The sequence below is a fragment of the Taudactylus pleione genome, unplaced genomic scaffold, assembly GCF_031769625.1.
Source record: "Taudactylus pleione unplaced genomic scaffold, aTauple2 ptg000179l, whole genome shotgun sequence".
Taxonomy (NCBI): Eukaryota; Metazoa; Chordata; class Amphibia; order Anura; family Myobatrachidae; genus Taudactylus; species Taudactylus pleione.
The window spans coordinates 6,473,602-6,610,560 of NW_028284581.1; the positions used below are offsets into that span (position 1 = coordinate 6,473,602).

Sequence of the window (136,959 nt, forward strand, 5' to 3'; positions counted from 1 at the left end):
AGGTATTTCCGGAGCTCCCGTTTTGGCTCCCGGTATGTTTTTTTTTTTTTTTTTTTAAAGCACAAACTGTTTGTATGTAATCATGTGTCGTGCCTTTCTTCGTGTTTTTGTGGCTTGACTTTTGGTGATTTTGAAGGTTTGCCTTTACTTCTTCCTGGTGATTTCAACATACACATATCATACCTGTGGGAATTTTTACCTAGGCCTTGTATTTTTGCCAGCACCCCCTTTTTTTTTTTTTTTTTTCGGTTTAGGAGTGATTTGGTTGTGTTTTTTTTTTTTTAATGTGGATTCCCTATTGTTGTATTAACCCACACACTTTTCTCACCCACAGAGGAACAGAGGCGTCGGCAAGAGGTGGCGGATTGTGTGGGGCAGATGCGGCAACATGTAATCGGCATTCTGGTGGCCCTCGACCGGCAGTCTGGCCTCCTTCGGCAGTAGTTTTTTTATTTTTGTTATCTTTTCAAAATAAATTTATTCAGACAAATATACGTTGTGGCTCATTTTTTAAATCCAAAACCAAGATAGTTTAGCATGACATAAGTAGACTGTTCCTGCAAGGATTTCCCTTTTTTAAAAGTTAGATTGTGTTTTGTCTTTGTATGTCAAACAGACACAAGAAACACATAACAGTAACAATGTCATTTCCCTTTTTGGGTGTAGTGTCAATTACATATTTCTACATTTTACAGGTTCCTAGTTGGTGCGCAAGCTGCTTAGGCCAATCTTACAAATCCCAAGGTTGGGCCAGGCTTCCTTTTGGTGTGGGTTGGGAAGCTGAAAACATATTTCAGTTTAGCTCAACTGGCGTCAGTACTGGTTTACCCCTTAGTCAAATGTAACTTGTGTTAACCTGGTTACACTTGCTGTTAACGTCCCAAAAAAGGAAGACCATTTCACTCTCCAAACATTTATTCACAACATAACAGAGAAAACAAAGTGGTCACTCCCAAAAAAAGAACACAGTGATAAATTCAAATACAACACATACCAAGAAATAATTAAATAAAAACAAAAAATCAAGAACTGGTTGACGAAGGACCATGCCAACATGATTCCACAAACATGGCGTTGCGATATGGGTTCCAGAATATATGCCCAAAAGGACCAGATCCAGGTTTGGTAAGGGTAGCAGGAAGTAGTGAGCGTTGGAGTGCCAAAGATTATGTGAACAAACAGAAGATGGTGAGAAAAAAAAAAAAAATTAGATGTTCGCAAACAAACACAAACACATTAGGTATAAACACTGTAGTTTTGTTCAAACTTACCTAAAAAATCTGGCCACCACATCATCGCGTATGGCCCCCCCACATACTGACCTTCGACCAACCTCGGGGGGGCCATCCTCAGGTAAGGCATCCTCTGGCTGCATTGGGACACCACTCCTTATGGCAATGTTGTGAAATATCCCACACAGGACCACAATTTTAGACACCATATCCGGCACATACATGAGCTCGCCACCAGAGCGGTAGAGGCATCTGAATCGGCCTTTTAAAAGGCCGATACAGTGCTCCACCACTTGCCTGGTGGCTGTAAGTGCGGAATTATACGCACTTTGTGGCCCTGGTGTGGGAGCCAAATAAGGAGTGAGCAGCCAGGACATGCAAGGGTATCCACTGTCTCCTGTGAAAAAAAATAGACCACATCAGGAACACTGTGTATCAAGCTTAACATTGTTATGTACTAAAGGTCTCCACTTACCCAGAAGCCACGCATCACCAGCTTGTAGGTTGGTTAATTTCTGCCATATCCCTGATTGCCGGATGACGAAGGAGTCATGAGCACTTCCTGGTAATTTAGCATTCAGGGACAGGATCTGGAGGGAGGCATCACATACCACCATTACATTCAGGGAGTGATAGTGTTTACGGTTTCTAAATATTGCCTCCAGCCGTGCTGGAGGCTGAAGTGGTATGTGAGTACCATCCACAACCCCTATGATGTGTGGGAAGCCAGCTATTTGGTAAAAATTGGCCTTGGCCACACTAAGGGCACCCATATCCAAAGGCATTTTAATAAAATGATGGAGGTGCTTGAAAAGTGCCTCCATCACTGCCCTCAGGATCCGGGAAAAGGAGGATTGGGAGATGCCCGCCACTATTCCCACCGTTGTTTGAAACGATCCTGAGGCACAGAAATGTAACACCGCCATAAATTGCGTCAGTGGTGGTATTGCTGTTGGACTGTCAATTTGCCGCTCAAGATCACTTTCTATTAATGAGAGAGTGTCTATGATGATTTTGGGAGGTAGACGGTAGCGTCTTAAAACCTCATCATCGGGCATTCCAAAAAGGGTGACACGTGTTCGAAATATCTGGGGCCTTGCATGCCTACGATGCCTACGCCTGGGACGAGTTTGAGGTTGGTCGTCTTCCGGGAGCAGGGCCAGAACAATTCGCCCCAGATCTACCTGAAATTCAAAGTTTACAATGTAAGGCTTTTGAGCCACCCCAAAAGTAACATAAAACAACTTAGCTTTCTGATACCATCCATAGCTGCTTACATGCCGGGGTATTGTCATGATACGTATAAACTGTAAAAAAGGCAAAAATGAGACTTCAAAAATTTAGAGGGTGATTTTTTGTTTGTCAAATTGTTGCAAGCCAACACATAAAATAGGCGAAACACACATTTGGCCATCGATGAAAATGACATTGCACACCGTACGTCAAATAGGGTTCAAATGGACCCCAAAAATGGAAAAGGTAAAAGCAAAACTGGTTTACATGATGAATAAGCCTCGAAAAATGCGTTAATTAGTTCGCAAATGCAAGTCACTACACCAACAGTCAAAAATGCGTTAATTAGTTCGCAAATGCAAGTCACTACACCAACAGTCAAAAATGCGTTAATTAGTTCGCAAATGCAAGTCACTACACCAACAGTCAAAAATGCGTTAATTAGTTCGCAAATGCAAGTCACTACACCAACAGTCAAAAATGCGTTAATTAGTTCGCAAATGCAAGAAAAAAAATGGACTTACCCAACTCGAATATATAAGATTTCCAACAAAAAGGTCTTTGGGTCCGAAAGCCAAAACAAACTAAAAAAGATGAAATTAGTGTAAAAAAAAAAATAGCTAACCAAAAACCAGAAGTAGACACCAATTGGCCACAAATTAGACTGCACAAAACTTACCAAATCAGGAAAGGATGGGGAAAAAAAGCAAAAAAATGCGAACGGAAAACCAAAACAACTGTAGCAAAACCAAAAAAAAACCAACTCTGCCAAATCCTCCAACCGCAAACAACCAAATCCAACCAACTTAACCGCCAACAATCCAACAACCCAACCTCGACTCCACACACACCAAGCCATAAATAGTGTTTATTTTCCTGCACAAATTAAGGATGAATCATAGGGACGCACAATCAATGATGCGGCCGCAAACTAAGGACGCATGTATAAATACGTCACGAAATCACATTGAATTTCTGGTTGATTTCATTCTGGAAGCAGAGACATGGCTTCAGACCAGGGAAACAATGGCCAAAAATCCGGCGGTAAGGCCTTCATGCATTTTGTCTCAATGATTCTTTTTAAACATAATATTGTGCAAGTTGTGAAGTGGCTAAATCTGCATATTTACCCAAATAGGTGAGGAGGATGACATGGAAGAGACTGCTGGCCCCAGTCAACCCGCCAAAGCTGCCAAAAAAAAAAGGCAGCCACATTTCACAAGCAAGGAGATGGAGGTTTTGATCCAGAAGTGCGTTGACATCCTGCCCCAGGCAGCCAGGAATATGAGCCAAAGCCAGAAGTGGAGAATGTGGGAGGAGGTCGCCGTTGCTGTCAATAGGGTGGGTGATTATGTCCGTCTAGCCCGGGATGTCAAACGGCGGTAAGTAAACACTTTCCCATCCTATAAACAAACCCCATTGTAAAAAAAAGGATAATGGTTCCAATTTCATTCCACAGATGGGCAGACTTCAAATATCGTCTCAAGCAAAAACTTGCCGACAGGGCTAGGCATGCAAGGGGGACAGGTGGGGGTCCCACCCCTGTGTCATTGGAGTTGACAGACTTAGAAGAGCTGGCACAGGGGTGTGTGCAGGCTGTGGAGGTGTTTGGCGTGTCCAACATGGATACGGACATGCCAGACTTTGCGGCTCCTCATGTTGGCCAAGGTAAGTCTTGTGATGTCACCAACTCTGAAATGCTATTGTGCCAATATGTAGATTCTAATGTGAGTCTTTTCGCATTTTTCGTAACAGAGACAGAGGCGGATGAGTCTGCTCCAGAGGGGAGCCTTGGCCGCAGAATTTCTGCTGGCTCTGCAGGGGAGGAACCAGTACATCCGGCTGAGGACCCTGCAGAAGCCAGTCCAGGGCGTGCCCCCTCGCAGGCAGTGTCCCTCCTCACAGAACTCAATTTTAAATCGGATTTCCATACGGAGATTCTGCAGAGGATGGACGCCAGTCTGATACGGGTGGCTGAGGCCCTGGAGCAAAATGCTGCGGCCAACGTGACCATTGCTCAGGCCCTGGCGGAAAATACCAGGGCCAACATCCGCATCGCCGATGCCCTGGAGCAGCTCGTTCGCCAGCACATGGTGGAGCCGACCTCCCTTCCTGCCGGAACATCCGGATCCTCCACCTCTGGCACAACATCAGCCAATCCTCCAAATGTGCCTAGCCCTGTGCCTAGTCCAGAGGCCACAACATCTGCCTCTGGACAGGCCAGCCCGATGGCATCCCGGACCCGGTCTGGCGCCCACCCTCACCCAGCCAAACAGGCGAGAAAACGGTGACAGCAATGGCGACTTTTCCCACACTCCTTCTGTGCTTGGCTCATATTCCTTTCTGGTCAAAACTTCCTTCTCCTTTCTTGTGAAATTTTTTTACATTTGGTATTTACGTTTATGTTACCAGTTATGGCTTTTTTTTTTTTTTTAACAAATATCTTTGCCACAAAAAAAAGGCAACAAAATATTAGGCCAATTTGTTTGTGTTGAAACAATAAATTTAAAACAAAAAACTGACATTGTATTGTGACATTATTGTACAAATGGGTTACATTTAATCCTGACCCTAAAGGCAAAAACTGACCCTCTTAAAAAAAAAAAAAGGCCTCTTTAAGGAACGTTTAAAAAATCACATAGCGATGCAAATTCCACAGTAAACCAAAAAAAAGGGGAGCTAATTAAAACATGATGACATTATTGTTACAATAGGCCATAACCAACAAATTGTGACCAAAATAAAACACCAAAAATGTACGCTAATTGATTGTGTAATCATGACATTAGCAGCTCTGATTTCCACCTGCGTACGCTTTTGTGCTATCCCAATAAACTGCTTTCCAAACACATACCAAGCCGGTTTTCAATCCAACACTAATTACTTTACTGACCAGCCGCGATTAATCGCAGCACCATCGTTGAGTCCCGGGACGGAGGAGAAGGCCATCGCCAATGTGGTCGAGTAATCCTGACCCTAAGCTGTGCGAGCATTTTGAAGGGAAAGCGGATGTTCCAGTGACGTATGAGACGGTCCGAACACATTTGACGTTTGCATCTGCTAATGTATGTACGCCCCAAAAACGCCTCGCCACGCCTGCGTTTTTTCATCTCCACCCCCGTCAACACCCAAAAACGCCCTGTTCTGTCAATCACATTTGACATGTCACTTCCTGTACGCTATTTTAGGAACGAGAGAAAAAAAACTCGCAATCTGCCGTACGCACATGCGCAGTGTAACACCGACGCATGCGCGGTTAGTCAACATCGGAACGCAACGAGCGTACTGTTGTTAACGTGCGGCTCTGAATGAGGGCCAGTGTTCTTAAAAGCGCACAATAAGTACAAAGATGCACAACGTTCGGGAGCAGGTGCTGATGAAGTCCAGAAGCCCAAGCTATGGTATTATGACCTGCTCCTATTTGTTCTTGAACAAGATCCAAATACATGGTCGCGGTGCTCGCTGGAGCCAAGGCTCGAGGAGGAGGACCTAGAAGAAGAGTTGGAGGGTCAGAAGGTAAGCTATTAAAACTTTTATACTATTTGGATTAGGTAAAGTCTATTGCTTACCTTTAAAAAAAATTTTTTTTACTGATTGTGCATCATAATTTTTACCTTTCCTAGGGCTTCCTTAATTTCCAGATCACTTAATGGTAAACATTATTGTTTTAGTAAATGTATATTAATTTTTTTTTTTCTTTTTTAAGGTTGAAGATATCGACATTCATCCTGAACCTCCCTCCAGCGAGCCCACAGAGGTTTTGGAGTCAGATGTGGAGAGGCCGGCCGAGTCTGCATCTTCCTCTGCAAATTCTCCCTGGACGAAGAGACGAAGGCCGGCTATAAAGACTCCAGCCTCTGGACCGTCAAGGAGTGGCCAATTTCTAAAACATGCGGAGCTTTTGATGAATCCCCTGAGTGCAAATCAATCTTTTGGTAACAATGTCAGCCACGAAATGGATAAGATGACTCCGAGTCAGCAAATCCATTTCAATAGGATGATGTATCACACTATTATCCTTGCTCACCAAGAAAAATTAGATGAGCATACGGATGTATAGTCATACATTAGACCTCCGCCCACCCCATCGGCCTCTGGCAATCTCCCCATCCCACCTTATATACCGGCATATCCAATTCCTCCTCCATTACATCCCCTCCCATATGCTGCGTTGCGTAGCCCAGTGCCACCAACTCCCTATCCCAGTACATCGAGGACTAGTATGCACTCATCATGGATGAGTGCACAAGCTACCCTCCAGGCTGCCAAATTTTTTAATTAGTATTCTTTTTTATAATCGGTTTTTAAAGTGTTTTTTTAATTGGTCAGTCCTTTTGTCTTTGGGGTTTTTTTCAAGAACGACTGTGAGTTTGGTCATGTTGCCATGACTTGGGCAAATGGACTTCATCAAACTTGCTGCCCGAATGTTGTGTCATCTAGTTACTTCTTGTGCTCAAAGAACACTGTATTGGAGTTTTGTTTATTCCCCTTTACCCTGTTGACATCAGTATTTTTTTCAAAGGCCTCGACTGTATTTCACAACAATTGGCTGGCTTAAGTAGCGCTTGGAGATGACATAATCTCCAAGCGTCCACTTTCATGACGGAAGAGCCGGGTCTGTAGAGACCCGGCTCTGGTATAAACGGTGCCGACTCAGGAATATGCTGGATCGGCGCCGGGTCTGATCCGGCCGGTACACTGTTCGACCTCCCGGATCAGACCCGGCATTTAGGTCTAAAAGGGGTATTGGTTTTTAGCCGTTAATGGATGGGGTTCAGTTAAATTTTAGCAATTGTCTTGGGCTTTTGGTTATAGTATACGGGTGGTGTATTTGGTTACGGGTACACACCACACTTTGGGAGGGTAGGTTTGGGATTGGGTAATTATAGAACACTTTTTTTCTTTTTTGTCCCCTATGGGAGGGGGTTGGGGTGAACCTTGGGTTTATAATACACACGTTGGTCAGGATATAAATATATGATTACATTATTTACCACAATAAATATGTTTTGGTTTGTCATAATTCTTGGCAGTAATAAAACATTATTTTAAATATACACAAAAAATAGACAAAATAGCAGTGTAAAAAACAAATCTTTTTATTAAAGAAATTATTATTTTTTTCCCTTTATTTTCAAACCTTACATTTTTAGTTTTGAGATCAAGTGTCAGTTTGCACATTACATGCACCCATACCATTAAAGTAGGCCATATAATCATTTCGGGCTTGTTTTGCCCATTGAGAATATGGTGTTGGTACAGCAGAGGACAGACTGGTCCACATGGGATTTTCCTCTAATTGTTCTGCCTCCTGTGATGACCATGCTGGCCTGTGCTGTGTAGATTTCATGCTTAGCATATTATGAAGTACACAGCAGCCCAGCACAATCCAGTCTATTTTGTACACACACAAATTGATTGGAGTGTAGAATATTCTGAACCGACTGCTCATGATGCCAAAGGGGTTCTCCACCGTACGCCTGGCCCTGGACAGTCGGTAGTTGAATATTCTTTTCAGATTGTCCAAACCGCGCTGTGGAAAGGGTTTCATGATGTTTTCACTTAAGGCAAAAGCCTCATCGGCCACAAAGACAAAATTTAAATGATGTTTGCATTCCGATGCTGGAGACAAATGTAGCTGGCCAGAACACAGTCTGTGGTAGAAGACGGTGGCCCTCATTCAGAGCCGCACGTTAACAACAGTACGCTCGTTGCGTTCCGATGTTGACTAACCGCGCATGCGTCGGTGTTACACTGCGCATGTGCGTACGGCAGATTGCGAGTTTTTTTTCTCTCGTTCCTAAAATAGCGTACAGGAAGTGACATGTCAAATGTGATTGACAGAACAGGGCGTTTTTGGGTGTTGACGGGGGTGGAGATGAAAAAACGCAGGCGTGGCGAGGCGTTTTTGGGGCGTACATACATTAGCAGATGCGAACGTCAAATGTGTTCGGACCGTCTCATACGTCACTGGAACATCCGCTTTCCCTTCAAAATGCTCGCACAGCTTAGGGTCAGGATTACTCGACCACATTGGCGATGGCCTTCTCCTCCGTCCCTGGACTCAAGGATGGTGCTGCGATTAATCGCGGCTGGTCAGTAAAGTAATTAGTGTTGGATTGAAAACCGGCTTGGTATGTGTTTGGAAAGCAGTTTATTGGGATAGCACAAAAGCGTACGCAGGTGGAAATCAGAGCTGCTAATGTCATGATTACACAATCAATTAGCGTACATTTTTGGTGTTTTATTTTGGCCACAATTTGTTGGTTATGGCCTATTGTAACAATAATGTCATCATGTTTTAATTAGCTCCCCTTTTTTTTGGTTTACTGTGGAATTTGCATCGCTATGTGATTTTTTAAACGTTCCTTAAAGAGGCCTTTTTTTTTTTTTAAGAGGGTCAGTTTTTGCCTTTAGGGCCAGGATTAAATGTAACCCATTTGTACAATAATGTCACAATACAATGTCAGTTTTTTGTTTTAAATTTATTGTTTAAACACAAACAAATTGGCCTAATAATTTGTTGCCTTTTTTTTGTGGCAAAGATATTTGTTGAAAAAAAAAAAAAGCCATAACTGGTAACATAAACGTAAATACCAAATGTAAAAAAATTTCACAAGAAAGGAGAGGGAAGTTTTGACCAGAAAGGAATATGAGCCAAGCACAGAAGGAGTGTGGGAAAAGTCGCCATTGCTGTCACCGTTTTCTCGCCCGTTTGGCTGGGTGAGGGTGGGCGCCAGACCGGGTCCGGGATGCCATCGGGCTGGCCTGTCCAGAGGCAGATGTTGTGGCCTCTGGACTAGGCACAGGGCTAGGCACATTTGGAGGATTGGCTGATGTTGTGCCAGAGGTGGAGGATCCGGATGTTCCGGCAGGAAGGGAGGTCGGCTCCACCATGTGCTGGCGAACGAGCTGCTCCAGGGCATCGGCGATGCGGATGTTGGCCCTGGTATTTTCCGCCAGGGCCTGAGCAATGGTCACGTTGGCCGCAGCATTTTGCTCCAGGGCCTCAGCCACCCGTATCAGACTGGCGTCCATCCTCTGCAGAATCTCCGTATGGAAATCCGATTTAAAATTGAGTTCTGTGAGGAGGCCCACTGCCTGCGAGGGGGCACGCCCTGGACTGGCTTCTGCAGGGTCCTCAGCCGGATGTACTGGTTCCTCCCCTGCAGAGCCAGCAGAAATTCTGCGGCCAAGGCTCCCCTCTGGAGCAGACTCATCCGCCTCTGTCTCTGTTACGAAAAATGCGAAAAGACTCATATTAGAATCTACATATTGGCACAATAGCATTTCAGAGTTGGTGACATCACAAGACTTACCTTGGCCAACATGAGGAGCCGCAAAGTCTGGCATGTCCGTATCCATGTTGGACACGCCAAACACCTCCACAGCCTGCACACACCCCTGTGCCAGCTCTTCTAAGTCTGTCAACTCCAATGACACAGGGGTGGGACCCCCACCTGTCCCCCTTGCATGCCTAGCCCTGTCGGCAAGTTTTTGCTTGAGACGATATTTGAAGTCTGCCCATCTGTGGAATGAAATTGGAACCATTATCCTTTGTTTTACAATGGGGTTTGTTTATAGGATGGGAAAGTGTTTACTTACCGCCGTTTGACATCCCTGGCTAGACGGACATAATCACCCACCCTATTGACAGCAACGGCGACCTCCTCCCACATTCTCCACTTCTGGCTTTGGCTCATATTCCTGGCTGCCTGGGGCAGGATGTCAACGCACTTCTGGATCAAAACCTCCATCTCCTTGCTTGTGAAATGTGGCTGCCTTTTTTTTTTGGCAGCTTTGGCGGGTTGACTGGGGCCAGCAGTCTCTTCCATGTCATCCTCCTCACCTATTTGGGTAAATATGCAGATTTAGCCACTTCACAACTTGCACAATATTATGTTTAAAAAGAATCATTGAGACAAAATGCATGAAGGCCTTACCGCCGGATTTTTGGCCATTGTTTCCCTGGTCTGAAGCCATGTCTCTGCTTCCAGAATGAAATCAACCAGAAATTCAATGTGATTTCGTGACGTATTTATACATGCGTCCTTAGTTTGCGGCCGCATCATTGATTGTGCGTCCCTATGATTCATCCTTAATTTGTGCGGGAAAATAAACACTATTTATGGCTTGGTGTGTGTGGAGTCGAGGTTGGGTTGTTGGATTGTTGGCGGTTAAGTTGGTTGGATTTGGTTGTTTGCGGTTGGAGGATTTGGCAGAGTTGGTTTTTTTTTGGTTTTGCTACAGTTGTTTTGGTTTTCCGTTCGCATTTTTTTGCTTTTTTTCCCCATCCTTTCCTGATTTGGTAAGTTTTGTGCAGTCTAATTTGTGGCCAATTGGTGTCTACTTCTGGTTTTTGGTTAGCTATTTTTTTTTTTACACTAATTTCATCTTTTTTAGTTTGTTTTGGCTTTCGGACCCAAAGACCTTTTTGTTGGAAATCTTATATATTCGAGTTGGGTAAGTCCATTTTTTTTCTTGCATTTGCGAACTAATTAACGCATTTTTGACTGTTGGTGTAGTGACTTGCATTTGCGAACTAATTAACGCATTTTTGACTGTTGGTGTAGTGACTTGCATTTGCGAACTAATTAACGCATTTTTGACTGTTGGTGTAGTGACTTGCATTTGCGAACTAATTAACGCATTTTTGACTGTTGGTGTAGTGACTTGCATTTGCGAACTAATTAACGCATTTTTGACTGTTGGTGTAGTGACTTGCATTTGCGAACTAATTAACGCATTTTTGACTGTTGGTGTAGTGACTTGCATTTGCGAACTAATTAACGCATTTTTGACTGTTGGTGTAGTGACTTGCATTTGCGAACTAATTAACGCATTTTTGACTGTTGGTGTAGTGACTTGCATTTGCGAACTAATTAACGCATTTTTCGAGGCTTATTCATCATGTAAACCAGTTTTGCTTTTACCTTTTCCATTTTTGGGGTCCATTTGAACCCTATTTGACGTACGGTGTGCAATGTCATTTTCATCGATGGCCAAATGTGTGTTTCGCCTATTTTATGTGTTGGCTTGCAACAATTTGACAAACAAAAAATCACCCTCTAAATTTTTGAAGTCTCATTTTTGCCTTTTTTACAGTTTATACGTATCATGACAATACCCCGGCATGTAAGCAGCTATGGATGGTATCAGAAAGCTAAGTTGTTTTATGTTACTTTTGGGGTGGCTCAAAAGCCTTACATTGTAAACTTTGAATTTCAGGTAGATCTGGGGCGAATTGTTCTGGCCCTGGTCCCGGAAGACGACCAACCTCAAACTCGTCCCAGGCGTAGGCATCGTAGGCATGCAAGGCCCCAGATATTTCGAACACGTGTCACCCTTTTTGGAATGCCCGATGATGAGGTTTTAAGACACTACCGTCTACCTCCCAAAATCATCATAGACACTCTCTCATTAATAGAAAGTGATCTTGAGCGGCAAATTGACAGTCCAACAGCAATACCACCACTGACGCAATTTATGGCGGTGTTACATTTCTGTGCCTCAGGATCGTTTCAAACAACGGTGGGAATAGTGGCGGGCATCTCCCAATCCTCCTTTTCCCGGATCCTGAGGGCAGTGATGGAGGCACTTTTCAAGCACCTCCATCATTTTATTAAAATGCCTTTGGATATGGGTGCCCTTAGTGTGGCCAAGGCCAATTTTTACCAAATAGCTGGCTTCCCACACATCATAGGGGTTGTGGATGGTACTCACATACCACTTCAGCCTCCAGCACGGCTGGAGGCAATATTTAGAAACCGTAAACACTATCACTCCCTGAATGTAATGGTGGTATGTGATGCCTCCCTCCAGATCCTGTCCCTGAATGCTAAATTACCAGGAAGTGCTCATGACTCCTTCGTCATCCGGCAATCAGGGATATGGCAGAAATTAACCAACCTACAAGCTGGTGATGCGTGGCTTCTGGGTAAGTGGAGACCTTTAGTACATAACAATGTTAAGCTTGATACACAGTGTTCCTGATGTGGTCTATTTTTTTTCACAGGAGACAGTGGATACCCTTGCATGTCCTGGCTGCTCACTCCTTATTTGGCTCCCACACCAGGGCCACAAAGTGCGTATAATTCCGCACTTACAGCCACCAGGCAAGTGGTGGAGCACTGTATCGGCCTTTTAAAAGGCCGATTCAGATGCCTCCACCGCTCTGGTGGCGAGCTCATGTATGTGCCGGATATGGTGTCTAAAATTGTGGTCCTGTGTGGGATATTTCACAACATTGCCATAAGGAGTGGTGTCCCAATGCAGCCAGAGGATGCCTTACCTGAGGATGGCCCCCCCGAGGTTGGTCGAAGGTCAGTATGTGGGGGGGCCATACGCGATGATGTGGTGGCCAGATTTTTTAGGTAAGTTTGAACAAAACTACAGTGTTTATACCTAATGTGTTTGTGTTTGTTTGCGAACATCTAATTTTTTTTTTTTTTCTCACCATCTTCTGTTTGTTCACATAATCTTTGGCACTCCAACGCTCACTACTTCCTGCTACCCTTACCAAACCTGGATCTGGTCCTTTTGGGCATATATTCTGGAACCCATATCGCAACGCCATGTTTGTGGAATCATGTTGGCATGGTCCTTCGTCAACCAGTTCTTGATTTTTTGTTTTTATTTAATTATTTCTTGGTATGTGTTGTATTTGAATTTATCACTGTGTTCTTTTTTTGGGAGTGACCACTTTGTTTTCTCTGTTATGTTGTGAATAAATGTTTGGAGAGTGAAATGGTCTTCCTTTTTTGGGACGTTAACAGCAAGTGTAACCAGGTTAACACAAGTTACATTTGACTAAGGGGTAAACCAGTACTGACGCCAGTTGAGCTAAACTGAAATATGTTTTCAGCTTCCCAACCCACACCAAAAGGAAGCCTGGCCCAACCTTGGGATTTGTAAGATTGGCCTAAGCAGCTTGCGCACCAACTAGGAACCTGTAAAATGTAGAAATATGTAATTGACACTACACCCAAAAAGGGAAATGACATTGTTACTGTTATGTGTTTCTTGTGTCTGTTTGACATACAAAGACAAAACACAATCTAACTTTTAAAAAAGGGAAATCCTTGCAGGAACAGTCTACTTATGTCATGCTAAACTATCTTGGTTTTGGAATAAATTTATTTTGAAAAGATAACAAAAATAAAAAAACTACTGCCGAAGGAGGCCAGACAGCCGGTCGAGGGCCACCAGAATGCCGATTACATGTTGCCGCATCTGCCCCACACAATCCGCCACCTCTTGCCGACGCCTCTGTTCCTCTGTGGGTGAGAAAAGTGTGTGGGTTAATACAACAATAGGGAATCCACATTAAAAAAAAAAAAACACAACCAAATCACTCCTAAACCGAAAAAAAAAAAAAAAAAGGGGGGGATGGCAAAAATACAAGGCCTAGGTAAAAATTCCCACAGGTATGATATGTGTATGTTGAAATCACCAGGAAGAGGTAAAGGCAAACCTTCAAAATCATCAAAAGTCAAGCCACAAAAACACGAAGAAAGGCACGACACATGATTACATACAAACAGTTTGTGCTTTAAAAAAAAAAAACATACCGGGAGCCAAAACGGGAGCTCCGGAAATACCTCCATGATCCTCCTCGGAGGATCCGTCATTCCCCAAAGAATGGGGAGGAGTTATGATGGACTCCGGGGAGGGGGTAATTGGAAGAGGGGTGGGTGGAGGAGAGGGGGAAGTGGGACGGAGGGGAAGGAGGCCCGACATTTCCGGGAGAGGGTCTGGGAAGGATGGGGAGGAGTGGGGAATAAGGGAAAGATTTGGGGTGGAGTGTTGGCTGGGGGTTGGGGATAGTGGCCGGGAACGCCGTCTGGACGGACGGTGACGGCGGAGTCTTGGCTGTCCCCATAAAATATGACAAAGAAATTGCGGTTAGTTTATGGACAAATCCGGGCAACAAAACTAAAAAAAATAAAAAAAACAACAAATAAGCCAAATAGCAGTAGAATGAATAAATCAGAAATAGAGGGAAAACATGCACACGCAGATATGAGTACAAATAATAAATAGGACAGACTGGAAAACATGCACACGCAGATATGAGTACAAATAAATAGGACTGACAGGAAAACATGCACACGCAGATATGAGTACAAATAATAAATAGGACAGACTGGAAAACATGCACACGCAGATATGAGTACAAATAATAAATAGGACAGACAGGAAAACATGCACACGCAGATATGAGTACAAATAATAAATAGGACAGACTGGAAAACATGCACACGCAGATATGAGTACAAATAATAAATAGGACAGACTGGAAAACATGCACACGCAGATATGAGTACAAATAATAAATAGGACAGACAGGAAAACATGCACACGCAGATATGAGTACAAATAATAAATAGGACAGACTGGAAAACATGCACACGCAGATATGAGTACAAATAATAAATAGGACAGACTGGAAAACATGCACACGCAGTTTGCCCCACAAACACAAACATTAAAACCACAATACATAACACTTACTTTCCAGGATCTGCATGCGAAAGCATGCCAGCAAGCGGGGCGTTCGCCGTTGCAGGTCGTACCACCTGCGCTCCAGCTGCCCGATGTTGCGGCGTGAGCCGAAGGACCGCAGGCGGGACCGTGCCTCCGCATACGCGGAGCGCTTCTGGCGGTTGGTCATGGGTTGAGGTTGGCTGGTGATCCGGCGATCCATGACCTCCGTAAGCACCAGCAGCTCACGCCTGGTGAATGCGGAGGCTCTCATGATGGCAATGGTGTTTTTCTTAAAAATCATTTTTGATAAAGTGTGTAAAAATTTTCTGATTGGCTAATGTATTTTGGAAATTAACAGGAGCAATTTTATTGGTTAGTGTATGAGTCATGTGTTCGACAGGGCCAGAAATCTCTGGAGAGTTATGATAGGCTTGATGCAGTGACATGCGTAAGCAAATTTAAATAAAGAAATGAACCCAGGGAAATATGCGGGGATCCACAGCAATAGTACAATTGTTTAATTGTGGTTCACATGTTTTTTGAACAATAAAAGCGAATGTTTCATCCGTACGTATTCTGCGGGTAAACACAAACACGGACAAGAGTAAAGTTTCTTGCATTGTGTTGAAAAAAACAAACAATTAAGCTAATTGATACATTGATTGGCATGATACGATTGATGGAGGTAGGCAGAATAAAGGAGCAGGTAATCGACATCTGACAAGGCCACTTCCTGTTTATACTTGTGCGTGCGTTCCTTTCAAGCCATTTCGGGGATGTACGCTCGCTATTTCGTACGCTCGTTAGTTAGAGGAGGGGTCGCCTGAGTTTAGGGAGGAATTTTAGATGCGAACGAAAATACGAGCGAGCCATTGAATTTAAATATTTTTGTACGTACGCCTAACGTACGTGCGCCCGCTTGCGAGTGGGTCTGAATGAGGGCCGGTGTCTTTAAAAGAACCACCATCAGAGAAACGTCCATTTTTGCCCACGTCAACATATAAAATTTCATAATTGGCATATACAATTGCCATCATGACCACGCTGAAATATCCCTTATAATTGAAATATAGGGAACCAGTGTGCGCCGGTTGAATAATGCGCACGTGTTTCCCATCTATTGCACCTCCACAATTTGGGAAATTCCAGCGTAAGTCAAAATCTTCAGCCACCCTTCTCCATTCGGCCCTGGAAGATGGAAACTGAAAAAAAAACAAAAAAAACCTTTTAATAAAGAAATAATGTTTTCTTTTTTTAAATAGTGACACTATTATCTAAAATTATAGCAGTGCTAATGCAGGGATGGTGATTATTTCCACATCTGTCTGAGGTACATGATGTAAACGGGTGTGGCTGAATATACAAACATGCAATGAAAGGTCCAAGTGTTTTGGGGTACCCCTGCATCCAAGGTTTACAAAAAGTGTGCACTAAAAAAGACAGAATCCAAGGGAAAAGGTTTTTTTGTTTTCTCATAGGGTATCAGCAAATTTAGCTGTGCTTAATGCAGGGAGGGTGATTAGTTCCACATCTCTCTGAGGTAAATCTAAACTGGCGTGGCTGAAAGGTCCAAGTGTTTTGGGGTACCCCTACATCCAAGGTTCACAAAAAGCGTGCAATAGAAAAGACAGAATCCAAGTGAAAAGTTTTTTTGTTTTCTCATAGGGACAGTGTTATCACCATATTTAGCTGTGCTAATGCAGAGAGGGTAATTATTTCCACATCTCTCTGAGGTACATGATGTAAATGGGTGCGGCTGAATATACAAACATGCAATGAAAGGTCCAAGTGTTTAGGGGTACCCCTGCATCCAAGGTTCACAAAAAGCGTGCACTAGAAAAGACAGAATCGAAGGGAAAATATTTTTTGGTTTTCTCATAGGGACAGTGGGCCTGATTCAGACCCGCTCACAAGCGCATAGCGCTTGCGAGCGGGTGCGCATGCGCGAGACCCGGCTAGTGATGGGTGCTCCGTTGCTCCGGGTCTCGCACCAAAAGGGGACGGCTGTCGATTTTGATCGACAGTTCGCACCGTTTTGGAGGCGTGGCATGGGGGTGGCTTCGCAAATGGAGGCGTTCCCATGCGAACACCTGCCGTTTGTGGGCGGCCCCATTGACATCACCAGTGATGTCAGGGAGAGAGCTTCCGGCTCTATTAGAGCCAGAAGCTCTCTGGGGCTTGCGGCCACGAGACCCTACCACAAGGGTCTCAACGCAAACCCGATGGTCGCGATGGTTTTGACCATCATCCTGGCCACTCGCAATAGCTGTGGGTGGTTACCCACAGCTATGCTAGCGGCCAGAAGGCCGCTCCAAAAAAAAACAAAAAACGCCCTGATTCAGAACGAGCGCTCTTTCAGAGGCATCTGGCTCTGAATCAGGGCCAGTGTTATCAGCATATTTAGCTGTGCTAATGCAGGGAGGGTGATTATTTCCACATCTCTCTGAGGTACATTATGTAAACGGGCACGGCTGACTATACAAACATGACTATACATACATGAGGGCTACGCAGGGAGGGGTTACTGCGGCAAATATAGGGACAGCTACAAAATTGCACTTAAAGGGACTACCTACAGTGCAGCATGGCTAATAAAATTTTTTAAAGTAATTATTTTAAATACCTTAAAATACAGCGGCTTCAAAACTGTAACAATAGCTTGGCACGTCTCCGGGATAATTCTCCCCGATGCCTCGATGGAGATGAAACCAGCAATTTATCTTTGAAAAGACGCTCAGAAAGGTATACACCCAACCGAACTAGCAACAAAGAATAAATGCTTAGTTTTAAATAGGTAATCAGGAATTTAGAGGGCTGCAGAGAGCACCACCCATCCCTTAAAAAAAAAATCATATCAACTCCTTCTTTAATGAATATTCAAACAATCATTAAAAATCCACTCCCTGAAAGATGTCATGCGATATCGTTCATCATTCGTCGTTTGCCAAAATCTGTCATGTACCGACTACAGAGTAGAGTTTTGGTAAGCCTACTGGGTAGAGTTTTGGTAAAACCTACCAGGTACACAATAGGGTTTGGTAGGCCCACAGAATAGGGTTTGGTAGGCCCGGTTGGTAGACCCACAGACAGGGTTTTGTAAAATAACCCACAGAAATGGGTCTTGCAAACAGTAAACATTTGTCCAACTGCCAGACCCCCATGGATATTATACATCAGTGTTAGGTCCAGGGGCGACAGAAGGAATGGAAATGGCACACTTGATCCGATTAAAATTTTAACAGATATGTAAGTTAGTGGGGAGAGAGGGGTAGGGATAGGCTACTTACCTGCCCTGTCGAGATCTCATTTTGGACTGCCGGCTATTCAGCCGGCGGGACTTCATATCCACTCCATCTGCACTGCCCCCTGACCCCTTTTTACCAAACACTATCGCTCTTCACTACCTCCCTGACCCCTGCATACTCACCACTACCTATCTTCACTATTCCCTTGACCCTTCCATAACAAACACTATCCCTTTGTACTATCCACCTGGCCCCTCCATACCAAACACTGCACTGCCTACATGACCCCCGATACCCACCACAATCTTCCTTACCCACATAACTGAGTGCCATGCACAGGAGTAGATCACTGACCTTTCATTAAGAGAAAGAGTGTTTTATAGTATTCTATTTTTAGTATATAAAAATAGAAGACTATAAAATATTCCCATTATAACTGGCCACACACCCTCCAGTGACTGGCCACACCCCTTTGTGGGAATCTATTATTGCGTTCCCCTGTGGGCCCTTCATGCTCGAGTCCGACACTGTCCGTAGGTGAATTTATCAGCTCCTTTGGCCTCCAATATCATCTCTATACTGATGATACTCAGATCTACCTCTCCTACCCTGAACTTTTCCCCTCTCTCCTCACTCATATCTCCAGCTATTTCTCTGCTATTTTCTCCTGGATGTCCCAGTAGTTTCTTAAATTAGACTGAGCTGATAATCTTCTCACCCTCCCGAATAATCTTACCTGCATCAATTTAATTATCTATTGACAACACCACCATCTCCTCTAGCCAGCAAGTATGCTGTCTTGGAGCTATCCTTGACAACTCCCTCTTAGTTCCTTTTGCAGTCCTATTATTTCCAACTCAGAAATATCAGGAGCAGACACTCTCTCATCCACTCGCTGGTCATCTGTAAACTGGACTACTATAACCTCCTCTTATCTGGCCTCCCTGTCTCCCACCTCTCTCCACTCCAATCTGTCCTCTATGCTGCTACCTGGCTCATCTTCTTCTCCAAACAAAATATGTCTGCCTACCCTCTCCTCCCCTTTCCCTTCAGAACCCAATTCAAACTCCTTGTGCTGCTCCCTACCACTGGAACTCTCTCCCTCTCCATTTCTATTAAAAATTCAAACGGGCTCTCAAGACCCACTTCAAACCTTTCCAGTTCTAATCCTAACCCACCGCTCCATGGGCCTGATTCAGAGCCGGACGCTCTGATAAGACTCCCCTTTAGATTGTAAGCTGTCATGATCAGGGCCCTCTTCCCTCACTTTTCCTTTTCCTCACTTAAACCATCATCACCTTACCACTACCAGCAGCAGGACGAATCTTTTGGGTTTGGCCACCATGTGACTTTTTTTGGGTAATATGACTGCTGCTACAGAAATGTTTATTAACCTTGTTCGTGTTCTGCAATGTTTTGTAATGTACTCTAAGTCACTTTTTTCTTGTTCTATTTATACTGTTTTTGTTTGTGCTGCGGACCCCTGTGGCATGATGATGAATAAAAATAATAAATGTGAATTCTATTGAACTAATGTTGCAGCTGGTTAGGGGACTGGTTGTTTGTTAGTTCAACCTTCCAGGAGGTGAATAGTTTCTATCCAGGGGCAGGATTAGGGGAGGGGGGCAATGTGTAGCATCCATTCGGGCCCCCTTTTCTCTCACTGGTGCAGTTCCGAGTAGAGTCTGGCACTGTGAAACTCCTTGTGTGCTTGTCTAGCAGCACCCAGCCTGCCTCTGTTGATTGACTCCACCATATGAGGACAGTTTCAGAAAATTTTACAAAGCCACTTTAAAATCCCAACCCGCCCCTGGGTACCACTTTGTATTAGCAAATATGGTGCAGCATGCTGCAATTCACACAAGTGCACCTAGCGTACAGATAACTTATGGTAGTTTAGCATAGCATACACTAAAACAAGTTGGCTGTGTTCGCAGAGGAGCACAGGCAGAAGGGAGGAGTTGGGCAGAATTAAGTTGTTGCTAGTGAAGTATGGAGAGAGACCTTGGTCTACGGAGCAGTGTAGAAAACTGATTACAGTTTGTGCTGAGGATGCATTTACAGGGTTTGTTTCTTTCCATACAGATGGATTATTCCACTCTGTATTGGGACCTGCATTTTGCTTGGAGGTAGCAGATAGAACAGGGGTCAGGGAACTTTTTTACCTTTTACCCCAAAATATATTTAGATAGGCCGACGTTACTCCCTTGATTTGAAAGGAAGGAAATCATATATTAGTGCCCCCATATAATGCCCCTGTAGTGCCGCTTGTACAAAAAAAAACACTTACCTTAATCCCCGCTCCTGCATCCGCCGCTGTCCTGTCCGCCCTGCTGCTCCTCGGAACTATGGGAGAGACGTCATGACGTCTCTCCCATAGTGCGCATGGAGAGAGCCGGAAGCTGGAGTTCAGAAGAGAACTCCAGCCTCCGGCTAACGCAGCGCTGCAGGAAATGAGCCGGGTGCCTGCTGGTAATAACATCTCAGCGGGCGTGAGGCTTAAGAGCCTCCCTGCGGCACAGCCGGGCATGCATATGAATTATTCTATATTATAGAATGATTCATATGCATGCCCGGCTGTCCGTCCATTGCCCCCAGGAATTTAATTTTTACCCCATGTGGGGTAATTTACCCCTGTTCCCTGACCACTGAGATAGAAGATATTATATTAAAAGAACAGTACCTTATATGTACCTTCATATAAGCTCCCCATTCCCCTGTATTTGTGTATATAAAGTACATTTGAAGTTTGAGACTACTTCTGCTTAGTACTAGTACCCCACCCATCTGCCTTTTATTCAACATTGCTATCTACAGATTTGGGTGCTCTATTCTGGTAAATTCTTGATAAATTGATATTATGGGGCTAATTCTGATTTGGGAGCAAAAAAAGAGCAAGTAACTATTTTAAATCTTCCCCACTGCAGGTGGGGCAGATTTAAAATGTACAGATAGATTTTGTTTTGAGAAGTGTGTCCAAACTGAAATCTAAATTACAGTGTAAAAATAAAGCTGTCCAGCATTTGTGGTCTGCATGGAACAACAGTCAGTATTTACCCTACATGCAAAAAAAAAAAAAGTATATGAACCCCTAGCATTGCAACAGGGTTTGCTCCTTGTACTAATTTACTAGCCTTTTTATTTGCTTTCAACTGAGAATCAGCCCCAATGTGTTAATAGTATTAGCAATGTTGTGCACCTGCATTTTCTTTTTCCCACTTAAGGGTAATTTTATTTACAAATGCATTCCAAGCAATTTAATAAAACGCTTAACACATAAAATTGGCTGCAATAAAGACAGTCACTCTGTCCCCATATGTTTATGATTATAGAAGTAATAAGCTAAACTACAACATGCATTAGTATATGTAATAGAAAACATGAAACATTTGATTGAAATGGGCGGCAGTAAAGGGTTAGGGGGTTGTGCTTTGATGGGAAATTTTAACTGTTGACCACTGCAATATTAAATATGTTTCTGTCTCTCGGATCATCAAAGCAGACTTATATTTGTCAAAGTGGTGAGTAGGCTAGAACCTTGTAGTGCACTAGGCAAACCATCCAGGTGCACCAGCATAAATCAATACATTTTGTGGTGAACATCAGGGGATTGGTTACTATGGGCAACAGCTCCACTTCTATAAGCCTGCATTTTAGTAAATATACCCCCAGGTATGGTTTGTAATTGACTTCCTATTTCTTACGAATCCAATGTATATTTACTTCGGCCAGTAACGGTAGCTGTGTGCTCCCTCATGCACTGCCATTGTTGGACATGGGTTTAGAACCCAAAGTTCAATTCGGTTTCTGTCTTTAGATTTCAAACATTTCAAAATTGAATACAGTCTACTGAAAATTGCATTTAGTGGCGGGGTATGCCTGGTAATCTAGCGACATCATGACGATATCACCTGGATTTCATTGTGTGGTATGGGTCTCAATAACAGTGTAGGACGTGCCTCTCCTGCTACTAAAGCGATTAGATTTAAGCTGCTAAAAGATTGTTCTTGACCTTTGCCTATCTGAGAATGCTCTTTGTGTATCACTAATATGGCTCCCATTTATATATAGTACTAAGTCAATGCGAATATATTTGATTCTCTCCACAAACAGGAGTATTTTCAACTCTGCATCTGCCCTAGGGCTAAATTTGCTAAGTATCATTCCCTTGGTTCAGGTCCTTCTTTTTCATGTAAGCACCCATGGACTTGGAAAAATAAAAAAAAACGGAAACTCAGAGCCTGCCGGAAAGCCTCTAAGGACAGTACTTATTGACTGCCGGTTCAGCTGCCGCATTTCCCATAGACTTTAATGGTGGCAACTGCAGGGTTATTAAAGTGCATTCCTATCATCGAAGTTTATGGTGGAACTGCTCATTGGCTGAGAGGCGGAGGCTCATCTCTCTAAGCCAATTAGCATTCAGTCCATGCATTTCTAGCTAGCATTTGCAGCTATTAAATGAAGAAAAATTGTTCCAAAGCTTGCCATATGCAATATATGCTCTTTTGCACAAGGCTTGTAAAGAGAAAATAATACGACAGATAAAACATGGATAATTGCCATTGAGGCACATAAATGCCAAACTACCCAGTCTCTTGAGTCAATGGACTCCTGATTTTTTTTACTTTATTCAATCTATATCTGCAGGGATCACAGGTGTCTCAGTTTTGAAAATATTTATTGGGAATTTTCTCTTTAATTTTATTATGTTATTTTATATATTATATTATATGTAACTGCTGCGTTCCATAATGTGCATATTCAGTAGCTGTATTATTATCAGTTGTAGTATTACAGTATTACATAGGGAGCTGACACAGAATATAAGCCAACTGGTAACTAAACACAACTCAAAACATTTTCTTTCTGCTACTTTCCCTACTATTGTATATTTGGATTGTGGCTTCCATACTACAGATTAAACTGAACACTAGACTAGCATTAGACAGCTTTGCAAGCTAAAATCAACAATAGTAATATTTTGTCGCTGCATACCTTTTCCATTAAATGACTTTACCACTAGATCTCCTATTTTTATTTATTAATTTATTCAGTCATTCATTTTTTCATCCATGCATGCATGAACTCTTTTTATCAGTTTTTTAAGTTGTTGATCATTGCACATTTGAATGCCTTTATGACTAAAGAATCATGAAGTGATTAGAGTCATATGGGGAGGATGGCAACACCCTGTCATAAAACTGAATTTCTGTAGCAACAAGAAACCACAATACTTTATAATAGATCAAAACATCTCAACTATGATTATCTAAAAAAATAAATAATATATATAGGTGGGACTGAGGACAATGCTTCCTCACATATGTATTGATTGGGATTTGTCAAGTCTGCATTTTGCAGTTTTACAAATTTTTCATATATAGAGCCGTATTCAATTAGTTTTGCATACGCGGAAAAGTTTCGCCTGCATCACGTGTTTTGGAGGCGGAAACTTATTGTGTGCATCCCCGCTATTTGCCATATTCAATTCCAAACCACGCAAAAAACCGGCAGGCGGCGAAATCAGGACAGGCGGAAAGTGCTGTCAGAATAGGAGAAATCAGCCTGAACCCCCCAAAAAGATGCACTAACATTGGGGATCAATGAAGATGTGTCTGAATAACCCTAATAAAATTTTTTGGGGTACTTAAGTTATTTCAATAGCTTCTTATTAGCGTCCAACCAAAAAATATATATAACAGGCGCTAGTCAATATAAAAATTTAGTAAAATACATCAAAATAAACAGGAAAAAAGAAAGGAAAAAAAATATAAAAAATAAATATTTTATATATTAATATGTATAGAAATAAACAGGAAAAACAATATAAACAGTAAAAAATCACCATACGTAAGGCTAACACAATTAATACATGGTATCCAATAGAATATATATATATACATACATCTGCCTAAGACTAAACAGTCATCCTACTTATACTGTACACTTGATTCTTAATGGCGTTTATTAACAATACAGATGGCAGCCTAGATTTTGAGTGTGTTGTCATATATGTACTGTCCAGAAAAAATAAAAAATGTATATATGTGGAAAAACACAGAAAAATAAATAACTGAAGATGTTCTTTATTAGGACATCTAACTTGCATATGCCATAATTAGGAATCCAGATCATACAAATAAATTCAACCCCATTAGTGTTGGGGATAACAGTTCATGGAGTCTCATTTCAGCAGGTGTGCCAAAAAGATTTATTTATTGTTACTTTCCGGGAATAAGTAAATAAAAAAGCATGCATGCAGAAATAGATGTATAGCAAATGGCGTCCAAAGGTATAAGTCTTACGTGATCCCAAAAACATTCGCTATATCAGCGTGCAAAGAATATGCTGATCATCTAACCAGCCTGCTGTCCATGTCTAGCAGATTCTGAATCACGATGATGCGGTGTGCAATATATATGTAAAGAGCTGCCACTCAGTCTGCAGACAGTAGATGAACTGGCTATATATCAGCCAACTCAGTGTATCAGTCACATCCAGAGCCTAAGTAATGGATAGTTGGATGTACAATAGTCCTGGACACACAGGGGATCACCAAAAACAACACACCTTCTCCTGCTTAGATTTCTCTCCGCATCAGCATAGTGATTAACTAGTTTCTCCGCCTCTTTTGGTTACTCGGCGGCTTCCTCAGAATCTATATCTTATTAGCGTTTTTGCACAAGTGGTGAAGAATGGCATTAAGCAGTATTTTTTGGTGAAAATAAGTAGTCCTGTCAAATTTGGGGTACTTGAAAATAGGTGCAAGCATGGTTTTATGTCTCTAAAGTGAACTTTTAAAAAAAATTATGCAAAACCACCCTCATACATGCACCTCAAATCCCAAAAACACTTCGGCCCTCATAGCACCCCCAGAAGTGCATTTAACTAGTTTTTATGCTTGTTCCCCCCACTTTTTACTGTTTCGCCCCCTAAATGAAAGTACTTTTTTTGGGTGTTCTTACGTTTTTCCCCAGGATTTTTTGACACAGTTGTCATTTGAGGGGCTATCCCAAGGGTACTGAGTGGTTTCCCCATGTTTGCACCCCAAAATAAAAATGTTGCACTTCTTTTCACCTGCTATTCAGAGGCGAATCATTTTCGCCTATTGCATTGTATTGACTTCCCGCGTAGGAGAAAACCGGCTGGAATTGAATACGGAGATAAGTTCTGACCACGCAAAAAGCCCAGATCTACGATACTTTGCCGCGGAAAATTTATTTTCGCTTCTAATTGAATACGGCCCATAGTGTGTATTTATTGAACCTTAACCAAAGAGTGCCTGAAGTTGAGGAAAGTATTATAACAAAATATAAATGTAGATCTGAACAGCACTCCACAATATAATTGCCAGAAAGTTTATCAGATGGTCATTTTAAGATTCAGATATAGGTAGTACTAGTATTTAGTAAGGATCTAAAATCTTAACAAAATGCGGCCTTAGCCGTGTAGCAGCCTTGAGGGCTGCTAAGCCTTGGCAAGAAGCAGCCTCTGGGCTGATTAACAGGATGTGCAGAAGTGCGGCTTGTGCCACCGGGTTGACACGCAGCCGTACACTAGTTTGCGTACTTGGAGAGCAGTAGTGCGGCTTGTGCCGCCAGGTTGACACAAGTGGGAGTACACTGATTTGCGTAAATGAGGTGCAGAAGTGTGGCTTGTGCCGCCAGGTTGACACAAGTGGCAGTACACAGGTTGCATACACTTGGTGCAGTGGTGCGGCTCGTGCTGCCGGGATGACACAAGCGGCAGGAGACTGGAGTGCAGACCATGCCACCTGGATGACACAAACGGCCGTTGACTGGAATGCGGACGGTGCCGCTTGGATGACACAAATGTCAGGAATCAAAACTAAGCAGATGTGGACACTGGATGCTCGACTGGATACAGGAGGCTCACAGATAAACCGGAAACACGTACAACGCTATCACCTGCACCTGAGCAGCGCACCAATCCTGTTTCAGCAGAGAAGATGTAAGCCAGATGGGAGGCCTTCAAGCTGACAGCATGGCGTCTTAGTCTCCCAGGAACCGGCCTGAGGACGTCTCCATCAACCATGACGTGACTGCGGCTTGTGACATTCTATAAAATGATAGATAGAAACTGATTGGTTGCTATGGTGCACTTCTCCACTCTTTGCACTGGAAACTGTTGGTACATTACACAGTGACACTGAGTGTTATCACACAAAAAACAAGGTGGCTTCAAGGATTAACTGAACTACCATCTATGTTTAGCAGCTGGACATAATGGTGTTAACTGTAATTGCTGATGCCATCTCTGTTCAGTTGCTGGACCAACAGAACTCAACTGTGTTTGCTGTTATATCTTTTTGTCTGCTAGTTCACACTGAGTTCACTGTCATTACAATTCCATCTGTCTCTGTCACGATCCATAGCTAGGAATTCCTCTGGGGGGGGAGGGGGTTAGGATGGCTAGAAGGCAGCAAGAGGAGTGACAGTGCCAGTATCCTCAAAATGGTCAGTCCCAGGTGTTGGCTAGACCTAGCCAGAGGCCAGAGGCGCGGAGTCTAACCCACTCAGTGGTCTTCACCAGTGACCCCTCCTGTAGGGATATGGGTTTCGCTGCACCTAGTGAGCTGGTTGCGGCCCCTTGGTTATGTATCTGGGAGTGACGAGGAGATATGGAAATGTCACTGCAGTAATTAGTGGAAAAGATGCACTGGTATGTACTTATGAGACATTGCTGGATACACCAAGAAGTGACGCAGGAGGACAGGCACAAACTAGTTGGGAGTGACAATGAATAATGAAGGGTCGGGTACTGAATGCTTAAGGTAACGTGGAAAATCTGGAAGCAGAGTAGTGTAAAGGAAACTTGGGGATCCAGACACTGGGTGTCCAGACGCAATGTACTTGGGGCCTGATTCAGACTTGGGAAAAAAGAAAGATCTCTCTCTCAACTGAATATCTTAGTGAAACCATGCTGCACTGCAGGTGGGACAGATTAAAATGTGCAGAGAGATTTAGATTTGGGAGGAGTGTTTCCAATCTGACATCTAAATTGTAGAGTATAAAGCTGTGCAGTATTTGTGGGCTACAAGCAAAAGCAGCCAGTATTTACCCTACATGTAAAAAAAATGTATGTATTTACATCCCTTGCATTACAATATGGTTTGTTCAGGTTGTCACTCTATTCTCAGCTCTGAATCAGGCCCATGGCGCACTGTAGATCCAGGCGCTTAACAGTAACTGCAAGGAATTCAGATGCTGATCCAGACACTGAAAGACACTGGGTGTATAGGGAACCCAGACGCAATGTAATGTACTTGGTGCACTGTAGATCCAGACACGGAACAGTAACTGCAAGGAATTCAGACACTGGTGAGTGAACAGATACACTGTAGATAGTCTCGGAGTATAAGTAATCATGCAGGGAACCCAGACGCATTGTAATGAACTTGTTACATTGTCACGGACGATAATAACTGCAGGGACTTCAGACACTGGAGAGTGAACTTGTTACACAGGAGATTCAGTCGCAGCAAACAAGTAACTTTCAGAGATGAGACTTGGAACATTGGTAATCAGCCTAATAGCTGAGGCATGCAACACAGGGACTCAGCTGGGAGCTGAAGAGCAATCCAGGAAACAGCAAGAAACTTGTCAAAGTGGTATTCAGCTAGCAGCTGAAACATGTAACAAAGGGAATCAGTACTGAGAGCTGCTACACATAACGCAGATTAGAATACGTGATATATTGTAGATCCAGTCACAGAAAATAATAACTGCAGACTAGCTGTGGGACACGCTGAAAAGCAGAGCTTGGCACAAACACTGGCATCACAGCCACTGGAAAAGCAAAATTGAACAGCAACTTCCTGCTCCTGGAGTGAGACTAAATACCCCTAGGTAGCTGGTCATTGGATCAGAGGATAAGCTGAGTGACTGCAGGACTACCATTGGGAGAGACTAGTCAGGTGATATAGACCAACATGGGAACCAGGACGCACGCACAGAAGCCCTAGCAGACCCTGGGGAGAATACTCAGCCACCACTCACCTCCACTCCCAGCGACTGAACACTTAAGCCCAAAGACGCCGGCATGGGAGGAGAGTAGCGGCCGGTCCCAGGTCGCATCCTGACACTAGCTCTGCTTGGCTCCTGGTTCAAAAACCCGCTGAGCTCAAAAGTGATTACGGTGTCATCTCCTTTTGGCCACAGGACCCATTGAGCCCAACCAGGGATGTAGCTAGAACACTACGGGTCCCATAGCAACATTGTGATGGGGCCCCAGCCCAATGCTTCTAGGATACACCTCTCTCTGCAGTGATTATTCATGTTATGCCAGATAGTAGTGCCTTAGTTAATGTTATGCACCTTTGTATTGCACTGGTTAATGTTATGCCACACAGTAGTGCCTAGTTAATGTTATGCTCCACAATAGTGTCCTAGTTAATGTTATGCCCCACAGTAGTACCCTAGTTAATGTTATGCTTCATAGTAGTGTCCTAGTTAATGTTAATCCCCATTGTAGTGCCCTAGTTTATATTATTCCCCATAGTAATAACCTGTTATTGTTATGCCCCATAGTAGTGTCCTAGTTAAAAGTTTTGCCCCAGAGTAGTGCCCCAGTTATTGTTTTGCCCCATAGTAGTGTCCTAGTTAATGTTATGCCCCATAGTAGTGTCCTAGTTAATGTTATGCCCACAGTAGTACCGTAGTTATTGTTAATCCCTATAGTACTGCCCTAGTTAATGTTATGCCCCATAGTAGTGCCCTAGTTAATGTTATGCTCCACAAAAGTACCCTAGTTAATGTTATGCTCCATAGTAGTGTCTTAGTTAATGGTAATCCCCATAGCAGTGCCCTAGTTAGTTATGCTCCATAGAAGTGTCCTAGTTAATGTTATGCCCCATAGTAGTGCTCTAGTTATTGTTAATCCCTATAGTAGTGCCCTAGTTAATGTTATGCCTCATAGTAGTGTCCTAGTTATGTTATGCTCCACAGTAGAGCCCTAGTTAGTGTTATGCTCCATAGTAGTGTTTCGTGCCTTTCATTTTTCACCTTATTTGTGATGGTGACATCAGCAGCTTTTGAATCTTACATGACAGCCCCATGTCTGCAGTGCCTGTTAAGGGAATTGGTATGTAAAGCCATCTGTCGGGATGCCTCCTGTCAAAATACCGACAGCGGCATCCCGATGGTTGGTATCCCAACAGGGGTTGAATAAGTATACTTACCCTACCCCTTCTCCCCCTAACCCTCCCTTTGTGTAGCCTAACCCTCCCCACCCCACACCCTCCCAGTTAGTGCCTAAACCTAAGTCTCCCCCTTCATGTCTAAACCTAACCCTTCCCCCTTAATGTCGAAGCCTGGACCCCCCAGTGGTGCCTAACCCTAACTCTGCCCCCTAGGGGTGCCTAACCCTAACCTCCCCCCAAAAAAACCTAACCCTACTATGGTATCTAAACCTAACCCCTCCACCACCCGTGGCTGGCGTCTTTCTGTGTTCCGGCGACGGGATTAAGATAGGTGTCGGTAGTACGACGCCTAGATTAAGTCCCAAGTTGGACTTTCAGTATTGGTATTGAGACTGGTGCCAACAGTAAAGCTTCCTGAGACCATTCATGTGTGGGGTTGCTTTTCAGCCAAGGGAGTGGGATCACTCACAATTTTGCCTAAGAATGCAGCCGTGAATAAAGAATGGTACCAAAACAACTTCCAAGAGCAACTTCTCCCAACCATCTAAGAACAGTTTGGTGATGAACAATGCCTTTTCCAGCATGATGGAGCACCTTGCCATAAGGCAAAAGTGATAACTAAGTGGCTCGGGGAACAAAACACCTAAATTTTGAGTCCATGGCCAGGAAACTCCCCAGACCTTAATCCCATTGAGAACTTGTAGTCAATCCTCAAGAGGCGGGTGGACAAACATATACCCACAAATTCTGACAAACTCCAAGCATTGATTAGGCAAAAATGTGCGGCCATCAGTCAGTATGTGGCCCAGAATTTGATTAACAGCATGCCAGGGCAAATTACAGAGGTCTTGAAAAAGAAGGGTCAACACTGCAAATATTGACTCTTTGCATAAACTTAATGTAATTGTCAATAAAAGCCTTTGACACTTATTAAATGCTTGTAATTTTACTTCAGTATATCATAGTAACATCTGACAAAAAGGTCTGAAAACACTGAAGCAGCAAACTTTGTGAAAACCAATATTTGTGTAATTCTCAAAACTCTTGGCCATGGCTGTATACAGATAGTCTTAAATGTACTTGATATTAATGCTAAGATTATTATTTAAAAAAAAAAAATCACAAAGGAACACTCCAACCCCTAGACCAGTCATTTTCAACCTTTTTCAACTCAAGGCATGCTACGCAAGATTTAAAAATTGTCAAGGCACACGATGCGGTGTGTGCGACCTATGAAACAAATATACATATTGGCTCCAACATAAAAAACACACTACATTGGCCTCCACAGGAACAAAACACACTACATTGGCCTCCACAAAAATAAAAACACACTACATTAACCCCAGAGAAATAAAACACTTTGGCCCCCACAGGAATAAAACGCATAGACATTGGCCCCCACAGGAATAAAATGCAGATATATTGGCCCCAGAGCATAAAACACATACATTGGACTCCACAGAAACAAAAAAAATAACACATTGCTGACCACACAGAAAAAATATAAACCACATTGCTCCCCACAAAAATTAAAATCATTGGCTGGCCCCTAAAGAAAAAAAAAACAAAACACACTGCTCCCTCCAAAAATAAAATCACACTGGCTCCCACATAAAAAATAATTAACATTTTTATGGCCCTACTTGTGCCTCATCGGCTGGGGCTGCACAGAGTGCAGAGCTGTCAGCAGCATCCAGGTGGGCAGGAGGGAGGGCTGGCTGATGGGCGGGCTGGCTGGCAACGCGGCATGCATGACATGTGATGTCACTCTGCCGCATCTAGACAGGTCACGGCCTGTGCACACGTGACAACCGCTTACGGCATACTAGAGTGCCGCAGCACAGCAGTTGAAAAACGCTGTCCTAGACAGTCAATAGTCACCCCAGAAAGAGTGTGAGCATGGATCGCTGCACGGCTGTGAGACCTCGGTGGGAGATCTGCTGTTGGGAGAGATACCACTGAGTGATTTTACTTCTGCTGAAGTGGCTTCTCTAATTCCTAACCGCTGGGGCCTGCAACTTGCTGATCCTGGCCACGTGGCCGGAATGGGTCTTCTACTCAGAAAGAGCAGGGTGCACTGACCAGTCAAACGGCTCCAGCCAGCTCCACACACCTGGGACAGCTCCTTAGGGAGCAGACTCTTTGGCTGCGTATCTTTCACTGGACCTTCTCTGTAGATCTAGTGCTGCAGAAGGCAGGCTGGAAGCAGGATCTCCTGACTCCTGTGCCCAGAAATAAATACATGCTACCACTCAGGCTAGGAACTCCACTTGAAAAGACCTTGATTTGCCATTTTAAAACCTCTGATTTTCCCATAATGAGGTGACACCCCTGAGTCCTGGTATTGAGTGATTTGAAGGGACTGGCTATATACAGTTAATGGGTATGTCTTCCCCCCACTCCAAATGTGAAGATTTTGGTGACCAGCAGACTGGCAAAAATCCCTCTGGAACAAAGACCACTCCATCACATTGACAAGAGGTATTATTAGGTTATCGCAATAAAACCAGTCACTTTTAACCCCTTGTAGTCATTTGTGATTTCACATGCCATTCAGCTGATCACAGTTTCCTGTGATGGCTGGAGATAGAGGGGGGGTTGTTAGCAGAGTCGCAACTAGACTTTTTGGTGCCCTGTGCCAGAGAGAGCATTGGCACCCCCCCCCTCATTTTTTAAATAGGGGCATAAGATGGTGCACCTGAAAAAGGGCCATGGCCTCTTGGGGAAGGGCCAGTGAAGAGATAGGGGAGGCCAGAAGATGCTGGGGATAAAAGAAGAGGAAGTCACAACTAAGAATGATAATAAACAGGAAAACTGACAGGCCCAAACTGCGCCCCCTGCCCTGCGGTGCCCTTTGTCGTGGCACTGGTCGCACTACCCTAGTTACGGCCCTGGTTGTAATTATGAGATTTTCTAAGGTGGGTCTTGGCAGACACATACAGTGACCTGGCTACATGTAAATTCCAGTGGTAGGGGGGATGTCTCTCTCCCCCTGCATCTTTAAAACACATATTTACAATAAGAGGAAGCAAAGGCACTGCTCCCTCAGGCAATATTTAAACACAAATAGTACAACATCATTCCATATGTCATATTCCACCTGTAAGTAACATATAAGGTGTTAGAGATATTATACACTGATAGACACAAACACAGATGCTGGATACACACTGGCAGATATATTGGCCAATATATCATGTGCCAGTCAGCCAGTGTGTACCAGCTATATGTCTGTGAATGACTTTGTTCACAGACACATCGCGTCGGCTCTGCTGCACAGCCGATGACAGATATATCTGCGGATATATTGGAGCATCATGCTGTGTGTACGAGTGGTCAGCCGTCCACCTGTACACTTGCAGCAGAGGCCCAGGGGAGGGGGGCGTGACGCGACCCCCGGCCAGTGGGACAAGTGACCAAATGACAGATGATGGTTGTACAGTGTGCATCAGTCGATCTGCGTCTTTTAGGTGTGATCCCAGCTTTATATATGTAAGAGGGACTATTTCCCACAGTAGGATTTACCTATTACACACAGTAAGACAACAAAGTTCAGAATCATCAATATAAGGTCCTCTTAATGACCAATACACAGTTCTGTCCATAGAAGTATGTGATGCAGAAACACTCCATCTGTATTATAATGTGCCAAGTTCCACTCACACAAAGAGCATGCTGCATCAGCTGGGCACTTTCCTGCTTATCTGTTCTTCCTGCCCTTATATACTGGAAAGCAGAAACGGGCTGTAAAAAGGACACAATTTTGGGACGAGCCAAGCTGTAGGGTTAGTAACAAGCTGGTGGTGGTGTGGGGCAGGGGGTACTTGAGTCATCAAACCACATCTGACTCAAAATTCTCTGCATCTTACAGTGGACTCTCCCTCAGCCACAATCCTAGACATTGAAATAAAGTGGGAATCCTCCTTTCTCTATACTGCACCTGCCCATACTTGTTGGGAGCCTCCAGAAAATCAGGTGCCACTCCAGGCACCTCGCAAGAGTAGGCCCTTAATCCACCCCCACCCTCCCTGCTGCACCGACCTGGCAGCCCCCTTTAAGTCTACACCAGGGATTCACAACCTTATTATTCGTGTGTAGCAAATGACCGCTTTGTGATTGGGTCAAGTACCACTTTGCAGAAGGTATAAATTTATGAATATGAAAACATTTGTGACATTCATATATGAATAAAGTGGTATTTACTTTGACAAAACGAATGCAATTGTAACTAAACTACGGGGCAAATCAATTAGTCGCAGGGTTTTAGCTCCCAGGTTAGATCCCTGCAGCTAATCAATTACTGCCCATGATAAGCTTGCAACTAGCCCAGAGGGTGCACTTAACGCAGATTCTGCTTGCACCATCCAGAGGTGCGAACAGAAATCTGCGTTAGCTAGTGCTTCTGGGGCTAGTTGTGATGTTACAGCAGGCGTAATGGAAGTAAGGTTCATGGCGCTTATGAGAACATAACAAAGCATGTGCTTCGCACATGGGGAAAACAATTTGGACACTCCCAGATGTAAGAAAAAACAGCAACAGATGCACTTGGCGCTTCAGTGATGGGTCTAGGGATATGGGATATTGAGAGCAGCTCACCAGATAGGGGTGGTAAAACACTTATTGAGAAGGATGACAAAAAAAGAAAACCGGGAGCGCAAGAAGTATCTTAAAACCAAATATCTTAGAGAAAATATATATGTAAAATAATAAAAGTCATAAGTGTTTGCAGCCCCGTGAGGATAGATAGATATGATGCTGTAGTCTATCATATGATAAATATTACAAACAATGAAAGCATATTGGTGTACCGGAACTAACAGCTGACAATGCTTATAACACAAAGGTACATTTAATAAATATCCTGTTGCCACAGGTGGTGAATACACCTATATATGTAATCTAACTGAGATGCAGCCGTTAAGTATGTATATTAGCAAGCAGCAGCCGGTGGATGGCAATATAGTTTGGATCTGTTCTACAGTTAAGATCCTTAGAAGGAACAAAATCTGTGTGATCCAAAAAATTTACTGAACAATGGAAGAGGATCCGTATATGTGCAGCAGCAGTAAAATAATGGAAGTGTAGTCTCAATCCATGTGTATAGTCAATTGGTTCTTAAAGATACAATGTAGATAGAATCAGAAACAGACTGAGGCAGTATAAAAAAAAAAATAGGTACAAGTGCAATGAAAGAATGAATGAGGCTGGTGGTGCAGCTGAAAACGCACCAAAGTAAGTATACACGCTGCATAATACCGGTTATCGTTACTGAAACCGTAGCGGTTGATCACACTAATGCCCGGTAATCACTGTCGGGGACTATGTCTGGTAGCACGCCGCTGCGAAGGGAAAGGCCTCTCCTGCATACGAACAGTATAGTCTGTCGCAGCTCACGTATCCTCATAATGCCATGCACTCTGCAATATTATTCCGCTAATTAGCGGTAAAATGAAAGATCGGCTGCTTGTAAAACGACTTAAGGTGCATATCCACTAGACAATTGCCTCCCTGAACAATATCTTTCAGCGATTTTCCCTTGAAATTATGATCGTTCATCCTGTACAATATGCAAATGATCAAATGATATCGTTGCATTCAAATTTGAGTTTCTTGAGGGGTGGATACTGGGCTGGGCTTTCCTGAGAAAATAAATAGGTGGCGGCCATTTTAATCATTGCATTTTTACTCTGTGGCTAGTTTGGTTTATACCTGCTGTTGCATTGCTAATTTTCTGTGATTTGTTTTTGGCTTGTCTTTAAACAAACTGCTTATTTTTTCTCCTCATGGATTCTTCTTATCGCTATCGTGTGATGACAGCATATGCTGGAGTCGTGCTTTTGGCTGATAGGGAGAGGTCCGAGAAGAGGGGAAGAGTGCACTCGTGCTGGAGAGAATTTTCTACGGATAGATGATGTCACCTTTCGGAAGTTGCGGAGTCTGGTCACTCCCTATAACCAGAGGAAGGATACCAAGATGCAGAGGGCCATACCCCCTGAGGAGAGGCTCATCGCAACCCTGAGGTACTTTGCGAGTGGAAGATCCCTGACTGATCTAAAGTTCGGTAGCCTCATTTCTGCTCAAACTTTGGGACGGATCATTCCAGAGACATGCCGAACCATATTTACTTTCCTGAAGCCTCAGTATTTTAAGGTAATTACAAATTTTGCCGACATTGTCATTGATATACTCAGCTGCACCCCACTGTATATCCCTTAACAATATTTGCTTACCTGTCCTTATAATAGACGCTGCTGCACCCCACTGAATGCCCCTTAACAATATTTGCTTATCTGTCCTTATAATAGACGCTGTTGCACCCCACCGAATGCCCCTTAAGAAGTTCATTAGCTGTCCTTATGACAGACGCTGCTGCACCCCACTGTACGCCCCTTAACAATATTTGCTTACCTGTCTATATAATAGAAGCTGCAGCACCCCACTGTACGCCCCTTAAGAATTGTTTATTAGCTGTCCTGATAGACGCTGCTGCACCCCACTGTACGTCCCTTAAGAATATTTCCTTAGCTGACCTTATGATAGACGCTGCTGCACCCCACTGTACGCCCCTTAACAATATTTGCTTACCTGTCTATATAATAGACGCTGCTGCACCCAACTGTACACCCCTTAAGAATAGTTCCTTAGCTGTCTTTATAATAGACACTGCTGCACCCCACTGTACGCCCCTTAAGTATATTTGCTTACCTGTCATTATGATGGTGCTGCACACCACTGTCGCCCATTAACAATATTTGCTTACGTGTCCTTACAGTAGACGCTGCTGCACCCCAATATATGCCTCTTAACAATATTTGCTTTGTGTATTTAATATTTTCTTTATTTTTTTTTAGTTTCCATCTTCCTTTGAAGAATGACAAACTGTTGCAGAAGATTTTGAGGCGAAATGGAATTTCCAGAATTGTGGAGGGGCAGTCAATGGGAAACATGTTCACATTATACCACCACCCCACAATGGTTCCTTGTATTTCAACTACAAGGGCTATTTCAGTGTAGTCATGATGGCTATAGTAAATGCCAACTACGAATTTATTTATTTAGATGTTGGCAAAAATGGACGGGCCTCTGACGGTGGATCTTTCAAGGACACCATGTTTTATGAAAAATTGATATCCAGAAACCTGCACTTACCACCAGCCTCCCAATACAAACACAATCTCTATTTTGTTTTTGTGGGGGTTGAAGCATTCGCTTTACACGAACATGTCATGAAGCCCTTTCCACAAAGGGGTTTAACTGATGAGAAAATAATTTACAATTATCGACTGTCCAGGGCTAGGCGTACCTTTGAAAACACCTTTGGAAACATGAGTAGCAGGTTCCGGATATTCTACACTCCGATTAATTTAAGAGTGGACAAAATAGACTGGATTGTGATGGCCTGCTGTGCTCTGCATAACTTGCTTCAAAGGAAATAATCACAGCAAAGGGCACTTACTTCATTCCATGACAACATAGAGGACAGTCAAATGTGGACATCTGTGTCTTCTACACCGTTTCCCACAGCATACTGTACACGTGCTAAACAAGTACGAAATGAGTACATGTCCTTTTTTAATGGCATAGGTGCTGTTCCTTGGCAGAGAAATTGCATTTGCTAATTTAGGACAACTTTCCTTGTAGCTTTAATAACATTTCTTGCATTTATCCTTTATAAAAAATTGTGTTTTAATGTTTAAACATAGTGTATATGTATGTAACAAGTTATTTTTGTTTAACCTTAAAAATGTAACACTTCTCAAAAAATACTGCACCTGCCGGCAGTTTGCAGGGAGCAATGAGGCCAGAGTCTGCGTGGGTGCATGCTGACTTCCTGGCCTTGCAAGCTGCCATGAGCCGACTGGCTTCAGTGTGATTGGAGGTGGCTTCCCATTGTAAGTGCCACCAGTCACTCATGCTGAAAACAGCCAGCCCCAGGGAGAGGTGTTTCCTCACCATGGGACTGCTAGTCCAAGCAGGGATAGCAGAGAGCAGCTTACGCTGCTCTGCCTTTCGAGCAGCCTTACAGGGCTTCTTGGGGTTGGAACCAATGCAGCCCCGAGAAGCTTGTGTTATGCATGGGCAACACCACCAACACTCATGTGCTGGTCCCAATGCCAGCCACATTCAGTGAGTAGGCACCGGGCTCCACTCCACCACCAGCGTCAGCCCTCCCCTTAGGTAAAGTGAGGGCAGGAGGCGCTGCTGACACATACCTTGGATCATGTAAAACAGTCCCACAATTACGATTATTCAAGACAAGAGTTGTAAATTTTGTAAAAAATTTGAAATTATAAAACTTAAAGAAAACTTGACAGGATTCATTGATTATTACCAGACCAATGAGTGCCTCCTGAGTAGGGCTACCAAAACCAAAGAATCAGGCACTGAAGTAAATAGTAATATACAGTTGAGAGCATAACAGTGCTGCTAACATAACCAGGGTAAAGCCAAAGAAACAGATTTGAGAAACAGTGTTCATGGGAGCACAAGAAGTATGCATAATTCCAAATGTACAGTAAACAGGTGCAACTGAAGTACAATTGCCAAAGTCATGGCACTATGGACCTCACTCAGAGCTGGTCGCAAGCGCTGAGCGCTCGCAACCGGGTTGATGTAAAGGCCCTGCGCACGTGCAGCGGCCGCACTGCGCGTGCGCAAGCCCCGGAGTGAGAGAATTTCTCTCGCTTCGGAGCTCACTACAAAAGGGGCGGCTGTGGATGTTGATCGACAGCTCGCCCCGTATTGTAGGTGGGGGGGAGGGGTGGCTACACAAATGGGCTGCCCGATGTTTGATAGGTGAGGGGAATTGGCATAAGGGGATACGCCGGTCTATGAGGTGGGTTCGGGAGATTGCCAGATGACAATGGGGTGGGCTGTGCCATAATATATGCCCCTACATCCAATTTTCCTTCTTGTGCAAGCATTATAGCGTTGTATATTATACGCTTGAAATGAGGCAGCTGGTTTGGAGCCATGCTGTCCATTTCATGACCGATGTGCATGCCAAAAACTTTATTTTGACCCGGGGGTGTCTGTAAAACCTCCTCCGCGTGCCTTAAAAATCTGTCACTCCGTGACGGTCCAGAGGCTGGAGTCTTGGAAGCCGCCCTCCGCTTCTTGGTGGGTGCTGGAGCTGACGGCCTCTCCATTGACGACTCCATGACCTCTGTGGGCTCGCTGGATGAAGGGACAGGATCCACGTCCAGGACTTCCTCCTTGGAAAGATGAAACAAAAATATTAGAATAGTATTTGGTCCAAAAAAAAAATATATCATACAGTGGATTTGAAGCCCAAAAAAAAAAGAAAATTGATAAAAGCGGGAGTCCATTCAGAAGTCAAATAATCAACTAGGAAGAAAAAAAAAAAAAAGGACAATTGTTTAATTGCATACCTGTTCCAGACCCTCCAAATCCTCCATGAGGTCCTCTCCCACCTCTGGCTCCAGCGAGCACCGTGACCGTCTCTTTGGTTCTTGCTCAAGAACGAATTTGAGCAGGTCATAGTACCATAACCTTGGTTTTTGTACTTCATCCACACCTGCTCCGGAATGCTTGAAATTCTCATACTTCTTGTGCTCCTTCAGGAACACTGTTCTCAAACCCTGGATCTTTGACTTCACCCAGTCAATGTCAACATCACTGTCTTGCTCCCCACTGTAAATCACCAATTTCTTCAGTGCCTGACTCTTGAGATCTCTGTTTGAGTAGTCCCTACTCGAGAGCTTCCAGAGGCACTCATTGGCCTGGTAAATCTCAATGAATCCTGTCAAGAACACTCTGGACTGTATACCAGTCAGGTCTGCAAGTGAAACAAAATAATAAAAAGATTGTAAACAGACATAAACAAAAAAAACATATGCAATGGCCCCGAGTATCCCTTATACAGCACCCCCAGAAGTCCCATTAATGCAGTGCCTGTGCCCCTTATGCGTGCCCCCAGTAGTCCCATTTATGCTGTGCCTGTGTCCCTTATGCGTGCCCCCAGTAGTCCCATTTATGCAGTGCCTATGCCCCTTATGCATGCCCCCAGTAGTCCCATTTATGCAGTGCCTGTTCCCCTTATGCGTGCCCCCAGTAATGCCATTTAAGCAGTGCTTGTGCCCTTATGCATAAAGGGCATGAGTCAAAACAGAAGTATATAAATATATAAAAAAACTGTAATGATATAGATATATCTAGTAATATAAATAGAGACTGAATCAGATTAATTAGACCAGCCAAAATAAACCAAAATAAATAAATAAATAAAAAAATCCAGAAGGATAAACATTTAAGCCGTGGCAAAAACAGCAAAACAACAAATAAAACATATATCACAGCACAATCGAGTCCAAAAATAAAAACAAATAATAAAAATAATAGAAATAAATAATAGCATTGGACACAAATAGATGACCAAATTATTAATACGAATAAAAACTTAAAGAACAACAATCGTAATACACTCTGCTATGAGGGAAATGAAAGCAGGGAGAGACAGGAGGAAGAGAAAGGAAGGGGGGGGATGACCACAGAGAAAAATGGAATAAGAAGTTACAGACCAATCAGTAGGGAAATTGGCAGTTTAAGGAGGAGTAGTTAGGGATGAGGAAGACAGCACATACTACCCATGGGTCTCCGCAGGTGTTCAGCACTCACAAGTAGAGGGAGATGGAAGTCTATGTTCAGCAAAGAGCCAGGGAGTCCATACTTGAGTAAAAGTATGGCCCCTATTGTGAATATGTTATTTTCTCCATAACAGCCACATGCCAAATCTGGCATTTAAGTGCAGAAAAAGATGGTGGAGGAATAGTTTTCCAGTTGAGGGCTATCAGGGAGGAATGGGTATGGGTTCGATTCCCGTCAGCGGCAGCCCGACAGGAGCAGAGTTCGAAGCAGCGGAAGCCTGACAGTGCTGGAAATCCCGATCGTGGATAGGCAAGTATAGACTAACCTAACCTCCCTAACCCTCCTTAGGGGTGCCTAACCCTAATCCCCCCTCTAAGTGCCTAACCCTAACCACCCCCTTCCCCGCTGCCTAAACCTAAGTCCCCCGGGGGGGTGCCTAAACCTAAGTCCCCCGGGGGGGTGCCTAACCCTAACCCTCCCCCTAGCCTAACCCTAAGTCCCCCCCGGGAGCCCTAAACCTAACTCTCCCCCCCCCCCCCGCGGCGCACGGCATCACTACGATCGTGATGCCGGGCGCCGGTCTCCCGGCGTCAGGGCAATGCGGGCGTCTACATCTAGACGCCCGGCATTTCACCCATGCCGGGATAAGACAGTCGGGAAGCCGGCTGCCGGTATTTAGGCAGTCGGCTTCCCGATTGCTTCCCATCAGGGATTTGGCCGCCGACAGGATATGCAGAAGTCATTTTTTGGAAAACTTATCAAGGTTTGGGGGTGGGAAGCATAACAAAAATACGCAGGAGTCCTTTGTTACCGGAGATTCCAAAAGGGAGTTCAAAAGACCATGAACCGAATCCCAGAAGGGGATAATATTTGGACATGTCCACCAGATGTATAGCATAGTGCCCTTGTGGTGCAGCCACGCCAACAGTCAGGTGAGGAGGAGGGGAACATTTTGGGAAGTCTCACAGGGGTATAGTGCCAACTATAGTAAATTTTATGAGGTTTCTTTAAGTTTGGTAAAGATGGAGCATTTAGCAATCCCGTGTCTCACTTCTTCCCACGTCTCCTCATCCGAAGGGAACCCAAGATCTATCTCCCATTCAGCCTCATGAAGTCTCGATGAGGGGAAAGTTGCATCAAGGAAAATAGAATAAACTTGGGAGATCAGGCCTTAGTTAGGAGACGAGATTTGCAGAAGTGTTCAAAAGGCGTACGGTCCCTAAGAATCGATGTAGGGGTTAAGGAGCATAAGAAAATATGAGATATGGTAAGAACTTACCTTTGTTATCTCTATTTCTACGAAGTCCATAGGGTTCCACAGGGTACCTTGGGGTATAGATGATGACGTGAGGCATCGGGCACCATAGAGTTAAGTTTTCAGCCACCCAGGATGCACTAGGGTCCCCCTCCTATACCCCGCCCCCGAGCCAAGGCATCTCAGTTACGTACCAAGCCAGAGACCGGAGGAGGAGAAGGAAGAGAGAGAAAAAAGATCTGGACACACACAAGAACCACATTCTCACCAGAGGGAGACGGAAAAACCGGTGACCAGAGCAAAGCCTATCTGCAGCACAGGTGCGACAGGGCGGGAGTCCTGTGGAACCCTATGGACTTCGTAGAAATAGAGATAACAAAGGTAAGTTCTTAACATATTTCATATTTTCTACTTCAGGGTCCATAGGGTATCCACAGGATACCTTGGGGATGTCCCAAACCAGTATCCTTTAAGGGTGGGGACGCTCCTGTGCTGAAAGGAGAATCCGCCGCCCGAAGGAAGCATCCTGAGAGGCAAAGGTGTCAAAGGCGTAATACCTCACAAAAGGTATGGACAGAGGACCACGTGGCCGCCTTGCAGATCTGGACTGCAGAGACATCACGTCGAGCTGCCCACGAAGGACCCACAGACCTAGTGGAATGAGCCTTTACAGAAGGAGGAACCGGCAGGCCTTCATGAAGATAAGCTTCTGAAATCGCCATACGGATCCAGGCTGCCAAAGTTTGCTTTGAAGCAGGCCAACCCTTTTTACGGAAGCCATAGAGGACAAACAAGGCGTCCGACTTCCTAAACGAAGAAGTGCGGTCAACATAAGTCCTTAAGGCCCGCACAACATCCAAAGTGGCCTCACCCACTGAAAGGCCAGGTGAGTTAAACGCCGGTACAACTATTTCCTTCTTTAACATGAAAGTGGGAAACAACTTTGGGAAGAAATTCAGGACGAGTGCGTAGCACTGCCCTGTTCCCATGAAAAATCAAGAAAGGGGGTCTACAAGAGAGCCCCTAAATCAGAAACACGTCTGGCCGAAACTATGGCCAGAAGGAAAACAGTCTTAGCTGTTAGCCATTTAAGATCCACTGAGCCCAGTGGTTCAAACGGCGGTCCCTGGAGAGCCCTCAGGACCACAGCCAAGTCCCAAGGCGCCACAGGTGGAACAAATGGCGGCTGAATTCGCAGAACACCTTGCATAAAGGTGGGCACATCAGGGATTGTAGCAATCCTACGATGAAACCAGACAGACAGGGCAGAAACCTGCACCTTCAAAGAAGCAAGGCGAAGCCCATGGTCTAGTCCCGCTTGTAGGAAGGCTAGCACTCTAGACAGACGAAACTCCCGAGGTGCATAACCTCTCGGTCGACACCACTGGAAGAACGTATGCCACACGCAATGGTATATTCTCGCGGAAGACGGTTTCCGAGCTCTTAGCATGGTTCGCACTACAGAGCTGGAAAACCCCCTGGACCTTAACATGGCCGTCTCAACAGCCACGCCGTCAAAGACAGCCGAGTCAGGTCCGGGTGAAGACAAGGACCCTGTGACAGAAGGTCCGGTCGTAGCGGCAACCGCAGAGGACTGTCCACGGACAGACCCTGAAGGTCTGAGAACCAGTGCCGTCTGGGCCACACGGGAGCTATCAACAGGAGCGTCCCTCCTTCCTGTTTGAATTTCCGGATTACCCGCGGAAGGGAAAACGGAGGAAACAGATAAGCGAACCGGAACGTCCACCGGACGGACAGAGCATCCACCAGAGACGCCTCTTCGTCTCTTGTGCGAGACCCGTACACCGGCAACTTGTTGTTGTGCCGGGACGCCATGAGGTCGATCTCTGGAAGACCCCACCTGTCCACCAGCAGTTGAAAAACGTCCGGGTGCAGGGACCATTCCCCCAGATGAATGTCCGCCTCCCAGTTTAGCACTCCCGGGATGAAGACTGCTGATATGGCCGGGAGATTGCGCTCCGCCCATACCAGGATTCGGGACACTTCTACGAGAGCCGCCTGACTTCGGGTTCCTCCTTGCAGATTTATGTAGGCCACGGTGGTAGCATTGTCCGACTGGACCTGCACTGGATGATCTTGGAGAACCCAATGTGCCTGCCGGAGGGCATTGAAAACCGCGCGGAGCTCCAGAATTTTTATTGGAGGATCTGTTTCTGCCTGAGTCCAGCTGCCCTGGAACAAGTGTGGACCAGAGACTGCTCCCCAGCCCCGAAGACTGGCGTCCGTTGTTAACAGGACCCAATTCGCCACCCAGAACGGACGACCCTTGTTGAGACGGGTCGTCTGCAACCACCAGGCAAGGGACAGGTGAACCTCCGGAGTGAGCACCATCGTCTGGGACTTTAGACTCTGAGGCAGTCCATTCCATTTGGACAGGATCAGGTGCTGCAGAGGTCTGGAGTGAAACTGGGCATATTCCACCATGTCGAATACGGACACCATGGAGCCCAGTAACCTCATCGCCGAGTGCAGAGACACCCGGCGGCTCTGTAGACAACTGCGCACCCTCAACTGCAAGGCAGAGATCTTATCCCCCGTCACAAAGATCCTTTGCTGTTCGGAGTCCAATAATGCTCCGAAGTGCAGAATCCGCTGAGACGGGATCAGAGTGGACTTCTGCCAGTTTATTAACCAGCCGTGCCGTTGCAGTACCACAATGGTCAGGTCCAAGTGGCGTAGAAGGAGCTCCGGAGATCCTGCCACTAAGAGAAGGTTGTCCAAGTACGGCAACATACAGACTCCCTGCAGCCGCAGGGAAGCCGCCATGACCGCCATCACCTTGGTGAAAACACGTGGTGCTGTCGCCAGGCCAAAAGGTAACGCCCGGAACTGAAAGTGGTCACTGCGGATTGCAAACCTGAGGAACTGCTGATGGCGCGAAAGAATAGGGACATGCAGGTAAGCGTCCTGTATGTCCAATGACACCATGTAGTCCCCAGGTTCCAGCGCCAGAATGATGGACCGTAGGGTCTCCATCCGAAAATTCGGTACCCGCAAAGACTTGTTGAGAGCTTTGAGGTTGAGTATCGGACGAAACGACCAATTGGGTTTCTGCATCAAAAAGAGATTGGAATAGAAACCCTGGCCCTTCTGGGAGAATGGAACAGGCACTATAACTCCAGCCTGGAGCATAGTGTGCAAGACCTTCCGCAGTTCCGTGGCTTTGTTCCGGTCTGATGGCAGACCCGTGATGAAGAATCGAGATGGGGGTCTGTGCCGGAAGGAGAGGGCTATACCGTGGGAGACCACCTCGAGAACCCAAGTGTCTGTCGTGGTGACCGACCAACACCGTGCGAACTGCAGCAGGCGGCCTCCCACTTTGGGATCCCCCAAAGGGAGGCCCGGACCGTCAGGTTTGTCATCTGGCCTAGGGGCCGGACGTCTGGTACTCCAGGCCTGCTTCCGGGGCTTGGCCGATTTCTTGGGGCCAGCCTGTCGGGGAAAAGACTGTGGTTTGGGCCTGCCCTGGGCCCTATAAGACCGAAAGGACGATGGCCCTGAACCAGAAGGGACAGCAGCAGACGGGAGACATGCCGATTTAGCTGCCGCCAGTGTGGCTACAATCTTGTCCAGATCTGGACCGAAGAGAACTTCTCCGTTAAAGGGCAACGCCTCCAAACCCTTTTTGGAATCAGAGTCCGCCTTCCAGGATCGCAACCACAAGGTGCAACGAGCAGCCACCGCTGCCGAAGAAATTCGAGACGCCAGGGTACTAATGTCTAAGGCCGCCTCGTTGATATAAGTGGCCGAATCACGGAGATTACCAATCAACTCCGCCTGCTCAGCCGGAATCGAAGGACACCTCCAACGTATCCGCCCAGCGCTCCATAGCTCTGGCAACCCAGCAAATGGCCATAGCCGGCCGCGCTGCCACCTCCGCAAGGGAATAAGCGGACTTCAGGCAGATCTCCACCTTGCGGTCCGTAGCATCCTTAAGGGAGGACATGGATGGCATTGGTAATGTGGCACTACGGACAAGACGTATCACATGAGAATCCACCTGTGGAGGGGATTCCCACTTAGCAAAATAATTATCTGCGAACGAATAAGCCACCGCCAGACACCTCTGCGGCTGGTATCGCTTGCCAGGCTGTTTCCACGCCTCCTCTAAATGGTCCACCAACTGACCCGAAAGAGGAAAGACTGTGGCGTCACCCTTCACATCCTTAAAAAAGGCATACTTGGATTTAGCCGCTGGGGGAACTTCGTCCTCAATCACCAAGGCTGTGCGGACTGCCCGAATAAGTCCAGGAATATACACCTTGGACCTAGCGTCCGCTTCCTTAGTACGGAGAGGTTCCTGATCGGAAAGATCCAGAATCTCCCCGTCATCAGGCGTCCCTTCGTCAACCTCATAAGGAGCCGACAGAGACGCCACCGGCAGTTTATGTGGCCGCATCACAGACTCCCCTTGCAACACATCCGACAATCTGACAGTCAGAAAGGAAAGTACAGGCAGCAGCGCTAGCACAGTCACATACAATGCAGAGAAATAACAATTCCTGCACTAACAGCGCTGACAAATCAACTATACAGACACAGAGTCTGGAAGGACACCGCTGCATACACAGACCTGACCACAGCGGAGGAGAGGTATGCAGGGGGACCCAGACCACGATGCCTCCGTCCAGACTTCCAGCAGCGTTCACCATGCGTTCTGAAGATGGCCGCCGAGGAGCAGAGAGGAGGCTGGCCTGGGGGAGGAGCGCTGCCACAGGGCCAGTCGGCGTGTTGCAGAGAGGGCTGTGTGCAGCGGGGGAGGCGCCGGATGTGAGACAGGGAAGGCACGCTCCCCTGGCATGCATTTAACCCCTGGGACGCCGCAGCGCTACCGCGGTCCTGCTGTCCCAGGGGGGTAGTGGAAGCGTAGGTTAGTACCTGGCTCCACGCTGCAGCCAGTCCCTAGGGAGCCCCCTGCCTGGGGACTTCTGGACCATGCAACAGCGGGGACCCACCGTGGGACCCCGCTGCTTACCTTGCTGCCCCCCTTGAGTCCGGCCATGGTCTGAAACATCTGGGGTCACCGCTAGCTGTGACCCCAGATGCTTACCAGCATCCCCGGATCGGTACCGGCGTTCTGGTACCGGCGGGGGTGTAGGGAAACAGCATGGACGTCAACTGACTGTCCATGCTGTACTTCCAGATGTGCAGCCACAGCTGCAAAACGAAAACTTCAGGGGCTCTTCATGGCCCCCCTCTAACAGGTGCCTCCGACTCCGGCCGGGCACCGAACTGAACTGAGATGCCTTGGCTCGGGGGCGGGGTATAGGAGGGGGACCCTAGTGCATCCTGTGAGGCTGAAAGCTTAACTCTATGGTGCCCGATGACTGACGTCACAACTATACCCCAAGATATCCTGTGGATACCCTATGGACCCTGAAGTAGAAAAGGCATATTTAGATTTGGACACCAGAGGATCTTCGTCCTCAATCACCAAAGCTGTGCGGACTGCCCGAATAAGTCCAGGAATATACACCTTGGACCTAGCGTCTGTTTTTTTAGTACGGAGAGGTTTCTGGTCCGAAAGATGCAGAATCTCCCCATCATCAGACGTCACGTCGTCATCCTCATAAGGAGCTTGCAGAGACACCACAGGCTGCTTATGTGGCCGTAACACAGACTCCCCTTGTAACACATCCGACAAGTGCTGTACAGAACTAGTCAGGGAATTAACCCACGCAGGCTCCTGAGAGACCTGGGGAGGGGAAATAGGGAGACTGTGGGGTACCGTCAATTGTCTCGGGAAACCCTGCATGGGTGACGACACCACTGATTGCTGGGACAGTCCCATCTGTGAGAACGCAGGCTGCAGAGCTAACTGGCCCACCAGGGTTGTAAGCGCCTTAGCGAAACAAGCCCAGGGCGGCTCCTGCACCAGTGCTGTGACAGTAATTGGCCGCGCCAATAAATAACACTGCCGGCATAGCCCCTCTGCGCTACCCTCCCCCTCCGCTATAGGTACTTTACACGTAGTACACTGAAGCTGGAGAGGAAAGTCACTCTCAGACATGATGGTAAGTATGTGACCCCTCTCACCAATACTTGCTAGTATAGCGAGAGACCACCCTGCAAGCACCGCAAGGGCTTTAGCAGAAAGAACAGGGACAGTGATAAGGCTGACAGTAAGAAATTAAAAGTACAGGCAGCAGCGCTGGCACAGTCACATACAATGCACAGAAAAACGAATTCCTGTACTATCAGCACTGATACTCAACTACACAGACACAGAGTCTGGTAGGACACAGCGCTGCATACACAGACCTGACCACAGCGGAGGAGAGGTATGCGGGGGAACCCAGACCACGATGCCTCTGATCATAGGCTTCCAGCAGCGTTCACCATGCGTTCTGAAGATGGCCACCGAGGAGCATAGAGGAGGCTGGCCTGGGGGAGGAGCGCTGCCACAGGGCCAGTCGGCGTGTGCAGAGAGGGCTGTGTGCAGCGGGGGAGGCGCCGGCTGTGAGACAGGGAAGGCGCGCTCCCCTGGCATGCATTTAACCCCTGGGACGCCGCAGCACTACTGCTCTGCCGCGGTCCGCTGTCCCAGAGGGGTAGTGGAAGCGCAGGTTAATACCTGGCTCCACGCTGCAGTCAGTCCCCAGGGAGCCCCCTGCCTGGGAACTTAGGGCCATGTTCAGCAGGGTCCCACCGCGGGACCCCTGCTGCTTACCTGTAATCCCCCTTAAATCCAGCCATGGCCCAGAACATCTGGGGTAACCGCTAGCTGTGACCCCAGATGCTTACCAGCATCCCCGGATCGGTACCGGCGTTCTGGTACCGGCGGGGGTGTAGGGAAGACAGCATGGACGTCAGTACTGACAGTCCATGCTGTACTTCCAGATGTGCAGCCACAGCTGCAAAGAAGAAAACTTCAGGGGCCCTTCTAAGCCCCCCTCTAGCAAGTGCATCCGACTCCGGCCGGGCACAACACTAAACAGATGCCTTGGCTCGGGGGCGGGGTATAGGAGGGGGACCCTAGTGCATCCTGGGAGGCTGAAAAGCTTAACTCTATGGTGCCCAGCGACTGACGTCATCACCTATACCCAAAGGTATCCTGTGGATACCCTATGGACCCTGAAGTAGAAATGGTGGATTTGAAAGAATTCAAATAGGCTTAGTACTTGAGAGGGGCAGAGCCGGATTTAGACCTCATGGGGCCCTAGGCAAGATACCGGTTTTGGGGCCCCTCTCACCACAGACCCCTCTCTCCTCTCAGCGCAGACCTCCCTCACCTCCCAGCACAGACCCCCCCTAACCTCTCAGCACAGACCCCCCCTCACCTCTCAGCACAGACCCCCCCTCACCTCTCAGCACAGACCCCCCCCTCACCTCTCAGCACAGACCCCCCCCCTCACCTCTCAAGAACAGACCCCCCCCCTCACCTCTCAAGAACAGACCCCCCTTCCCAAAGATACCACCTCCACTGACAACACAGACTCCTCTGCCCTCAAAGCACAGACCACTTTAGCAGAGACCCCCCTTGCTTTCTCAGCACTGATCCCCTCCCCTCGCAGCTCGACTCCTTCCCATTCCCTCAAGGCACCTTTCACCCCCCCGACAAACTTACCTGCCGGGGACATTTGTACTAGCGCTGCTGACCTCCATGGCTCCTCGAGTGGCTCTTCCTCTGCCTTGGTCAGTGTAAATTGATGACGTCACATCGCATTACGGAGCAGTGCCTCCTGATAGCGCAGGGAGAGGGGATAGACAGCAGTAACATGTGACTCACCGGCGCTCTATACCCTGCCTAATGACAGAGCCGGCCTGGCCTGCAACACAAATTTTGGGGCCCGTTACACGGATGGATAGAGATAGATATACATATACACACACACAAATGTTTTGGCACTCGTATAAGTCCAAGTACATCCACCCAAGTGCCTTTGCCATAACATGGACAATCCCATGTGATATACCCCTAATGAAAGGCAAGTAATTTACAGCACTTCAGGGATTTTTATTTTATATACCCCAGCTGGGGGGGAGATATAGATATATATATAGTGCAGTCTCGGATAGGTTCGAGTTTGCACGTGGAGTTCGGATTTTTCCCTCCAAAAAAACGGAACTCAGAAAGAGGCAAAACGTCATCTTGCACGGACGAACATCATCATTCCTGGACAAAAGTCCAGGAATGATGATGTTCGTCCGTGCAAGATGACGTTTTGCCTCTTTCTGAGTTCCGTTTTTTGGGAGGGAAAAATCCGAACTCCACGTGCAAACTCGAACCTATCCGAGACTGCACATCCCTAATAAATAAATATATATATATATATACACACACACACATATAAACATTTACACACACTATATAATATATATATTATATATATATACACATACATACATACACACACACACACATCCTGTCATTTATGTCACACTCACCCTCACAAACAGCTGCTGGAACAGTGGAGATGCAGAGCTGTGTCTGTGTGCTGTGCGTGGGCCCTGCGTAGGTCGGCTCCATTTCCTCCCGCCTTCCCTGCTGCAGCTGCTCCTCGGAGGATCACGTGGCACGTCACGCAGCGTCAGACCGGGGACAGAGGCAAGAGGGTCAGAGGGAAAGGGCCGCGCAGCGTCATGCACATTGACGTCATGACGGGAGCGGCACTGGCAGCGCTGTCAATGTGCTCAGAAGTACGGACACGGTAACGGGGCCACCTTATTTTACTTTTTGGGGGGAGGTGGTGCCAGGCGCGGCCGCCAGGGTGGGGGTGGGGGGAATGCGAGGTCACTCTATACATCTTAGCCACGGGCCCCTTGGGTCCCGTCGGGCCCTAGGTGCCGCCTAGGATGGGCAGCGGTAAGGACAACCATTGACCCTGTCTGGAAAAAATATACAGGGAATTTAAGGCCTGCCTTAGACTACGAATATGCTTTTTTAGTGGAGGACCCAGGGAGAAACATAGGATTTGTCAGGTCTGGATTATATTTTGAACCCGGGGTGGATGCAGGAGAAGAAACAGGAATGGAATTGTAGTATTGGGAATACATACGAATTACCACCGGACACAAGTCCGGCGGTTCAAATCCCAACAGCGGCAGGCCGACAGGGCTGAAAATACTGATCGTCCCCAGGTAACTATGAACTAACCTAACCTTCCCCCCAGTGCCTAACCCTAATCCCCCCTTCCCCGCCGCCTAAACCTAAGTCCCCCGGGGAAGTGTCTTACCCCAAGTCCCCCCTGGGGGTGCCTAACCCTAACCCTCCCTCCCCCTAGCCTAACCCTAACCTCCCGGGGGGGTGCCTAACCCTAAGTCCCCCCCGGGAGCCCTAAACCTAACCCTCCCTCCCCCTGCGGCTGTCCGCAGCGGCGTCCGGCATCACTTCGATCGGGATGCTGGGCGCGGGTCTCCCGGCGTCGGTAAAATGACCGGCGTCTACATCTAGACGTCGGTCATTTCACTCTCGCCGGGATATGACAGTCGGGAAGCCGGCTGTCAGTATAATGTCAGCCGGCTTCCCGATTGCATACCGTAGCATTGGAATGCATCAGGTTTAATAGGAGTATTATTATACATGAAGTGGTAATAAATATATAAATTGGCAGAAAAATAAACAAGTCCAAGTGAAGTGAGGCTGAAAACAAATGTCTGGCAGGGAAACAAAGTCCAATTAATGAGGCTGGAAACAGGTGTCAGACAGAGAAAAAAAAGTTGGAGATGTGACTGAGAAACAGAGGTCTGAAATACTGGAGTGCAGGGCCGGATTTCCCGCTAGGCATCCTAGGCGCTCGCCTAGGGTCCGGCGGGACCCAAAGGGCCCTTTGCCCGAAAAAATTACTTGATTGCAGCGCTCCCAGAGGAGCACTACGCGAGTACCACATGACGTCATGACGTTACGTGGTCCCGCCTCCACTCCCAGAGAGCCTCCGGGCAGACTATCACTGTGATACAGCTGCCTGCGCAGGCGCGCGCAGCACTCAGGAGGGTTCCCGGCGCAGACGTCGATGCGAGACCTGTCCCTCGCCGCCAGTCTTCTGCTGCTGCTGTTGGAGCCACCAGGACCAGGTAAGTCTAAGTGGGGGGCTGTAATGGAGGGGGCTATGAGGAGGGGCTGTGATGCAGGGGCTTATGAGGAGGGGCTGTGATGGAGGGGGCTGTGAATAGGGGATATGAGGAGCTGTGATAGAGGGGCTGTGATGGATGGGGACTGAGATGTGATGACCGGCGCTGAAAGTGGGAGGGGCAAGTATGATAACGGGGGCCAATAGTGTCCGCTCGCCGCGCTTCCCCCGCTATGCCCTAGAGGATGGTAACACAGGAGCGGTCCAGCCTCCTGCAGCGGTCACGTGGTTGATACATCACAGAGGTCCATTAGCGACATAGGACCTAGCATCAACCGTGCTGTGAGGGGCTGTGATGAGGGGTGCTGGGCCGTGAGGGCCTCCATGGGGGGGGGGTTACTGTAATGAGGGGGATCGAGAGGGGCTGTGATGGAGAGGATATGAGAGTAGTTTGAGGGAGGGGGGCCCCAAACTGGTATCCTGCCTAGGGCCCCATGAGGTCTAAATCCGGCTTTGCTGGAGTGGGTTCTGAGTCCGGAGTGCTAGAGGGTACACAAACCGTGGGGTGAATAACGGGGTATAGCAGGGTAGATGCGGGTATCCAGGAACAGCCTGTGATGGAGACAGAGCAGGAAACAGAGCACTGCTGGGACTGCAATAAATCACACTGAGCTAAGGAGCACAGAGAACTCTCTCACAGCTTGCGCTGTGTATACGTTGCACTGGCAACTAGAGGGCGTGCTGAACACCCTTAAGTACCATGGGAAAGTGCATGATAGGCTGCTGAGAGTAAACACAAGATGCTCCAACCTGATTGGCCCATTCAGGTCACATGCCCAAAGCCAAGATGGCGGCGCCCAGCAATCCCCAGCGTGGCAGCTATGCCAGTTTTACCTGTCACCACATGGCTTGTACCCCTCAGACATCCACGCGCACCTCGCACCAACATCCAGGCACCAGCACCCCCACCGGTAGGATCGCTCCAATGCACTCGCACAGGCAAAGAGCGTGACTCACCAGGTACAACAACTCTGGTCTTGACAGGATTGAACCAAATAACAGACGGGGGGGGGGGGGGGGGGAACACCATCATCTTAAATCTCTGCCACCTGCACCTTCACCCCTTTCATTTGTCACACCATATCATTGCCACTTTAAAGACAAAATCAACACAATTCCAAAAAATATTTGCTCATGGTAAATCCCACCAACATTTTTTCTCCTATAGCCTCAACACTCATTTCATTATCTCCCTACAACCAGCCCCCTCAACTCTACTCCTTCTCCCACCATATGATCAACTGTAACTTATCTTTTTACCGTGTCACTCCACTAGCACATTTCCATCATCCTTTAAGCACAAGTTGAATACATGTGTCCTAACACCTATGCTGTTATTGACACTGTTGAGCACTTTCTTCTCCTGCACATCATTCACAACATTGGCCTTTCCTGGTCCACTTGCTACCCATTGATTACTCCTTTAGTGTTGCTATCTTTGGGCCTGATTCAGACCCACTCGCAATTGGGCGTACGTACGTTCGGCGTACGTAAAAAAATATTTAAATTCAAGGCCTCGCTCGTATTTTCGAACGCATATAAAAATCCGCCCAAAACTCAGACGACCCCTCCTCTAACTTACGAGCGTGCCAAATAGCGAGCGTACATCCCCGAAATGGCTTGAAGGGAACGCACGCACAAGTACAAACCGGAAGTGGGCTTGTCAGATGTCGATTACCTGCTCCTTTATTCTGCCTACCTCCCTCAATCGTATCATGTCAATCAATGTATCAATTAGCTTAATTGTTTTTTTTTTTTTCAACACAATGCAATAAACTTTAATCTTGTCCGTGTTTGTATTTGCTCGCGGAATACGTACGGCTGAAACCTTCGCTTTTATTGTTCAAAAGACATGTTAGCCCCAATTAAACAATTGTTCTATTTGTTTGTCTCCCCACAATTTTTCTGTGGTTCATTTCTTTATTTAAATTTGCTTACGCATGTCACTGCATCAAGCCTATCATAACTCTCAAGAGATTTGTGGCCCTGTCGAACACATGACTCATACACTAACCAATAGAATTTGTCCTGTTAATTTCCCAAATACATTAGCCAATCAAATTTTTTTGGGGTGCTTTATTAAAAATATTTTGCCAAAAAAACACCATTGCCATCATGAGATCCGCCGCATTCACCAGGCGCGAACTGCTGGTGCTGACGGAGGTGATGGACAGGCGGATCACCAGTCAGCCTCCACCCATCTCCAATAGGCGAAAGCGTTCCGCATATGCGGAGGTACGTCGACGCCTGCGCTCCTTCGGCTCACGCCGACATATTGGCCAGCTGGAGCGCAGGTGGTCGGACCTGCACCGGCGGACGCCCCGCTTGCTGGCATGCTTTCGCATGCAGATTGCGGAAAGTAAGTGTTCTGGACTGTGGTTTTCAAGTTTATCTTGTGGGCCCTAACTGCGTGTGCATGTTTTCATGTCTGTCCTATTGAGTCATTGTAGTCATATCTGCATGTGCATGTTTTCATGTCTGTCCTATTGAGTCATTGTAGTCATATCTGCATGTGCATGTTTTCATGTCTGTCCTATTTAGTCATTTTTTTTTTTTTTTGGATTCCTGTTGAAACTAACCACAATATTTTTTTCATTTTTTAGGGGCACAGCAAACACTACGGCGGCATCGCCAGACAAGACGCCGGTCCCGGCCCCTCTCTCCAACCCCCAATTCGTCAATTACCCCCTCCTCCCCAGACCCTGTGGCCGAAATTTCAGGCCTACTTCCCCTCCTCCAAATACCCCCTCCCAGGATTCCTCAAACACCTTGCCCCTAGGTTTGGGGAATGTAACCACCTCCGAGGTGGTCCAGGGAGTGGCTTCTGGCTCTGTCGTTTTTGAGAACGGTATGTTTTGAAATTTTATTTTGGACACCACAAACTGTTTGTATGTAATCATGCGTCGTCCCCATTTTTTTTGCCTTTCTGTCGCCTTAGGGTATTTTTGGGGGTTGTCTTTACCTGTTCCTGCTGATGTCACCATACACATATCACACCTGTGTGCCTTTTTTTAGGGCCCTTGTATTTTGGCCTACCACATTTTGGGGTGCTGGGTTTTATCCGTGTAATGTTTTTTTGGCCCACAAGCTTGTAAGTTTTGGTTTGCTTGTTTTGTGTTTTTTTAGAATGTTGCTTCATTATCGATTTATTAATCCCCAAACTTTTGTCACCCACAGAGGAACAGAGGCATCGGGAAGAAATATTGAATTGTGTGGGCCGTATGCGGGAGCAGGTCACCGGGCTTATGCAGGGCCTTGACCATCTGTTGGTCCTCCTTAGGAATTAGTATTTTTTTTTTCTCTAATTGTTTCATAATAAATCAGTTTTAAATCAAGCTCTGTCTCATGCGTTTGGAGTAAATCCAAGATTCTTTACACTGACATAAGTAGACTCTTCAAGCAAGGATTGCCACAGAATCTCACTACAGATTGTGTGTTGTATTTTGAATGCAAACAGGCACAAGAAACACCTCCCAGTACCAATGTCATTTTCCTTTTTTGTGGTGGTCAACATGATAGTTTACACCATTTTTCAGGTTCCTATTTGGTGGCCAAACTGCTTAGGACAATCTTACGAAGGCAACGGATTGTACAGGATTCCTTGTTGTGTTGGTTAGTACCCCGAAAACATATTACATTTTAGCTCCACTTGCTTCATTACTGGGTTACCCCTTAAGTAAAATTAACGTTTGGGAGTTTGTTTACACTTGCTTCTAACGTGCCCAAAAATGAAACAAATTACACTCTCCAAATATTTATTCACAACAGAAATCAAAATACAAAGTGGTCACTCACAAACAAAACACACAGTGATAATGAGAAATACACCACATACCAAAAACACGAAACAAACACACAACAAATCAAGAACTGGTTGACGAAGGTCCATGCCCACATGATTTCAAAAATATGGCGATGCAATATTGGTGTCAGAATATATTCCCGAAGTTTCCACATAAAGGTTTTTGAAGGGTAGCAGGAAGTAGTCATCGTGGGAGTGCCAAAGATTATGCAAACAAACAGAAGATGGTGCAAGAATTAATATCAAAAAAGATGAACGCTAAAAAACCGTAACACATTGGGTATACACACTGTTGTTTGGTCAATAATTACCTAAAATATCGGGCCACCACATCATCGCGTATGGCCCCCCCACATACTGACCTCCGACCAACCTCGGGGGGGCCATCCTCAGGTAAGGCATCCTCTGGCTGCATTGGAACACCACTCCTTATGGCGATGTTGTGAAAGATCCCACACAGGACCACAATTTTCGAAACCATATCCGGCAAATACATGAGCTCGCCACCAGAGCGGTGGAGGCATCTGAATCGGCCTTTTAAAAGGCCGATACAGCGCTCCACCACTTGCCTGGTGGCTGTAAGTGCGGTATTAAACTCACTTTGTGGACCTGGTGTGGGAGCCAAATAAGGAGTGAGCAGCCAGGGCATGCAAGGGTATCCACTGTCTCCTGTGAAAAAGAATAGACAACATCAGGATCACTGTGTATCAAGCTTAACATTGTTATGTACTAAAGGTCTACACTTACCCAGAAGCCATGCATCACCAGCTTGTAGGTTGTTTAATTTGTGCCATATCCCTGATTGCCGGATGACGAAGGAGTCATGTGCACTTCCTGGTAATTTTGCATTCAGGAACAGGATCTGGAGGGAGGCATCACATACCACCATTACATTCAGGGAGTGATAGTGTTTCCTGTTTCGAAATATGGCCTCCAGCCATGCTGGAGGCTGAAGTGGTATGTGAGTACCATCCACAACCCCTATGATGTGTGGGAAGCCAGCTATTTGGTAAAAATTGGCCTTGGCCACACTAAGGGCACCCATATCCAAAGGCATTTGAATAAAATGATGGAGGTGCTTGAAAAGTGCCTCCATCACTGCCCTCAGGATCCGGGAAAAGGAGGATTGTGAGATGCCCGCCACTATTCCCACCGTTGTTTGAAACGATCCTGAGGCACAGAAATGTAACACCGCCATAATTTGCGTAAGTGGTGGTATTGCTGTTGGACTGTCAATTTGGCGCTCAAGATCACTCTCTATTAATGAGAGAGTGTCTATGATGATTTTGGGAGGAAGACGGTAGCGTCTTAAAACCTCATCATCGGGCATTCCAAAAACGGTGACACGTGTTCGAAATATCTGGGGCCTTGCACGCCTACGATGCCTACGCCTGGGACGAGATTGAGGTTGGTCGGCTTCCGGGAGCATGGCCAGAACAATCCGCCCAAGATCAACCTGAAATGGCAAGATTGGAATGTAAGGCTTTGGACCCACCCCAAAAGAAAATTAAGAACAACTTAGCTTGATGATACCATCCATTGCTGCTTACATGCCGGGGTATTGTCATGATACGTCCAAACTGAAATTAATCACAAAAATAATTTGACAAATTTTACTCTGTGCATTTATGTTTCTAAATTTTGTGCTAGACAAAACTTAAAATATGCGAAACACACATTTGGCCAAAGAGCAAAACGACATTGCACACAGTACATCAAAATGGGTTGAAATGTAAGCCAAAAAAGCGAAAGGGCAACCACAAAAAATTTTACAGGATTAATAAGCGTTTAAAAATGCACTAATTAGTTCGCAAATACAAGTTAATAAACAAACTGAGAAAAATGCGCTAATTAGGTCGCAAATACAAGTCACAATAGTAAGTAGTAAAAATGCGCTAATTAGTTCGCAAATACAAGTCACAATAGTAAGTAGTAAAAATGCGCTAATTAGTTCGCAAATACAAGTCACAATAGTAAGTAGTAAAAATGCGCTAATTAGTTCGCAAATACAAGTCACAATAGTAAGTAGTAAAAATGCGCTAATTAGTTCGCAAATACAAGTCACAATAGTAAGTAGTAAAAATGCGCTAATTAGTTCGCAAATACAAGTCACTATACAAACAGAGAAAAATGCGCTAATTAGTTCACAAATACAAGATAAAAAATGGACTTACCAAGAGCAAATATATAAGATTCCAAATCAAAAGGTCTTTGGGTCCGAAATTAATAAAAAGCTAAAAGATATGAAATTATGGATCCAAAAATTAAAAACAATAAGAAACACAATGAGACACCAATTGAACCAAAGTTAGACTTCACAAAACTTACCAAATCAAGAAACGAGGCCAAAAAAAAATATACCAAAAAAGAGAACGGAAAATAAAAACGCAAATCTAGCAAACAAAATAAACTCCAAACGCCAACTCCTTTATCCGCAAACAAGAAACTCCAACCAAGGTAACCTCCAACAAACCAAAAACGCCACCTCGACTCGAGACACACCAAGCCATAAATAGTGTTTTGTTTCCCGCACAAATTAAGGAGGGATCATAGGAACGCACAATCAATGATGCGGCCGCAAAATAAGGACGCATGTATAAATACGTCACGAAAACACATTTAAATTCTGGTGTATTTCTTGTTTGGACCTCAGACATGGCGACAGACCAGGGAAACAATGCCCAAGAGTCAGGCGGTAAGTCTTTGATGCATTTTGTATCAATGATTAATTTGAAACATAAGATTGGGCAAGTTGTGAATTTGAGAAATCTGAATATTTACACAAATAGGTGAGGAGGATGACATGGAAGAGGCTGCTGGGCCCAGTATTCCGGCCAAAGCTGCAAAAAAAAAAAAAAGGCAGCCACATTTCACAAGAAAGGAGATGGAGGTTTTGATACAGAAGTGTGTGGACATCCTGCCACAGGCAGACAGGAATATGAGTCTAAGCCAGAAGTGGAGAATGTGGGAAGAGGTAGCCGTTGCTGTCAATAGGGTGGGTGATTATGTCCGTCTAGCCCGGGATGTCAAACGGTGGTAAGTAAACACTTGCCCCCCCTAAAAACAAACACCATTTTAAACAAAAGGATAATGGCTTCCATTTTTTCCCACAGATGGGCCGACTTCAAATATCGCCTAAAGCAAAAACTCGCGGACAGGGCTAGGCATGCAAGGGGGACAGGTGGGGGTCCCACCCCTGTGTCATTGGAGTTGACGGATTTAGAAGAGCTGGCACAGGGGTGTGTGCAGCCTGTGGAGGTGTTTGGCGTGTCCAACATGGATACGGACATGCCAGACTTTGCGGCTCCTCATGTTGTCCCAGGTAAATCTTTTGATGTCACCAACTCTGAAATGTTAGTGGGCCAATATGTAGATTCTAATGTGAGTCTTTTCTCATTTTTCCTAACAGAGACACAGGCGGATGAGTCTGCTCCAGAGGGGAGCCTTGGCCGCCGAATTTCTGCTGGCTCGGCAGGGGAGGAACCAGTACATCCGGCTGAGGACCCTGCAGAAGCCAGTCCAGGGCAATCCCCCTCGCAGGCAGTGTCCCTCCTCACAGAACTCAATTTCAAATCGGATTTCCATACGGAGATTCTGCAGAGGATGGACGCCAGTCTGCTACGGGTGGCTGAGGCCCTGGAGCAAAATGCTGCGGCCAATGTGACCATTGGTCAGGCCCTGGAGCAGCTGGGCCAACATCCGCATCGCCAATGCCCTGGAGCAGCTCGTTCGCCAGCACATGGTGGAGCCGACCTCCCTTCCTGCCGGAACATCAGGATCCTCCACCTCTGGCACAACATCAGCCAATCCTCCAAATGTGCCTAGCCCTGTGCCTAGTCCAGAGGCCACAACATCTGCCTCTGGACAGGCCAGCCCGATGACATCCCGGACCCGGTCTGGCGCCCTCCCTCCCCCATCCAAACGGGTGAAAAAACGGTGACAGCAATGGCGACTTTTCCCACACTCCTTCTGTGCTTGGCTCATATTCCTTTCTGGTCAAAACTTCCCTCTCCTTTCTTGTGAAATGTTTTTAATTTTTTGTTGTACGTTTATGTCTACAGTTATGTTGGGCCAATTTGTTTAATTTTGGAAATGATCTTTGCAAAAAAAAGATGTCCCCAAATTTTTCATTATTTTCGTTTTGGTTTGACCAATAAATTGACGCCAAAAATCTGACATTGTATTGTGACATTATTGTACAAATGGGTTACATTTAATCCTGGCCCAAAAGGCAAAAACTTGCAAAAAAACAAACAAACAAATTTTTTAAAAAAAGGGCTCTTTAAGGAACGTTAAAAAATGCACATAACGAGGCAAATTCAACAGGCAAAAATAAAAAGGTGAGAAAATTAAAACATGATGACATTATTGTTACAATAGGCCCTAACCACCAAATTGAGGCCAAAATAAACCCCCACAAATGTACGCAAATTGATTGTGTCATCCTGACATTAGCAGCTCTGATTTCCACCTGCGTACGGTTTTGTGCTATCCCAAAAAGCTGATTTCAAAACACATACCAAGCCGGTTTTCAATCCAACACCAATTGCTTTTCAGACCACCCGCGATTAATCGCAACAACATCGTGGAGTCCTGGAAGGAGGAGAAGGCCATCGCCAATGTGGTCGAGTAATCCAGACCCTAAGCTGTGCGAGCATTTTGAAGGGAAAGAGGATCATCCAGTGACGTATGAGTCGGTCCGAACACATTTTACGCTCGCATCTGCTAATGTATGTACGCCCCAAAAACGCCTCGCCACGCCTGCGTTTTTCCATCTCCACCCCCGTCAACACCCAAAAACGCCCTGTTCTGTCAATCACATTTGACATGTCACTTCCTGTACGCTATTTGACGAACGAGACCAAAAAAGCTCGCAATCTGCCGTACGCACATGCGCAGTGTTACACCGACGCATGCGCGGTTAGTCAACATCGGAACGCAACGAGCGAACTGCTGTTTGCGAGTGGCTCTGAATGAGGGCCTTTGTCCATCATCCCCTCCACTCCCATTACTTTGTTGTAAGCTTTTCTCACTGTACAGCGTTTCTCATGGTAAACTAAGCTGCCTCCAGTACCCCCTCTATGCAGATGACATTCAAATCGAACTCTCCCCCTCCCCAGACCTTTCCCTTTACAACTATCTAGTGATTGGATGTGGATGCCCCAATGCAATCTAAAGTTCAATATGTCCATGCCAAACATAATTTTCCTTCTGATTGTTTCTGTTGTATCTTCGGGATATTATGTATGCATTCATCATGAAAATTTGGACATGGGGCCTGATTCAGAGGTGGACGGAATTGCAGAGGCGCACACAGGCGGCTGTGCAATTCCGTCCATCTCAAATGCAAATGCAGCAGGAGGTCTGTAGCCATCGTTACCTACGGTTGCTCCTTTGACCAGGCTGCGGCAGCTGAAGCTCATCACAGCCTGGGCAGTTCCTGACAGCTGCGAGGCCAGGAAATCTGCATCCATTGACACAGATCCTGGCCTCATCCCTTCTAGAAAATGGGGTTGGCACGCCCCCGTTTCCGGGAACGGTAGCCAGCCACGGCACTGCTCCCCAAACGCCGCAGCATGTCGATCGTGCTTTGGCTGGGGAGGGGGGGGGGGGGGGGTTGAGTTCTGCAAGCGAGATTGCAGGACCTGTTCTGTACTTGAGTAGAACGGGTCCTGCGCATGTGCAGACCCTAAACCATTGGGTTAGCGTAAATCTCTGAATAAGTCCCATAGTTGCTATGAAACATGTAGACATGTTCACAATACCAACATTCCGCATGTAATGTTGTTGATAGTTTCTTTTCAATGTGAGTGTGTCCCTAACCCCAATGCAAATGTCGACATTTTGACATTGCTGTCATTTCATATGTCAACATTCTGTCAATGTTGACATTTTCTTGGTAACCTCGTCAACATTCTGGTGTCGACATTATGAATATTGACATCGCCACTATCAACATGATGAGTGCATCCCATATCTCTGTGCTGCTGATATCACCACAAGAGTGGCCAGATTTAGTGATCCTATCCTTTTCTATCAAATAACCTAGTACTTTTAATTATATTTAAGGTTCTCACACTCACTTACAAATCCCTCAGCCATTCCTCTCCCATTTACATCTCTGATCTCATCTACCTTCACTCTCCTGTCCGCCCTCTTCGTTCAACAAATGCACGCCGCCTCTCATGCCAATTGATCACTTCTTCCCACTCCCGCCTCCAAGATTTTGCCCACGCTGCTCCCCACCTTTGGAACTCTCTCCCGCTTCCCATCAGACTCTCCACCTCTCTTCAATCCTTCAAACGGGCTCTCAAGACCCACTATTTCATCAAAACCTTCCAGCTCTCATCTTAACTTGCTGCTACATACTCCTTCCTCCCTGCCCACCCCATCTGTGTCACCCTTGTTTGTCTATCCCTCCCCTTTAGAATGTAAGCTCCTATGAGCAGGGCCCTCTAACCTCTTGTGCTTCTCCTTACTCTACTTCTTACTCTCTACCAGGGCACCTAACACTTGATTGCTTTGCATTGTTGCTTATCTGGGTGTTATGGTCGCAAATGTAGCAATGTATATTATCCATGTCCTGTATTGTATTGTACTGTACTGTACTGTAAGTGTAAATCAATCTATTTGTTTATGGACTTTCTAAGGCGCTGCAGAACACTTGTGGCGCCATATAAATAAATGACAATAATAATAATATTTAGCAGATTTAGGGCCTGATTCTGACCCACTTGCGAGTGCTATGCGCTCGCAAGCGGGTCGATGGTGGCCCAGTGCGCATGCGCGAGACCCGGATAGCGATGGGTAAACAGTCGTTCCGGGTCTGGTACCAAAGGGGGCGTGCTGTCGATGTTGAGAGACAGCACGCCACCTTTGGTGGGCGGGCTGGGGACGTGGCTGCCCAGACGGAGGCGTTCCCAGACGGAGTGCTTTCTGTTAGAGCCGAAAGCACTCTTGGGCTTGCGGCAATGAGACCCTACCACAAGGGTCTCGTCGCAAGCCCGATGGTCTTGACCATCATCATGGCCGCTCGCTATAGCTGTGGGTGGTCACCCACAGCTATGCGAGCGGCCAGGAGGCCGCTCAAAAAACCAGAGGGCAGGTCCTGATTCAGAGCGAGCGCTCTGTCAGAGCGTCCGGCTCTGAATCAGGCCCTTAATCCCCAATATTGCAACAAGTGTATTTGTCAATATAGGTATCTCTTTGGAGTTATGTTGATTATCTTGTTAGATGTTGTAAATACGCTTGTATTTCTTAAGTATAATATATTTAAGTTTAATGTAGGTACATGCTTTTATATGTGTTGTAAAGGAGTGTCTTTGTTTCTAATTGCAGATAGGTTATGCGGTTCACTGCTAGTGTTGCACCTAAATGCAATACTGTACAAGTAAATGTGTCTTATTGAAAATATATCATTGTAGTAGTCCTGTAGCAGAAGCCTGACTGCAGCTACAAAAATGAATTTTTGCAGGGGTTTCTGTGTCTTCCTGGTTTACAAAGCAGATGGAATGGAAGAGTTTAGTTATACACTACACCAGAGGTTCCCAAATGTGGTCCTCAAGGCTCCCCAACAGTTCAGGTTTTAGAAATAGCCATGGTTGAGGACAGATGACTTAATTAGTACCAGACACAAAAGAATGGTGGCGCTGTATGAAAATAAATCACTAAGTATAAAATCAACAACAGATTTATATTCATTATTTAAATAAAAATAATAATAAAAATACACAGTGAATATCATTTGTAATACACTCATAATACACTCACTGAGGGCCTGATTCAGCATGGACCGCAACTGAGAATGCAATAGCGATTACACACGCAGTCTCACTGCGATAGTATGCTAATCCACTGCGATCGCAATGCAGTCTCAGCACGGGATGTAGTCAGGAAGCAGACGGTCGAAATGCAGTGAAATCCCAGCATGGGACTAATAACCGACGCCTATCATTAGCCCCACACCGAAATCCAGACGCCTGGCATACCGAACGTAGGTAAGCCGGGCGTCGGGAGCTCATAGCCGCGGGGGGGTTAGGTTTAGGGACTCCCAGAGGTACTTAGGGTTAGGCACCCCCCTGGGAGGGTTAGGATAGGCACCCCCCTGGGAGGGTTAAGGTGCGGGGAGGTGGGGTTAGCTTTGGGCTCCCCTGTGGGGAGGTTATGGTTAGACATTAGGGGGGAAGGTTAGGCACCCCTAAGGGAGGGTTAGGGGGGGAAGGGGAGGGTTAGGGTAGTTACACACCTCAGTCGGGATCTTCATCTGCCAGCCTTCTGGCATCGGGATTTCATCCGCCGGGCTGAGGTCCGGCAGTCATACATACCGATTCCCTCAGCACATTTACCTTACACACATCCATAATGTTTAGCAGGACTGCGAAAACATTGGTACAATCGAGTACCATCGCAGCCTCACGCACACTTGCACAAACCCTGAACTTACTCAGAAATTGCTAACTTCCACGCATGCTATAAGACCTGTATAGGGCATCGCAGTGGATAATTTATGCACACCCCTGCAAAGGCATTCAAATGCTTTGGCACTGCATTTGGCAGACCACCCCCGTTACCACCCACAAACGGCCTCAAAGGTAAAAAAAAGCTCCTTTTTTGGTGCAGTGAAACGTGTTAGACACCTAGTTTTTACTTACCCGCTGGATGAACTTTGGCCACACTGTGGATTACCAGGACCAACCTCCTCTTCTTTACACCCTAAACCCTGCAGCTCCATTTATTTGGGCTTCATTCTGTCTTCCGCCGATACAGCTCACTGTGTTTTCTGAGGGCTCTCCATTGGACATACCATCTCCACCAGCCGGTGACCATTCCTCTATCGGTACACAAATTGGTAAAAAATTCACCTTAACGGATTACTACCCATTAATAAGGAGCACATTACTATTGGGACTGACTATAGCGGGAGTTTTTACATAGGAATGGGAATGCCTACAATGTTTCCATGGCTATAAGATACAAGTCTACCCAGCGGATCTGCATAAGTGATATTAATCCTTCACATTGTTTACTTTTTCATATAGTATGATACTTGTTACTCAGTGAGTGCATTACAAGTGATGTTCACGGTGTATTTTTATTTGAATTTTGTTGTTGATTTTATACTAATCTAAGTGATTTATTTTCATACAGCGCCACCATTCTTTTGTGTCTGTTTGTAATTTTGAGGGACTGACTACCCCTATTTGTGGCAGCTGCTGAACAAAGCACACCATTACAACGCCCTATCACATATCTTGCTTGCTAAATATATTTTCTCACAGTTTGATTTAATCACCTGTGTTCAACCATGGATATCTCTAAAAACTCTGCACTACAAGTTCCAGGCAGGAGTGTTAAACAAATATACCAGTGATAAGGGTGGCAAAAGTTGTGGTTTCAGAAAGAAAAAAAAAAAAAAAAAAAGAAGGAGAGAGTTGGCGGTACTCAATACCATTTAATACCATAAGAAACAAGCTCTGTCTATAGTGATGAGGGCTATCCCTTTTCTCCTTCATCCACTAGGGGACACTGGAGCCTCAGTACAATGGGGTATAGAAGTGGGTTAACTGGGAGCTAGCACATTTAAAAAAATGTTAATGGTAGCTAGCTCCTCCCCCTCTATACCCCCCCCCTCTATACCCCCCCCCTCTATACCCCCCCCCCCCCCAGGTCAGTCTAAAATTTGTGCCCTGGGAGCTGGACCTATGGTTCCTTAGGGCTCTACAATTAACACTGAAATCATCAATCAGCACGAGGACAGACAGGCAGCTCACTGCCCCTGCCTGTCTGCGCCGTTGGAGCTGCCTGCGGTGTGCGCTGAGATCTCCTGCTACAGAGACCTCAGTCTCTGGGGAGTCCCAGACGCGCCAAATGTGGCACACGTCGCGTGCTCCCATAGCAATGCCCACCGCCGGCAGCACAGGCAGACCAGGTTAGTGTTTCCTGGCTCTCTGGCTAGTAGAGGAGCCAGGACGTTACATTAGGCGGGCATTAATATAGCGGTCCGCTAGCGCTGAAAGCGCCATAGCAGAGGGGGGGGAGCCTAAGTGACTCTTCTGCTCCTGCCTCCCAGCAGCCTCAGCGTTTCCACAAGGATGCTGGAGGCCATTTTAGCTGTTGCATTACACGTGAAGACTGTCTGCACGCTGTGCCAGGAGTCAGGTCAGTACTACTGTTTATCAGCATTTATTGTCTAAACAACACTATTCAGTTAGCGCTGCAGGGGTCATAGCATATCTCCCTCTATGCCCCTTTCCAACAAAGTCTCTGTTGTGATACTGTATTAATCTCTGTATTAATCTTGTCTGTCCCTTCAAGTGTGTGTGTGTGTGAGTGACAGCACTCTACAAATATGTCTAACAAGGGTTCCAAGGCTGCCCAAAAGTCATTCTCCTGCAAAAATTGTGCGGAGAAATTCACACAGGGACAGTCTAATTCTTCCCTGCTGTGTGACAAGTGTGTGTCGCAACCTCAGACTGCTGACCCTCCAGTTCAGCCTATATGGTCTGATCAATTGACATCTGTTAAGTCAAATCTGTCGGCAGAGCTGGAAGCAGCTCGCAAAGACAGGGAGAGGCTCAGACAGACTGCAATAGTACCAGATTGGGCTCGCTCATTAGCCAGGTCTGTTGAGGGACTTACAAAGGTAATGTCCCAGGCCCCTTCTGCAACCTCGTCTTCTAATGTCCCTTATAAGAGACAGATTCAAAATCCCATACGCTGGGATGAATCCGAGGAGGAAGAGGTGCAGGAGCTTGAAGAGGGCGAGATTCAGGAAGATGAGGAACATCTACCTACGTTTCAGGGAGTAGATGCATTAATTACTGCAGCACTCCAGGTTTTACATGTGGAAGACTTAGAGATGACTTCTAAATCGTATATCTTTAGTAAAAATTTAGACAGGCTGTCACTTTTCCAGCATCAGATGAGTTGGATATCCTATCCTCAGCATGGATACACCCAGATAAGAAGTTTCAAAGTTCAAAGAAACTTTTGTCTTATTACCCCTTTTCACCTGAAAGTAGGAGATTATGCGAAACTGCTCCAGCAGTGGACGCTTCAGTATCCTGCCTTTCTAAAAAGACTGTACTTCCGATGCCTGGCACTGTTTCCTTAAGGAACCCTCTGACAGGAAGCTGGAAAACACATTGAAATCCATATATACAGTAGCAGGGGTTTCAATGCGTCCAGCACTAGTTAGCTGTTGGGCAAATAAGGCGATTGAAGCCTGGGCTACGCAGCTTGCGGAGGGTCTTAAGACCGGAACGCAAACTGACGACCTCATTCAGCTGGCCGAACAGATTGCAGAATTAGCTGCTTTATTTGGGGAGCTTCTAAAGACTTATGTGGTCTTTCTGCTAGATCTTCGGCCTTAGCGATATCAGCTAGGACAGATGCAGAGTCTAAGAGAGCAGTAGAGGTTCTTCCCTTTACGGGGGACGTCCTTTTCGGTTCGGAGTTAGATAAGTGGATCTCACAAGCTACAGGTGGTAAATCCACTTACCTATCTGCTGCTACTCCTCCTAGAAGACCTGCAGCAGGACCCTCCTTTTGGTCCTTTCGTGCCCCTGGAAGGTTTAGAGGACGTTCCAAATGAGCTCCGGCCTTCTCCCGGGGTTCTAGAGGCCGTGGTAGAGCGTCGGCATCAGCTACCTCCGGGTCCCAGCAGGACAAAGCTGCAGCAAAGCCTTCTGCATGACGCTCTCCCTGCTCATTTGGGAGATCCCAGGGTAGGAGCTAGTCTTCTGCACTTCAAGGAAGTGTGGATACAGTCTTGCCAGGATGCCTGGGTCCGGGACATCATTACTCACGGCCTGAAGTTGGACTTCAAAATCCAACTGCCTTCTCCTTTTTTCACAACCAGTTTACCTCTGGTATCAGAAAAGCGAGTGGTAATTCCAGAAGCTCTTATTCTCTCAGGTGGTAGTGAATGTTCTGACCCATCAGAGAGGTCAGGGTTTTTATTCCAGCTTGTTTGTGGTGCCCAAGCCGGACGGCTCAATGAGACCCATTCTCAACCTCAAGGATCTAAAACCCTTATCTTCGAGATTTCAAGTTCAAGATGGAGTCTCTCCAGTCCGTTATAGCAGGACTCGAAAAGGACGAGTTTCTTGTGTCACTAGACATAAAAGATGCCTATCTCCACATCCCCACCTGGCCTCCTCATCAGGCATTTCTTCGATTTGTGGTCCTAGACTCGCATTTACAATTTCAGGCCCTACCTTTCGGTCTTTCGTCGGCACCAAGAGTTTTCACAAAGGTCATGGCCGTTATGATGGCCTTGCTGCGTCTTCAGGAGGTCGTCATTGTTCCATACTTGGACGATCTCCTGATCAAGGCCACATCAGTAGCTCGCTTGTTACTGGACATTCATTTAATTCAAGAGTCTTCTCTTACATCACGGGTGGATTCTAATTTTCCAAAAATCCTCCCTAATTCCAACACAACGCCTACTATTCCTGGGCATGATACTGGACACGGTGGAACAAAAGTTATTTCTGCCTCAGGACAAGGTCTCCTCCATTCAGCACATGGTGCACACGATTATGTGGTATCGCAGAATGTCTGTACATCTCTGTATCCACCTTCTAGGGAAGATGGTGGCAACATTCGAGGCGATTCAATAAGCAAGATTTCACGCCCGCCCATTTCAGTTGGACCTCCTCTCCCAGTGGTCAGGATCCCACCTCCTTCTCCACCAGCGAGTCCTATTGTCGCCCCAAACTCGAACATCTCTCATTTGGTGGTTGAATCCCTCTCACCTGCTGGCAGGAAGACAGTTTGCAGTGTGGGATTGGATTCGCCTCACCACAGACGCAAGTCTGAGAGGGTGGGGAACAGTGACCCTGGGGAAACATTTTCAGGGGTACTGGACTCAACAGGAGGCACGACTGCCTATATATATTCTAGAATTAAGAGCAGTGTTTAATGCTCTCCAGCTGGCGCATCCTCTGCTGCAGGGACAGGCAATCAGAGTACAATCGGACAATGACACAGCGGTGGCGTATATAAACAGACTAGGCGGCACCAAAAGCAGGGCCGCCACGAGAGAAGCAGGATTCTGCTTTGGGCGGAGGAATTCGCAGTGTCGATTTCTGCAATATTCATCCCAAGAGTGGAAAATTGGGAGGCAGACTACATCAGTCGGCAGGACATTCATCCAGGGGAATGGTCGCTCAATCCTCAGGTATTTCACCAACTGACTCTGCGGTGGGGCCGTCTGCAGGCCGACCTCATGGCATTAAGGTTGACCCACCAATTACCAATTTACTGTTCCAGAACAAGGGACCCGCAGGCAGCAGCAGTGGATGCACTGACAACACCGTGGAAGTTTCACTCCATCTACCTATTGCCTCCTTTTCGGCTCATCCCCCGCTTACCTCAAAGAATCAAGCGCAAAAATGTCAAGGTGCTTCTAGTGGCTCCAGATTGGCCCAGACGAGCGTGGTACTCACAGATATGGAATCTGTTGTTAAAGACGAGCCGTGGCCGCTCCCTCTACAAGACGACCTCCTTCTTCAGGGTCCGTTTGTTTATCAAGACTTAAGGCGGCTTCGTTTGACGGCGTGGCTATTGAAAGGGCCGTCCTCAGGAAAAAGGGTATCCCGTCAACTGTGATTCCTACTATGATTCTGGCTCGGAAAGAAGTCACGTCTCAACATCACTACTGCATATGGAAGACGTATGTTGCTTGGTGTGAAAGAGGCAATTCTCCACCGTCAGTATTTAAAAGTATCACGTCTTCTTCTTTTCCTTCAGGTTGGTTTAACAGCAGGCCTTCATCTTGGTTCCTTAAAAAGGTACAGGTATCCGCGTTGTCAATTTTCTTTCAGAAGAAATTATCCTTATTACAGGATAGCCAAACCTCTCTCCAGGGCATAGTCAGAATTCAGCCTCCTTTTGTGCCTCCAACGGCACCATGGGACTTAGATTTGGTATTGGCTTTTCTCCAGTCTGAAACCTTCGAGCCGTTACAGAGGGTGGAGATTAAGGGCCTGATTCAGACCCGCTCGCGAGCGCTCGCAAGCGGGTCGATGGTGCCCTAGTGGGCATGACGGAGGGAGCTCCGGAGTGCGCATGCGCGAGACCCGAATAGCGACAGCCAAGCCATCGCTATGGGTCTCGCACCAAAGGGGGCGTGCTGTCGATGGTGAGTGACAGCACGCCCCCTTTGGTGGGCGTGCCGGGGGCGTTGCTGCCCAGACGGAGGCATTCCCATGGGAACGCCTTCCGTCTGGAGCCGGCCCCACTGACATCACTAGTGATGTCAGTGGGAGTGCTTTTGGCTCTTATAGAGCCAAAAGCACACCTGGGCTTGCGGCAGCGAGACCCTACCACAGGGTCTCGTCGCAAGCCCGATGGTCTTGACCATTGCGACCATCTTTTTGGCCGCTCGCATAAGCTGTGGGTGGTCACCCACAGCTATGCGAGCGGCCAGGGGGCCGCTCCAATTTTAGGTAGGAGGGTCCTGATTCAGAGCGAGCGCTCTTGTCAGAGAGTCCGGCTCTGAATCAGGCCCTAAGTACCTAACCTGGAAGGTGGTTCTTCTTTTGTCACTCGTCTCAGCGAGGCGTTGTCTGAACTAAGTGCTTTATCATGTCGCCCCCCTTATCTCATTTTCCACGAAGATAGGGCGGAGTTGAGCACACAACAGTCCTTCCTTACAAAGGTAGTATCGGCCTTTCATATAAACCACCCAATTGTAGTCCCTGTGTTTAAGGATGAGTCTTCAACCTCTAAGTCCTTATATGTAGTCAGAGCGCTCCGGATTTATGTAGATATGACTGCTTCACTCCGAAAATCCGATGCCGTTTTATTCGGTTTGATTTGGCCCGTCCAGGTTGGCCGGCTTCCAAACAAACCATTTCAAGATGGATTCGTCTGACTATCAGACAGGCTTATGTGGTGGCTTCCAGACAACCACCGGGTTCATTACGGTGCATTCAACGCGCTCAGTAGGACCTTCATGGGCGGCTGCTCGTGGGGTTTCTTTAAACCAGATTTGTCGAGCAGCTACTTGGTCAGGCAAGCATACTTTCCTAAAGTTCTACCGCTTTGATACTTTTGCGGCCTACGCTTCAGAGTTTGGCCGTGTAGTTTTGCAGGGTTCTCAGCGCTCTCCCACCCGGGATGTGAGCTCTGGGACGTCCCCATTGTACTGAGGCTCCAGTGTCCCCTAGTGGATGAACAAGAAATTAGGATTTTGGTACTTACCGATAAATCCCTTTCTCTGATTCCACGGGGGACACTGAACGCCCACCTGGCGCTGTTCTACCTGCATTAGTTACTGTTTTCCAGGTTCAGACGATTATTTGTGTTTATGTTGTCTGATTGGAATATTGTGTTTTCCTGTATATATTTGTTTACTTCTTTGTACATGAATGCTGTAGCTTTTCTGTCTCCTTCTCCTTACTTTCCAGCTCCCCTCAGGCACAGTTTTATACTGACCTGGGAAGGTATAGAGAGGGAGGAGCTAGCTACCATTCAAATTTTTTTAAAGGTGTCAGCTCCCGGTTAACCCACTTCTATACCCCATTGTACTGAGGCCCCGATTCAGAGCCGGACGCTCTGACAGAGCGCTCGCTCTGAATCAGGGCCGTCCCTTCTCCTTTTTGGAGCATAGCTGTGGGTGACCACCCACAGCTATAGCGAGCGGCCAAAATAATGGTCGCGATGGTCAAGACCATCGGGCTTGCGAGGAGACCCTGCGGTAGGGTCTCGCTGCCACAAGCCCTGGAGTGCTTTTGGCTCTATCAGAGCCAAAAGCACTCCCACTGACATCACTAGTGATGTCAGTGGGGCCGGCCCCAGACGGTAGGCGTTCCCATGGGAACGCCTCCTTCTGGGCAGCCACGCCCCCGGCACGCCCACCAAAGGGGGCGTGCTGTCAATCACCATCAACAGCACGCCCCCTTTTGGTGCGAGACCCATAACGACAGCTTGGCCGTCGTTATTCGGGTCTCGCGCATGCGCACGACGGAGCCGCCTCCCTCATGCGCACTTGGGCAACATCGACCCGCTTGTGAGCGCTCAGCGCTCGCGAGCGGGTCTGAATCAGAACCCTGAGGATCCAGTGTCCCCTGTGGAATCGGAGAAAGGGATTTATTGGTAAGTACCAAAATCCTAATTTTTTGCCTGCAGCCATCTAGTACTACAGAATGGCAATGCACCTGGAAAGCTGCCAGTGTGAATATACCTTTTCTCATATCTCAGTGTTCTCCCCACGCTTTGTCGGGCGGTCCGCCCTGCAAAAATCCCCCACCGCCCAGCAGTTGAGCTGCACTGAGAACTAGCGGCGGTGCAGCCGATGCATTGCACAGGGGCCCGCACCCACCGCTTGTGTCCCCAGGGCCCCACAAGTGTAAGGCAGACCGCAGTGAGTAGCAGTCTGCCCTACACAGAAACAAACACACAGGCCCCAGCGGCAGCTGTGTGTTTGTCATAGCAGCGCAGCCAGCCAATGACAGCTGATACGGCCACGGAGGGAGCCGGCTAGAGCTCATTCATGAGCTCCCATTTCGGCTCCCCTCGCAGCGGTTGATGGGAGAGACGTCATGTCGTCTTTCCCATAGTGTAGAGCGGGCCAGGAGCAGCGGACAGCGGCGGTCGTCGGCTGGAGCGGGGATCAGGTAAGTTGTCTATTTTTTTTTTCTTTTGTGAGTATGCGTTACTGTATAAAGGGGGCTGCTACTGGGGACACTGTATCAAAGGGGACTGCTACTGGGGACACTGTATCAAAGGGGACTGCTACTGGGGACACTGTATCAAAGGGGACTGCTACTGGGGACACTGTATCAAAGGGGACTGCTACTGGGGACACTGTATCAAAGGGGACTGCTACTGGGGACACTGTATCAAAGGGGACTGCTACTGGGGACACTGTATCAAAGGGGACTGCTACTGGAGGCACTGTATCAAAGGGGACTGCTACTGGAGGCACTGTATCAAAGGGGACTGCTACTGGAGGCACTGTATCAAAGGGGACTGCTACTGGAGGCACTGTATCAAAGGGGACTGCTACTGGAGGCACTGTATCAAAGGGGACTGCTACTGGAGGCACTGTATCAAAGGGGACTGCTACTGGGGACACTGTATCAAAGGGGACTGCTACTGGAGGCACTGTATCAAAGGGGACTGCTACTGGAGGCACTGTATCAAAGGGGACTGCTACTGGAGGCACTGTATCAAAGGGGACTGCTACTGGAGGCACTGTATCAAAGGGGACTGCTACTGGAGGCACTGTATCAAAGGGGACTGCTACTGGAGGCACTGTATCAAAGGGGACTGCTACTGGAGGCACTGTATCAAAGGGGACTGCTACTGGAGGCACTGTATCAAAGGGGACTGCTACTGGAGGCACTGTATCAAAGGGGACTGCTACTGGAGGCACTGTATCAAAGGGGACTGCTACTGGAGGCACTGTATCAAAGGGGACTGCTACTGGAGGCACTGTATCAAAGGGGACTGCTACTGGAGGCACTGTATCAAAGGGGACTGCTACTGGAGGCACTGTATCAAAGGGACTGCTACTGGAGGCACTGTATCAAAGGGGACTGCTACTGGAGGCACTGTATCAAAGGGGACTGCTACTGGGGACACTGTATCAAAGGGGACTGCTACTGGGGACACTGTATCAAAGGGGACTGCTACTGGGGACACTGTATCAAAGGGGACTGCTACTGGAGGCACTGTATCAAAGGGGACTGCTACTGGGGACACTGTATAAAAGGGGACTGCTACTGGGGACACTGTATAAAAGGGGACTGCTACTGGGGACACTGTATAAAAGGGGACTGCTACTGGGGACACTGTATAAAAGGGGACTGCTACTGGGGACACTGTATAGGGGGCTGCTAATGGGGGAGCTGTATAGGGGGTTGCTACTGGGGGAGCTGTATAGGGGGCTGCTACTGGGGGCACTGCATAAGGGCCCAGCCTGGGGGCACTGCATAAGGGACACTATTTAAGCCTGGAGGTACTGCATACGTGGCCAGTCTGGGGGCACTACATAAGGGACCAGTCTTGGGGCACTACTTCAGCCTGGGGGCACCGCATAAGGGCAAAGCTAAATACAGAGGACACTGTATAAAGGGCAAAACTACAGGGGGCACTGTATAAATGGCACAAATACAGGGGGCACTGCATAATGGGAACTTTTGACTGAGAGCCAGTGGGGGAGCAACCTGAGACCTGTCGGGCTGGATTGGTAAGGGAGATGCCCCTTTTCCCAGTGCGCATAATTGCGAAGGCCCCCACCCGGCTACTTTTTGATGCCACCAGGCTGGAAAAAATTTCTGGGGATAACACTGTATCTAATACCCATTCATCGAATTGACATGCATCTGCAGATCCATCTTACATACTGTGATATGCTCTACTTCTGAGTCTGTTTTGGAGGCTGTTCCCGCTGCCTCTCTGTGTGTGTGTGTTGTACTTTGACTGCTGCTGCTGTGGCTCCTGCTGGCTGGGGCTGTATTGTCGTGTGCAGCCACGCCTACAAAACGGGGCGAGCTGTTGATCAACATCGTCAGCCGCCCCTTTTGTAGTGAGCCACGGAGCGAGTGCTTTTTGCGCTCGCTCCGGGGCGTGCGCACTGGGCCACCATCAACCAGCTTGTGAGTGCTATGCGCTTGCGAGCGGGTCTGAATCAGGCCCTGAGTGTCTAAGCACCACTGGCTGCACTGAAACGTTTGGCTCTTTCTCTTAGTAACATTTTTTACATTCTGCTTCAATTCCTCTCAAGTCTAATAACTTTCCCCATCATCTATCTTTTGGATTTACCCCTCCTCTCAACAAGGTAATAACTGCATATCACCAGCCTTCCTAGCTAGCTTGGGTAGGAAGCTGCATATTTTGAATCAATATTCAGGTAGGTGCCCTTGTGCATGCCATGGGTAATGTGGGTGGTGCAGCTACATAGGGAGGGGGAAGAGTTAGGGTCCCTGCATACTCACATGGTACGAGGTGGGAGATGGATACTGTAAAGCATATATCTAACCATAGTGAGGTGCCTTGTGTGTTGACATGTAATGCTGTCAGTTTATGTGCTATATTGTATATACACTCACTGCTGTCATACTGTATTTATAGATGAGAGTGCAGTTCATTGTAGTGGGATGTTTGCTAGCACTTGGTGCTTGTCTCGACTGATGGGGCAGAGCAAAGGACAGACCTATGTATAATTTCCGCTGTTAGAGATGTATCGATATATATCAATGTTTCGCGCTGAGCAAAACAAATGTGGGTCCCAGGGGCCCCTCACTTTAAGAAATTGGGTTCCTACTCCACTGTTTCTGGGTCCCATCACATATTATGGGGGGGGTGAGGACTGGCAGCAGTTGGGACAGTGCTGGGGGCAGGTAGCAATTGGGGTAGAGGGGGTTAAGGGCAAGCAGCAGTTGGGGTAAATCTGGGGATAAAGGGAGGGAGAAGTTGGGGTAAAGCTGGGGGAAGAGGGGAGTAAGAGCAGGCAGTGCTGAGTGTAGAGAGTGGTGTAAGCGCAGACTGCAGTTGCGGCAGTGTTGGGGTGCAAGGAGGAGGCTAGGGGCAGGCAGTGCTGGGGGTAGGGTCCCACCACACACTAGCAGCACTGCTCAAACGTGTTCCAGCAAACATTAGCACTGTACAGAAGGGGCCCATGAGGCAGTGATGACATTATGGTGGAGGGGCAGTGATGACATTATGGTGGAGGGGCACGGGGGAGTGCAGACATGATGGAGAGGAGGGGGACGTGGCAGTTTTGACATGATGGAGAGGAGGGGCACGGGGCAGTGATGACATAATGGGGTGAGGGGTGCAGGGCTCTGACAACCTTTGGTGAATGGGGGGGGAAGAGTACAGGGCTGTGACTACAATTACTGAAAAAAATAATAGGTAAATAACAACATACACACCTGACTTGACAGAGTGGTCACACAGAAAGGAGGCTGCCACAAAGACAGTTTGGTGCTGGAGATGCCACTTGTGGGAGGGGTCCCAGCCACTTGTCTCTCCAAGATGCCGGGGTTGGAGAAGTAATCCCGGGGCCGGAGCTAGTTTCCAGCAACTGAGAGTACTTTCAGAGCAGTGCAGCCGTGGGATGCATGATCACTCCTGGAGCCGAGGGGGTTTTCCCTACCTATAATCTCCCACTGTCATCTCGCTGTAGCGGATAAATCGTCTAACCGCAGAAGGAAACTCCATATCCTTCTCCTGGCTTCAGACAACGGTTTGGAAGGAACTTCACTGCGAAGGGATCCATGAATCACTGCATCCTACGGTACCCGGGCCGGGTCACCCACCGGTACACTGGCTGGAGCAGGTGGTGCACGGCACCCGCTGTGTCATCCAATAGATAGCGGGCGGCGAGCTGGGGACTGGGTGGGCATCTAATGGGGACACATCTTCGTCCTCATTGGACGAGGAATGCTGCCGTCCGCGCTGATTTGATGGGGAGATGCTGGGGAAGTTAATAGGCTGGCTGTTGCGGTGTGCACAATGAGCGTCATTAAAAAGTGAGTCAATCTTTTGCTTTAGTGCATAAATACGCGCTATAACGTGTATTTTGCGATCACCGGAGCAGCCTTAAGTTTGAAGTTTAGTTCATCTTTAACCACTTGCCTGGTTAGGTGGTTAATGCAGACCATGTTATTGCAACTTTAGTTGCTGAGTATTTATAGGCTATACTTCAGTGGTCGAAGTGGGAATTTTATAGTGGTAAATCTATATAATGGAAAATCTAAGGTTGCACTTATGTGCGCACCGAAGGCGCGCATACACCGGAAAAGGGTGCGTGTCCTTACGACGCGCTCTTTTTCAGTAGTATAGTGTACCACACCATAGTACCCCTTATACACATTATGCCACACAATAGTAGTGCCCCCTATACAATGCCCACAGTAGTAGTGCCCTTTATGCAATGCCCACAGTAGTTGTGCCCTTTATGCAATGCCCACAGTAGTTGTGCCCTTTATGCAATGCCCACAGTAGTTGTGCCCTTATAGTAGTGACCCCTATACATTGCCCCACAGTAGTAGTGCCCTTATACAATGTACACAGTAGTAGTGCCCCTATGCAGCGCCCCTTGTAGTAGTGCCCCCTATAAAATGCCCATAGTAATAGTGCTCTCTACACAATGCCCACAGTAGTAGTGCCACTATACATTGCCCACAATAGTAATAGTGCCCACTATACATTGCCAACATTTGTAGTGCCCCTATACATTGCCCACAGTAGTAGTGCCCCTATACATTGCCCACAGTAGTAGTGCCCCCTATTCATTGCCCACAAGAATAACAGTGCCCCCAATACATTGGCCACAAAAATAGTGCCCAAAGTATATAGTAGTGCCCAGAGTAATAGTGCCCATATTAGTGCCCCTTGAAGTAGTGCCCATAGTAATAGCAGTAGTGCCCCTTGAAGTAGTGCCCATAGTAGTAGCAGTAGAGCCCATAGTAGTAGTTCCCCTTGAAGTAGAGCCCCCTTACACATAAACACACAGACAAACACACATAAAAACATACTTACGTGAAGCCCCGCTGAGTATAGTATACTTCCTGGGCAGATTTAGGAGGAGTGTATACCAGTATTCCAGTACAGGGTGATGTAATAAATTACATACACTGTATTATATATTACAATACTTGGTCAGTAACTACAATAACTAACGGAAATGAAACGTATCAGACGCAAGAAAAATACATCCAGAAGAAGAGAGATCTTTTCTTTTCCCTATGTGATCACATGATCCCGGCGTCTCCCATCCCACTGTCCACGCTACGTCACATCCACACCAATGAGCCCCCGCGGCTGTGACAGCGGTAGCCAATAGCAAGCCGGAACGCGAGACGGCACGGCAATCCGAATAGCAGCGCCTCCACGGCCAATCGAATCAACGCATTGCATCCTGGGCGGGCATATGCAAATCCAATTTGAAAAAGACGGCGGGAAATCTGAGTTTCGCGGGACTACCTTCGCGCGTAAACCGCATCCCCTTCATTCATTGTCAGCTTCCTGGAGCCATTTTTCTGCCGCGGCGGTGGCGGGGAGGTCGGAGCCGGGGCCCTATCACTCATAGCCGCACAATCCGCCTCCATCTGCCTTCCCCGGTGCCCGATAACCCCCTGACGAGCCCACCCCATTCACCGAGGGGCTACCCAGCAGCCACATCCCTGACCATTTCCAGCGTACAGGCCGGGGCCGGGAGGATTACCGGGGTCAGCAGGAGGAGCGCTGCCCGGGATCAGAAGGAGCCGAGAGGCTGCTCAGTAAGATGAGAAAGGGAATTCACCCAGGGCACGACAAGCTGCTGATCCCCGTGCTGCAGGGCTCGGAGAAGGGCTCCGGTCTGTCAGGGGTGTTCGTCGCCGGGGGAGGCGCTGCCAGTGTGGCTGGTGCAGGAGGCGGCGGATACCTGCAGATCCTGTCCTCGCCCGGCCCGCTGCACCATCCCCAGCAAGGACTTACTGCTACGGAGCAGCAGCATCATGCAGCCGCCAGCTTCCTCTACTCCACGCCGCACGGACCCGGCGCCAGGTCCGGCCTACTGCAGCCCACACTAGGGCGCCCTCCGGTAACCGCCGTTACACCCCCTCTCAAATCCCCCTCCTGTCGTGTATGTGCTACATGTATGTCTCTTAGTAGTCCCCTCTTAGCACGTATGTTTCTGTAACCTCACCATTCTGGTGTGCACTAGTGCTACTGCCAGTCTCTACATGTCACACAGCTTATATCTGCCACATATGTTACATGTAGCTATACTATACACTGCTGACGTTGTCGGCCTTCTATTAAACTTTGTGTAAGGGTGACACTTCCTAGGCATAAACTACGTGTTACGGATTCTATTTATAGGTGGGGACTTTTTTTTTAAAACTATTTGGAACCATTACTATAAGGGGGCATTATTATCCTGCAGCACAGGCAGGTTCCCGCCCCGGATGGAGGGGGCAGGAGAAAGGTCACCTGTGTATTAGATGTTTTTGCATCTGTCACTGGGAGGAGGTGGAGGACATCACACCCTGTGGAGGGCATTACACCTCTGTGTGGGGTAACTGCACTGATATAATACTGTAACGATCAGTATATAGTGTCTTAAATGTGCAGTTGGTGCCTTGGGGTCTACTGATGCCTTTTTTAATGTCTACTACAAGAACCATCATATTTATAATATAGTTATTTTGTGGGGGGGGGGGGGTTCTCCCTAATTCAACTTTAACAAAGTGCTTTTTACTTTCTCTTGCTGAATCTGAAATTGCAATTAGTAGGCTACGAATTGCATGTCCCACACCACCTACTTGTTTGTGGTAAGTTGGATCTTTCGTTCTGGTCTACATGGTCTAATTAAATTCAGCCTGGTGTGCATCCGGTCATTGCCGCAATGCATGACTGCACACAAATGCCAATAATGGTAGCCCCATTGCAGTGTTTCCTGCGTAACTATGGGATGCGAGGCAAAACTCGTGATGTAAATTACTGAGTTTGCTCAGCAGAACAGCAAATTAAATTCCTTCCCCAAGTGTGATAGTGTAATATACTGATCATTGGATATAATCCAAGCAACTAGTGCAGCTTTTCAAAAGCTTTAATGCTGGGTACACACTTGTCGATATCTCTTGAATCTCCAGGTGTGTACCCTCAGTCTGTGAACATCGTTCAGACATGTCTGGTCAGCCCTGCCGCACAGCAGTTACCAAAATATCTGAAGGATATATCACTGCATGTGTGTACGGGCACCCCACTGACAGACATTTCGACAGGGTGGCCAAATTTAAATATCTGGCCAGTTGTGATGTTAGCCCAGACACATCGAGTGGCCGACTGCTAATCCTAGGTATACACCAAGTCGATGGGTTGGCTGTTGTGCCGATCCACCGACCTACTTGAAGATTGGGAAGTGCATATACACTGACTGCACAACTGGACGGGCATTTAAATTTGCCCACCCAGTTAAGCTGTCACTGCAGCATGTGTACGGTGGAGCGGCAGGTCCCCCTGTACACCAGCAGATGTACCGATATATCTGCTGTGCTGCACAGCTGATGCGATGTCTGTGAACGATGTCGTTTGGACATACTGGGGGTACACACCTGCTGATGTACTCGCGATATCATTTGGTATGTATTGATCGGCAGATATATTGCCCAGTGTGCGCCTAGCCTAAGTGCGTGTAGCTTACCAATCGACTACTCTGATGGCAGATAAGTCTGCTGATCAATCCGTCGTCCTAAGTGTGTACCAAGCATAAGGCCTGTTTGTCGCGCCTATACCTTGCTTTTTACCTAGCACTCCAGTAGGGGACCGCAGGAAAATTCACAATGTTAGGTTACCGGACTGTAATAATTATGCCAGCGGTGGAATCCTGATACCAGTCAGAATCTTGGTGCCAGCATTCTGACCTGACTGCTGACATCCCGACTGTAAGAGGTTAGGTTTACGGTGGGGAGGGGTGGTTATTTATAGGCTGCCAGGAGGGAGGTTTAGGGGTAGACTTTAAGTTTAGCCTACTTACTGGTAGGTGTTGGCATTGTAACCCAGTCGGGATTTTGAGTGCTAGCGTTCTGTACCCCACACGGGTTGCATTGTAGCCATTTGGTTAGGTAGTGCGCACGCACAGCAGTTTCCTGGTGTACACAGCAGAATAGATTTTAGCAGCCATCGCAATAAGCATGCAGTGGTGACGACTATCACAATATCGGCATTGACTGGACAAAGCTTTTCCATTGTCTGAAAAATCTTATTGCCAACCATGTTTCTAATGGCCATCATTAATCACTTGTAATTTAATTAACACCATTATTTTGCAATGAAATCTTAATCTAAGTGTCAGATTTTCACGCTTATGTCAATTAGGGGCAATTCAGTTGTTTTTGCCGGCAGTTCTAAGTAATGGGCGCCCGATGGAGCAATTAAACAGTTGCTGTGTTCTGGAGCGATAGCTGCCGGCGCTGTAACTTCTGCTCACACCCTCCTGAGGTGACTAGCAAAAATGTGCAGTAAGTTCTGGTTTTGGGTGCCCTAACCAGGATCTTAGATGGGTTTAGCAGTTTTACGCAGCTAAACACTGTCTAATTGGGTGCGATAAGCGCTATAATTGGTGCCCAAAGACAATGAAATTGTAACATTGGGTTCCCATTAATTAGCGCACCTTAAACAAGTGAATCGCCCCCACTGTAAGCAGACAAGTAGGCTAATATGATTTTCAGTTTAAAACTTGAATTTCTTGAAATGTTTAGCTGCTTGTTATGTAGGATTGGGATTGAAATGTCGGCTCATATCCCATCAGCGGCTGGCCGAAGGGAGAAAATCCCGACAGTGGCACGTAAGTAACCTAACCCTCCCTTCGGGATGCCTAAACTGAACCCCACCTACCTGCACCCTAAACCTAACTCTCCCGGGGGAGGGCTCGCCCTAACTTCCACCCAGTGACCCTAACTAACCCTGGGGTTAAGTTTAGGGTTTCTGGGGGGGACTTAGGGTTAGACACTGCCCTGGGAGTTTAGGTTTAGGCTAGGGGAAGGGGGGGGTTAGGGTTAGGCACCCCCGGGGGGGAGGTTAAGGTTAGGCATCCCCCCGGGGGATTTAGGTTTAGGCAGCAGGGGAGGGTGGGGAGAGATTAGGGCTAGGCACCCCTAAGGGAGGGTTAGGGGGTGGAATAGGTTAGTGAATACTTGACTTGGGACAATCGGGATATTCATCCTTGTCAGGCATTGCTGGCGGTAAATCATACTGAATCCCCGCATACACACGGTCAGATTTTGTTTCAGATATGAAAGAATGATTGTAAAAATCGTACATGTCTCTTACATGTAGGGCATGCATCGATAAATGATGCGCGTTCCCGGATGTCAGATTCCGATCTCTGACATCGACTGCTTGCAGTCACATTTTGACAATTTCAATCAATCATCAGATCTGACAGTATATGCACCATAAGGGCTATTTCACATTTGCCAGTACTTAGGCGGCTGTGAAATATAGTAATGCAGGGAATCACCTGGGTCCTTTCACACGGCACAGTCACCGTGTTACAGCCAGGAATATCTACTGTGCAAGACTGCTGCCGTGCCGTCCCTGCACGCCAGTGGTGTAAAGGAAACAATGTTTCCTTTCACACACACTGGCTTCTGCTGTCCGGGCTAGTGCAGCTCCTGCTGCTGCGCATGCCCAATTGGTTTAAAAAACAAAACAAAACAAAAAAAACCCCCCGATTAAAAATGCTCAAAGCAGCAGCTTGTGAAAGGCACACAAAGTGCCTGATACAAGTCAGCCGGCTACCGCCAGGTTCTTTCCGGGCTGCCCAAAACCGGAAAATGTGAGAGTGGCCGAAGCCTTTTACACCCCTGACCTAGGTTTGTAGCTCCATTGGTGTCTGAATGATGTCGCTAGTCGTGTTCCTGCTAGGCTTTTTTTAGTGTAATAGTTAGTATCCTTGTGGCCACTATGCCGGAACTGATATTACCAACGCCGGAATCCAGACTCCTATCACAAACCTGGCTCCGAGGCCCCAACTGCCGGGATACTGAACGTATGTAGTGGTTTGAGGGGGAGCTTTAGAGTGTTTGGGGGAGGAGTTATGGTTAGGCTCCAAAGAGGGTGGGGTAGCATATCCAATAAGTGTTGGTATGCTAGCCGTGTCGGGTTTCAGCTGGGATGCAGACTGCTGGCATTCCATACGATCCCATTTTTAGCAAGGTGCTGCCCCCTGCCTGACTTCAAAATGGCTAAATTGCAACCTGCCCATATGGCGGCGCCCAGCTGAAACAGCCTGCTTGATGTGCCCGATACTGTCCCCACCACCCATGATCACCAGTGTCCCGCGGGGAGGTGGTTGGTGGGGTAAGTGCAGCTCACAGAACTTTTCTGGAGGCGAGAGTTTGGGGGCAGCTCAGCATGTGTGTAAGTGCTAGATGCACCCCCAAGAGTGATTAAGAGGGTGCGCGTCTTAAGGATACGTCCATTCAAACGTAAGTGGTCTTACGGTCTGGCTTCCTGCCCTGTGCAGGATCTAGAATGGACACGATTACCAGCATTCTGTGACAATCACTGCCAGTTTTTTTTTTTTTTTTTTTTTAACTTTGGTTCATAATAAACAGTTTATAATAACCTGCCTATTTTTGTGGACCTACCCTCCTGTGAGAAATTTGATGGGAGGTGTAAGTGTTAACGCGTGATGCCCCATCATACTTTTATCTGCATGGCCCCTAATGCAAAGAAGCTGTATCTGGAAGGATGGCCTAATTTCACTGCATAGTTTCCCTGAAAATCTGTAGTCTCCAGGATGTTCATGGGAGGTATGGTCTATACCAGTGTACAGGCAAAGAATCAAAGTAGTTAGCGGCATGGAACTTAAATTTAGTATTATCAAATATATTTCCCTTTTTCTCCTAAGGGCTGTTCCATGTAATTTACATATTTTTATTTTTCTCTTCCAGTAACATTTCTCATCTGATAGGCCAGGCAAATCAAGCTGGGTGTGAGTGGGAGGACTAAATGAAGCAGTTGTCTATTCTATGTGCTCTGCTTACACATCCATTTTAATTTCCCAAACTAAAGATTCCTGCTGCTTAGATGCCAAGATGGATCTACAACATGCTTGGGTAGGGATATTTAACATGTGCCCCCCCCCTCTTCCTCCAGCTGCTGTAGAGCTAAACATCCCAGCATGCCTTGCAACAGTTTCTATTAGGGCATGCTAGAACTGGCAGGGCATGCTGGGATGTGTAGTTCCACAACAACTGGAGGGTGCATGCTGAATAATAGGTTTATGCACTGTTGTGAGAATAGCAAATGAAGTAAAGTTCTTAATTATAAACAATGTTACAATACAAGAGGTAAATGCATTTATTTGCATGCAGGCAAAATATGGGCTGCTGTTGAATGTAGCAAAAAAAATACTGGGCAGCTTTGCTTTTAAACTTGGTTTACATTAAAGAAATCTGTATGGGAAGCCGGCAGTCAGAATCCTGACACTGGCACCCCGACAGGACTAGCATACCAACATGCTAACCCTCTCCCTAACCTAACCCACCCCCCTTTGGTGCCTAACCCTAACTCTCCTCCCCAACCTCTCTTCTCCCCCCCCCCCCCCCCCCCTTCCATTGACAGCCTTGGAAGCTAAGGGAATGCAGAGGGTTAAGATTTGTACATCTTGCTGTGAGGTTGGCCTCATATTTTGATGTTTACAGGCAGTCTGACTGCGCCCACTCTGAGCCAACTGTTCCTACTTGTCACAACACGAGTGCTGTACATGGATCTGGGTAAAGAAAACCTATTGTGCTGTTTTTTTAGGGGTGGGGGGTCATGAAATAAAGCTTCATTTTAGAATGCATTACTGGAATGCTTCAAAGTATGTTTTGTGAAAATTGTACATATTTCAGTCTATTACAACTAAAGTGAAAAGTAGAGAAAACCAATTCCATTTTGAAGTGGATTGACAACGAAACTTGTTTGGACTAATGCATAATTGAATGCGATTCTGTTTTGATGATATGTCTTGTGTGTTTTTGCATTACACCTGCTACAGAACCAAGTGTAGGCAAGGGTAAGCGATGCAGTCATACGCCACACTTGCATCTCCAATTGAGGGTAAATTCCTATTATGCCAAACTGTGGCCCCAATTCTTGTGTGTTTGGATGGCTACTCCTTGTATGGGTGTGTAAGCAGGAAACTTTTACTATCTGCATCTAATTAGCGGTTTCCCACCTTGGGCTACGGATGGCTCGTCTCAACTGTATTCCCTGTGAGCAGCTGAGGCTGTAAGTACGTGTGGTTCCCAGGCGGGCGTTGTGGGGCCATGGTGGCAGGCCAACGGTGACATTATGTAGTGTCTGGAATCTGAGTTTTCCCTTTTGACTTGTGAATGTTGTGTGCCTCCTGGAAATTGTACTATGGCCTGGCATCTGGGCTTTTGCTCCACCCGACTCCTGATGCTTCTTGATGGTTACCTTGGTGCCTATGGCTTGCATACTCCAGAGAAGTGCAGGACTCAAGTCACCAGTCACAAAACTGGGAGAGATTCCGTTGTTCTAGTCGGTGGCTGTTGGTAATGGGTGCCTGATGGAGCAATTCAATTATTGCTCCATTTGGGCGAGAGCCACTGATGCTGACATTTCTGCTCGCACCTCCTGTGGTAGTAGCAGAAATGTACGTGTAAAGACATGGGTACCGAAAACAATCTAATATCACACCCTAATTTTCTTGCTAAAACTGTCCCATCGCCCCCAATGAATTAACTTTAATACGGAAAGGGTTTTCCCATCCAAAACTGAAGTAAAACTGGGGTCCAGCTATCATTCTCCTGCTCCCTTTGTGCTTGCCTTGTGACAGAGCTGCTGCTTTCATAACATGCGAGTGATGGGGAGCAGTAGTGGGCTTGTTCTCAATCAAGTGGCGCTTTTTTTTTTTTCTTTTTTCTTATGTGGACAGCTAGAAACCATACATAATTGTGCTTTCTGTATAAAGGAAATGGTTAGAACAGATATATGCATGGGCAGGGCTTTTGAAAGTAGGGTTTGAAAGTAGGATTAAAGGTTTAGTGGGCTGACTTCAATTCAGATGTTGAATATCCATATAAGGGAGCTCCTGTAGCTATTCAATTCAACACGCTGTTTGCCTTGTCTGGAATGGGTTAAGTCTGAGTGCCAGTTTTTGCGACTTAACCTGGGTGTTAAGACTCAGTAACCTGCATACTCTGACTAAAGTGCCAGACCCGCAGCTGTTAGAGTTGCGCTAAGCCAGCAAAAAGCTGTGCGCCAGGAGCTCTTGTCTGATTTCTCCTCGCATCCCCATTGGGGTGCAAGTAAAAATTCTTTAGCTGCCCCAGATAGCGTGTTGTATTGAATAGCTTCGGTGAGCTCCCCCTCGTGGCTATTCATTGCACTGAATTGAATTCGGTCCAATGGTAGATGGGGGTATTTTAACATATATATTTTTAATCAGTGATGGTTTTTTTTTTTTTTAAGTAAATGTGCTCTTCATATTTTTATCCAAAGGGGAGTAGGGGGGGGGGGACATTTACCACCAATCAGCCATAACATTAAAACAACCTGATTAATATTGTGTAGGTCCTCCTTGTGTCACCAAAACAGTTTGCGGCATGGACTCAACAAGACCGCTGTAGGTGTCCTGTGATAACTGGCACATTAGCAGCAGATCCTTAAAGTCCTGTTGTGAGGTGGGGCCTCCATGGCTCGGACTTGGTGTTTCAAGCACATCCCATATATGATTGATCAGATTGAGATCTTGGGAATTTGGAGGCCAAGCTAACACCTTGAGCTCATGTTCCTGAACAATTTTGCACTGTCTACATCAATGTGTGGAATGCAAGGACCAATGGTTATCCAGAGCGGCGTTCACATCATGCTGGATTGTCTTTCCGTAGTGTATCCTGGTGCCATCTATACACCAGGTAAACTATGTACATGCACCTGGCTGACCACAAGATGTAAAAGAAAATGTGAATAATCAGACCAGGCCACCTTCTTCCATTGCTCAGTGGTCACGTTCTGACACGTGCCCATTGTACAAACGTTTGGCAGTGGACAGGGGTCAGCATGTGCACAATTTGGTTTGTGGCAATGCAGCGAGCTGCAATGCACTGTTTTGACACCTTTATTATAACTAGCATTACATCTTTCAGCAATTTGATGCGTATGGGGACCTATCCCAAAGAGCTACAGTGGAACAATGATCCTTGGGTTGTGTTCCTGCTAGGCTGCAGGCAGGGTGCTGGGGGGGCCAAGAGCTTGTGTGCTCCCAAAAAGGGAGCATGGCTGGCTGGGGAAGGGGTGTGTCCTTGCGACATGCCTCCAATTTCGCTGACTTGGAAAGTGCTGGGCTTCCGCAAGCTTTCCCCTTACGGTGAATGTATGCCATGCACACAGCGTCTATTCACTAGGTGGTGATCGCTCACCGCAACATTTCCCACCTGCGGGACACTCATGGCAGGCTATTTTAGCAGGGCACCACTAAAAAGGGTAGGGCATATTTTGCCCTTTTAAAATCTGGTAGGGTGCGTTGCCACGCTAGAACAGCCTAGCGGGAATACTACTTATCTGCCCATGACCCACTCTCTGGTCACTGGCTGTCCTTCCTTGGACCACTTTTTGTAGGTACTAGCCACTGCATACCAGGTACAAGGCATACTGTTTTTAGAGATGTGGTCCAGTTGTCTAGCCTTGACAAATTAAACTTTTTCAAAGTTGCTCAGATATGCTTACCCATATTTTCTGCTTCCAACACATCAACTTCAAGAACTGAAGGCACTTGCTGCCTAAAATATCCCACTCCTTGACAGGTACCATTGTAGCGAGATTATCAATGTTCACTTCACCTGTCAGTGCTTTTAATGTTATGGCTGACTGGTGTGTACATAATTATACATGCTAACAGCAAAGGACATGCTGGAGTAACACATACCCCAGTGAATTCACAAGTGGCTCAGGAAAACAAGCACCTTATGACACATTCTCCCTAAGAGGCCTAATTATTATTCAGTTTACGACCTATCTCACAAAAACAAGTTTTTGGGTGATACCTGCAAATATGAAGTATCACCTGAATGTGAGGAGGAAGGGCTGCAGCAGATATCTAGATCTCCCATGGTCCCTCCCTTATCTAGCAGCCGCAGTTCCCATAGGTTTCAGATATACCAAGGTTTGATCCTGATGGCTAACTCCATTTGAAGATGGCATTAGCTGTTGTAGCCTATGGGCCACATTCCACATAAATTACTGGAATTGGGTTCCTACAGAAGCGTAAGTGTCTATGACTGCTGCACATGCTTGGTCAGCGTACAGTAGCGCTGCGGGTTCCCACTATAGATGTGAAATAAATGCTAATGCGATCATTTCACTTTTAAGACATCGCAAGGATGAGCGAAATCCCTGCATGTGTGCATAAATTCCTGCAAATATTAATTTACATTACAATTAGGTTTGAAACCCGATAATTAATACATATGCCCCATAATCTCTACAAGCCTGTGTTCTGTGAGCAGCTGCAATAGAGGCCACCAACCTAACATCTGTAAGGAGCTGGAGGTGTCTTAGTACTTAATGCTGTGCTGCAGTCCTGTGGAGGCTTGCTGGTGCTGTGGAGCTGAGAAGGTCCCTCTGGTTTTTCTCCTCCACGAGCTCTTCTGGTATGCTGTGGTGCTGCAGAAGTGATGTATAGTAAAAGCTGGAGGGACCTTTGTAATACCAGAGATGCACATCACGCAGAGGAAGTTTAGGTAAGCTGCAGCCACTTGTGCTGTTCCCAAATATACCAGTGATTAGAAATAATAGAATTTTTACTAATTTCATATTTTTTTTCATAGTAGGTGAATTCAAAATAAGAAACTTTCTTCAGGGTCCGTAGGACCACAGAATCTACCTTGGGGTATATATTTAGAGAGAACCGTTGCACCAAACAGCTACAGCTTTAAAGCTTCCAGCATGCACTGGTCCTTCTCCCTATATACCCCACCTCCCAGCTACAGGCATTCAGTTTTTTTTGTTTGCTGCGCTGCAAGTATCCAGATGCACCTGTTCAACAGCGGCACTGCCTAGGCAGTCCCAGACTTCATCTACTTCTGCCGATGCTGGAACACCAGTACTGCTGTATGCCCTGGGGATTTCGGTGTGCTTCAGCGAGGCTTAGCTTGCGCCATTGCTGGGGTCTGGACTGCGATCAGATTCACAGAGATGGCAGGTAAGTGATTCCTCATGAGGGGTATCCTGCGCGACGCAAACCATGCTTCCGGTGTAGGAGGTGCACCAGAGGCGGGTGAAGGCCTCATGTAACGTGTACTCACTAAGGCGGCCGGGGCCATATTGTCTGTCGCCGGGCATAGGTAGTAGAAGCACTAGTTGGTGTCTACTAATGTGAGGCCAGCGTGCCATCAAAATCTCAGCTTAAGTGAGATGGGCGTTCCCCCGGCAGCTCCCCCGCGACCTAGACGCAACTTCCGGTTACTGATTTCCACCTCTGGGTTGCTGCTTCTGACCACCGTGTGTGAGACGCTCGCAGTTGTGCGTACTGCTGCAGGCGGGTTGTCTCAGAGGTCTGGTCTGTCTTCCTGTATACCTCTCCTCTGGGTCTAGTATATAGCGCTCTATAGCCTGCCAATACCCGGGCTGGGCTGGTCAGTTGATTCATGGTCAATTTGCAATAGCAATGTTTGTATTTATGCAGTGTATGTGACTTTCATGCTAGCTGCTTGTATATACACTTTTCTGACGTTTTCAAAACGTATATACCTGACGTTTTCAAAACGTCAGGTATATCTAGCACTTTTTCTCCTCATCCCTCTGAAATGGTGTGGGGTTTTTCATGTGTGAAGTGGGTCACATTGCATTTATACTGTACACCTTATACCGATCACAAAATTTGCATGTCTGAGTTAAAAGGTGAGAAGGGAGAGCCTCCGGTGCTCAAGTCATGTAAATCCTGTTTGGCAGGCCTGTCTGAACAGGATTTTGTACAGAATGGATTGTGTAGTGCCTGTTGTAAACAGCCACCTTTCCTATCTGGTACACCTGCACCTATGCAAGAGCCATCTTGGCTGGCGTCTTGGTCACAGGTTTTGTTGCATGTGGTGGATAAGGTCACAGCGTTGCATGCTCCTACCACGATATTGCCTCCTACTGTGGGATACCCGCAGCAGTTGCATCATATGTACATGTTCCCTATGAATCCCTATTGGTTTTATTCTTCTGCTCACTCTAGTCAGAGTATGCTGCTGTCTATAGCTCCTCAGCAGGTGCTGGTGGATAGACAAGTGGCAGTAAAGAGGCAGGGGCATGAGAGGTTCTCTTGAGACATTACCTCCAGGTTTCTGATCCACCCTCATCAAACTCTGATACTCAGAGTTCTGGGTCTTACTCTGGAAGATGACAATTCTCTGTGGATGTCCCCTATCTGAGAGCAGTCAGTATAGAGGATGAGGAGGTGCCACCGAAAGCTAAGACTTCGGTCTTTAGGCGTCAAAAGGTGGCTAGATTATTTTCCTCAGTCTGACTAATCTCATCTGAAGCATGGTGAATCCAAAAAATGAATCCTACGTGAATGGCGCAAAAGAGCAGCCTATTGTACTTCAAACAAGTGAAATCTCACCAATATTTCAAACCTATAAATACATAAAACAGGTTTTGCAGGAATAACAAAGGGCGCTAAAAAATAAAATAAGTGTTTATGATCGCATTACTTCCCTTGAAAAACGTGATATCCTATGAAATGGATTCAGTGTAGACTTGAAGTGATTCTTCTCTTTTATCCTCCAATATATGTATGATTACAAAAAAACAAGAAATGTGTAACAGTTTATAAGTCTCCAATTAGTTGAAGAAAGTATGTAGAAACAAGCGAGATTCATTCATACTGTGAGTGGGGTACGCCTTCCTATCCATGAGGTCTATCTAAAGAAACTTTGATGTGTCTAAATCCCACACTTTTTTAGTGAGTGAGGTACGCCCTTTTGCTTCTTATGGTTATGTGAATACGATTTGGTATGGTTGTCACATTTATCTATACATGAGGTGATGGGGGAAGAATAAAAGAAAAACCTTTAGATGCATGAGATCACATCACTGAGTGTGAGTTAGGGTACGCTTGCACCCACTTGAATGAATCTCGCTTGTTTCTACATACTTCAACTAATTGGAGACTTAAAGAGACTTAAAAACTGTTACACATTTCTTGTTTTTTTTGTAATCATATATTGGAGGATAAAAGAAGAATCACTTCAAGTCTACACTTAATCCATTTCATAGGATATCACGTTTTTCAAGGGAAGTAATGCAATCATAAACACTTATTTTATTTTTTAGCGCCCTTTGTTATTCATGCAAAACCTGTTTTATGTATTCATCTGAAGCATGGTCTACTCCAAATAAGAATTTCCATACTACTGTACAAGGAATTTAACCTCTCGATATCCATTTGCTCAGGGTGAAAGTAGCAAATGGGAAGTTAGTACATCAGTAGATGCTCATGTGACTAGATTGATCAAGAGCGCTACGTTACCCATTCCTGCGGCATCTTCGTTGAAGGAGGTTACAGAAAAAAACTGATCACTATTTAAAATCAGTGTTTTCATTATCTGGAACTATTACCAGGCCAGCTATGGCTGTAGAATTTATGGGACTTGTATAGCCTGGTGCTCTGTATAAAAAACATGTATGTTAATACATCCCTTTTGTTGGTGGTAGAAGATGGGATGTATATCAAAATCGATACTTTCGATCTTCTCGACTCCGGTAGAAGGAGGTCATGCAAAGGAAAACTATGTATAGTTCAATTTTCCTTTTAGGCAAAAAAAGTTCAAATAAATCTTATCCACCCTGTACACCTGTGAGAAATAATCAGCATGCCTTAACTCGCACTTCTAAGTGTAGTACACCACGTATCAAGGTATTTATATTTTTCCTTTGCATCACCTCCTTATACCGGAGTAGAGAAGATCGGAAGAGGATCGATTTTGATATAGGTTCCAACTTCAACCGCCAACAAAAGGGATGTATTAATGTCTCTTATATAGAGTGCCAGGCTATGAGTCCCATAAATTCTATTTTGTATGTGTTGTGTAAAACTTTTGGAGAAAGTTTCCTGGTGACTCTAAGTTAGCCACTCTTTTTGCGCCAGACATCAGGGATACACTTTGACAGCTATGGCTGTAGCCTGGGTAGCCAAGGCTATGGAAGAATGGACGAAGTCTCTGGGGGATAGCCTGCTTAGTGCTATCAGAGAACAGCTGTCTTCCCTCTGTCAGATGCGAGAAACAGCTATGTATATGGGGGGAAGCGGTCACTGACGCAGGTATCTTGGCTTCTAGGGTATCGGCAACTTCAGTTGCAGCTAGAAGAACCCTTTGGCTAAAAACATGGATGGTGGATACAGGTTCCAAGAATACCCTGGAATTCTTGCCTTTTGTGGGGAAAGTACTATTTGGACCAGAGCTGGATGACCGTGTCTTCTCTGGCAACGTCTAAATCTGCAAGGTTGCCATCTAAGACGACTACTAGTATAGGCAGTCCTCGGCTTGGTCCTTTCGCCCACAGGGTAGGGCAAAGGGACAGTCTACGTCTAGACAGGATAATTCCTACAGGAGACAGCAGACCAAGAAGTCCTGGTCAGCCAAGCGCCCTGCTTCCAAGCTGGACGGTAAGACCACTGCCTGATGGGCAGGGCCTCCCCCTGGGGGCTCTCAGGATTGGAGGCCAACTCCTAGTTCTGGCATCAGACCATGCCAATGCCTGGGTTCAACAGGTGGTCTCAAGGTTATGCCACCTCGTCCTGAAGCATCCCCCTCAAATGTTTGTTGGTACAACACTACCTTTAGACCTGGTCAGGACTTCAGCCTTCCGGGAGTCTTTTGGGGCCCTCCTGAGGTCAGGAGTCATAATCCCCTGTTCCTGTGAAGCAACAGGGAAAGGGTTTTTCAAATTGTTTTAGGTTCAGAAACCAATTGGGTCACATCACCCTATCCTGAATCTGAAGTCACAACAGATTCATCAATGTGCCCAAATTCCATATGGAAACCCTACGGTCAATTATGCTGGCAATGGAGCCTGGAGATTTCACGGTCTCCTTAGACATAAAGGATGCATATCTGTATGTTCTGGTTAAACGATCCCAGCAAAGATTCTAAGATTGGTGGTAGATCAGCAACATTACCCTTTGGTGTTTACCACAATAATGGCAGTGATGACTGCTCATCTCAGACCACGAGTCAGGATACTGCCATATTTGAATGACCTGATATTGGCACAATCACAGGAGTTGTTACAATGTCATCTGCAGATGAACATTTTCCAATTACCCAGCCATGCTCCTGTAAGCAGACAAAGTCCTCTTTCTCCAACTCAGCGGATAGTGCACTTGGGGGTGCTGCTGGACCCTCTGGGCCAGAGGATTCTCTTACCAGAGGACAAGATTGTGGCACTACAGTCTTATGTGCGCAGTCTACTCTGCAAACAGTGTCAGTTAACCTGGCAATGCAGGTGCTGGGCTCCATGGTATCCACATTCGACATGGTGGCGTATGCCCAGTTTCACTCCAGGTCCCTGCAGCAATGGATTCTGTCTCATTGGGATGGTCCGTATCGGCTAAAGTCTCACATGATCCACATCTCGCCAGAGGTTTGGCTCTCCCTCGCTTGATGGCTGAGATGACTCATTTAGACAAGGGTAGTCAGTTATGGGTCCCAGATTGGGTATGCCTCACCACGGATGCAAGTCTGCGAGGATGGTGTGCGGTGACAGGGCGACTCTGTAAAGTCACCAACCGATAAATATATTGGAGCTTCGTGTAGTGCACAGAGCGCCAGGTCTGGCGCAGCACCTTCACGGCAGGCCTGTCCAGATTGAGTCCAACAACGTGACTACAGTGGCATACATTAACCATCAAGGAGGTACACTAAGTCTGGCAGCCACGAGAGAAGGGGCGAACATTTTGCTGTTGCTGTGGGCAGAATGCCATCTTTCAGCAATCTCTGTAATATTCATTCCAGGAGTCTAACTGGGAAGCGGACTTCCTAAGTAGTCAGGACATACATGCCAGAGAATGGGCTCTTCATCCGGACGTCTCTCACCTCCTGGAGGACAGGTGGGGACGATGTAAACCTCCTGGTGTCACGCCACAACCACAAGGTTCCCAGGTACGGCTCCAGAACGAGGGTCACCTCAGCCGCCTTCGTGGAAGCTCTGGCAGTGGGATGGAACTTCAGGTTGGCATACCAGTAATGAGGGCAAGGAAGCCTGCTTTAGCCCGCATCTATCACAAGATTTGGCCTTCATATTTTCGTTGGCCCTAAGGTTTTCAAGGGTACTTTCTTTTCTGCAGGCTGGGTTAGGTAGGTAGGTCTGCGCCTGGCTACCTTAAGGGTTCTAGTTTGCTTTGTCAGTTTTGTTCCAGCGCAGAATTGTGCCCCTGGCAGATATAAAAACATTTTTGCAGGGGGTCCTACAACTGCAGCCTTGTCACCATGGGATTTATCTGTGGTTCTCAGGGCGCTGCAAGTTCCACCCTTTGAGCCCTTAGATAAGGTGGACTTAAGATGGTGGACAGCGGAGACACTTTTTCTCCTCCGCTCATAGTTTGACTTGGCAGCACTGTCATGTTTCTCTCCGTATTTGATTTTTCATCAAAATAGAGCTGTCCTTCGTACTGAGGCGGGTTGCCGTCCGAAGGTAGTAGCCAGTTTCCACATAAATGAGGAAATTGTAGTCCCGACACTTCAGTCTTCAAACCTGTCTATAGGTGAAGCTTCCACGGATATAGTTCGAGCCCTTCATATCTACAAGGATCATACCAGCTCCATCAGGAAAAGAAGAGATATGGTAAGAACTTACCTTTTGTTATCTGTTTCTACGAAGTCCTTAGGGTCCACGGGATATCTTGGGGTATTGGCATGGGCTTGTCCTTGGGCACCACACAGTTAAAGCTGTCATCCCAGGATGCACTGGGGCCCCTTCTATACCCCGCCCCAGGCCAAGGCACCTCAGTTTTAGTAGCAAGCCATAGGCCGGAGGAGGAGAAAAAAGAAGAAAGTCGAACATAACAAGGTTCACATTCTCACAGAAAAAAAGACAAACTGGCGACCGGAACACCCTACAGAAGCACAGGGCGTCAGGGCGGGCGCCCTGTGGACCCTAAGGACTTTGTAGAAACAGAGAACAAAGCTAAGTTGTTACCATATCTTGTTTTCTACTCCGGGGTCCTTAGGGATCCACAGGGATACCTTGGGGATGTCCCAAAGCAGTATCAGTCAAGGGGGGATGCTCTTGTGCAGAAAGGAGAACCCACCGCCCGAAAAGCATTCTGAGAAGCAAATGTTAAAGGCGTGATACCTGACAAAAGTATGGACAGAGGACCGTGGCCGCCTTACAAAGCTGAACAGCCGAAGCGCCACGTGAGCAGCTCACGAATAACCCACAGACCTCGTAGAATGAGCCTTCACATAGGGTGGCACTGGAAAACCTTCATGAGCATAAGCCTCAGAGATTGCCATGCAAATCCACAGTGCCAAAGTCTGTTTATTGGCAGGCCAACCCCTCCTGTGAAAGCCATACATGACAAACTGAGTCCGATTTTCTTAAAGAACTGGTATGGTCCACATAGATCTGCAGAGCCCGTGCCACGTCCAAAGAGGCCTCGCCAGCCGAGAGATCTAATGAATTAAAGGCTGGGACCACAATTTCCTCGTTAATGTGGACACTAGACACCACTTTAGGAAGAAAACCAGGGCGGGTCCGACGTACCGCCCCTGTCTGAATGAAAAATCTGAAGGGGGGGGCGACAAGAGAGCCCCCAAATCCGACACACTTCTGGCCGAAGCAATAACCAGAAGGAACACTGTCTTTGTTGTAAGCCATTTCAACTCCATGGAACCCAGAGGCTCGAATGGAGGACCTTGAGTGCCCTCAGAACCACAGCCAAATCCCAAGGAGCAACTGGAGGAACAAAGGGAGGCTGGATGCGAAGGACACCCTGCATAAATATGCGGATATCAGGCAGCGTAGCAATCCTACGTTGAAACCAAACTGACGGGGCAGAGACATGCCCCTTCAGAGAAGCAAGGCGCATACCTAGATCCAAACCTGCCTTTAGAAAAGCCAGCACTCTGGATATCCAAAATTCCTGAGGATCATACAGTCTAGGGCGACACCACTCAAAAGAAGTATGCCACACCCTGTGGTAAATTCTCGCTGAAGCAGGTTTCTGAGCTCGGAGCATTGTATTCACCACCGATCTGAAGAAACCCTTAGACCTTAAGAGGGAAGTCTCAAGAGTCATGCCGTCAAAGACAGAATACTCAGGTCCAGGTAGAGACAAGGACCCTGAGACAACCGGTCCGGGCATTGAGGCAACAGCAATGGAGTGTCGATATGTCGATAGACACTCTGAAAATCCGAGTACCAATGCCGCCTCTGCCATGCAGGAGCCACCAGCAGGATCTTGCCTTCTTCTTGCCTGAACTTTCAAAGTACTCGAGACAGGTGGGAGAACTGGAAGGTCCACCGTACCGACAGAGTATCCACCAGGAAAGCCTCTGCGTCTCTTGTTCGGGGTCTGTACATTCACAGCTTGCGGTTTTGTCTGGAAGCCATGAGGTCTATTTTGGGAAGGCCCCACTTGTCCACCAGGAGTTGAAATACCTCCTGGTGAAGAGAACATTCCCCCGGGTGTACATCGTGGCTGCTGAGGAAATCCGCTTCCCAGTTGAGTACTTTCGGGATGAACACTGCTTTCCGTCCAAGTCAGAATGCGAGATACCTCCTTTAGAGCCACCGGACTTTGAGTTCCTCCTTGACTGTTTATGTAAGCCACCGTGGTGGCGTTGTATGACTGAATTTGCTTGGGTTTTCCCTGCAGGAAGAGTCTTGCTTGTTGCAGCGCTTTGAACACTGCCCAAAGCTCCAATATATTGATCGTCAGGACAGATTCCACCATCCCTGGAAGGCGTGTGGGATAGTCACAGCACCCTAGCCCCGCAGGCAGCCGTTTTTAGAAGGACACAATCCAAGAAGGACACAATCCAAAATGGACGTCCCCTGTTGAGATGAGACGTCTGTAACCACAAAGTCAGAGACAGGCGTACCTCCGGAGAGAGCACGATCAATTGTCTTTATCCGACGGGCAATTCCGTTGTGTAGCTGGAAACGAAAGTAGTGGTGTTTTAGCAGGTGTTGGGTCCTGCTCGGCAATATTCTGCGTCGTAGCAGACAGAGCACGCCCAAACAGGCTCCACCGTAGGAAGAACCTGCTGAGGGGCACACTGCGCCGCCACCATCTGTTCCGGACCCCCTGATACGGGGGAAGGGACAACCGCCTGCTGTGCAAAAAACCCAATTGGGGAGACAAGGACATTCAAGGCTTGTGCGAAAGAAGCCCGAGGGGGTTCATGTGAGGTGCTGGGTACAGCAGGTATATCACGAAGAGTTAAACTTGTAGAACATGTACCATCCCCTGACTTACACCCGCTCTACCTCTAGAATAGGAAAACTGTAGACGTGCACCCATAGACAGAATCCTCCCTGGACATAGTGGTATGTGACTCCCCACAGTAATATGAGGTAAATTCCCACCCTGACTACTGGCACCGAGAGGGTTGAACAGGAAGTAATGGGAATAGTTAAAATGGCTGACAGTATCAGACACAAAGCGCTAGCATAAGTCGCATACAATGCAGAAAATTCTGCACTAATTGCACCTCACTTACACAGACCTACAGCCTGGCAGTGATAGCGCTACATACGCTGACCTGGACAATGGAGGAGAGGTATGTAACTGGAGACCCAGGCTCCGCACCCTGCACCAGCCTTTCTGCCCATCCAAGATGGCTGCCAGAGAGGCAGGCCTGGGTAGGAATGCTGCCTCAGCCCGCCGAATCTGAGGGAAAGGCGCTGAGAGCAGCGGGGGGAAGGGCCTCCTGTGCTGAACAGGGAAGGCGCTCTCCTCTGGCAGGCTGTTATCCCTGGGATGCTGGAACGCTTCCATAACGCTCTAGCCCCGTATCCCTGGTGGCCTACTGTGAGCGCAGGATCAGTACCTGGCTCCACTATCCTGCCGTCCCCAGGGAGCCCCTAGCCCTGGGGACACTGGACTGTCTGCGGGTGCCTACCGCAGACACCTGCTGCTTACCTGCTGCTGTCCCTCATAAGTCCGGCCACAGTCCCAGAGGGAAAACCCAAGAGCCCGCCGAGCTACCCGGATCGCTACCGGTGATCAGCGCCGACAATGGTGTTGGAGCAGTAGCATGGACGTCCGCTGGACTGTCCGTGCTGCCACTTTTAAATTCTTCAGGGGCTGTGAAACAGTCCCTCCGTGCGGTGACCCGAGTCCGGCTGGGCACCAACTGAAAATTGTGGTGCCTGTGTGCGGGGTATAGGAAGGGCCCCAGTGCATCCTGGGATGACTGCTTTAACTGTGTGGTGCCCAGGGACAAGCCCATGCCAATACCACAAAAGATCCCTAAGGACCCTGGAGTAGAAATCAGATTTGCTCTGTTATATGGGTTTCACAAATGAGGCAGGCCAGCTAACAGTCTTTGGCTCGCTGACTGCATACGACTATTTCTCAAGTCTATAAAGAGGCTAATCTCACTGTTCCTAACAAGGCGACTGCACATTCTACTGTCTGTTGGACAGTCGTTGGCGGTTACACATGGTGCCTCAGCTGAACAGCTGTGCAAGGCAGCCACTTGGTCTTCCGTCCATACCTTTATCAAATTCTATGCATTTGTTACTTTTGCCTCCCAGGATGCTTCCTTTTGGGTGGCAGATTCTCCTCTCTGCTCAGGAGTGTCCCTGCCCTTAAGGGAACTGCTTTAGGACGTCCCCATGGTAGATTCTGTGGACCCTGAAGAAGAAAATCATACTTGTGGTATAACATACCTTTTTAGATAACTTTTTTTTTTTTTGAGGTCCATAGGATCCACAGAGCACCAACCCTGAGGCACCTGGCCTCAGTTGGGAACTGTTGTTTTTTTGGTTCCCTATTTGTATTTTGAGTTTCTTGGGTATGTTGTACTTCTCCACTTCTTCTCTCTTGCAGTTAGGCATTCAGTTTGTAAACAAGCCAGTGGCTAGAGGTGGAGTAAATAGGAAGACCAGTGCATTTTAGGAGCTTTAAAGCTGTAGCTGTTTGGTGCAATGGATCTCTCCAACTATATACCCCAAGGTAGATTCTGTGAACCCTATGGACCTCAAAAAGTTATCTAAGGTATGTTATACCATAACTCTGATTCTTATATACTGACAATATTCCTTATACATTTAAATAATCTTTGATAGTGCGCTTGTTCTGTGCTTCACTAATTGTCTATTGAAAACCTTGTAAGTGCAGTTTGTTGCAGGTCAAGGAGATATAGATATAATATTTATTACTGTTTTCTGTGGGTGCATCTCCTGGCACTTACCCCCGCCGCATTCCTGGTCACCCTCCGCCTCCTGGTGTGGAACGCTGGCCTCTGAAGCGGCCGGAGGCTGAAGAAGCTTCCGATCGCTTCAGAGGCCAGCATTCCCAGTGATGCACTGCGCGGATGACGTCACCCGCGACGTGAAGAGCTTATTCTGCTCGCCTGCTAGGTCCAGTCACAGCGAGGCAGCGGGAGCGCCGCGGATCATGTTTAGGGAAGTTCTGTCCTGGGGCCAGTCTGGGGGCACTGTTTAAATCATAGCAGGGTTTACAACGTTTTATTATTGCGAAGGCCCCACCCAGCTACTTCTTGATGCCACTCGGCTGGAAATTTTTTCTGGGGAGAAACACATACATGCATACGACTAATGGAGGGAAGAGGTATCCAAGCCCAGCCCTGACCTCCCCCAGTGTACATGGGGTTTTGTAGGCAAAAGCCTCCTCAATAATCAAGATGGCGCCTAAAATAGCGGTAGTGAGGTATATAGGGGTGAAACCCTGCAGACTGTGCTGTACAGCCACTCTAGTTGTATGCCCTCCCAACTACAGTGCTAGAATGTTTATTTTTTAAGCCTGGCACGATTTACCGCAGGGATTTAGCTCCCAAATTAAAGCTGGCCATACACCAGACCAACTTTCCTCCAACCATCCAACTAGTTGGTTGGAATGAAAAATCTGGTAATGTATGGGAGCAAATGACAATCAGCAATTTCCTCCCAAACACCAGAAAAACACAAAGGTCGTTCAGGCGAGTTTGTCTGTTTGATTTAAAGAAAACTTGTCTAAACCGCTCTTGTCCGTTTTCTGATGTTTGGGAGCAAATGGCTCATTTGCTCCCATGCATTACCTGTTTTTCATTCCAACCAACTAGTTGGAGTAAAGTAGGACTGGTGTATGGCCAGCTTTAGTGCCTGGATCCTTAACTTTTTCCCGCAGCCAACGAGTGGTAAGCCATAGCTGGCAGGTTAAGGTCCCTGGGGCTTTGTGATAAGCCCACGACAATCCCTGGGAGCACTAATTAACAGATTTCAGTTTGCACCTCAGGAACCTAAACAGTGCATGTTTTCCACCAGTGGAACTTTTAAAATGTGTCAGCGAGTAATGAATACACCTGTGCACCTGCTGGGTGACCTGGAAAACGTGACCTGTGTGGGGTCCTGGGGCCCGAGTTTGAGAACCTCGGCGATAGTTCAAACACTGCATTAAGTCCTGTAGGTAATTGAATCGGCCCCTTAGTTCACTTATAGTGTAGGATTAGTCTTCTGGTGCAGTTAAGTCGGTGGTTTGCTAAATGAGGCTGTTTGTACAAATGTGTCTACATACACCGGTCAAATATCAAACTGTTAAATACAGATTATTTTATTCAATTAATGGCTTTCCCTCTGTCAGGGTTTGGCCACGTGTTTGTGGGTTTTTTTTTTTTCTTCCGCTAAAGGCATTATGTAGAAGAGAAATTTATAGGAATTTGGGTCAGTCCTATGATTCATGTTACTCAGCCTTTCCGTGACTGGCTTCCTATTGACCTTGTGAATAACGTTTGGTGCATTCAGTAGGCATCAATGAGAGACGATGGGCTTGATTCAATTCAGCGTGATGCTGTATAGCCACAAGAGGGAGCTCCCGGAGCGATTTAATTCAACGCGCTGTTTGGTCCGACGAAAGTGACGGGCATCCGGCTGTTTTCCTGCTTAGCGCAGCGGTAAGTCCTCGCAACTGAAAACCCAGGTTAAGTCACAAGAACTGGCATCTCCGACTTAAGGCTGTATTCAATTAGGCGAATAGTGCAGTTTGGCGAATGTTTCTGCGGATTCGGACTTTCCACATGTTTTCAAAGTATCTCCATATTCAATTCCAGGATGATTTATGGAGCGTACACACGGTCAGATTTGTCAGACTTGTCAGATGAACGACTGAACGATTGAACGATTTGAACGATTGAACGATTTTTGACTGCATTAAAATGAATGGAATCGTCCAAGTCTGACTGCAAACACATCAGATGTCAGAAATCGTTATCTGACCATCGGGAACGCGCATCGTTGATCGTCCATCGTTCAGGCATGTCAGATATGAACGATTTTCCTTCAGATATGAACGACTGAACGATTTTTAAATCGTTATCGTTCATATCTGAAGGAAAAATCTGATCGTGTGTATGCACCATTAGAGTAAGCGTAAATGCAATGTAATAGGAGGAAAAGTATCTCATATGAATAGCAGGAGAGAGAAAAGTGCAAAATCGTTTTTTTTTTGGGTGCAAGTATGGGGAAACTACTTGGAACGGAATCTGTATGAAATACCGCCGGCTGCATGGCCGGCGGTTCGATTCCCGGCAACGCCTGGCCGACCAAAGCAGAGTTCCCGGCAGCGAAAGCCCGACAGCGCTGGAAATCTTGATTGTCGATAGGTAAGTACTGACTAACTAACATCCTAACCTCCCCCGGGGGGGGTGCCTAACCCTAAGGGGGGACGCGCATGAAAAGTTTTCGCCTCTGAAACAGGCGAATGAGGCTGAAAGTCAGACAGGCAAAACTTTTCTGACTTTTCGCCTCTAATTGAGTATTCACCTTAACTATCGGACCAAACGGCGCCGTGAATTGAATGGCTACCAGACACCAAAGTGATGTAGGTTTGCCTAATTTATGGACAAAGTTTATACCTGGTAGGATAGTAAAAGGACCTTGGTTAAATCCAAAATCCATAGCACAAAGATCCATATGTGCATGTCTGACCATTTTCAAGCACTGTATAGAAGTTAAGCAATTGTATTCATACTGCAATAACATTTCTCCTAGCACAGATACCTGGTAACGGCACCACTGAATATATAACAGTATTTGTGTCTCTAGAACAAATGTAGCATGTCCCACTGTTGCAGGATTGTTGTATGCTCTACTTTCATTTGAATCACTATTAAACTGTTACTCTAAAACTTGTTTTCCAGGCCAAGCGACGGTTGGAACTTGGAGATGGAGGTCAACAGTATCTTTCTGAAGGGTTAAAAACTCCAAAAGGCAAAGGAAGAGCAGCTGTACTCTGTCCAGACAGCCCAAAAAGTAAGTGTTAGCTGACAGTCTGTTTTACAGCCTTTATTGCTTGATGGATATCTTCCCAACCCCCCATTTGTTGTTGCATCACTAAAATTTGCTGTGAAACCATTTGACATGTGTTTTTTGGCTTACAAGTGGATGTTTTGTTGTGAAGTAAAGTGTAATCTCACTGACCTGTAATCACTGCAGGATAAGGGCTTTTCTTCTTGAAGAGCAACATTTTTATTTTTTTTTTTAAGGCAATTAATTCACTTAGACAAATGATTTTTAAAGAGGTTTTAATCCTATATTTCATTCCTTTGTTTAATATTCTTAGGGTCTGTCTAAAACTGTTTAACCTCATTTGTCTCTGCAAACATGCCTGTTTGTAGAACTGTCACTTGATGCCATAATACCTAATCTTCCAGATCTAAATCGTTATTTTAATACAGTATCTTGGAGATGTGGCACGGAGTATATCAGGATTGTGGTAAGAAATTGTTGCCCCTAAAACAGTTCAGTGATTGCAAAATAAACGATATAGCTCGTATTTACGTGCTACAGGCAATCAGGGACTCTTCAAAAATAAGCGGGTCCTGCGGGAAGCGCTGTGTTGCAGCCGGCCATTTACCTCTTCAGCGTTTCCCTGCATCCGCAACCAATCACTGCGGCCAGCAGCATGTCCTCGTCCAATAGCAGCCTGAGACCTCTGGTCACATGATGCTGCTGGGCTTGCTCTCATTTTACCCCAGAGCCTGGCTTCTCTCCTAATAGCTACAGCTGCTTCTCTCTGCGCCACATCAGGGGTTGACTCTGGGATCTGAGCATTAGATCTGTATCCATGGAGATTTGCTGCGGGTTACCAAGGCCTGTGTCGTGATGGCTTTCTCCACCATGCTTCCTACCAGCCTACACCCCTGTGCACTAGACTCTGATAATAGCACAGCTGACTACGCTGTTGCTGTGTGCACCGAGAGGGAAGGGGGGATGCTGGCAATAAGCAGCTGGCACTGCCACAGATGTTAGATTACACCCATCATGGCAAACCTGCAGCACTGACCCCTTCATATGAGATCCCATGTAACTATAATATGCAGTTATAATCTGGGGATGAGTCTCAGTGCCATTATATACAGCACATTCATCAGACAAGGTCATTGTAATGACTTGCAGCATATATGATGTGGGTATAAGGGAGAGTATGAAGGAAAACAAGTCTGCATTCAGGCCCCTGTGCTGTCTTTTATTGATCTTATGCTGGAACCTGACAATTTCATGAGAAATGCAAAAGAAAATGTTTTTCTATGACCCTTATCACATCATTCCCTAGCCGTGATATAATTCATTGCTGCAATTTTCATCCTTGAATTCACATTTTCAATCAATGAGTTTTTACCTGGGCCCGACCTTTTAGTGACTAAGTCTTGGCCCAAGGCAAGGAGCATGGTCACCTCCCACTGCCTTGAGGGAGCGGGCAAACTCTGGTATGAGTGTGATCCGAGGGTTTTGTCTGTCGGCAGGGGGTGGAGGGCACTATGAAAGTCTGTTACAGGGGTTCTGTCAGGGGAAGTGGAAAGTGCCCTAGTAAGCATCAGGTCCACTGCGTGTGCACAGATGCCCACTGCGCACATACATGCATCTACCCTTGCCCTCTCTACCCCCAGCATTGACACAACTGCTGTCTGCACTTATCCCGTCCTTACCACCAGCACTGCCTGCCCTTACTCCCATCTAACCCAAGCTCTACTCCAAATTATTCCTGTTTTTACCCCCAGCTCTACCCCAACTGCTTGGCCTTAACCATTTCTAACCCAGCTGCTACCTGCCCCACCAGTATCCTAACTGCTGCCTTCCCTCACCCCCCCATAATGTGAGATGGGACCCAGAAACAGTGGAGTAGAACCTCAATTTTTCAAAGTGATTGGTCCCTGGGACCCACAAATGTAATTTGCTCAACGTGATCATTGTAGTTTATCATCTAAATCTTCCACTGGCTTTCTCCAGTTAAGTAATAAACTTTTAAGATTGGTTCTTGTTTTAATTTGCAAGCTTTACCTTGCCCAATACATGGGAAAGTGATGTAATGGTTGTACTACGGCCCTTAGCAGTTCATTTTTATTCCAAAAGACAAGCAGCACCCTTTTATACTTGTCCACTGTCATTTCCACCTATTGGATCAAATCGCTTATTTTGAAAGTGATTTTAATATAACAAATGTTTTAGCAACAATGTTCTGGGGCACTTCTGTATGAATCTTCCATTCTGTGAGCTTTAAAAGCCTTAAAGGTGCCCACACACATAGCGACATTTTACGCGATTTGGCCGATTTCGACGAATCGTGACGACGAATCGGGTAAAAGTAAAAATCGTGAGTTTATACTCACGAGCATGATGCCGATGCACGTCCCCGCTCGTCGTACATTGCATCTTCTGATCTGCCGTGCTGTAGGGCAGATTAGCCAATCTGGGATACAATGCATTGGCTGCAAGATAGATCTTTAGTCAGATTGGACATTTTTAACTCCAAATCGTGATCACGAAGGCAAGGGAGCTCCCGTGAAAGTTCATGAGGAAATTGGCCATAAAATTGTATCGTGAGGACATCTGTATGTGTGTGGGCACCTTACAGTGCAGTCCTAAAGATTCTTTAAGGCAATTCAATTATTACATGTGGAAACTTGCTCCTGGGCAAAGTGCTAGGGAGCTATTCAATTCCCACAACCAGCCCCAAGGCTGCATTCATCATGTATTTCTGCTTGCACCCTCCTGAGATGTGAGCAGAAATCGCGTTAAGTAGGGCTTTGGGAGTTGATATCACTGACTGCATTGCTCCCTGCACTAATGCAAATAATTCTGTGTATACTTTCGTAAGTAGGGGCTGTCGCAGGTGTTTATTGAATAACTCCTGTGCACTTGACACGTGAGCTACAGATGTCGTCATACACCAATTCTAAATACGCTATGTGATGCGAGTGAGCTGCCAGGTCCTGTGACTCTGCTAGCGATGAGCTTCTTTATTGAGTCTTTTGCCTGAAAATGCATCTTTGCTGCAATGCGATGTTGCTAGGACACACCGAGACTGCAATGATTCATTTGATGTGACACTTGTATTTCTATGTGAAACTGAGCCTGAGCCTGTATATGAAGCACAATGGCATTTGGTAAAAAAGCAGCTGGTACTGCGTTGTAGTACTGTATACAGAATCACTGTCGCACAGTAGTGTTGCATATAAAATTAATGCAGTCTTGTCTTGTAGTGCGTCTTAGAGTATTTTCGGGTGATAAAGGCACAAGACGAGATCTCATGGACAGTAGAATTGGGTTTACAGGCTATGTAGTAATTGCATATAGATGAAAGTTTGCTTTATCCTCAATACTTTATAGAAACTTGTCATATTAAGACCAGTGCTACCAGAAGTTTTTTCACTCTGCAGTTTTTGTACCTTCAAAGATAAAAATATAGCTTTTGTCCAACTTGGTTTATAAACCATACTTTCTATTTTAATACTCAGGCTGATCACCCATATTTTTTTCTATATTCATACAGTCTATCTGGTAAATCTTATCTAATTTAAAAAAAAAAATAACCTATAAACCTCCAACTGACCTCAACCAATAATAAAAAAGTAAGAGTACACTGGTAACTCTCTCACTATTAGTAGCAGGGCTATTGGACACGTGGAATGTTTACACTTCTGTTTTCTGGTCTAGCTCCAAAGTCTCCCTTGGAAAAAACACGTTACGACACATCACTTGGTCTTTTGACAAAGAAGTTTATTCAGCTGCTTAGCCAATCCTCTGATGGTGTTGTGGACCTAAACAGAGCTGCTGAGGTCCTGAAGGTGCAGAAAAGAAGAATTTATGATATCACAAATGTATTGGAAGGAATTCATCTCATTAAAAAGAAATCCAAAAACAACATACAGTGGATGTAAGTATTTTCAACGACCTTCATTCAGCCATTTCTTTCATATAAATGTATATGGTTACAGAAAATCCTGTCAGGATTGCTGCCTTCCAGATTATGGGTGAGAAATTGTTGCAGTATAACTTTACGTTGTGTGCAGGCTGCATTGAAGAGCCTCCAAACTTGTGTATATAGTGCCCCAAATGGATCAGTGGTTGTGATTATCACAAATTAATGGCTAAGCTCAAAGTTCACAAGTGGTGGGGGCAATGGGGATATCGATATATATCTCTATCTAATATATGCTCTATCTCTCAATTTCCATACTTTTCTTCACCCCCAAGAATGTTGTTACTATTTACCTGTAGAACCTTAGGCTGAAAAAATATTTCATGTCAGAAGCAATGTTAACTATTTCATGGGATATACTAGTTTCCATAAAATTAATAACATAGCTTGTTGTTTTAGGGGCTGCACCTTGCCTGATGATGGATGCAGCAACATGGCACGGTGTCAAGGACTATCCAAGGAACTTTCAGAGCTCAGCCAGGAAGAGAATAAACTGGATGAGCTGATACAGAACTGTACCTTGGACCTGAAACTTCTAACTGAAGATTCAGAAAACCAAAGATATCCTTTCTGTAAAAATGTCTTCTTACAATTCTGGTCTAATACTTTATGGCACAGTTTCCCTATGTGACCACGGTTCTGATAGTGCAGAACAGTTGAATCATTGTGCTTATCTTGACCTTACAAGGTCTCATGTTTACACACACTTGGATATTTGGGGCTGGGAAAGGTGTGTAGCACACCTAGAGTTCAGTCTTTAGATTTTTGTGGTCCTAATATACTAACACACATTTTAAGATTCTGTTGTGTCCATAAAAAAACATGCAAGCCTACAAGAGTGTGTCATTGGTACCACTGTACTAGTTTGTCAAAATTTAAGGGGCTGACCTGATTATATACAATTTCAAGTGCAGACTGGACAGTATTTTGACTGAAACTAATCTCTGCTTTTTATTGTGCTTGCAGGGTGTAATCTGCATGAAAATTCAGAAGTTTTAACACTTGTACTGTACTATGGGCAAGTTGTTTTAGGTTATGCTTTCCTTTTTTCTAGAATGGGGTACATGGAGTATGGGGTTATCATGTTGTCTTATATGTACCCAAAGGGTAACTGACTGGTTAGGAGGAGAACGTCAGACCTTCAAGGTATAACAGATCACCATAATGTGGGGTTTTCCCTCTGAGGAATCCCTCTCCACTTTGATCTATGTACATATTTCAGCATCTGCAGGTAAAGGGGTACTTAAGTCCAGAGCCTTCCGTTTTATTGCATAAAAGCATGGTTAACAAGCTGCTGTGAGATTGCAGTGAAATGTCCTTAACTTTACTCACGTTAGCTTATGTAACCTATCAAGATATACGAAAAATCAGTGGCCTTAAGGACCAAACCGTTATAGTGGTGAGAGCTCCTCCAGAAACTAGACTTGAAGTGCCTGACCCAGTTGAGGTATGAGGCTCCTGCTAATACGTTTGTTTGTATGTATGTTTCAGTCTTGAGGTAGACCCAACTGTCTGGCAGCTGCTCACTATTCCTGGCTTCATTTGAAGAGGAAATCCTGTGATGCCACAAGTATTTCTCAGCAGAGGGCAGTATCAGAGCAGTGCAGGAGGACTTGCCTTCTAGCACTACTAGATCCATATCAAGTGTATCTAGTAAAAGCAGATCCATTAGATCCCAGATACATTGCATTCTCTAGTGCTGGACAGTCTCCCCCAAACCTATCCCAAACCAACCCCCCACCCACCCCCCAAGGACAAAATGACTAATTCCACTCTACATATGTTTTCTTTGTCTATTTCACAGGTTCTCAAACTCTGTCCTCAGGACCCCAAACAGTGCATGTTTTCCAGGTCTCTCAGCATCACAAGTGAAATTAGCTCCACCTGTGGTTGTTTTAAAATGTGTAAGTGAGTAATGAATACACCTGTGCACCTGCCAGGAGACCTGGGTAATGTGAACTGTGGGGTCCTGAGGACAGAACCACTTGTCTAGTTTATTGGGCTTGCAGTAACAGTAAAAGTAGAGGCCTCTTAAGAAGCTGTCCCTACTTTTTCCTCACTTTATATAATAAACGTAACAACCAAAAAACATAATGTATTCACGTACTACCATACAGTCCAATTTCTTCTAAGAAATACAATTTTCACATTAAGAAATTACAGCTGAAATTAACCTGACTGGTTATAAAATTACTGTCTTCCTCGTTTCTTGTAAAGACTCATTTATTCTTTCTCCTAGGGGGTGCAGGGACAATGCTGGGTATACTCTGGAGAGGAGTCTGGGCACCAAACTGTTAAAAATACCTATAAAAACAGGCTCCCCTTCAGTTTTAAGTTTGGTGCTAGGCAGGCACTGGGCACCAGGTTTGAGGGGGCTACTTTAGGTGGTTCCCTAATATTTGATTTATTTTACATAGATTATACTGAATGTGCAGTGGAAGGTATCCTATAGGACGCCCCCACTGCTACTCCACCACCCTAGCGGTCTCCTCTACTCCAAAGCCGGCGCTCAGCGAGGGACAAGGTAAGCAGCAGCTCCCTGTGCAAAGGGAGCCACGAGTTCGCTGCTCTCGCCACCGGAGCAGGAGACCTTCGGCGGTTCACCAACAGGGAGATTAATACAAGCGGCAGCCATATTCCGGGGGGGGGGGGGGGGGGGGTTGCCAGAAGGGGGAGGCGTGTGCTTCCTTGTTCACCACTACCACACCCCTGGAGCGCGCCTCTCACTTGTGGCCAGGAAGCACTAGGTGCCTCGTCACTTCTCTCCTCCCCCTCCTAGAAGCTGGGTGGCGATTTTACTGCCTCAGCGCTAGTTTGAGAAGTTTTGGCTCCGTTCTCCTTTATAGCCTGCTCCCTGCAGCTGTGCTTTATTCTGCTCCTTCCTGCTATTTAGCTGGATTGTTAAGCTTTTAAGACCACTATTCTGCATCGAGGTCTGTGTGCATGTAAGTGTACCCTGGTCGCTGGGGGTGCATACCTTGCAGGGGCGAGTACAGAGTGCGTGTGTTTTTCTGTTATAAAATACTGACACTGCTTATGGACCCCTTTTTTGTTTCTTCATACTTTTCTTAAGTTGTCTGGTGCTTTCTGCGGCTACTAAAATTTTCAGAAATAAAACTACCAGAGATGGGCGCATCTGCATTGTGCACATGCAAGAAATGTCTTCCATCTCCTCAGGATCCACAGCACGAAGGCCTGTGTGTTAGTTGCTTTGGAGCTCTGCAACAGGTTGTTGAGCCCATGGATTCTACTACACAACCTGCCTGGGCTGACTCAGGTAATGTCGCAATTTGTAGACCGTATGTCACTCCTGGTACTGCCTGTCACGATGCCACGGTTGAGCCATCCTGGATGCTAACTTTTGCACAGTAGGTACAGGGGTTGGCTCAAGTATCCACATCCTTTCAACAGATGCTGGATAAGGACAGAGCTCCTAGGCATAGGCTTGCTCCTCGCAAAAGCTCCACTACTCTATCTTGGCAGAGTTTGAGTCAGATGTCTCTTCTGATGGCGCGACTAGTGCGTCTATTACATCCGATGTGGAGAAGTCTTCAGTGCCTGAGGAAGCGATGTCTCCAGTAGACGTAGAGGCTCTTATTAGAGCTGTTAAAGCTAACCTACTGGACAGTGCTGGAAATTCCGTCATTAGCACAGCTAGAAGACCTAGCCGCAGCGTGAACTCATCCTAGCAGGCGCTTTCAAGTTTACAAACTTATTGCTACCATTTACCATCTCCCGGCAGTGAATAGGGCTAAGTAGGAGTCACCTCACCTGGTGGATGCCCACATCACTCTGCTGATTAGATCATCCCTCCTACCTATTCCTAACAATGCATCTCTTAAAGATCCCACGGACAGGAAGCTGGAAAATTTCCTAAAGAAAATTTAACGCAGGTGCTCTGGTTTGTCCAGCCCTTGCATCAGCTTTGGTGGCTAATGCTGTTGATCGCTGGGCAGACTATTTGGAGGAAGGTCTTACCTCTGATGCACACTAAAGTGATTTAGTGTCTGTGGTTACACACGTGAGGCAGCTTATGTCTCCGAAGCAGCCATAGATTGGGTGGTTTTAACTTAAATTTCTGCTTCAGCGGTTGCGTGAAGAGCACTCTGGCTGCACACCTGGAAGGCAGACATGGAATCTAAGAAGGTCCGGTGATTTGTTTGGTCCAGAATATGAAAAGATATTGACTATGCTAGCAGCTTCTAGGTCTGCTTTCTTGCCATCTATTACCACCACCAGAGATCCAGAACTTCTACATCTTGTTCCTTTCATCCTCAAGGCAAGGCCGGAGGTCAGTCCTTTCCCAGAAATCAGGTTTCAGCTTCTAAAAGCTCCAAGCCCAGAGGTAAGCAACCATGGTCCACTAGATGTCCAGCTGCCAATCCGGCATAAAAGTCTGCCGCATGATGAGGCGGGGGACCTCAGAGTGGGAGGCCAGCTTCTTTGTTTTTTGGCGGTGTGGATGCAGACCACAACAGAAGCTTAGGTCAGAGGCGTCATGTCTCAAGGCTACCCTCTCGCCTTTCGTAAGCATCCACCTTCCTGGTTCTTTTCTGCCGGCCTGCCTACACAGCCAGAAAAAGCAGCTCTTGAGGCGTCTGTTTGCGCTCTCTTGTCCTCGGTTAATCATACCGGTTCCCCCATCCCAAAGAGGAGTAGGCTTTTACGCCAATCTATTTCTGGTTCAGAAGCCGGATGGCTCCTTTCGACCCATTCTCAACTGAAACATCTAAAGTTTGTTCAGATTCCCAGATTACACATGAAGTCCCTTTTGGTTCATCATTCTAGCATTGGACCCAGGGGACTTTATGGCATCATTGGATATACAGGATGCATAAACGAGCCAATTACCACCAATTTCTCAGGTGTGCTATCCAAACCAGTCACTACCAGTTTCAAGCGTTGCCCTTTGGTCTGTCCATAGCCTCTCGTGTGTTCACAAAGGTCATAACAGTGGTGGCTACACATCTGCGCCGACAGGGCATCAGAATTTTTCAATACCTGGACAACTTGCTGCTACAGGTGCAATCTGCGACAGTTCTCAAAGAACATATCTGACTGTAGAGCTCCTACAGTGTCACGGATAATCAATTGTAAGAAGTCCATGTTATAACTGTCCCAGGAGATGCTCCACCTAGGAGCATTGTTGGATTCCAGAACTCAGCAAGTTTAACTTTACAGACCAAAATAAGGAATTTTCTCAGTGTCATGCATGCAGGTTCTGAGGTCATTGGTCTCAACGCTCGATATGGTGGAGTACGATTGGTACCACTCCCGGCCTCTCCAGGGTCTTATTCTGAAACAGCCTTGAAGGTCAGGAGAGACTTGATCCACTAAGACTCTATTTCTTCCTCAGTGTATGTCTCCCTGCTGTGGTGGCTCCAGCGCTCACATCTGGACAAGGGACTCCCATTTTGGATTCAGGGATGGGTCCTTCTTACCACCATTGCTAGTCTTTGAAGGTGGGATGCGGTCACTTGTCGTCCAAAATTTCAAGGACGTGTCAAGAGTCAGCTGTCTATCAACATTCTGTAAATTTGTGCTGTGTACAGAGCCCTGTGTCGGGCTCAACACCTTCAGGGACGTCTGGTTCAGTCTGACAATGCCACGGGGATGGCCTACATAAACCACCAGGGCGGCACTCAAGTCCGGGAGCCATGCAGGAAGTCAGCCGAATTCTTCATTAGGCAGAGCGTCCTCTTCCGGCACTGTCTGCCGTATTCATCAAGGCATCAAAATTGGCAAGCTAACTTCCTAAGTCGACAGGGCGTCCATGCAGGCGAGTGGGCGCTGCTTCCAGACGTCTTGTTGCTTTTGGTCCTTTGCTAAGGCCTACCAAACAGACAATATGGCATCTCGCTACATCCATCAACTTCCTCGGTATTGCTTCCGCACCAGGGATCCGAACACTCTCCTGGTGGATGCGCCAATGGTACCTTGGACCTTCCTGATTTGGTAATTCCCCCACCCCACCCCCCACTGCGATATCAATGTTGCCTCTGGTCCTCCCTAAATTCAACTGGGAAGGAGGCACTCTGATCCTGATGGCTCTGGATTGGCCTCAACACGTGTGGTACGCAGATCTCCTGGGCCTTCCGCTGCAACCAGATCTGCTGTCTCAGGGTCTGTTTCCATCTGGACCTGGCCAGACTCTGATGGGGTGCTCTTAGGATGGACGTCTAAAGAGCCAGAGGTCTTCTCTAGAAGAGTGGTAAGGACCATGCTAAAGGCTAGAAAGCCGCCTTTGGCGTGTTTATCACAGAATTTGGTGTACATACTTGTTGACCAGAGGTGTTTGGTTTTTTTGATTTTTTTTTTTTCCCCCCCCCTGGATCCTTTTCTATAGACGAGTTTGGACTTTTGGCCCGCGGCTGTCGTCCTTGAAGGTCTAGGTGTCTGCTTTGTCGGTCTCTTCCAAAGGCAGGTTGGTCTGCTGCCGGAAGTGCAAGCCTTTTTTTCAAGGAGCTCTCCACTTTCAACCACCGTCCGTGGCTCCTTATGACCTTTTTTTGGTTCTCCAAGCTTTGCAGGTGGCTCCCTTTTTGAGCCATTAGTCGATTTGCGCTGGCTCACGTGGAAGACTATCTACTGGCCATTGCATCTGCCCGGCGGGTGTCTGATTTGAGTGCTTTTTCTTGTCCCCCGCGCCCCCCCATTTTTGGTTTTCCACCTGACAGGGCTGTGCTACGGACGCGCCTAGGCTAACTTCCTAAAGTGGTATCCCATTTTCCCAATTCATCAGGACTGTACCGGCATTCCAGTCTACGTATTCTTCACCGGAAGCTTTGGATATGGTAAGCGCTCTCCGGATTTATGTCAGACAGAACAAGGAGATACACGTGTCAGAGTTTCTTAGTGCTGTATGATGTTTAAGTGGGGCTGGCTTCTAAGCAAACCTTGGCCAGGTGGCTCCGCCTCTCCGTTCACCATGCTTGCTACCTGGCAAACTGTCCTGCCCCTGCCGTGGTGACTGCACATTCAACGTGGTCAGTTGTCTTTTTGGGCAGCATGTTATGGGGCTTCAACTGAACAGCTCTGTAGGGCTGCCACATGGTCATCTGCTCATACATTCATTAGGTTATATGCATTTGACACTCTTGCATTCTCTAATGCCTCCTTTGAGCATTCTGTGCTCACTGCAGCTCAGGAGCGTCCCTGCCCATAGGGGACTGCTTTGGGACGTCTCAGCATTTTCTTTGCCCCCTAGTGGAGGAAGAAAATGAAACTGGTTTTACCTGTAAAGTCTCTCTTCGACTCCATAGGGGGTCACAGGGCACCCACCCTGACACACCTGTCTGCTGGGGGTGTTTCCTTGGTGACTGGTCTTGCTGTACTCATCATGGTATGGATGGTTTTGTATGTATGCTGGGCTTCCTTCTCTTCTCCTCTGCCTTGCTCCTGCCTTAAACTTGATAACTAAAAACTGAAGGGCCTTTGCCTTGTGGTGGGGTATAGAGGATTGAGCCTGGGCTTTATGGGTATTTGTATTTAACGGTTTGGTGCCCAGACTCTCCACTCCAGGCTGTGACCAGCGTTGTCCATGTGCCCCCTATGGAGTCGAAGAAAAACACAGGTAAGTAATTTTCCCTAGTACTATAAACTGAGAATTGCATGCTCACACTAAAGTTGAGACTCTTATGGTATCCTAAACTCTCCTACCAGAGTCCCACACTATTCTCTTTACCTTAATAATTTGCTTTACACACTACTGTAATAGGTGAAATGTGATCTGTATTACCGTATTTATAGAATTCTCATTGCCACTTGGCAGCTTCCGTAGTCTAATAGAATGTTATCATGTGAGCCTAGGTTGTTTCCAGTTGCAATAATTTGCAATGCTTATGGTTTGGATTTATGTAGTCTAGAGAGGGGGAAATCTGTTGATGTAATTTCTGTGATTGTGGTGTTTGCAGAGTTTACAAATACACTTGACCAGCAGTCAAGGAGCAATTGAAGTTTACTTGTGCCCAGAAGAGAGTGAATCCTATAGTCCAGTGAAGCAAAATAATCCGGATCACAATGGCAATCTTGCAAAGCCGAACTCCAAAGGTAAAGAGACAGATTTGTTGTTGAAACATCCACATTAGAAATGGGGTGTGGATAGAGCTGCAATAGAGAAATTTCTAGGCATTACAACTGTGTGTTCAGTTTACTTAATTTGATGCCTGTCCTAACATCCACTTTGAAGTAGTAGAGATTTGAAGGTGTTAATTATGCACTTATTAGATCTCTATATAAAATGCTTTAATGCATTTTGTTTTCAGGACCTCACAAATGTAAAAGTATTTATACTGTCAGTGCCAGCTGTCCTTGGAACAGAATGCTTGTCCACAAGTTGCTCAGTTATTTGTGTTTCTCCTAAAAATTTATCTGTATGACTTGTCTATTTGCTTCAAGTGTATTTGGGGTCAAGACTAATGGTTTTTCACCACTTAAAAATAATTCTGTAAATATTCAATAATACAGGGCCCAATTGCAGTATATGGATTTTTTTGGTGTGAAGAAATTGTAATCTGGTGTGATATTTCTATTTAAGCCACAATTAAGTTTTTGGTTTCAAAGTTAGAGGCTTAAATCCTAGAATTTAACTGTGCTGCGATCAGTGATGGGTACACTTTATTATAGTAATTAATGGAACTAGATTTGATTGAGAAGCCCTAGAGCTATATTATGATCCAAATTGTAAACCAATTCTCAATATATTAGGTGCTTGGATACACCCCATAGTTTCATCCAAAATATACTTCCTGCTATAATTTGTCTAGTGCACATGGCTGTTTTCAGTGATTAAATTGTACCAAAAAAAAAAGTTTATAGAAGAATGAACAAAATTATGGAAATTACATTGGCCCAGTTTACCCATAGTAGTTGTGTATGTTCCTAATCAACACAACCCCATGGGACTGGAAGGTCTCTTAAAATTCCATAAGAGGCATCATAGGCTATGGCCAGTGAAATTAAGCATGAGGTATTTCTGTTACAGAAATGTTTTCTGTACTGTATATTACCTGGAAGTTTGTGTAGCTACACATCACGAGCTTAACTGAATATCCCCCCAAAAATGTTGGATCTGAGATGCCATGACTAAGTAGTTGTCAACCAAAAACAACTGCTGAGAAGTGTGAGAACCTACCCCAGAATTAAAGGGGTGACCTGGTGGAAACAAGTGCTTTGTGTGGTGTTGGAAGGTGTTAGAAAATAGGAGTAACTAGAATTTTACAAAACAAAGTGCCATTTCTCCACCCCCCTTAGTTTAGACACTATTCATAAACCTCTAGTTCAGGCCTGAACTAATCAGCTGTTGTGAAACTACAAGGGATGAAATAAGGACTCTCAGCCCTAACCAGCTGGCTTTATGTGAATAGAAGAATATCTTCTGTCCAAGCAATTTTTTCAAACTTGAGTAGATTATTTTTTTCTAAGATCGGAAACTGTAATTTGTAGTGGACAATTTTCTTTATTGTTTACAAGACAACATATTGACCCCTGGCTGCCCTTTCGTACAGATGTATTTATCTAACTTTGCTTTTGTGTCTCGTACAGAGTTGCTGTCTCCTAAAAAGGAAAAAGTAAACTGCACAGTGGAAACCATTTCTCCTCTAACATCTCCAACCAATCTACTTCAGCAAACAGAGGATCAGATACCTTTAAATCTTGACGGTCCTTTTGTGAACTTGCTCCCTCCCTTCATCCATGAAGATTATTTACTAAGCCTTGGCGAAGAGGAGGGCATCAGTGATCTATTTGATGCCTATGACTTGGAGAAACTAACACCTTTAGAAGACTTCATGTGCAGCTGATTAAAACTTTCTGATCTTAAACCATGGTTTGTTTTGTACTAAATACAAATGGAGCCAGAGCCACTGTCCGACATCACCTACATCACACCTTAACTGCTTCTCCCTTTTTTTATAGAAGGCATGAATTTACTTATGCAGCAATGGCTGCATCAAGTGCATTTATTCAATTCAATAATAGAGGCTATGCAAATCTACAGGATTAGGATGATGCACTGGGATTGCTGAAGGCACAAATGAGTAAATATGGTATTGGCCCTGGTGAAGTCGGTCTGTGCCTTCTTGTACATTATTCTCCCCAACTCTCGTGGAGAAACTCCACAATAAATATGAACTGTCATTTTGCATATGTGTGCATTTTTTTAATTTTATTTTGGTGGTGTTAGTCTGTTTAACAACCAAGAATTAGAAGTGTCCAAAGAAATGTAATCAAACTGCATGTTAAATTTAGGAAGACCTTTTTAATGGGGATGTTCATTGTATCCTGTCTTTTTAAAGCCATTCTACATAATTTGGAGCTTAAAGTGCCTGTTGGATGCATTGTTTGCTAGGAGTAAAATGTTTGTGTACTACAGATTGTTTACTTGAGGTAGTAAATATAGTTTGTGTAAAATAGTCCTATGGGGTGCCAACACCTTTTTTATATATGGACAAATTTAAATTGTTTACTACAGAAGTGTTCCCTACAGGTTGCCTTTGACTGGTCTTGCTGGAGTATAAGGTCTCTAATCTAGCAAGTAAAATTAGTTTAGATCCTTAAATTATCTAGAATATAGCTGGGGTTGCGTTAAACTGGCCAGCTACCACCAGGGTAAATATTGCATCGACTCTAAAAACTAAGTTCTTCAGTTGTATGCATTAAATTATACATAGTCACTCCTTGTGCACTGACCGGTTAACATGCTGAGTAGTTGCTATTAAATTGCCAAAGGTTCTCATATGTATGAAAATAGTTTCATAAAGAATAATCTCATTCTACCAAACAGTGGAGAATTGCCCTCTGTGCCATGATTTGCAGATTGTTATTGGGGTATTATAAAAAATGAAGGAGACTTAAATAAATTGCATTCTCCACTGGCGCGTTATGTTAAATGCCATTGACTGTGTGTCAAATAGTAATATTAGATGTGTAGCAGTTAATGACCACTCATACGAGCAAGTGCAAATGTTACTGCTGTATATTCTTAACAGAATTGGTGGGTTTGGTACTTCTTGCTTTGCCACTTCAACAAAAGCGATATGTATTTGACACAAGTGGGTCTAATATAGCTGTGACCTCTGTGCATTGGCTATATTTTGGGTTCTTATTTCTCCTCACTCAATGTATGGAAATACTGTTATGCATTTGATATGCAGGGTACCCAGAAATTTCCTTTTGTTTTTCCTTCCAAGTCTAGTACAGTTTGAGCTGCTATCTGCGCCTTCCAAATGGGAGAAAATCCTTAATTGGCAACTTTCTTTGAACATCTTAAGGCCAAATTCAATTAACCTCGTTACTTTACAGTGCAGGGAAAAGGTGATAACCTTGGACTTTTATGCCTGAGGCTATTAAAAGCGTTTTTCCTTGTGTGGTAAATCTGTCGCTAATGCGTGTTAACATATAGATACTGGGATAAGTGTTTTGTGGCTTCCCTAATTAGGGCAGAAAGTCCTATTTAACTTGGATTTCTGTCGAGCTTCAAAGAGGCTATCCGAAATCCGCAGGCTGAATTGAGTACCACCAGGCACTGCATCGTGGGTAATTAGCCATTCTAGGCTAACTGAATTTGGCCCTTAAAATACTATAAATAAAAATTTATGTGTGTGCATCTTTTATAACCTTACAAAATGTATGCAGACTGGATATCTGTGTGAAGACTAGTGAGGTTTGATGGTATATTTGTATTTTGTTAGGGAAGAAGTCTTAATTTAAGATTAATGTTAACATTATGATCTTGTGGAGCGAATTTGTGTGAGCTTGTGAATTTTTGTATTTGTTTTAAATATATAACTTTTTTTTTTGTCACGGGAATATTTGTGCTTCATTTAGATATTGGGTGGCTCTGCATGGTCGGAAACCCTTCACTAAAGTGAATTTTACTGGAGAAACCTGAATTGTCTCTGTGGTTTTAGATGAATGGCCTGTAAAATGTAAAAAAAAAATCCCTAAATGAAATTTGTAAATAGATTAATTACAGGGTATCCTGTAATGTAGTTCTGTTTAATTTTTTTTTTTTTTCTTTTAGCAATCAATAAATTGTTTTGTTTTTTGTAAGTAGAGTAATTGGTTTTATAGAAGTAATGTCACTTGCTGATTGTCCAGTATTTGAACCGATCTTCCTTTAGTATATAACTACAGTGCACAATATAATGGTTTTTCTCAGCATATAGTGGATTACTGGCAGGTTTGTCAGTTCAAAATTGCCATAACCTGCAATATTAGTACATGAAGTATCTAGTTCAGAGGGTGATGAGCTGAACTGTGTAATGTGATTAAACATGCAACTACATTGCCAGGAATTGATGGCAATGAAAAATACAATTTACAGTACCCTTTGCAAAATAGAATAAAATAGTGTTAAGTTCAAATTTTTTTTCGTTTAAATACAGAAGGAATTGAAAATACCCATTTTTTTATTTATGTACTAAGTGTCCTCATACACCTAGACACTCCGATAGGTGTAGTATTTCTTAAAATTTTGAAGCTTATTCACATTGCAGATACAGCAAAACCACTCAGTGTACTAAAGATGCTGGACTGTGACTTTAACCGCACAGGAATTAGTTTTAAACATGTACAAAATTGCACATGAAGCACAATGGAACTTGATGTGAAAAAATTCCACAGCTGCTGCATCGCAGTACTTCATACCAAATTCAGACTGTCACTCAGATATACAATTTTCTCACATCAAATTGATCAATGCTAAGTATTTTTTAGGTTTCCAAGTGGTTATATTTCTGCAAATAAAATACGCATTTTGGGTAGAATTCAATTGTTTGAGCCCGACAGCTATTCAATTGTTGCTCCTGTTGTGCGCGATCACCTGTCGTTCGCTTGTGAGACGCTTACATGGCTGAGGTGCCGGCATTTCAGTTTGCACCCCCAGGGAAGTGCGAGCTGAAATGCATGAAGTGACCTGTTTGGCACCCAAACAGCACTTTTCACAATTGTGCCTAGCACTTTGGTCTGGTGTAGCTGTTTTACCCGACTAAACCTGACATCTATGGGCGCGATAATTGGCATAAATTGAATAGCGCCCCACCAGCTCCCATCACTTTAGACTGGCGATTGGGCGTTCTAAAACAATTGAATACTGCCCTTTGTGTGAGACACTTACATGGCTGAATCACCTGAGACCTTGTGTTGAGAGGGTTGATCCTAATGTGGCCCTTCAATCAGTATTTGGTGTTTTTGCAGAATTAAAAAATAAAATGGGAATGCGTGTACTGCATCAACTGTACACTAAATACTTGCTATAATACACAAGCGTTGAAGATTTTTATCTGGGTAAACTGAATTGCAGGACATCGTAGTAATGAAATGGTTATGGGTAATTTGGTGAGGTAAAAATTGTTGTTTAATCACTAAAAATAGTGAAGCACTGATTCTGAAAAAAAACAATGCTTAAGTAAGGAATTAAAATAAAGCCAGCCCTTTCTGAGGTACTGTTTGCTTTGCACTTTTGGGTGCAGAATGTGGTTGGTGCCCTGCTGGAAGGGATGGCTTATCTTAAGCTGCATATCACCAGACTATGTAATGCACGTTAACTTAATCGTTCATTAGATCGTTCAAGTGGATGTTCTTGCAACAACCAGCAATGCGCGCTCCCGCTGGTCGTTGACGTCGTCGCTCATCGCCCGCACTTGCAGTGCAACCTGACTATATTGTCAGGTTTTGCAAGTATGGGGATGAGGGAGGGTAAAGTCACTGAGCGATACATCGTTCAGCGTGGGTGCTCAATGTCGTTAAGGACATTGAGCACACCACTGCCGGGACTCGCTACACAATGTTGCTCATGGAGTGAATAGTGTAGTGGATATGTGCCATTACTTTGTCTAGGTAAAGTCTGCCACAACAGCTTGAAAGCTTTGGAATTTGTGTGTGGATTTTCTTCATCTTGGGGACTTTAACTTGTACTTTAATTTTAAGTTTGATAAAAACAGTGTAGAGTTGAGGGTAACTTGTCAGTCAGTGCTCTGTTCTTTTACTTTCCCTTGAGCAGTGGTTCCTAAACTCTGCAATTAGTCCTGGTTTTAAGGTTGTCCATGCTTGAGCACAGGTGACTGACTAAATTAGTACCTCAGTCAGTATGATTTTAACCATATATACACTCAAGCATGGATAGCATTAAAACATAGACTGTAATGGCACAGCATGGCAAATGTCCTAAAATATAGTTGGGCTATAAGGTGGTCATACTGCAGAAGTAGTGAATATGTTGGGGTGCCTTCAGGACCGCATTTGGGAACCTCTACTTTAACTAAGCCCAACAGTTCAGGTTTTAGAGATCCATGTTTGAGCACATATGAGATGGTTAAATTAAATTGGCTGAGATGCTAATTAAGTCACCTGTTGACAAGCCTGGATCTCCTTATAACCTGGACTGTTTAAGGTTCCCGAACTGTCTTCAAGCAACTCTGAGTTAAAGCATTGGGCCCATATTCAATTTGGAGGGAAAAGCCGTTATCGTCGATACTTAAATGGCGATGGAGTCATTTTTCGCATTTTTCACTTATCCCCGTATTCAATTTTGCCGGACTGTTCGCCAGTGTGGAAAGTCAGAGGTTCGAACTCCGCAATAAAGTATCACCATTGAATAGGTGGTGAGAACAAGTGTAGAATTAAGGTTTTGGGGTGCAGACTTCCAAAAGCCACCCTGCACCTCTTGGACAGTCCTCCAGTTTTCTACTTCAGGGTCCATAGGGGGTCCACAGGGTTGACCTTGGGGTATAGGTTGGGAACCAAATCCGGGCACCACGCAGTTAAAGCTTTTAGCTCCCAGGATGCACTTGGGTCCACTCTCCCTATAACCCCACCCCCAAGCCAGAGGCACCTCAGTTTAAGTTGGTGCCCGGCCGGAATCGGGTCACCGTTTAGTGCAGTGGGGAGCTGATTAGCAGCCCCATAGCTTTATTTTTTCTAAAGGACAGAGTTTTTTATTTTTTCCTTTGGATTCTTCAGAGCGGCAGCGTCAGACTGTCCATAGGACGTCTAAGCTGCCGCTCCGTCACCCCGCTGGCGCTGAGACGCCAGTACAGATCTGGGGATCTCAGCGGGACCCCAGAGTTTGTACTAGCCGGACTCTGCGGGCGCCCAGGACTGCTGCCGGATCCACGGGGAGCAGGTAAGGCGCGGGTCACCGCTTGCGGTGATCCGCGCATTTGAAATGCAGTCCTGTGCCTCCGGTCTCTGGGGACAGACCGGAGGCGCCGGCAGTGGCGGCGGGCCCCCCATACCCCGTGTGTCCACTAGACCACCAGGGACTTAGTGTTCGGTGCAGGGAGCCGGCGTCCCGGGGGTTAATAGCCGGCCAGGGGAGACAGCCTTCCCTGTTACAGAGGCTCCTCCCCTCAGCTCAGCGCGCCTTTCAGTATCTATAGTCTGGCGTCGCTGAGCTGCTTCCTCCGCGGGCCACGCTTCTTCTGAGGTCTCCAGCGGCCATTTTCTCTGTGGTGCAGCAGAAATCTCTGGAGATGGCAGTTGGTCCAGTCCCCCTGCGTACCTCACCATCAGGTCAGTGTACACAGCGCTGTAGCCTTCCCAGACACTGAATCTGGGTAAGTTGCATGCAGTGTAATAGTGCAGTATATTATATGACATGTTTATGTATATATCTGCATTGTATGTGACTTATGCTAGTGCTGACTGTACTTTATTCTCTCACCTGTCAGTGTATATCTATCCCTTTCCTTATCTGCCCTAATACAGCTGTACTTGGGGTGGTTCTGAGACCTCACATTTATATACTTGTTAATATTTGTGAGGTTTGTCACATACTGTTGCGTGCTGCACGTTGCCATATTTTGAGTGGAACTGTGTGTTGCATACGCTGAAAATGGGTCCCTGCAGCTAATTTTTAGTTTCAGTCAGGACCAGTATAGCGCTGCTTGATCACAAGGCTTGGTCAGATATGTCTGACCAGGAGATAGAGCGTTATACTGCACCCATTTTTACTATCCTGCAAGCCATGTGCTGCAGGTGTTAGTGCGGAGGATTTAACTCTTAAAGGGTTCTGTATGTGGCGTCATCGGGTGCCGGCCCCTTTCACGACCCCCTTGGGCGGTTTGTTTTCTCGGGATCCTCTTAATTGCGGATCGCCGGGCGGGCCCCATTGTTGTACCTCACTTGGGGTTACTTCACCATACTGCCCTTTTTCATCTCAGGGTATCTCGCAGTTTCTTGCACTCTTCGCCTGTGACACAGACTACCGCTCCCTACAGGGGTTTTTCGAGTATATGAATTCCCCCTGGTGCCACAATAGTCTGTCATGCCCCTTGCAGGGATTACCACAACAGCCACCCTGGGTGGATGTCGTTTTTCTATGAAACGCAAATTGGCGTGGTTGACGCCCTGTGCTTACTTCCCACTTGGCTCTACCGTGAACTGGATACTGTTTTGGGCTCTTTCCCTCTTACACGGGGGGAAGCCTATCTCAAGTATTATTATCCCTGTTTTAGGGCTGGTAGCAGGTCCATTCTGCACCTGTATCATACACCCTCAGTATTACGTGCCTTTTGGGTCCCTGTTGCTGACTAGCGGGTGGATCGCATGGCGGGACTCTGGCTGTTGCCAGATATGAGGTATTACAACAGTGTCTCCTGTCCCAAATTCCCTGAGGGTCATCATGAGCCCCTCCTGGGGTGGATGGGCGTGTTACTCGTCGGATTACAGACGTTACTACGCATCCCATTCCTGCGTGGTCGGATTCTTCTGATCCGTAGGTGGTAACTCTGCCTGAAATCAGTATACTCGCTTTCAGGGGTTGTTACCCATCCTACCATGGCGATAGCATGGTTGGTTAATACTATTGCATACTGAGCTGATGCATTTGTAATGTTTTTTCCCCTCCAACACGTCTGGGGTTCAAATGTATTTGGTTGCTCACGTAATATATGCAGTTGTCATAGGTGGACATGCCTATATTGGATACCAGCTCCTAATTTTCAGTGTTCCGGCTGCGACGGTATCCTCCGTAATACCCTATGGCTGCGCTCTGGGAATGCAGAGGTGCAGATACCATCTATAGGGTATATCTTGTTGGGTCCTGACCTTGACAGTGGCAGTACAAATTTCCCGCCGTCAGCTATGCTCACTACGGGGCCTCAGACTATTAAGTCTTTTTGTCCTCTGGGTCAGCCTAAAGGTCTGTTTCTTCATAGACTGTCGGCCTTTACAAGGGCCGACATATCCAGTTCCGAGCAGACCTGGACTGCCAGCCGATCCTGCTTCTGAACCTACGGATATATCGTCAGCCTGACGAGACAGGCCTACCACTGGGAGATGGCGATTTCTCAGTTTGCCCGGTACTAGTGTCTAGTTGCCGCGGCTACGTGGGTAGGAGGGTACGCACTCTCATTGCTCAGGCGGCCTATTTCCATGTGATGGTACGCAGGCCCTTATTCGGAACAGGGCCTTACAAATCCAGAAAGCTATACAGTTGTTGCGGTAAGCGGAGTTAATTGGGCCATCCCCACTTTCTCAGCGAGGGACTGGTTGTTCTGCTTTCTTTCTGGTGCGGTGGCTGAATGGTCCTCTTTGGCCTATTCTCTGTCTCAATTCCCCGAACCAGTTCCTAAAGCTACCTGGGCTCAGGAAGCAATCCCTATGCTCCATCATACTATGTTTGGAACCTGGGGACTTTATGGTATCACTGGATATACAGGACGCGTGCCTACGGGTACTTACAGAGACCTTACCTCAGCATGGACTGAGGTTTGCTGTATCACAGCACGTACGATTTTTCGGGCTCTGCCTGTTGGGACTGCTCTCAGCCCCACAGGGGTTTACCAGCGTTTTGGATTTTCTGACAGTTCTTCTGTTCAGTATATCCCAATGCTCCTGTACCTGGATGGCCTCCTGCTCTTAGCAGGATCACCGGGGTACTTTACAGCCGGGTCTGACTGACTGACAGGGGGGTTGACTGCAGACGTTTAATCAATGGGGAAAAAGTCCTCCCTGCATCACTCTCTGGGTATTCTTCACCTAGGAGCCCTGCTGGATTCTCAGAATCTGAGAATTCTTCTGGCATAAGACGGCATCTCCACTCTTCCATTAGGAGTACATGGATGTCTGCGCAGTCGACATATGTCTTTACACTCTGGGATGCATGGTCCACTATTCAGTGTCTGCCTTTGGAAGGGTGGAATGGGCTTAGTTCCATTCCAGGCCTTTCCATAATTGGCTTATCTCCAGATGGAACAAGTTATTTCTGTCTGATCACTGTTCAAACGATGATGCTCTCCCCGGAGGCAAGTCGGTCCCTTTTCGGGTGACTATGGCCATCTCGTCCAGGGTATTCTTTGCTAAGGACAGTGTCTGGTTCGCATCCATTTCAGTGCAGTTGGATGTCTGTCGATTCCACCCTGTCAATTAACTGGTTGGAACTTTAGCCTGTCTTGGGCCTTCACTCTGGCATAACCCTTGTTTCCCGGTGAACCTGAAAAAGTTCAGTCCGACAGGGTCAGAACAGTGGCTTCCTTTTTAGCAATACTGTTCGTTGGGTGGCAATGTCAGGTATGTCATACATTCGGACATTGAGGGTCTCCCGACCATCTCGACAGTGTTCATTTCAGGTGCTCTCCATTGGTAAGCGGGAGTCCTCAGCCGTCACGCCGTGCATCCAGGGGACTAGTCTCTTCCCCAAGAGAGGTTTCATCTCCTGGTGAGCAGGGGGGGGGGGGTCCTCCTGAGGTGACCCTCATGGCCTTCTGACTCTATCACACTATGGTGTTACAGTCCAACTCTGGGGATTCTGAAGCAACCTTCAGTGACTCTTTGTCGGTGAAGTAGTTCTTCCAATTTGCGTACCTGTGTTCTCCGGTCTCCATTCTTCCTCGAGGGAAGTGTTTCAATCGAGACGGAGATGCTTTCCTGCTGGTGGCTCCTGATTGCCCCAGATGTCAGGGGTACTTGGTTTTTCGGAGTCTCTCCATCGATACTCCATTCCTGATGCTTCACTGCCCAGACCTGTTGTCTCAGGGTCCTGGGGTTTGTCTTGGACCTGGGTCGTTTGTCTTTGACTGCGTCCCTACAGTGGTCTTACGGCTTCCCTGGCTTTGTCATCGTTGGAATGATTAGAGCACATGGATCAGTTTTTGCTGGGACCTACCACAAACTGGCAGCCATAATTCTTATGGTATTATACCTGTCGATATGATCCTCTGGTGTCCAGGCTTTCCAGATATTCTGGCATTCCTTCAGGCTGGCTTGGGTTTCACCCTCAGCCTGGCCTTCCTGACAGTGCGGATCTCTACACTGTCAGTATGATTAAGATATGGAATTGCTCCGCTCTGGTATCCAGTTCATCCTTTGGAGTGTTTTCTGGATTATGCCTCCATTTGTCCTCCCTAGGGACTCCTTGGGAGTTAGTAGTGGTTCTTCGTTGACTCCGGGGAAAGTTAATGGAACCGCTGGTTGTGATTGCCATTACATGGTCTATTGCTTTGGCTTTCTCTCAGGGAGTTTATATCACCCAGGTGCGTGTCGGAATTGGGAGCGTTCTCATGTGGCTCCCTCTTCTGGAGGGCATCTTGTCAGGGTGTGAGTTGCTCTCACCCTGTGTTTCTTCTTAGTGATTTTTAGGTTCCATATTATTCTGGAACTTATGGTGAGGCCATTCAGTCCCCGGTCTTATCGGCTGGTGTGGCCTCATTGACTGTGGTCCGGCCTCTGTGGATTTATGTGATCCGTTCAAGTTCCTGACGGAAATCGGACTCCTTATTGGTGGTCTGAGATTTCTGGTTTTAACAGGAAAGGATGGCCGGCCTATGGCCAAATGTTGGCTGGACGGCCGTATGTCTTCTTCAGGGGCCTACCCATGGGTAGGCCTTTCTGTTGTTGATGCTTGTTTTTTCTCGGGCCATGTAACCCTCGTGGGTGGCTCGCTGTGGCGCCTTGGCTGTTTTGCCTTGCTAGATGGCCACGTGGTCTTCTGCCCACACCTTTTTAAGGTTCTAGGCATTGGTTTCCTTTGCCTCTCCGGATGCTTCCTTTTTGGCGGCGGATTCTCCTCTCAGCACAGGAGCGTCCCCTCCCTTGGTTGAACTGCTTTGGGACATCCCCAAGGTCAACCCTGTGGACCCCCTATGGACCCTGAAGTAGAAAACAAGAGATATGGTAAGAACTTACCTTTGTTATCTCTGTTTCTACGAAGTCCATAGGGTCCACAGGGCGCCCGCCCTGACGCACCTGGCTTCAAATGGGCTGTGTGGCTGGTCACCGGTTTTCCGTCTCCCATTTCTGTGAGTATGGTTATCGAGTGTTCCAGTTTTCTCTCTTTTTTTTTTTCTCCTCCTCCGGCCTTTGGCTACTTACAAACTGAGGTGCCTCTGGCTTGGGGGTGGGGTTATAGGGAGAGTGGACCCAAGTGCATCCTGGGAGCTAAAAGCTTTAACTGCGTGGTGCCCGGATTTGGTTCCCAACCTATACCCCAAGGTCAACCCTGTGGACCCTATGGACTTCGTAGAAACAGAGATAACAAAGGTAAGTTCTTACCATATCTCTTGTTGTTCTGTGCAAAAGAGAAAAAAGGACCACAGGACACCCAATAAAAGGTACTTTTCATTTTAGGGGTGAAAACAGTTGGGATAAACTTCTAAACTAGCGTGATTGTCTCGGGGGACTCAAAGTATGCGGCAGGTGTGTTTTTTTTTTTTTGACTGCAGGTGGATTTTTCAAGATTTTTAAAACTTCACATTAGTTACTTTAAAATATGCTAGTACCCATTTTCATATACCCCAAATTTGATGGGACTAATTTTTTTTCCCAAAAAAGTTGGTAAATGCTATTCTTCACCACATTCCCAAAATTGCTATACAGCACCTATTGATACTCCCCACATAACTTTTAGCAGGGCTATTCTGGGGTATCCATAGTGATTCCCCATGTCAGAGCATCTTTTCGGGGGTGTGTCGGGCTGATTTCCCCAAAAATGACAGGACTTTTTGCCGATTAACTTTTCGCCAGGGAACGAGCACGATAACTTTTCAACGGCAAAATCTCAGATGACGGCAAAAAGTCTGGCAATGGACTTTTTGCTCCAAATTGAATATGCTCCATAGTAGTGAATAAGAAGTATTTAACAGCTGCGATTGAATATCTTCCTGACCACAGCCATATTTTACACCAGAATTGCGTTTTGTAAGGGGCCTATCCACTCGGCGACCTGACAGATTGAATGATTAGCGTTCAGATCTTCAGGTCGCCACGGTGCCCGCATTGAACGTTGTTCAGTGCAGAAGCCCGAACTCTTGTATCTGAGTTAGGGCACTTGCGGGGGGACGGAGGGTTAGGCTAGAGGGTTAGCGTTAGGCACTCCCCCGGGCGACTTAGGTTTTCATACCGATTCTCTCCTGGGATGCAAGCTGGTCCAGTCCCCCTGCGTACCTGGCCATTTGGGTGAGTGTACACAGCGCTATAGCCTTCCCAGATACTGAATCTGGGCAGTTGAATGTAGTGCCGTGTGTATGTATGTATGTGTGTGTGTATATATATATATGTGTATGTAATTTTTTTTATTTTTTCCTGCATTGTATGTGACTTATGCTAGCGCTGACTGTGCTTTATTCTCTAAGCTGTCAGTAATACAGGTATATTTGGGGTGGTTCTGAGACCTCACATATATCCTTGTTAATTGTGAGGTTTGTCACATACTATTGCGTGCTGCACATTGCCATATTTTAGGTGGAACTGTGTTGCATACGCTGATAATGGGTCCCTGCAGATAATCTTGGCGTCAGTCAGGACCGGTATAGCGCTGCAAGGCTTACAGGGCCCCCTTAGGCGGTTAGTTTTCTCAAGACCCAGGCTTCAATTGTGAATTGCCAGGTGGCCCCCATAGTTGTAACCGACTTGGGGTTACTTCAACATGCTACCCTTCGCTCTCAGGGTATCTCGCAGTTCTTGCGTTTTACCCTTGTGACAGACTATCGCTCCCTACCGGGGTTTTTCACAGTACATGCAATTCCCTCATGTACCAAGACAGGGTAATTTCCCTGGCAGGGTTTACCACAACAACCACCCTGGGTGGATGTCGTTTCTAAAAAAAAAAACACAAAATGGCGTAATAAACGCCCTGTGGGTTTACAGGGTTATCCTGAACTGGGTAACCCTTACAACGGACGCCAGTCTCTGCAGGTCCGCACTCCTTTTGGGGCAGTTGGACGTCTTGTCTATTCCACCCTGCCACTCGACTTATTGGAACTTCAAGCTCTCTGGGGCCCTCACTCTGACCTAGCACATACTTCTCAGTAAACCTGTAAAGGTTCAGTCCGACAAGGTCACAACAGTGGCTTACATCTAGGAGACACTCAAAGTTGGGCAGCTATGACAGGAATGTCACACATTCTTACATAGACCAAGGGTCTCCTCCCGGCCATCTCTGCAGTGTTCATTCCTGGAGTTCTCCATTGCTAAGCGGACTTCCCTCAGCCGTCATGACGTGCATCCCGGGGACTGGTCTCTTCTCCAATCGAGATTTCTACTCCTAGTGACCAGAGGTGGCCCTCATGGCCTCCTGACTCTATTACACACTGCTAGTGTTTGGAGTCCAGAACTGGAGGTACTGAAGCAACCTTCGGTGACGCGTTGTCAGTGAAGTAGTCCTTCCAATTTTTGTACCTGTTATCCTCCGGGCTCCCTTCTTCCTTGAGTTCTTCGGAGGTCAATTGAGACTGAGTTACTGTCCTTGCTGGTGGCTGCAAATTGACCCAGACGTTGCTGGTTCTTAGATTTCGGAGTGTCTGTCGACACTCTGTTCCTGCTGCCTCAATATCCGGACTTGTGGTCTCAGGGTCCTTGTCTTTCCCTGGATCTGGGGTGGTTGTCTGACTGCGTCCCTACTGTGGTCCTAAGGCTTCTCTGGCTCTGTCATCATTGGGAGGTTTAGAGCGCGTGGGCCAGCTTTTGCTGGGATCTACCACTGTTGAAGCCGGATGGTTGACTAAGACAGAATCTGTTAAAATCAAAATCTGCACGACACCATTTTGCGAATGGCTACTCAGCGCCATTTTTTGCGAATTCTACACAGTATACGGCGCTGTCATTTAGCATCATGCGTTCCCTATGCAATAGAACGGAATCTGTATCAAATACCGGTGGCCGCATGGTTCGATTACCGGCAGCGCCTGGCCGACAAAAGCAAGAGTTCCTGGCAGCGGAAGCCCGACAGCGCTGGAAATCCTGATCGTCGCTAAGGTATGTATAAACTAACCTAACACCCTAACCTTCCTTAGGGGTGCCTAACCCTAACCTCCCCCCCCCCCCCCCAAGTGCCTAACCACCCCCCTCCCCTTCCCCACTGCCTAAACCTAAGTTTCCCCTGGGGGTGCCTAACCCTACCAGGGGGATGCCTAACCCTAAGTCCCCCCCCCCCCATGTGGCTGTCCGCTCGTGGCGCCCGGCGTCGGGAAAATGACAGGCGTCTATATCTAGACGCCCGGCATTTCACCCTGGCCGGGATATGACAGTCGGGAAGCTGGCTGTCGGTATTAAGGCAGCCAGTTTCCCGATTATATACCAATAGAACACTGTTAAAATTACTTACAAAAACAATACGTACATTTATTAATACACATCAGTGATGACAGACAAAGTCTTGTGGACATGTTTGTGACAAATAATTAAGAATACCCATATATATTTAAAGACATATATTCAGTGCTGACAAACAAGTGTTGTGGACATGTCTGGGACTAATAATTGGAATATACAAAGATACTGTTTCTATATCAAAGAAAACACAGTATGTGTGGCAATTGAAGTATAACGAAGACAGTGATCTGCTCAGAGTGGATTTAGAAACAATTGTCAGACGTTTAGCTATCGTTAGAAATTGTAGGCCTTGTGTCCCATGCTGATGTGGTTTAAGAGGGACTGACAATTGTATTATGAATAAACATAGGAAAGCCTTTTGTTAAAATTAGCCGACTGTTTGCCAAAGCTTGCTCAACCTGTGAACAGGACAAACTCCATTGTCATTATTTTAGTTCAGACAGAAGTAATATTACTGTTTGGAGTTATGTATGTGTGTGTATGTATGTAAATATATATAATCTATATCACATGGGTATCCACAATGCGTGCACATATATATATATATATATATATATATGCAATTATAAATAGAAACACACTGTGCATGTTTTGCGCTGTGACACAATACCCTGCACATAGCGCACCTTTAACACTGCATGTAGACACACAACGCATACTTACATATAATCAAAGATACACGCACTCATAAAAGGTTCCTGCACATTATGGTTTATATTAAAGTTATTAATAAATGATGTAAAATGTATGTATTTGATATTAATGGTATACAACATGATAAACAGGGCATGTTTGGTACTAAACTGACACTGTATTTCCAGATATCTATATCAGCGAGGGAGTCGCATCTTGCGTTCGATTGTTATGGAATATAGGAAATTGATTTAAACTAGATAGAGACACTACATTACAGTGTATACATTATAAACAATTAAAGAAAGACAATGTAATCTGGAGAATTGGGACATACCCCTAGTGAACTGTCCTATGAACTACAGCGTACTACCAAGAGCAAGAACCAATGGAATTATGTTTGTCTGTGTACATTGTTATCATAATCTGTTATATAGCCTGTGTCCCGGTCCCAATTAGTAGCCATTCTTCTTGGATGACCGCAGGCTTCTGGATTGATGACTGTAACTGGGACTGGTGCGCATGCGTATGTATCGACTGTACCTTATGTATTTTAATCCTTTGCGCTCACTGTTTAGCTCAAAGTGCGTAATACTCTTATTGTAATAACTTTTTGTGCTTTGGAACCACACTCAAAGTCTGGAAAGCAATTATTTCTTGTGCAACTTAAAACGCTAAATAGCGATATTTGGGTATAAAGGTTATTAGGTATTCATAGGGGGCTCATAGAGTGAAATCACGCTACCACAATTCACACGGTAACACACGTTTATCAGTCTCTCACCAAAGGGTGAAGTCGCCATATGCAGGAAAGAATGCACTGCCTTCGAAAACCTGCTACCACTTGATGCTGAGAGACCGCTATCTGTTATTGTGAGAGTTAAAGCACTGATTAGGAGCTAGGAACAAGGAAGGAAGAGTTTTCTTTCTTTGTTAAAATTTTGTGTTAGAGGGTAATTCGCACAATAGCGTACGCATATTTCCTGTATTACTGCCACGTGTTCAAATGGTCATTGTATTCATAGCATGGTTGCTTGTTAAATCTCTGAATTATACTGCTAGATTTAGGGAGAAGGTTTTAGATTTTTTTTTCTGCGCAGAAAAGGTGTATGTAATTGAAACGTGATTGTAAAATGGAGGCTACTGTCTGGTTACTGTCTGTTAAACCTCAGTTGAAGCTCTATAGGGGCCTGACTGAGCTATACAAACTACTGGGCCAGTGTACAAAGCAGGTACGTTGTGGTTATCGAGAAACTCGGTCCGACACCCATTAATCGCAAAGTCCGCTGATCAGTTAGGGTCTTTGGGCAATGCGATCGAACCGCATAGTTATATGAACTATGATTGTGAAGTGGGTTGTTGTGGGAGTGAAACTGCTGGCAAAGGTTAGGAGTTATTGCAACTCCTAGATGCTACCAGTGGGAGTAAACTCAAAATAGGAAGCGAGTGGTGAAGCTTGGAGTTAAATTCACCACAAGTAAAATAATTCGCTAGGTGGTTATTTTACGCCTCGTTTCTATTTCAGGGTCCATAGGGTATCCACAGGATACCTTGGGTATAGGTGTGTGACGTCAGTCATTGGGCACCAAAGAGTTAAGCTTTCAGCCTCCCAGGATGCACAAAGTCCCCCTCCTATACCCCGTCCCCGAGCCAAGGCATCTCAGTTTCGTTTGGTGCCTGGCCGGAGTCGGAGGCACCTACTAGAGGGGGGCTTAGAAGAGCCCCTGAAGCTTTTTCTTCATGCAGCTGTGGCTGCACATCTGGATGAACAGCATGGACAGTCAGTCCTGACGTCCATGCTGTCTTCCCTACACCCCGCCGGTACCAGAACGCCGGTCCTGATCCGGGGATGCTGGTGGACATCTGGGGTCACAGCTAGCGGTAACCCAAGATGTTCCGGACCATGGCCGGATTCAAGGGGGACAGAGGTAAGCAGCGGGGTCCCGCGGGGGGTCCCCGCTGATCACATGGTCCTAAGTCCCCAGGCAGGGGGCTCCCTGGGGACTGGCTGCAGCGTGGAGCCAGGCGACCAGCCTGCGCTTCCACTACCCCCTGGGACAGCGGACAGCAGCAGAGCGGTAGCGCTGTGGCGTCCCAGGGGTTAAATGCATGCCAGGGGAGCGCGCCTTCCCTGTCTCACAGCCGGCGCCTCCCCCGCTACACACAGCCCTCTCTGCACTGTGCTGACTGGCCCTGTGTCACTGCTCCTCCCCCAGGCCAGCCTTCTCTCTGCTCCTCGGCGGCCATCTTTTCTGAAGCATGGTGAACGCTGCTGGAAGCCTGCATTGGAAGCATCGTGGTCTGGGTCCCCCCGCATACCTCTCCTCCGCTGTGGCTCAGGTCTGTGTATGCAGCGCTGTGTCCTACCAGGCCCTATGTCTGTGTAGTTGAGTGATCAGCGCTGTTAGTGCAGGAATTGTTATTTCTCTGCATTGTATGTGACTGTGCTAGCGCTGCTGCCTTTTCTAAACTGTCAGCTTTATACTGTCCCTGTTTTTTCTGCTAAGCCCTTGCGGTGCGGTGCTGCAGGGTGGTCTCGCCTCTTAAATATATAATTGGTGAGAGGGGTCACATACGTGGTGCCATCATGTCTGAAAGTGATTTTCCCCTCCGGCTACAGTGTACTACGTGTAAAGTACCGTTAGCGGAGGGGGAGGGTAGCGCGGAGGGCCTCTGCCGGCAGTGTTTGTCCATGGCGCGGCCTCTTACGGTTACTGCAGCGGTACAGGAGCCGCCCTGGGGTTGTTTCGCTCAAGCGCTTACAGCCTTAGTGGGCCAGTTAGCTCCGCAGCCTGCGTTTACACCGATGGGTTTGTCCCAGCAGTCAGTGGTGTCGTCACCCATGCAGGGTTTCCCACGACAATTGGTGGTACCCCACAGTCTCCCTATTTCCCCGCTCCCGGTTTCTCAGGAGCCAGCGTGGCTTAACTCCCTGACGAGTTCTGTACAGCACTTGTCGGATGTGTTGCAAGGGGAGTCTGTGATGCGGCCGCATAAACGGCCGGTGGCGTCTGTCGGCTCCTTACGAGGATGACGAGGGGACGTCTGATGATGGGGAGATTCTGGATCCTTACGATCAGGAACCTCTCCATGCTAAGGACGCTGATGCTAAGTCCAAAGTATATATTCCTGGACTTATTCGGGCGGTCCGCACAGCCTTGGTGATTGAGGACGAAGTTCCCCCAGCGGCTAAATCTAAGTATGCCTTTTTCAAAGATGTGAAGGGCGATGCCACAGTCTTTCCTCTTTCGGGTCAGTTGGTGGACCATTTAGAGGAGGTGTGGAAACAGCCTGGCAAAAGATACCAGCCGCAGAGACGCCTGGCGGTGGCTTATCCGTTAGCGGATAATTATTTTGCAAAGCGGGAATCCCCTCCACAGGTGGATTCTCACGTGACCCGTCTTGTCCGTAGTGCCACATTGCCGATGCCATCCATGTCCTCCCTTAAGGATGCTACGGACCGCAAGGTGGAGATCTGCCTGAAGTCCGCTATTCCCTTGCGGGGGGGGGGGGCAGCACGGCCGGCTATGGCCATTTGCTGGGTTGCCAGAGCGATGGAGCGCTGGGCGGATTCATTAGAGGCTTCTTTTGATTCCGACTGTCCGGCCGAACAGGCGGAGTTGATTGGCAATCTCCGTGATTCGGCCACCTACATCAACGAGGCGGCCCTAGACATTAGTACTCTGGTGTCTAGGATTTCTTCAGCAGCGGTAGCTGCTCGTCGCACCTTGTGGCTGCGATCCTGGAAGGCGGACGCAGATTCCAAAAAGGGTCTGGAGGCGTTGCCGTTTACCGGAGAAGTTCTCTTCGGTCCGGATCTGGATAAGATTGTGGCCACACTGGCGGCAGCCAAATCGGCTTGTCGGCCGCTGCTCCTTCTGGTTCTGGACCATCGTCCTTTCGGTCATCTAGGGCCCAGGGCAGGCCCAAACTACAGTCGTTTCCTCGAAAGGCTGGCCCTAAGAAATCGGTCAAGCCCCGGAAGCAGGCATGGAGTACCAGACGTCCGGCCCCCAAGCCAGATGACAAGCCTGCGGCCTGACGGTCCGGGCCTCCCTTTGGGGGATCCCAGGGTGGGAGGCCGCCTGCTGCAGTTCGCCCAGTGTTGGTCGACCACTACGACAGACACTTGGGTTCTGGAGGTGGTCTCCCACGGGTACGCCCTCTCCTTCCGGCACAGACCCCCGGTTTGATTCTTCACCACGGGTCTACCATCAGACCGGAACAAGGCTACGGAGCTGTGGAAGGTATTGCACACTATGCTCCAGGCTGGAGTTATAGTGCCTGTTCCATTCTCCCAGAGGGGCCAGGGTTTATATTCAAATCTTTTTTTGGTACAGAAACCCAATGGGTCGTATCGTCCGATTCTCAACCTCAAAGCACTCAACAGGTCTTTGCGGGTACCGAAGTTTCGGATGGAGAACCTACGGTCCATCATTCTGGCGCTGGAACCTGGGGACTACATGGTGTCATTGGACATACAGGACGCTTACCTGCATGTCCCTATTCTTTTGCGCCATCAACCGTTCCTCAGGTTTGCAATCCGCAGCGACCACTTCCAGTTTCGGGCGTTACCTTTTGGCCTGGCGACAGCACCACGGGTTTTCACCAAGGTGATGGCGGTCATGGCGGCTTCTCTGCGGCTGCAGGGAGTCCGCATGTTGCCGTACTTGGACGACCTGTTATTGGTGGCAGGATCTCCGAGCTCCTGTTACGCCACTTGGACCTGACCATTGCACTGCTGCAACGGCACGGCTGGCTAATCAACTGGCAGAAGTCCACTCTAATCCCGTCTTGGAGGATTCTGCATCTTGGAGCCTTATTGGACTCGGGACAGCAAAGGATCTTTGTGACGGAGGACAAGATCTCTGCTTTACAGTCAAGGGTGCGCAGTTGTCTGCACAGCCGCCGGGTGTCCCTACACTCGGCGATGAGGTTACTGGGCTCCATGGTGTCGGTGTTCGACATGGTGGAATACGCCCAGTTTCACTCCAGACCTCTGCAGCACCTGATCCTGTCCAAGTGGAACGGGCTGCCTCAGTCTCTGAAGTCCCAGACGATTGTGCTCACCCCGGAGGTTCGCCTGTCCCTTGCTTGGTGGTTACAGACGACCCACCTCAACAAGGGACGTCCGTTCTGGGTTCCAAATGGGGTCCTGTTGACAACGGACGCCAGTCTTCGGGGCTGGGGAGCGGTTTCGGGTCCACACTTGTTCCAGGGCAGGTGGACGCCGACAGAAGCGGAGCTTCCCATAAATATCTTGGAAATCCGTGCGGTCTTCAATGCTCTCCAGCAGGCACATCAGTTTCTCCAGGGTCACCCGGTACAGGTCCAGTCGGACAACGCTACCACCGTGGCCTACATAAACCGGCAAGGAGGAACCTGCAGTCGGGCGGCTCTCGTAGAGGTCTCTCGGATCCTGGTTTGGGCGGAGCGCAATCTTCCGGCCATATCAGCGGTCTTCATCCCGGGAGTGCTTAATTGGGAGGCGGACTTTCTAAGTCGCCAGGACGTTCATCCGGGGGAATGGTCCCTGCACCCGGACGTTTTTCAACTGCTGGTGGACAGGTGGGGTCTTCCAGAGATCGACCTCATGGCGTCCCGGCACAACAAGTTGCCGGTGTACGGGTCTCGCACAAGAGACGAAGGGGCGTCTCTGGTGGATGCTCTGTCTGTCCGGTGGACGTTCCGGTTCGCATACCTGTTCCCTCCGGTCTCCCTTCTTCCACGGGTAATCCGGAAATTCAAACAGGAAGGAGGGACGCTCCTGTTGATAGCTCCCGCGTGGCCCAGACGGCACTGGTTCTCAGACCTTCAGGGTCTGTCCGTGGACAGTCCTCTGCGGTTGCCGCTACGACCGGACCTTCTGTCTCAGGGTCCTTGTCTTCACCCGGACCTGACTCGGCTGTCTTAGACGGCGTGGCTGTTGAGACAGCCATGCTGAGGTCCCGGGGGTTTTCCAGCTCTGTGGTGCGTACCATGTTGCGAGCTCGGAAACCGTCTTCCGCGAGGATATACCATCGCGTGTGGCATACGTTCTTCCAGTGGTGTCGACCGAGAGGTTATGCACTGCGGGAGTTTCGTCTGTCTCGGATTCTCACCTTCCTACGAGCGGGACTAGATCATGGGCTTCGCCTTGCTTCTTTGAAGGTACAGGTTTCGGCCCTGTCTGTTTGGTTTCACTGTAGGATTGCTACAATCCCGAATGTGCGCACCTTTATGCAAGGTGTTGTCCGCATTCAGCTGCCCTTTGTTCCACCTGTGGCGCCTTGGGATTTGGTTGTGGTCCTGAGGGCTCTCCAAGGACCGCCGTTTGAACCACTGGGCTCAGTGGATCTTAAATGGCTAACAGCTAAGACTGTTTTCCTTCTGGCTATTGCTTCGGCCAGACGTGTTTCTGAGTTAGGGGCTCTTTCTTGTAGACCCCCTTTCTTGATTTTTCATGGGAACAGGGCAGTGCTCCGCACTCGGCCCGAGTTTCTTCCCAAAGTTGTTTCCCAGTTTCATGTTAACGAGGAAATCGTTGTTCCGGCCTTTAACTCACCGGGTCTTTCCGTGGGTGAGGCCTCTTTGGATGTTGTGCGGGCCTTAAGGACTTATGTTGACCGCACTTCTTCCTTTAGGAAGTCGGACGCCTTGTTTGTCCTCTATGGCCTCTGTAAAAAGGGTTGGCCTGCTTCAAAGCAAACTTTGGCAGCCTGGATCCGTATGGCGATTTCAGAAGCTTATCTTCATGAAGGCCTGCCGGTTCCTCCTTCTGTAAAGGCTCATTCCACTAGGTCTGTGGGTCCTTCGTGGGCAGCTAGACGTGGTGCCTCTGCAGTCCAGATCTGCAAGGCTGCTACGTGGTCCTCTGTCCATACCTTCATGAGGTATTACAGGTTTGACACCTTCGCCTCTCAGGATGCTTCCTTCGGGCGGCGGATTCTCCTTTCTGCACAGGAGCGTCCCTACCCTTAAAGGATACTGCTTTGGGACATCCCCAAGGTATCCTGTGGAACCCTATGGACTTCGTAGAAATAGAGATAACAAGGGTAAGTTCTTACCATATCTCATATTTTATGCACACAAACCCTATCGCTTAGCGGGAAAGTGGTGCATAGTGAGAAGAAGCGAGCGGCTGAAGCTTGTTTGAATTCGCTGCAGGTAGAATAATTTACAATAGTTGGTTATTCTGCTCCTCATTGTGCAAGCCGACTAACGTCAGGCGCGCCGACACTGCATAACAGGAGGGAGTGTGTGAATGTAGCTCTCTGAAAATCGTTCACCAATCAACAGTCTCTAGAAATTGCTAAGCGTTTTCTTAGATGGGTGCGAGGCAATCTAGTAATGGTCGATGAAGTGATGCTGATGGAAGGGCTGCTTGGGTCGGCCAGGTATGTTATGTTTAAAAAGTATGGTGCGTACGCTACGGCGTACTGTAGCATATGAGTCAAAATGACCAAGAAATGTAGAACACCTTTTCCTAAGATTGATGGCTTTGATTTGGAGGTTCTGAATGTTAGAGTATATGTTTTTAGTGAAATCTCTAAAGAAAAGGTTAAAGTTTAATGACTGTGTTTAAAGTTGTGGCAGCACGAGGGAAACGTGGCTTAGCCGTGTGCATGTGACGCTAACTAGCGTCACGCCCACGATGCAAGGGAGCGCGTACTCAACGCTAAATAGCATGTGTGCGCCGCAAAAGAGCACGCTCAGCAGGGTAGCATTGCGGAAGGTATTGTTAGTAGTGCATGCACACCACTTCCGCCCTATGCGGATGGGGGTGAAGGTACAGTCGATCT

At 46.7% G+C, this 136,959-nt stretch overlaps 2 protein-coding genes across 2 annotated transcripts; one reads left to right on the forward strand and one right to left on the reverse strand.

The window, feature by feature from the left end:
- Nucleotides 1-37,021: 37,021 nt before the first annotated feature.
- On the reverse strand, nt 37,022-76,826 carry LOC148519885 (uncharacterized). The gene is made up of 5 exons (XM_088475956.1): nt 76,618-76,826; nt 63,768-63,946; nt 48,812-49,013; nt 38,753-39,159; nt 37,022-38,575 (listed from the first exon to the last, which is right to left on the reverse strand). Exons 3-5 carry the CDS (start codon nt 48,822-48,824, stop codon nt 38,126-38,128), a joined length of 870 nt encoding a protein of 289 aa, XP_088332082.1. The 5' UTR covers nt 48,825-49,013; nt 63,768-63,946; nt 76,618-76,826; the 3' UTR covers nt 37,022-38,125.
- A 185-nt stretch (nt 76,827-77,011) lies between these two features.
- Nucleotides 77,012-115,137, forward strand: E2F3 (E2F transcription factor 3). The gene is made up of 7 exons (XM_088475851.1): nt 77,012-77,662; nt 100,935-101,046; nt 104,731-104,950; nt 105,395-105,556; nt 106,328-106,442; nt 112,909-113,044; nt 114,539-115,137. The coding sequence occupies exons 1-7, from the start codon at nt 77,363-77,365 to the stop codon at nt 114,793-114,795; spliced, it is 1,302 nt and encodes a 433-aa protein (XP_088331977.1). The 5' UTR covers nt 77,012-77,362; the 3' UTR covers nt 114,796-115,137.
- The last annotated feature ends 21,822 nt before the right edge of the window (nt 115,138-136,959 follow it).

Bases quoted from the DNA above. Each gene is read 5' to 3' on its own strand.
- LOC148519885 (XM_088475956.1), bottom strand. The intron at 38,576-38,752 runs GTATGCAATTAA...CATCTTTCCAAG, and splicing joins ATTTGGAGGGTCTGGAACAG to GAGGAAGTCCTGGACGTGGA.
- E2F3 (XM_088475851.1), top strand. From the start codon at position 77,363: ATGAGAAAGGGAATTCACCCAGGGCACGACAAGCTGCTGATCCCCGTG. The intron at 77,663-100,934 runs GTAACCGCCGTT...CTTGTTTTCCAG, and splicing joins CCACACTAGGGCGCCCTCCG to GCCAAGCGACGGTTGGAACT. The intron at 104,951-105,394 runs GTAAGTATTTTC...TTGTTGTTTTAG, and splicing joins AAAAACAACATACAGTGGAT to GGGCTGCACCTTGCCTGATG.